The sequence below is a fragment of the Enhydra lutris genome, unplaced genomic scaffold (genome assembly GCF_002288905.1).
Source record: "Enhydra lutris kenyoni isolate GAN:26980312 unplaced genomic scaffold, ASM228890v2 scaffoldscaffold68, whole genome shotgun sequence".
Lineage (NCBI taxonomy): Eukaryota > Metazoa > Chordata > Mammalia > Carnivora > Mustelidae > Enhydra > Enhydra lutris.
The window spans coordinates 14,870,867-15,015,045 of record NW_019154152.1 but is presented as its reverse complement, the minus strand read 5'-3'; the positions used below and the strand labels follow the sequence as shown (position 1 = coordinate 15,015,045).

At 39.3% G+C, this 144,179-nt stretch overlaps 1 protein-coding gene across 3 annotated transcripts; it reads right to left on the bottom strand.

Moving 5' to 3' along the window:
• Nucleotides 1-32,559: 32,559 nt before the first annotated feature.
• On the bottom strand, nucleotides 32,560-117,264 carry LOC111159377 (EMSY, BRCA2 interacting transcriptional repressor). Of its 3 annotated transcripts, XM_022521790.1 has the most exons (21): nucleotides 117,180-117,264; nucleotides 111,681-111,780; nucleotides 110,098-110,172; nucleotides 108,716-108,757; nucleotides 105,243-105,418; nucleotides 103,500-103,652; nucleotides 100,858-101,117; nucleotides 91,793-92,069; nucleotides 80,387-80,641; nucleotides 66,791-66,940; nucleotides 63,893-64,063; nucleotides 57,394-57,530; nucleotides 54,803-54,976; nucleotides 52,656-52,854; nucleotides 46,441-46,605; nucleotides 44,570-44,725; nucleotides 43,392-43,433; nucleotides 40,718-40,869; nucleotides 38,270-38,833; nucleotides 36,799-37,299; nucleotides 32,560-32,980 (listed from the first exon to the last, which is right to left on the bottom strand). In XM_022521790.1, exons 1-21 carry the CDS (start codon nucleotides 117,247-117,249, stop codon nucleotides 32,786-32,788), a joined length of 4,014 nt encoding a protein of 1,337 aa, XP_022377498.1. In that variant the 5' UTR covers nucleotides 117,250-117,264; the 3' UTR covers nucleotides 32,560-32,785. The 3 variants fall into 3 exon arrangements, with proteins under 3 accessions (XP_022377498.1, XP_022377499.1, XP_022377500.1); XM_022521791.1 differs by lacking the exon at nucleotides 108,716-108,757 and having other exon boundaries at nucleotides 32,563-32,980; nucleotides 117,180-117,249; XM_022521792.1 differs by lacking the exon at nucleotides 108,716-108,757 and having other exon boundaries at nucleotides 32,563-32,980; nucleotides 103,500-103,649; nucleotides 117,180-117,249.
• Between the last annotated feature and the right edge of the window lie 26,915 nt (nucleotides 117,265-144,179).

The window sequence follows — 144,179 nt, the reverse complement described above, 5'->3', positions numbered from 1 at the left end:
CAACACTATCCACTTCGGGGTGCACCCCACTTGGCCCGGGAAGCACAGCCACATCCATTTGCTTGAGTCCTGCAACAAGCCATGGGCATGGGTGTGCTCTTTGGGGTGCAAAGAAGGGCACTCTCCTGAGGTCACATGGGCCAGAGACACGGCCCCGCGTCTGGCGTGCTGACAGTGTTCCAGAGGTGGATGGTGGTGATGGTTGCACAACACTGAATTGTACACTCAGAAAGGATGAAAATGGTAAATTTTATATTTTGCCCCTCTTTTACCACAATTTTATTATTTTTTTAAGAAGATTTATTTATTTGACAGACAGAGATCACAAGTAGGCAGAGAGGCAGGCAGAGAGAGAGGGGGAAGCAGGCTCCCCGCTGAGCAGAAAGTCCAACGTGGGGCTCCATCCCAGCACTCCGGGATCATGATCTGAGCCGAAGGCAGAGGCTTTAACCCACTGAGTCACCCAGGTGCCCCTCTTTTACCACAATTTTAAAAACGATGGCCAAGGGTGGGATTTGCACCTGGGACTAGGAGTCACCATGCCTGATAGTTGATGTTCGTTCTCTTCTTCCACACTGTGGGGAAGTTCCTCCACGCGGGGCATTCTGGTATCCCAGGCCACCCTCTGCACCTTCCTTCTTCAGCAGACATTTTCCAGTTCTTGTTCCATGCTGAGTTCTGGGTGAGGAGGGGTGGCTGCAGGCCTCCAGGGGCTCAGCACAGAGGACACTGCAAGATGAGGACAGCCCATGGTGGGAGCAGGCCAGGGGCCAGCAGGCAGCTGCAGGACTCCAGGCTGGGGTGCAAACAATGAATTGATCAAGGAAAAAGAAGACGTTCAAGGCCACAGCAGGGCGGACCTGCTCAGGATCCCATTGCATGATTGTGAGAAAGGAGGTGAAGGCCGGGAAGCTCCTGACCTCAGTGCAAGATAGGGGCAGGAGCACAGGGTTCTTGCAGATCTGAGTGTGAGCCCAGCCCTGCATTCACCTGTGGCGGTTCACTTCCTCTCTGAGCCTCAGTTTCCTCGGGGTGACACATATCCCACCTTAGGCTTGTGAGGATTTTATTCATGCAAATGAATTGCCCAACTCAGAACTGAATCTCCCCTTACCCCGACCCTGGCACTTAATCCTCTTGAACTCCAGCCCTTCCACCTTTCCGTCTTGGCCCTGTCTTAGCTTCGACACCTCTCTAAGAAGAAGAGGACAGGAGGACTTTGAGCAGCTCTGGCCCCAACCCTTGCTTCAGGGCTCACCACCTCCCCTGGCCCCAGCTTGAGCCCCTCATATGTGCCAGGGTCCTCCCCTGGTGGGCGTTTATTCCCTCCTTTAGTGAGGTAGGGATTATTAACATCCATTCCACCGAAAAGGAAATTGGGCCCAGAGAGCGACCTCCTTGGAGTGTCAGGGCTGTTTGACTCCCAGATCATGACCTGCCCACTTCACCATCTGTCTGGGGCATCTGTGGTGGGTCCCAACTGCTGAGGCCCATTGCCCTTCATCCTTCCAGCACAGTTCGTTCTGTGAGCTAGACTCAGACCGCAGCTCAGCCTGCTCTCTGGGCTATGGCCTGCACACACTCCCCATGGCCTTCCTGTCCCATTATAGTGGGCTCTACCCATCATGCCCCTGCAGACGCCCCAGCTCACTTGGACACCATTGGCAACTGGATGCTGCTGGGTCCTCTGCTCCCTGCTCTCGTGAGTAAGTCTCAAGGGGGAAGGGACCTTATCTACCTTTGTCATGACACATACTCTGGGCTCTATGACAGCTTGAGTAAATAAAGAATAAGGGACCCAGTGAAATATCTCTGGCACCTAAGCCAACACTGCCTGTGTGGGACCATGCCACCCCAGAGACAGAGCCAGAACCCTGTTTCAAAGGGATAACCAGAACAATGTTTGCACGTGTGGGGAAGAAAGTAAAGGCTTGGAGCAGGTTCAGGAAGGGGCAGAAGGCAGGGGGTTCTGGAAACCACAACCAGAGAAGATGGTAGGGGGAAAGAGGGATGGCAGTGTGTTATCATGGAGAAATTCCAGAAGGGCTGGCTTGTTTGTACACTCATTCATTCATTTGTTCAATAGGCTTTCCTGAGTTGGGATTCCCACGTCCCACTCTGCCGGGCACTGGGGCACAGAGGTGAACCCAACCTGTCCCTGGAGAACGTGCATAGATTAGGTGACAGTTTGGCCAGACAAGACCCCTTCCCACCCTGTCATGAATGGAGTCTGGGACAGAGCTGGAGAGCCCAGACCAAGATGTCTGGCTGACAGGCCAGAGGGATTGGGCAGGGTGTGCAGTGGTGCCCTTCATTCTGATTAGCAGCTGGGTGGACAGTGATAGTACCAGAAGTGGGGAACATGAAGAACATAGGTGGTGCCAGAGAAGACCCGTGTGGGACATGTGGGATCTGAGGTACTGGTCAGACACCCAGGGAGACTTCCCAAAGAAGGGGGAAGCAGATAGATGGGTCAGGTGATCCACAGAAGGCTGAGGGACAGAGTCTTGGATACCATTGGGGTAGAGATGGTTCTGATTCCGACAAGGAGCTCATGTAGGGAGAAGAGCTAAGGAAGCCCCTCCCCCAGGCTTCCTCCCTCTGGAGCCCGGTGGTGGATAACTGCTGGCCTCAAGCCTTGAGGCAGTGGGGCCTTCCTGCTCAGCAGCAGAGCCTACGAAGGAAATAACTTTATTAGCTCGTGGATGAAAAACAGGAAATGTATGCTGTGACTCGGGCACCGGCCGAGTTTCACTCACATCTTGTTTCTAGGAAACAGTTATGTGGCCTCAGACTTGGCTGGGGTTTTCTCAGCCAAGTCTTTCTGGAAACGCCATGCTTTTCTCAGGAAAACCATGTCCTGTAGGCTCCCCAGACTAAGAGGTAGAGTGAGAAGAGGCCCCACTTCCCTTCCCAGTCCCTGCCCGAACAGCCCTCTAAGAGACCTGGTTGACAATGACTTATTCGACAATGACCTACTATGCGCTATATGGTCGAAACAAAGTGAATACATCAATAATCACAATAAGATGAAGACTGTGAAAGTTAGGAAAAAAATTAGCTCTAAGAACACAGAAAAGTTGAAAGTCAAAGGATGAAACAAATATTACCAAAAGAAATCTGGTGTAGCCATATTAATATCAGATAAAACAGACTTGAAGACAGAAACATCATTGGTGATAGAGTGGGCCATCACAAAATGATCAAAGATTCAGTTAACCAGGAAGATATAAAACTGTTGAATTCATGTATACCTGATAACATCACTTCAAAACATATATAGTCTGTATCTATTATTTATAAAACACACACAGTCTGTATCTATTACTTTCAAGTAATATGCACACACACATATGACAAATTGTGGGAGATCTATCAGGATTTGTAGCTCATTTAAAAAAAAAAGAAATCCTTAGGAAGACTTTAGCAACTGAATACATGCATACAGAACCGTACATCCAATGACTGGAGAACAAATCTGATATTAAAGCATGGAGGACTACCTCTGCATACTGATAATAGACTAGGCTATAAAGCAAACACCAGCAGATTCCAAAGAATCAGTTTCATACAAACCATGTTCTCTGACCCCAGGCTTCAACATTAGAAAAGTCTATAAATAAATAGCCTTTTCTTAACAGATTAAAGGTCAAAAATTCAAATTATTTCAATAATTATATAGATCATCCATCCAATATCCATCCATGGTGAAAAAAAAAATTAGTACTCGGCAAATCAGTAATATAAACTTATTAAACCTGGCTTCTACCAAAACCAAAACACATTACAAATTCTGAAGCATTCAAAACTTTCCCTTTAAAAACAGGACTAAGATAAGGTTGCCTACTATTGCCATTTCTATTCTGCATTGAACTAGAAGCTTCTAAAAACACAGTAAGATAAAAAAGAAATAAATTACAAGGACTGAAAAGGAAGAAACAGAACTAGGTTGTGATTTGTGTTATGATTCAGTAGGAGTTTCCAAACAAAAAAGCAAACGATGGTCAAATGATTAGGACTTAATAAGAGAGTTTAGCAAATGTCTGATGTAAAATCAATACATCAAATACATCAAAACAAGTTAACATTTTTCTGTTTGTTTTTTTTTTCAGTTAGAAACACACTTCAAAAATTCAATTTGTACTAGCTATAAAAATATACACTATCTTGGAATAAATCTAACAAAGGATGTGCAAGATTGATAATAAAATTTTATTAAAAGACATTGAAAGGATCTAAACAGAGTTGCTCCCCACATTCATGAACAGGAAGGTTCATTATCTTGAAGCTGTCAAATCTCCCCAAATTGACCTATAGATTAAATGCAATCCCAAGCAAAATTCCCAGAATTTCAATGGAAGAAAATTTGCCTTGCGTTTGTCTCCTGTTTCCTCATGATTAGTTTCATCAGGAGGAGTAAAATTCCAAGACAGGCTACCACTGATCAAAGACGGGAATCATATGAACATCAATACCAATAATGATAAATAGATCAAAATGCATAAAAATTAGTAAGTTCATAACAATTCTTAAAAAAAAACCGCTTATTAATCACCTTTGGAAGATGTTAGAAAACTAATTCATAGTTAATGAAAACGAGTGTAAAAGGAAGGACTCCAACATTTATCCTGACTGTATCTCAAGGAAATGAACCAGTATAATTGATGAAAAGGAAGTTTTTGTTTTTGTAATTAAAAAAGGTTCTAGCTAATAAACAAAGAGAAAAATAGAATAGCACCATTTTGCATTTCCTTAGAGAATGTCTGACTACAGGATAGGGACAGGAAAAGAATAAGATACACCTAGAACATCTTGTTATGCCAGAAAGCAAGGAAATATTCAAAGAATGATGGGCATTTTTCAAAAAGATACAGAAGCCCTCTTGGAGGGACTCCCACCAGCCAAACTGGGGACAATTTGAGCATCAAAATAAATAATAATAGTAACAGATTATAACCCATTGAATAAAACAAAAAACCCTAAGTCCACCCTGATATAAACGAGTGAATAGTTTGATGAGGAATGAGATAATTACATAGTTTTAAAGTATCTCTATAAAATCACAAAGGAGAAAAGAGTAACCTCATTGTGGAGAAGACTAGTGGACATCATCTTAACCGCTGTCAATAATGGGACAGATCAAAATCTCATGCCACCTGAAGATGCAGTGTGGAAAACACAGGGTCATGTCCCTGATTATTGTGTGAAAGATGAATAATCATGAGAAAACATCAAACTCACACTGAGGAAGATCTACAAAACAACTTCCCAATGTCAAGTTCTATTTTTTTTTTTTTTTTTTTTTTTTTTTGAGAAGGGAGGGAGCTGTGGAGGGGCAGAGGGAGAGGGAGAGAGAGGATCTTAAGCAGCCTCCATGCCTAGAATGGAGCCCGACCTGGGGCTTGATCTCAAGACCCTGAGATCAGGAGCTGAGCAGAAATCAAGAGTCGGATGCTTAACCGACTGAGCCACCCAGGCGCCCTCAAAATGTCAAGGTCTTAAAAGTCAAGGAAAAGAACTTCTCCAGACTGGAGGAAACCAAATACAGCGCATGTGTCTGAACTGGATCCTTGACTATAAAAAACCTTATTGGGGCCATTGGCAGCTTGGATGGGGTCTGAAGAATAGATGAGAGCGGTGATTCCATGGTAAGCCCCTGGCTTTGACTGATGGTTGTACTGTAGTTAGAGAGAAGACAGTCCTTGATTGTAGAAAACTGCATACAGATTAGGGGGGCTGATGGGAAACCAGGTCCGCAACTCACTCTCAAAAGGCTCACAGGAACAAAAGTTCTTTGTAACATTCTTGCAACTTTTCTGTGTCTGTGACTGTTTCAGAATTTTAAAAAAATTTTTTGAAATGCAATCAGAAGCAATGAGCAACATCTGAATCTTAGTTTGGATCCTTATTCAAGCAGACACTTTACACACACACACATACATATATACACACATTTACGTATATGTAAAAAGATAACCAGGAAAATTTGATACATTGAATGCTTAATTATATAAGAAAATCATTAATTTTTTTTAAGATTTTATTTATTTATTTGACAGAGATCACAAGTAGGCAGAGAGGCAGGTAGAGAGAGAGGAGGAAATAGGCTCCCTGCAGAGCAGAGAGCCCGATGCGAGGCTCAATCCCAGGACCCTGAGATCATGACCTGAGCCAAAGGCAGAGGCTTTAACCCACTGAGCCACCCAGGCACCCAGAGAAAATCATTAATTTTTAAGGTGTGAAAGTCTTTACTTTTTGGAGTGACTTGCTGAAGTATTAGCAGGTGAAACTATATGACATCTTCAAAATAATTTGGAGTTGGGTGTCTAAATGGAGCACAGTTAACAATGAATTGATTATTGTTGAAGCTGGGTGAGGCGGTTCATTATACCATTCACTCTTCTTTTGTGTATGTGTGGAATTTCCTTAATTTTTTTTTTTTTTTATTTCCCAAGAAAATGCAAGAGGGGCGCCTGGGTGGCTCAGTCGCGTTAAGTGTCTGCCTTCAGCTCAGGTCATGATCCTGGGGTCCTGGGATTGAGCCCCACCTCAGGCTCTCTGCTCAGTGGAGAGTCTGCTTCTCCCTCTCCCACTCCCCCACTTGTGTTCCCTCTCTCGCTGTGTCTCTCTCTGTCAAATAAATAAAAATCTTAAAAAAAGAAAAAGGAAAGAAAATGCAAGAAAAAGCTAATGTAATAAATATGTGGCAATGGGGTGCCTGGGTGGCTCAGTCGGTTAAGCATCTGACTCTTGGTTTCTGCTCAGGTCGTGATCTCAGGGTCATGGAATCAAACCCTGCATCAGGCTCTGTGCTCAGTCTGCTTGTCCCTTTCCCTCTGCTCCTCCCCCAGCTCACACGCACACACTCTCTAAGATAAATAAATCTTTATTAAAAAAAATGTGGCAAATATGAGTGGTGGATACACAGTGCCTAGTGTGTTCTTTGTTCTACTTTAATGGTATCTGTGTAATTATTTCCTTAAAAACAGTGTTGGTGACTGGGACCCACAGTGGGATGTGGTGCTTGTAGGAGTATAAACCACTACAGTCTTCTTGGAGAGTAATTTGTTTATTGAAGTAGAATGAGGATTTTGAAAAATGATTTTTTTGGAGATACCAACATACTTCAATAAGGAATTGGTTGACTATATCAGAAACCCTATATTTTCTAAAATAGGATACTCTGTAAGTACTTTTTAATTTTTTATTTTATTTATTTGACACAGAGAGAGCACAAGCAGGTGGAGCAGCAGGCAGAGGGAGAGGGAGAAGCGGCTCCCAGTTAGGAAGGAGCCTGATGTGGGGCTCCATCCCAGGACCCCGGGATCATGACCTGAGCCCAAGGCAGATGCTTAACCAACTGAGCCATCCAGGCACCGCTGTAGGTATTTTTTTTAAATGGGGAAGTTCTATTTTTCTGACATGAAAACATAGTTGACATATTTCTTAGTTGAAAAGCCAAATGGCAGAACAGTATGTGAAGAATAATTTTACTATAATGTATACAAAAATGTATATATAATGTATATATTGTGTGTGTTCCTATCTGCACTGAAAACATTTTATAAAAATATATACCAAACTGTCAAACTCTCACTTTCTCTGGTCTGCAAATTTTTAAAGTAGATTGTTCATCTTAGTATTATGTTAAGAGAAATTTTATATAAGTGGACAGTGCTAAGAATTTTTTAATGACCTTTAAAAGATACCAAAAATAGAGCAAAGATATTATAGAAGAACAAGACAAGATAGGGGAGTTTTGTTCTACCAGATATTAAGACTTAGTACAAGATTCTAGCAACGAATATTGTGAGATGTTGTTACAGAGACAGAAGAAAGAGGCGACAGGCAATATAGATTGATGCTGAACAGATGCTTATCTATATTTTAAAAACGAAACTAGCACCCTACTTCATGCCCTACACACAAATCAGTTCCAGATGAATTAAAGAGGTATGTGAAAGGAAGTATTTTAAATTTTTGGAAAAATATAGGAGCCTCTCTTATAACCTTGAAATAAAAGTGTCTTAAAAAAAACTATTTTATTTGTTTATTTGACAGAAAGAGAGTATAAGCCGGCAGAGCAGCAGGCAGGAGAGGAAGAAACAGGCTTCCCGCTGAACAAGCAGCCTAACCTGGGGCTCGATCCCAGGACCTGGGATTGTGACCAGAGCCGAAAGTAGATGCTCAAACAACTGAGCCACCCAGGCTTTATAAAAGTGTTTTTAGGGGCATCTGGGTGGCTCAGTGGGTTAAAGCCTCTGCCTTCGGCTCGGGTCATGATGCCAGGGTCCTGGGATCGAGCCCCGCATCGGGCTCTCTGCTCAGTGGGGAGCCTGCTTCTTCCTCTCTCTCTTTCTGCCTACTTGGATCGCTGTCTGTCAAATAAATAAATAAAATCTTTTTTTTTTTAAAAAGGGTTTTATAAAAAAAAGTGCTTGTTAAAGCAGACAACAAAAGCACAGAGCATAAAGAGAAAAGATGGGTAACTTTGACAATGTTAAAATGAAGACCCTCTGTTCATTACAAAGCTTCACATAGAATAGGAAAATACAAGTCCCAGACTAGGGAACATAGTCAAAATAGAATAAATAGAACAAAATACATAGCAAATTTATTATCCAGTAGGCCAATCTATTTTTCAATCTATAGATACATTTATGAATTCCCAAACTCAGTAAGACAACACTTCATATCTCCACCTAATGGAGATATGCCCAGTGATGGGGCGCTCACTCCCCAGACACCTCCTCTGAGGACTCGCTCTGACTGGGAGAAAGTTCTTCCCCACATGAAGCTGAGAATTGGGTTCTGTTCTGCCTGAGGTCCCAGCCTATTTGTGTCCTGAAGAGGCCAGGAGAACCACCTCAGCTGTTTGAGTTTCCCAGGGGCGCCATAACAGAGGACTACACCTGGATGGCTTAGAACAACAGAAATGTGTTCTCTCATGGTTCTGGAGGCTGGAAGTACAAATCTAGGTGTTGGTGGGCATGTTCTTTCCAAAGCCTCCAGGGGAGGCTATCCTTCCTTGCCTCTTCCAGACTCTGGTGCTCCAGGAATTCCTTGGTTCATGACAACATGGACCCCGTCTCTGCCTTTGTCTTCACACTGCTGTCTTCCCTCATCTTAGGAGAGCATCGGCCATCTTGGATTAGCGCCCACCCTAACAGCCTCATCTTAACTTCATTACAGCTGTCAAGACCTTATTTCCAAATAAGGTAACAATCACAGGTGGAGGACTAAGGCCTTCAACATGTCTTTTGTGGGGACACAATTCAACCCAGAACGCCAGCCTCCCTCTGACCCCGAATTGGGAAGGGGAACTCTGCACACAAGTCAGTCCAGGTCTCATTCTGTCCACCCACCAGCCCCCATGTGGGCTCTAAGAGAACCAGTATGACGCAAAACACAGTCTTAGAGCCAAGTAATATAAAATCCAGTCCTGGGTCTCCCATACACTGGTTGTGAAACCTTGAACGGATCACGTCCATTCTGAGCCTCAGTTTCTTCATCTGTAAAATGGGTAGTAACAATATACAAAGGCTTACTGGGAGGGTCGAAAGGAAAGATGTTAGGTGGAAGTGTCTGGTATAACCAGGCACAGGGTTGGCTCTCCCTAAGTATTAGTGCCCTCTCCCCCAGTTTCCACGAGTGCTTCAGGGAGAGAGGAAGCCCAGCCCTGCCACCCTGCAGCTTGTAAGCCCCTAGAGGACAGAGTTGTGTCATAGATTTCTTAGCTCTTTCATGCGTCACCAAGTCTGAGATGAGTGACCCCTGGGAAAGGACAGCCTGACACCAAGAGAAAAGCCAGTCACCACTGGGAAAGCTGTGGGAGTCTCCACACTCATGTCATAAAGCAAAGTCTTGACCCTCAAGAAAAGAACTAAAAGGAGAGACGCTGGACTTCTCAGTAGGCAGCCAGGCACGTTCTTGTTCTTGAGTCTGTACTTGAGTCTGGCCCCATTGAGATTTGGGAATGTTTATTTTATTTATTTATTTATTTATTTATTTATGGTGGGAAAACAGACTAGGACAAAATATTTCCTTGCGTCTGCAGAGCTATTTTGAGCCGGGCCAGCCGGGGGATGTTCCTGGTGATGGACGCTGGCTGACCTGGGCTGTGCCCCAGGCTTCCGGCCTCTCTCCCTCCCAGGCCCACCAGAGCCCTGGCAGCAGCACAGCTTCTGGGAGCCTAGGTTCCAACCCCAGCCTTGTGACTCATCCCAGGGTAGGCCTGAGGATACCCTTAGTACTCCTGGACCTTGTCTCGGGAAGGGGAGACTGAGGCCTGTGCTGCCCCCTCCTGGGGATTTTGACAGGGACACCCAGCTCATGGCCATGAATGTGCTGTAGGGATGAGGAAGGCCAGGACAGGACCACCATACAGCTGGTCCTGCTCAAGATCCCAGAAGTGGAAGGGACCTCACTGGGGGCTCACCAGACCCCCGCCAGCCTCCCCACTTCTGGCTGGGCCCCCTTCCTGTCCATCTCCACTCAGGGGCCACGCTGTTTGTCTGGAGAGCCGACCTGATTGGCCCCAAACTTGTCTAATCCTCTACCAGCTCCCATGGCTCCCAGACGGAAGTCCCATTGCATGTGAGGGCTGCAGGCCCCATCCGCGCCAGACGCCCTCCGCCGCCCACTGCAGCCTCCTCCTCCCGTGCTCTAAAGCCAGGCTGGCCTCTGTGCTCTCTTCCAGCTGCTTACCCGTCACTCAGGACGTTCACAAGCTTCGTCCTATTTCATCCTCTCAATGACCTTCCAGGCAAATGGACCTTCCAGGGCCAAGGGGTCGGCGGAAGTGATGTTTGTGAATGTGCCCGCCACACAATAGGACCTTAATAAGTGTTGGGTTTCTTCCTTCCTTGTGAACACACACACCCTCTTTTCTTTACAAACCCCTCCATGGCCTCCACATAAATCTCACTCCAGTGGCGGCTGCTGTCAGGCCGGTGGGTGTGGAATGGGGGCAGGAAAGGGCGGTGGCAGGGGCCGGGCTTCTGGGATGGGACACTCCTAGGAGCCTTCCCTCTGATGCATCCCAGCCTTCACGGGGAGCTGGGAAGCTGTCTAACAAGCTCCCGGCTTCCCCAGTGCAGACAGGGCTCTGTCTCCTACAAAAGGCTGGAAGAGGGTCTTCGTGAGGCCATCCCAGCAGGACGGAGAAGAAACTTGAGACTTCTTGATCCTGAAGGTGAAGCAGGAGCAGACAGAGGGGAGAATGGCCCAGAAGGAAGGACGTACTCCCAAGGAGGAGCTACGGGAACCCTTGAAGAGCTCGAGGACAGGGAGTGCTGGGAGGAGGGAAAGGGGGGGGGCATTAGCTTTCAGAAGACTAGACCTGGAAGCCCTTAGGTCTCCTCCAGGCTCTTGCGCTTAAAATGCGGTCTAGGGCCGGCGGCATCAACAGATGACGGAAGCTCGTTCGAAATGCAGACTCTCAGGCCCTGCCCCAGAGCTGCCGAATCAGAATCTGACTCTTACCAAGATCCCAGTGATTCATAAGCCTGTGCACGTCTGATGAATAAAGAAATAATAAATAAAGAAATGGAGGCTCCACTAGGAGAAGCTCTACGCCCAGGTTCCCATAGCAAGTGGGCGGCCGTGCTAAGCCTGCAGCCGAACCCTCCCGGCCCCAGCCGGTGTCCCAGGACTAAGGCCACCTCCTCTTGGTCCCCCATGCAGGAGGCCATCTTCTCTTCCTGGGTGCGTTCAGAAGGGAAAGGACTGAAACTGGAGTGGAAGAGCCCTGGTTGAGGAGACAGGGGGCCTGGAGTCTGGTCCCAGCTCTGCAACCAATTCAAGGTATGATCTGCGCTGCTGGGGCCTCCGTTTCCTCCATGGTCCTCTGAGTTGAGCTGGAGACAATGCAATCAGGTGTACATTTATTTTCTCACAGGTGCCTGGTGAGGCAGGCAGGCCAAGAAATCTCTTCCCTATTCTACAGATGGGGAAACTGAGGCCTCCCAGGTAGTGGCTTCCCTGAGGCTGCCAGCTCTGGCTGCCTTACACGCCCACCCAGGCGACTGTGAAGTGTGCCCCACGACCAGGCCGTCCTCTGCAATGGTTCTTTCAGCTCCTGTCAGTTACCAGGGCCCCTGGCTCGGCTGACAGCCAGCGTGTCTGCTGCTGCTGCTTGGATGCCCACATTCCTGGGCTGTGACGGGGAGCACACCCAGAGCCCAGGCGAGGGGCACCCAGAGGGGTTCCACTTGGCTGCAAGCCCTGGGGCCTGGCTGTCTGGGGAGTGTCAGGACTCAAAGAAGTTTCTCTCCTTCTCCCTGACAGGGCGGCCGGGGATGTCTCTAGAGGTCGACATGGCAGGAGCTGGGTAGGGTGCAGGCCCAGCCTGGCCCAAAGGCAAGGCCTACCCCTGTGAATGCAGGGCGGCAGTGTGAGTACAGTCAGTAGCTGATCGCGGAGAAGTGTTTGAGCATCAAGATGGAAAGACCTCAGGCTAGAAGGCCAGACCTGGCTGGAGTTTGGTTCAGGCTTCGACATCTTCTAGCTGTGTGCCTGGCAGCATGGCGCCTGTCATCTCTGACCCTCAGTTTCCTCACCGGTAAAGTCCGCGACACAGCCTGGTGCTACATGCTAAGCCTGCAGTGTGAGCCTTACAAGCCTAGAGATACTCACGGCTCAGCCTCTGGGGACATTGCATTTTAAAGATTTTATTTATTTATTTATTTATTTGTCAGAGAGAGAGAGAGAGAGAGCGAGCGCACAGGCAGGCAGAGGGGCAGCAGAGGCAGAGGGAGAAGCAGGCTCCCGGCTGAGCAAGGAGCCCGATGCGGGACTCGATCCCAGGATGCTGGGATCATGACCTGAGCCAAAGGCAGCAGCTTAACCAACTGAGCCACCCAGGCGTCCCGGCATTGCATTTTAAACCGTTCCTGGGGCACCTGTGTGGCTCGGTTAACTAAGCCGGTTAACTAAGCCGCGGACTCTTGATTTCCACTCGGGTCCTGATCTCAGGGTCAAGAGATAAAGAGAGCTACATCGGGCTCTCTGTAGGCGTGGAGGGTGCTTAAGAGTCTCTCTTGCTCTCTCTCCCTCTGCCCCATTCCCCTCCCCCACCTCTCGAGCTCACTTTCTCTGTTAAAAAAAAGAAAAAAGAAAAAAAAAAGGCGCTCCTAAACAGATAAAGCCTTTAGAATAACCTAAATAATTATATTATTAAGTAATAATAAATAATCTAAAATAAGTCATTCTTGGGCGCCTGGGTGGCTCAGTCATTAAGCATCTGCCTTCGGCTCAGGCCATGATCCCAGGGTCCTGGGATCGAGCCTCGTGTCAGGCTCCACGCTCAGCGGGAAGCCTGCTTCTCCCTCTCCCACTCCCTGTTTCTGTTCCCTCTCTCACTGTCTCTCTCTGTCAAATAAAAAACTAAAATCTTTTAAGAAAATAAAATATAATAAAATAAAATAAGTCACTTGTTTCCTCGATTCCCGCAAAGAGAAAACGAATCTAAAGACAGTCGGTGCGAGGCTCTCAGGATCCACTCTTCTCCTGCTCATGTCTATCTGCTGCCTGGTTCGGCTCATCTCTCCTCAAACGCTGTGAAAACTTCAACCCCAAACTATCCAGCTCTTCCCACCTTTCCTCCTCTCTCGCCCCCAGTCCTTTATTACGTGGATCAACTTGGCCTCTTATCCAGCAATAGGGAAAATAAAGTGGGAAACTGCAGGGTCCCTCCCCGGGCTCCCGTTGGCAGGATGGGGACCCTGCACAGGGACTTGAGGCCCATCCCAATTCCTATTTATTTGTTATTAGTATTATTTAAAGCTGCAGCAGGACAAACAAGACTGACACAGGAATATCAAGGGCTGCCCCTAAACCCTGCCCACTGACAAGTCTCTGCCTTTTCCCTCCAGTTCCTTCCCATCCTTGCCCTGGAGGGGGGCTTGCAGCACCAGATAGGGTCTTTTACTATGGGAATGGAAATGGAGCTGGAGGGCAGCCAGCGAAGAGCCGGATCAGAGGGCAGTGGGGAGGGCGAAGGACTGGGCAAAAGAAATGAAGCCTGTTTACTAAGAATACAGGAGGGAGGTTTCACTACTGTCCAAGATGTAGTGAGCTGGAGACTGGCTCCCATCCCCTCTTGCCCTCTCTCTCTCTCTCTCTCTCTCTCTCACACACACACACACACACACACACACACACACTATAAACTACAAATCAGAAGTTTTCTTGAACTCATCACAGATCTGAGGTCAGAGGACAACAAAGTACTCGGACTCGTCCGGAGGGACAGACCCCTCCAAGGAGAGATGAAACCAGGGACCGGCTCTCCTAAGACAGAGCGAGACATTATACGGCCCCTGTACAGGCAGATAAGCAGACAACAGCTACAAGTTTCGTAACTGCTCATGGCCGAGTGTTAGCTAGCATGACAGCATCGAGCCCCACACTCAAGGAGGATTTTAACATATTTCGAGGCTCCTTCCCATGGACCTCTACCAGATACTTATAAGAAATACTTCAGGAGAGACTGTGGAGAGCCACCTCCAGGACTATAACAAAATATGACTGTAACAAAACTCAGAAGAGTGGTTTTCTTTTGAGAAGAGAGGAGGAATGTGAACACGAAATGTCACACAGACTTGGGCGGCTGCTGGAGAGTGGTTACATGAATATTTGATTTTATAGTTATTCTTTAAACTGTGTGTATATGTTTTGTACACTCTTCTGCTTGTGTTTCTAAACTGAAAAATTATTGAAGAGTATAGAAATATCTATTCCTACAGCACTAGCCTCTTTCCAGGCACTTTAGCCTGCTAACCTCCAGAAAGCCGTCGATCTGTCTCCCTCCAGCCACACCACTGCTAGAGGCAATGTTGGTGTCATTTAGGCATAACCTTCACCCACTCTTGCAAGCTTTCATGCCTTGTTTCTTAGTGCCACTATTTTTACCACTAGCGCAGACTTCTGGCAATTCTCTCTGGCCCAGATAGCTCTTATCCAGTCAACAACTGTGTTTCAGCCATTACTCCATGAATACTGGATACAGCAGGTAGTAAGACAAGAAATCTTTTCCTCAATGAGCTCACACTACATTCTAGTACAGGAAGCACATACGTCAATAAACAAAAGGTGGTTTCAGGTACCAAGTTCAGTGAAATAAGAAGTAGGCTTTTTCCAGGATAATCTGGGAAGACCTCTCTGAGGTGATACTTGAGATGAAACACAACTGATGAAAAGGAAGCAGTTTTGTTTGAAGAGTTGGGAGAAAAGCCTTCTAGGCTAGCTCTTTAGCCTTCTAAGAGTTGGGGGGAAAGCCAGTAAGTGTAAGGGTCCTGAGACAGGAATCAGCTTGCCATGTCCAGGAGCAGAGAGAAGGATACGGTGGCTGAAACATGGTGAATGAAGAGAATGGAGGAAGATGAAGTTGGAGAGGCGGGCAAGGATCAGTCAGTCACACCAGGGATGGGACTGGAGTGTTATGATAAGGGCAATGAGAAGCCAGCAGGTGTTTGTTTGCTACTTAACCCAGGAGATATTTACAAAATTTAGAACTACTGTTTAGTAGCAGCTGAATTGAGTTATAATTCACAAACCACAAAATTCATCTAGGTAAAGTGCAAAACTAAATTATTTTCACAATCTAATATATATTTACAGTTAGGCAGTCACTTCCACAGTCAATTTTACAACATTTGCACCACACCGAAAGACAGGGAAAGAGAGAGGGAGAGAGAGATAAAGAGAGAAATACCCCCATACCCACGAGTAGTCACTCCTTCCCACTCCTATCCCCAAGCCCTAGGCAACCACCAATCTACTTTTTTTTTTTTTTTAAGATTTTATTTATTTATTTGACACACAGAGATCACAAGTAGGCAGAGAGGCAGGCAGAGAGAGGGGGAAGAAGGCTCCCTGCTGAGCAGAGAGCCCGATGCGGGACTCGATCCCAGGACTCTGAGATCATGACCTGAGCTAAAGGCAGAGGCCCAACCCACTGAGCCGCCCAGGCGCCCCACTAATCTACTTTCATTATGGATTTGCCTATTCTGGACATTTCATATGAATGAAATTATACATCTTTTGTGACTGGTTTCTTTCATTAGTATAATTTTTGTTTGTTTGTTTGTTTGGGATTGGGTTTTTTGGCTTTCTTAGTGTGAAAGTTTTTTCTTTACTTCTTTTCTTTTCTTTTTTTTCCCCTTTACTTATTTCCTGTTTGTTCTATTAACAGGAAAGGAATGTTGAAGACCCTGGGCATAAATGTGAATTTGTCTATTTCTCCTTGCAATTCTATCAGTTTTCTCTAATACTGTTAGAAACTCTGTTATTAGGTGCATATGCTTTTAGGATTATGTCCTCTTGATGAATTGACCCCTTTCTCACTAGGAACTGGTTTCCTTTATCTCTGACAATATTCTTTGCTCCGAAATCTACTTTATCTATTAATATAATCAATCCAACTTTTTTGGTATTCTTTCTTTCTGGGCATATATTTTTCAATCCATTTACTTTTAACCTATTTTTTACTTTAATTTTGAAGTGTGTTTCTTGGAGGTAACATATAGATGGGTCTTGATTTTATATTTAATCTAATGATCTATGCCTTTTACATTTAATGTGATTATTTATCTAGTTGGGTTTAAATCTATCATCTTGCTATTTGATCTATCACTTCTTGTTCCCATGTACACTCACCCAGCTTCCCTTAATGACAACATCCTACATAACCACAGTGTATTGTCAAAACCATCACCTTCATTTTTAAAACTTATTTTCAGTGGGTTCTGAATTCTAGGTTGATAGTTTTCAGTATATTAAAGATGCTGTTCCTTTCTCTTGCCTAAAAAGTGTTTCTTGCAAAAGAAACTATTACAATCTTTATTTTTGTTGCTTTGTATTGTAAAGTGTCTTTTCGCCTCTGGTTCTTTTAGGGTTTTCTCTTTTCTCTCTTTTCACTGGTTTCGAGCAACTGCCTGTGAGGTTTCTTGGCGTACTCTGTCACGCTTCCTGTACTTGGGAGTTCTTTGAGCTTCTTGCATATGTGAGTTTATAGCTTTTATCAAATTTTGGAACATGCTGGCCTTTATTTTCAGGTTTTTTTTTTTTTTTTTTTTTTTTGGCTCCTCCTGCCTTTTATTTCCCCAGGATACCAAATTATTCATGTTAGACCACCTGAAGTCGTCTCACAGTTAACAGATGCTCTGCTCATTTTTAAAATTTTCTTCTTGGGGCGCCTGGGTGGCTCAGTGGGTTAAAGCCTCTGCCTTCAGCTTGGGTCATGATCCCAGGGTCCTGGGATTGAGCCCCACATCTGGATCTCTGCTCAGCAAGGAACCTGCTCCCCCCCGCCCTGCCTGCCTCTCTGCCTACTTGTGATCTCTGTCAAATAAATAAATAAAATCTTTAAAGCAAATAAAATAAAATGTTTCTTCTCTTTTTTATTTTGGATTATTTCTATTACTGTCATCAAGTACACTTCTGAAATGCCTAATCTGCTGTTAACCCCTTTTACTCTACACATGTATATGATACATATACAGATATTGAAATTTTTCATTTCTAGAAGTTTGATTTGGATTTTTTTCATGTCTTCTGTGTCTCCATTTAACATTTGAACACATATATGCTGTTAGAACTTTTTAATGTCTTTGTCTGCTAACTTCTACATCTGTGGTGGTCCCAGGTCTGTTTTGATTGCTTGGTTTTTCTCATTGTAGGCTGTATTTTCCTGCTTCTTTGCATTTCTGATCATTCTTATTGATGCTAGTAATAGGGAACATTATCTTGTGGAGTGCTGGATAGTTTTGTATTTCTATAAATATTTCATGAATTTTGTCCCGAGATGCAGTTATAGTCATTGGAAATAGTTTGACCCTTTGGGGTATTTTTTTAAAGATGTGTGAGGCAGGATTAGAGCAGCATTTAGTCTAGGGCCTGTTACTCCTCCCTACTGAAGTGAGACTTTTCCGAGTGCTCTACCTGAAGCCTTGGGAAATACAAAGTTTTTCAGACTGGTTGGTCAATATTACTCCTGGCCCTGTGTGAGTGTCAGCTAGTGTTTCCTCTAATCTGTCCAGGTGGTTCTGTCCCTACTCCTGAATGGTTTCTTCACATGCATATACACATCAGTACTCGGGTGAATGCTCGAGTCCTCTGCAGATCTGAGGAGGGCTCTCTCTGTGATACTCTCCCTTTTTCAGTACGTTGTCCTGCACATATGATCTACCTTAGTCTCTCTGGGCTCTTAGTTCAGTCTTCCTCGACTCAGGGAGTCCATCAGGCTCTGCCTGGGTTCTCCTCCCAAGTGCTGGGGCCTGGAAACTCTCTCATGCATTTGTTTCCTATCTCTCAAGAATCACTGTCCTTTTTTTTTTTTTAAAGATTATTTATTTATTTATTTGACACAGAGAGAGAGATCACAAGTAGACAGAGAGGCAGGCAGAGAGAGAGAGAGAGGGAAGCAGGTTCCCTGCTGAGCAGAGAGCCCGATGCGGGACTCGATCCCAGGACCCTGAGATCATGACCTGAGCCGAAGGCAGCGGCTTAACCCGCTGAGCCACCCAGGCGCCCAAGAATCACTGTCCTTTGAGGCTTGATGTTCGGTGTCTTGAAAACCATTGTTTCATATATTTTGATTGTTGTTGTTTCGGGCAAAAGAGAAAAATCTTGGTTTCTGTTACTCCGTATTTCCAGAAATCAGAAGCATGTGGCCTCAGGGGACATATTGAGGCATGTTTGCAGGTTGGAATGAAGTAGGAGAGAAAAACATGAAGGGATGATGCCACAGAGAAAAGGGATAATTGCAGGAGATAAAACCTTAAGAAACAGGAGGGAGGTAGTCTAGGTCTCTGGTAAAGGATATGTGACCTTATTAAGAAACTGGAATACTTTCTCCATTACCACTATGGGAAAATCAGGTATGTGGGTCCAGATCTAAGTGGATCAGTAGAAAGAGTGGTTGAAAGAACTTTTTAAAAACATATATTATTTATTTGAGAGAAAGAGAGAGAGAGAACAAGCAGGGAGAGTGGTAGAGGGAGAGGAAGAAGCAGGCAAGCCCCAGCAGGGAGCCCAACGTGGGGCATAATCCCAGGACCCTGGGATCATGACCTGAGCTGAAGGCAGATGCTTAACAGACTGAGCCATCCAGGCATCCCAAAAGAAGTGTCTTAATGGGGTTCCCCCAATAGACCCTGAGATTAGGGTGTCTGTAAGTCACTTAGAAGAGGATCCTAGGAAACTACTACAGGAGTAGAGTAGCGAGGCAAGGAGAGGAAGGCAGCTGATAAAGGCAACATTATTGAGCAAGTTACCACTATGGGTAACTGGGGCTTAGTGGGGGAGAAAGTGTCCCAGAGTAGCCCCGAATTAAGAGGAGAGAGAGTTGGCTTATTTTTACATCCACTCCTACCAATCCTTGGCTGACTGAGCAGCATGAATTTCCCAGCGCTTCAGTGCCTGCATGGCCAGAGAAAGCCCTCAGGCAGAGAGGCCCATTGCTGGCAGAGGGAGCTGGCCAGTCTGTCCTGAAATGGAAAGGCTCAAAGGGGCAAAGAGTGGGGCACTGACAGCATTTCTGCATGTGCTAAGATGGTCGCTGGGATTCCAGCATTTAGTCCACAAGAGTCAAGGTCATCATGCAAAGATGTAGATTTGAGGGGAGAGGAAATGTGACTCTGGGTCTGGGTGTCCTACCTGAGACTGCATGGGTCCCATGTGCTACAGCTGTTGATCAGCCTTTTAATGCTGGCACATGGGGACATGTACGTACACCGTTTTCCTCACAGCATTCCCACAGTGCTGAGTCCACAAGGCTGAGTACAGCACACAGCATACACGTACGTGGTGGAGACAGCAAGAAGTAGTGAAAAGAGCACTAAACATGAAGCCATGAGCCCTGGTTCTGCCAATTACTGAGCTGTGCAATGTCAAGGTGGCTTCCCAGCTGGTGAAATGGTGCTGACTTACCTCTCAGGACTATTGTGAGAATGTGAAGAGAAACAGGGAACATGAGACCCCTCTATAAACCTTAGAGCACTGTGCACATGGAGGAATTATTAGCACCACAGGCCACGTGGTGCTTCTAAGATGCCCCAGACAAAGAGTCGCTAGATAAGCTTCCCAATAAAACCCACTACAGGTCACAAGAAAAGCTCTGAGAGGTCAAATAAAGACTTGATATTAAAAGTGTGGTCTGTGGTCAGCAGCATTGACATTGCCTGAAATCTTGTTTAAAATGCAGACTTCAGATTCCAGGCTAGAACTGAATCCAAATCTACTGAACTAGGAACTACATTTTAACAAGTTCCTTAGGGGGCTCAACTGCACACTAAGGCAGAGTCACTGGCCCTATCATTGGGGTCAAGCTCTGCTTCTTCCCCTCACTCAGCCCTCAGGTTTCTGGGGCAGCTCAGCGACCTCCACCTCAGATTTTGGACGCTAGTATGGGTCTGCTTCAAGGAGAGACTGAGCCCGAGTTACTCCTCCTCTTATTCCTTTAGTGAGCCTCTGTATTCTTGTAGCTGAGATGGAAAATTATAACGATGTTCATGATAACGATTCTGAAGAAACAAAGAGTGTGTAGAATCATGTTCAGAAAAGTATGATAATGCATTTCTTAAGTTTACCATCTAAAATGGTTAAAATTAACAACAACAACAAAAATGTCCTGTTGCTTCATTTATTTGAACTGTGGCAATCCGGAAAAGTCGTCAGTACAAAATGACTCATTCCCTGAGGGTTCTGAGTAAGATTCTAAAATCACCACCCATGGTTTTCCTGTACTTTGAAGCGACAGAACAAATGACAACAGAGATGGGCACTGTCCTCTGGGTCCAGAGTGACTGATACACAAACATTTCACAACAATAACATCCTCATCCCAAAACAACCTGCAATAGGGATGTTATTTCTGGATTTGCTTGTGCATTTTAGTTAATAAGCATTTGCGCACCTGTGGGCAGGGCCTCAGGGCCAGTCTGGGAGTTTTCTACACGGCCAGTCAACAGACCTGACGGTGCCTCCTACACACCAGGTACTTTTTCCTAACGCCATGAAGACGATCCAACTCTCAGAGCAAAACTTCTGTGGAACAAGAAGTAGGAGCCATAAAGGAGATGTAGAACAGCCATAAAGGAGATAGAGATGAGGAGGCAAAGAAGGAGAGTCAGGGGAAGCATGCCAGGTGACCTTGGAGATGCAGAGAGGAGACTGGTCAATAATGAGAGGTCAGTGTGTTGTGAGGAGGAAACAGCCTGTGCCAGACACAGAGTGCGAAAGGACTTGTCAGGGTTCTTCTTCAGCAGGACAACAATCTAACGCTAAGGAAGAAAAACTCAAAATAAATAGCTCTTTAAATCCTGTAACTGCCTCCAGGTGACTGCTCTGAGTTCACTGTCTTCTGGTCACCAGACACCCCATCTTAGAGTGCTCTGCCTACTTCATTTTACTTCGCTTTACTCCCCCGCCCATGGAGGAAATCCACCCTTCTTCCAGCCTCAGCTCTGGGGCTGCCTTTTTATTGAGGCCTACACCCCAGCCCGAAGCTGGCCTTTCTTCTTCTCAGCATGGATCGGGATGCCATGGACAGGTAGTAACACAGCAGGGAGCATGAACCAGAAGGTAGTTCATTTGGGACAATGTAAAGTATTTGTAGGAGTATTTGTAGCAAATCCAGTCAGGGATGTCTCAAGGCAGTAGGCTTTGGCCCAGGGAAGAGATAACAATTGTAGACAGGAATTTGGGACTCATTAGAAAATGGAGACATATGTAGCTACCTGCTTACCCACTTCTGCCGCTGCATATCTTCTCTTCTGTTATAATGGATGAACCCAGAACCTCCACAAATCCCAGCTCCTACCACTATTCTAAGAGTACACCAGCGATTTGACTGCATTACAAACACTTTCTTCTCTCCATTGGCTCAATCTTATCAGGAATCCCACTTCCTTAAATTAAAAAACAGCAGACCTCTTGACCCCATTTGCCTTTCTAGCAATTGCTCCATATCACTGCTCTTTACAGCAACTCATTGAATTATCTGTATTCTCAGTCTATAATTCCCTCTTCACAACCTCTTCTAGCTTTTGTCCCCAACTCCATCCAAACTGCACTTTCCAAGGTCACTTATGACTTCACATGGCTCACTCCCGGAGTCCTCACCTTTTTTGATTTAGCAGCTTTATCTGTTCCCAAGATAAACATCTTATGTTTCCAAGACACTAGAATCTCAATTTCCAGCTTTACTTCCCATCCTTCTGGCCAGTCCTTCTCAGTCTCTTTTTTGGTTCTGCTTCATCTTCCTGACTGCTGTGTGCTGGACCACCCAGGGATCAGCCCTTGGGAGCTCTTTTCTTTTCTACCTACCTACTTGACTTCTCCACTTGATGTCTAATAGGTGTCTTGAATTTAATCTATCCCCAACCGAGCCTTTGATATTCTTCAAAATTAGATCCTCCCACAGTCTTTCCAATCAGTAAATGGCTAGTCTACTCTTCCAAATTGTTCAGGACAAAACTGTAGTGTTGAGAGTGATGTCAGCAAAATGGCACAGTAGATAGCTCCAAGCTCCTACACTACCCACAGAAACTGAAACACAAGCAGAAACTACCAGAACCAGTTTTGTCAGAACTCTGGAAAACAGTCAAAGTTTTATATAGCAACACCAAATGCTGAATCAAGAAAAAGGCAACTTTGAAAGTATAGGGTGCTTAATAAGGGCTGGGGGAGGTGGGAAGGGGAATTATCATATAATGGCTACAGAGTTGCAGTTTGGGATGATTAAAAAGTTCTGGAAAAAACAGTGGTGATGATTGAACAATATGAATGTACACAATGCCACTGAACTGTATACTTACAAATGGTTAAGTTTTATCTCATGTATATCTTGCCACCTAAAAAAATGAGACAGAAACAAAACTATAGGAAAACTCTGTGGCATTTCTACTGGCTTTTACCCTAGCCTCTCCCTGGCTCAGCAATGACCTTAAGGATGCCCATGTTGCCAGGGTGAGGCACTGGTCCTTGCTTTTGAAAGGAACACAGGACACTTTATTTGCAAATTACTGTGTACATTTATTCTAACTGCCTCGGGGCTATTTGAAGGACTGAAGAAAGGCAATCATTTCTGTTTCACCTAACTCAGAACTCAGTCATGCTGGAAATGCAGAATACATTGTTTGAAAACACGGTAAGGCTGACAAACAATCTGCAGACAGCTATGGCAAAAGATTATGGTTGAGGCATGAAAGAACACCTAAGGCCTGGGAAGAAAAGACCAGGAGAGTTTCTTTGAGAAATTAGGACATTCAAAAGCACTTTATATAAAAGAAGAATTTACAAAGCCACATACACGCTTAGAAAAGAACTGAGAAGACCTCAAGCTTTCACTTCAGGTTGGTCCCTAGACTCAGTGGGAGTCTGGGTAAGTGCTGAAGAAGGACCACAGCACAAAGCCAATCTGCAAAGACCAAGAGGTGTGAGTGTGTATGTGTGTGTTTGCTTAGCTCCTGGGGTTCAAAGAAATCTGCCAAACACTAGTCGAACACATGCTGTGGAACAGAAACTTCAGTGACCACACATGAAAAGAATACAGTGTTGGGTTGGGGTGGGGGAAGATGTCGGTAGACAAATGAGCCACTATAGCCTTTAACAATCAAAAAAAAAAAAAGAAAGAAAGAAAGAAAGAAAAATCCAGCAAATCCTGGGGGGAAAGGGAAACTCTGATTTCTAGTTACCACACCACAATATTCAAATGTTCACTTTTCAACAACAAAAAATCACGAAGTATACCCATAAACAGAAAAATACAACCTATTTAAAGGAACAAAATTACTTGACTGACACAGTTCTCAAGAAAACCCAGACACTGGACTTATTATACAAATACTTTAAAATAACTGTCTTAAATGTGTTCAAAGAGCCAAAGATGAAGAACTAAAGGAAATACAGAAAGTGATTTGAGAACAAAATAAGAATTTCGATAAAGAGAAATTATCAAAGGAACCAAATGGAAATTTTGGACATAAATGTATGATTATTGAAATGAAAACTCCATGGAAAACACTATAGAGGTTCCTCAAAAAAATTAAGAGTTACCATGTGATCCAAAAATACCACTTCTGGATATATATTCACAGAAAATGAAATCAGTATCTCAAAGAGCTATCTGTACTCCCATGTTCACTGCAGCATTATTCACAATGGCGACAACCTAAGTGTCCATTAGTGAATGAATGAAGTAAATACAGTGTGTGTGTGTGTGTGTGTGTGTGTACACAAACACACACACACAGTGGAATATTGTTCAACCTTAAAAAAGAAAATCCTGTCATTTGCAACAACATGGATGAACATGGAGGACATTGTGCTAAGTGAAATAAGTTAGAAACAGAAGACAAATACTGCATGATCTCACTTATATGTGAAATCTTAAAAAGTCAAACTCACAGAACAGTGTAGAATGGTGGCTGCCAAGGGCTGCAGAAATAGGGAGATGTTGGTAAATGAATTAAAAAAAAACTTTACTAGAGGGGGTTCAACTTCTAGAAAATTTGAGCATGCAGAAGACAGAATGAGTGAACTTGAAGATAGGACAACTGAAATTATCCAGTTACAGAATTATCCAGGAACAGAAAGGGGGGGGGGGAATTAAAAGGAGCTATGAGACTTGTGGGATACTATAAAAAGGCTCAATATATGTATTATGGGAGAAAGAGAGAAAGGGGCAGAAAGAATATTTGAAGAAACAATCGAAAATTTACCAAGTTTGATGGAAGACATGAATCTACACATTCAAGAAGTTGAATGAACTCCAAGTAGGATAAACTTACACAGCTATACTAAGACATGTCAGAGTCAAACTGTCAAAAGACAAAAAGAAGATCTGGAAAGAAACAAGAGGGCAGCAACTTGTCAGATACAAGGTCTCCTTAGTAAGATAAACAGCCGATTTCTCACCAGAAACCATGAAGCCTAGGAAGGCAGTGAGATGACACAAAGTGCTGGAAGAAAAAAAATAAAACCTGTCAATCAAGAATTCATTATCCAGTAAAACTGTCATTCAAAAATGAGGGAAAAATTAAATATTCTCAGAAAAACAAAAGCTCAGGGAGCTCATTACCACTAGATCTTCCCATAAAGAACTACTAAAAGGAGTCCTTCAAGGGCTTCTGGGTGGCTCAGTCAGTTGAGCATCTGACTTCTGTTCTCAGCTCAGGTCTTGATCTCAGGATCCCAAGTTCAAGTCCCATGTTTAATAAATAAGTAAAATAAAAGGAGTCCTTCAGATTGAAACAAAAGGCTACTTGACAATAAGTTGAAGCCATATGAAGAAATAAAGTCCTCCAGTAAAGGTACCTACACAGGAAAATATAAGAGCCAATATTATTGCAGTTTTGTTTTGTAATTCCACTTTTTATTTCCTACTATAAATCTGTTATTGGACACACAACGTATAAAAATGTAATTTGTGATGATAACAACATAAAGGGGGGAATGAAGCTATAGAGGGGCAAAGTTTTGTATGCTACTAAAGTAAAATTGGTATCAATTCAAACTAGGTATAAATTAAGGATATTAAATGTAATCCCCTTCGTAACCACAAAGGAAATATCTAAATAACTAAAAATTTACACAAAGGAAATGAGAAGGAAATAAAAACATCTCAATACAAAAAAAAATCAAACATAAAAGAAGGCCATGGGAAATAGGGAATTTTAAAAAGTATTAGACATGGCAAACAAATATTAAATGGCATAAGTAAATCCTTCTTTATTCCTAATTACATTAAAAATAAATGGATTAAACTCTCCCATCAATAGTTAAGACTGGCAGATTAGATTAAAAATGATCCAAAATGCTGTCCATAAGAGACTGGCTTTCAATGCAGACATAAATAGGCTGTAAGTTAAAGGATAGAAAAATATATTCCATGCAAATGGTAACTAAAAGAGAGCTGAGGTGACTATACTAATATCAGACAGAATAGACTTTAAGTAAAAACTGTTACAAGACACAAAGAAGAACTATATACTGATAAAGGGGTTGATTCACCAAGAAATAACAATTATAAACATACATGTACCAAACAGAGCTCCAAAATATATGAGCCGAATATTAACAGAACTGAAGGGAGAAATAGACAGCTCACACTAATGGAGACTTCTGGAGACTTCAGTACACCACTTTCAATCATGGATAGAACATCCACAATGGAATAGAGGTAGAAATCAGTAACAGAAGGAAAACTGCACATTTCACAAATACATGGAAATTAAACAAACTCTTAAACAACCAGTGATTGAAGAAATCATAAGAGGAACTAGAAAATACCTTGAGATGAGTGAAAAAAAAAAAACCCACAACATACAAAAATTTATAGAATACAGCACAAACAGTGCTCAGAGAGAAATTTACAGCTGTGTATGCCTACATCAAAAAAGGAAAGATCTCAAATCAATAACTTAACTTTACACCTTGAGGAACTAGAAAAAGAGGGAAAAACAAAACAAACAAAGCCCAAAGCTAGCAAAAGCAAGAAAATAATAAAAAGAATAGAATGGAGATAAATGAAATAGAGAATAGAAAAACAAAAGAATCAAAGAAACCAAAAGTCAGTTCTTGGAAAAGACCATCAAACTTGACAACCCTTTAGGTAATGACAAAGAAAAAAAGAGAGAAGACATAACTCCCTCCATCCCCATTCACTCTGACCCTATCTGGTCTTTTTTTTGTTTGTTCGTTTTGGCTGTTCTTTGAATATGCCAGGCACGGATCTCAGGGCCTTTGTACTTGCTGTCCCCTCCACATTGAACACTCTTTCTGCAGACATCAGTCCAGCTGACTTCCTCATGTCCTGCAGGTTTTTTCCAATTTACCTTCTCAGTGAGAACTTCCCTGTCTATTCCATCTAAGATTTAACACCTACAGATCCTAGAATTTCATATTCCCCTTTCCCACTTTGCTTGTTCTAATTATCATAAGATACCATTTATTTTTAATTTACACTTATAGCCCATTTAGAATGTAAGCTACATAACACAGATTGTTTTATTTTTCTACTATTTTGTTCACTGCTATATCCCTAGTGGCTAGAATAGTGTCTGGGTCACAATAACTGCTCAATATTTATTCAGTGATTTAATTAATTAATCCATATATGGTAGAGGTCAAAGTGATAGCATAGATGATAGACCCTGGTGAACGCTGCCATGCAAGGAAATAGCAGTTGATCCTGTGGAGAACCAAACAGGATGCTACTGACTTGAATGAGTGAATCTTAAGATTACCAACGATCTCACTAAACTCTTTCTAACAAACTTGAATAGTAAGCCTTGATATTCAAGGGCATCAGAGACAAAAATAAATAAATAAATAAAAAATAAATTAAAAAAAAATCCAGAAAGCTCAGCACCTCTTACTTAAGCTAAAAGAATTTAGAATGACTCCTTAGAATACTGCATTTCAAGGACTCTCCCAGAGGCATACTGTGAGATATTGCAACTAATTCACAGTAAAGAAGCAATGGTAAGTGCTAAGTAAATGTGTATTTCTCCCCAAATGCTAGAGGAACTCAGCAGTGGGGTGAGATTAAGTTCCCCTTCAACACATCTGGGCAGTCTTGGTGAAGGATGTGGTTTTTAAGCAGGGCTTTGGGAAATGAGTGAGCCTTTCAAATACAGAGCATAAACTGTATGTGTGATGGGGGAGACAGGCAGTAGGTCGGGGTAGTGAAATGGGTTATGAATCTACAGATGTAGACTGCAGCTCTGGCTAAGAACCTTGAATGCCAGACATAAGGAGATGAGACTGGCATTAAAAAAAAAGTTAAATATATTTTTCTGTACTAATGAACCAACATAACTCCAAATATTTTGTACATATATTAATTCATTTTGCCAGGGTCAATGGCTTAAAACTTTTCAGTGACTTCTTGTTCTAAGAATAAAACTTCAAACCTTTATCATAACCTGCAAGATCCACATATAGGTCTGTCTCTACGTTCTGCTCCCACGTTTGCTGCCTTCACTTGCTGCATTACTGTCACATTAGCCTACTCAAAGTTCCCCTCTCCCCAAGCCCCTCCTACCACAGGCCTTTCATAGCTGCTATCCTTCTGCCCCCCCCCCATCTTTCTTGCCTAGTTAAATCCCTTCCTTCAAATCACTTTAAGAATCCCTTTCTGAGCAACACTCCCCAACCTCCGTATTTACACACTATCCTAGCACTACCTATTTTCAACCATAGCACTTAGCAATGAATATATTTAGCTGTAATCTTTGATTCATGTATCTCCTAAAGGAGATAAAGGCTCAAGTTCCAAGAGGGTAGGGGTGTCTTTCCCTGGCTATTATATCCCCAACGTCTGCACATAAGAAATGCCCAGTAACTATTTGTTGGAAGGAAAAGAAAAAGTCAGGACATTTAAAAATGGGTATTAGGTGACATAGTATAAATCATTCATTCCATCTTGTGCTAACTGAAGCCTCTCAGAGCTTGTCCAGCTACATGGCTTGTCAGGATTCAAACCTAGGCTTGTTTTTTTTTTTTTTTTCCTTAAGTGCCCTGTTTTCAGTTACAGTCTGTGTAAGCGAGGAAGAGGTAAGAAAGCAGAGCAAGACTTCTCACAAGTACAAATCTGATTCTATGGTGTTTCAATCCTTTTTTCAATATATAGGTCATAGGCCTCACTTAAAGGCTTATACACCTGTAAGCAGAGGCAGCAGACTGTTTTCTCACTCTTCTTGGAAAGGCCTTGCTTACATGGTGCTTTTTCACTCTACTTCCTCTTATCTGGGATTTGTGACATGTAATTGAACTCAAAAAACAAACTTGTGTGTGAGCACCTCTGTGTGAAGGCACCCAAGACTGACAAAGAGATTATGTTAAAGGCCAACATCAAGTTCCCCTGTCTTTCCAAAGGCCAGTTCTGTGTTTGGTGGCACACATACACTCCTATATAGAAAGTATCAACTTGGGGATCAGCATGATGCCTATTAGCATATAATCTGTGTGTTTTGGTACTTCATTTGTCTCTGCGCCCTCATTTTCTATTTATAAAGTGGGACTGTTAATAACTATTAGACTTAAAAAATAGAGCACCTCTGTGCCTGGCATTTTTACATGCACTATTTCATGCATTCTTCACGATAACCCCAAGTGGGTCAGAAACTCACACTTTGTATTACCGGGAATGGGACCTGCTCAAGTTCATATGATTCATTAACACAGGAGCCTGGGACTCAAATCCGACCACTTGGGTACTTTTCCTTTGTACTATGTCTCCCATCCAAGCAGGTCATTGAGAGAACCTCACAAAGAAATGTATTTAAAAACGTTTTCAATTAGCTCTACACAGTTTTAAGAATGTTAAGCAATTTGTTACATTAGAGAGGAAGTAAAACGTGATTAAGGTTTTAAGGGTGATGAATTAATGACTAGAGAACAGGTTACTTTTCTTTTAAGAGTGGTATTATTGCCTGTACTTCAAAAGTTCTCAATTTAAATAATAAAATAGAAAATCATTCAATTTGAAAATGGGCAAAGGACATTTCTCCAAAGATCTGTGAATGGCAAACAAGCAGATGAAAAGATTCTTATCATTAGCCATCAGGGAAATGTCAATCAGACCCATAATGAGGTACCACTTCACACTCTAAGATGGATATAATTTTGAAAAATAATGAAAACAAAAAAACAAATATAGCAAGCATTGGTGAAGATGTAGAAAAGGTCAAACTGTCCTATACTGCTGTAAACTGTACAGTCACTGTAGACAAGAGTTTGATAGTTTCTCAAATCATTAAGCACAGGTACTGTAGGACCTAGCAATTACACTCCTAGAAATGTACCAAAGAGAACAGAAAACATGTAAAAACTGTACACAAAATGTTCACAGCAGCATTATTCATAAAAGCCAAAAGTAGAAACCCCAACGTCCATCAACCAATGAATGGATAAATAACATGTGGTTTATCCATGCGGTGGAATATTACTGAGCCATGAAAAGGACTGAAGGACTAAAACATGTTACAATCTTGAAAATACTATGCCAAATGAAAGAAGCCAGTCACGGATGACCACATATTGTATGATTCCATTTTATGAAATGTCCAGAATAGGCAAGTCCATAGAGACAGAAAGTAGTTTAGTGGTTGCCTAGAGCTGGAGTGGCAGGGTGAGTTTCAGGGGTAACAGCTAAAGGGTTATGCAAATGTTCTAAAACTGGCTGTAGTGATGGCTGCCCAACTCAGTAAATACAGTGAAAACCACTGACTGTATACTTCAAATGGGTGAATTGTATGGCATGTGAATTAATTTCAATAAAACATTTTTTTAAGATCCCTAAGTTCAGCATAAACTGCATTGTGCAATACAAAGCCTTTACAAAGTTTACTTCAAACCAAATGAATTTTTCTTACCACTGCCTGTAACAGTTGTTAGGACTCTAATAATTCTGTAATATTTGCAGCATAATCTCTGGATATCTTTCACAAGGACTGATTTAAAATTACATTTAATAATGCTAAGACTTTCAGTAAAAGGATACCTGGAGACCCATATACAGCACCACCATCCATTCACTTAAGCAAGAAACCTAAGGGTCACTTGAGTTTCCTCCTTCCTTTGGCCCTGGCATCCACTCTTCAGCAGGAAGCTCTGTTTGTAAACTCCATAAGGGTAGGATTTTCTGTTTATTTACTGTGGAATCGCTGGCGCTTAGAACAGTACCTGACACACAGAAGATGTTTAAATAATATTTGTTGAATAAACAAAAGAATTCATGGTCTCCTTAAAAGTAATATCTTTGAAGGAAAAAAAAATGTTAAATCCGTCACTTGATAATTTGTTAATATATACACACTAATTTTTAAAAGTGTAGCTTATGAAGTTTCATCTGCCATTCCAGTTGCTGAAAACATATTAAGGTTAAATTGTCAAAGGGACACAGGTATGCTATGCTGCCAGAATATGTAGAAGTAGACATAATAACTTTATTCACGTTTGCTCTTGTTACCTGACCCATGAATATTTAAAAGATATTTTATTTTATAAAAACTTACATCTGTAAGTAGTGGACTGACCATAACAGAGGGCTTAACCTTCAATACATGGTTAGGATTAGGGGCCCACAAACCCCTAAGATTGTATGTAAAATCTAACATGTATATTGGCATGTGTGTCTTTTTGGGGAGAGTTCATAGTGTGATCAGATTTTCAAAGAAGCCTATGACTGGAGAGGTTAAAAAGTTACTTAACTAGAAAAAATCACAAAGTCTTTTAAACATGAATTTGTACAATAAAATAAAATCCAACAGCCCCATCTATGGGTAAGTCGTTAACCACTCAGGAGAAATGATGGCGACTACCAGAGGTCAGTGCATCTTATAAATGCTTGTGTTTAAATCTTCAGTGTCACTCTAGTGGGAATTTATTAACTACAGTATCACAGTTTCTTTTTCTAGATATAGATGCAAAAATTAGGAGACTGTTGATGAAATCTACTTACAGTACTTCAGCACCAAAAAATTGGGCAGTTATGCTGAGATATGTATATACAGTTCAACATTTGTCAGTCTTAAAATGCTTATTTATAGTGAAATCTATATAAAACCGTTAAAAACTTTTCTATTTACATTTTTTTAAAAATGAAAAGAATTGCTTCCTTTGCCACAACTTGTCAAAACTGACCGTTACCCTCCCACCCTCTTACCCCTCACTCTACTTGTGACAGACAGTGATCACAAGACCCAAACATATTGCTTAAACAAACTGTGTCCTAAAAAGGCAGAATGCTTAAAAACATTACATTTAGAACTGCAAATTAATTTTTATACATTTCAAAGGGGTTTAAACAAAAGTATGTAGAAGTTATCTTCAAAGTCTCAGTCCAATATGAATGTGCAATTTCAATGTTAAGAGAGCATCATATGGATAATTTTTCCTGAACATAGCAGAACATTTCCTTTGGGCTAGAAAATGTTTCTTTTCCTCTCCTTCACAATGAAACATTTTCTCTTTTCTTAAAGGAGCGGGAGGGGTGGGAGGTGGAAAAGGCAGGCAATCCTGATTTACAGGAAATCTGTCAGAAAGAATATGGCCTGCTTTGAAATGTTTACATTTAAATAAATAGAAGGCAAGTGCACTGCCTAGAGCACAGGAACAACAACACAATAAATTAGCATACAATTGATGAGAATGTACAAGCCACCCAAAAAGCACTTCCTACTGGTTAGGGATCTGATTTCCACCATCTAACAAGGATTCTTTAATGCCAGTATTTTTCTAGTTATTTTATAAACTATAAACTGAGCAAACTGTAAAATTTTAACCAATTCAACAATTCCAGAGATTTTCAAAAACATACAAGGTTTTTAAAAAACTGTTCCTGACACACCGTTTCAAAATACAAACTATTCACATTCTCCTTTTCTGATGGTGTTTTGCTCAGCAGAAACCAGTTGAGGAACATTCACAGGAAAAGTCTCTTTCCACTGCATGACATACTTTTCCATCAGCTGTGGTCCAACAGAGAAAGAATATCAGGTCTTTTGTCACTGCAGATGTGCATGTTTTTCTTTTTTTTAGTTTTCCTTTTTTTTCCTTTTTTTTTTTTTTTTAATTTTAAAAAAGTACATTCCCTTGTGAGTTTTATCTTGTTTTAAAATGCTGCTCCTGCAGCAACTCTTGTTGAAACACTGTGATTTGGGGGTCCATAGCCTAAGCATGGGCAAAGTGCTCTCTTTAGACATCAAAAATCAAGGGCTTCCCTGGACACTTGGTAACCAAGTAGGTTTTAAAGTGCACGCCTGTTTCCAAAAACTTAGGACCGTTCAGCAGAACTCTGAGAGGGGCTGGGCTCGGTTCCATCCTCTGTGCTACTGTCTATGTCTTGCTCCATTGCCGTCTCATCGTCATCCAACTGCTGGCTAGTGAAGTTGTTTAGCTCAAGAAGCCCACTGGGCTCTACAACCACGTTGGAACTGGAGTGACAAGGAATAGCATACTGGGGAATAGCCTGGAAGAGAAGACACAGGAGAGAGGCTTTATGGTAAAAAGAAGAAACAGGAGGATTTCCCCAACACTAAGGAAGGAAACAAGGAAACTGACATTTATTGGACAACTACTACACGCCAGGCACTGTGCTAGGTGCTTTCACACATGATACTCTACTAAATCCCCATACAACACTGTAAGAAAAATGTTACTCCCATTTTACAAATGAGGAAACTAAGAGAGTAAGTGACTTAATCAAGGTCACACAGTTGGTCAAAGTTAAAGTGCCAGGATTCAAGCTCAAGTCTTCTAACAACATAAAGTGATCTTTTCACTTCCTGATGGCACGTCCTCCAGTAAAGGAGGCTGAAGTCTGTGCCTAATTCAAGAGAGAGACTTTAAAGGACATTTTCATCTGATCATTAAGCAAATTTTAAATGTAAATGCAGTCAGATTTCACTCATTATTATCTGCAAGGTATATGATTAATTTGCTGACACCACAATATATTTTAAACCCTTCAGTAACCTTCAGTAACCCTTTGGTAGTTCAAAGGGGAAGTTATTTATTTGAGTGACATACTAATTCTCTTTCCTAAGAGGACAAAACTGTCTTTTAAAATATGAGTAGACAAACACATATTATGGCCATATTGCCTTGTCAGGTTCTTCTTTCTCATCCTTATCAGGTCTATCAGTTCACATCATACCTCTGCTTAAAGTTCTACAACGGTTTCCTACCGTAATTGCTATAAAATCAAACTTTTTGTCACGACTCTAGGTTTATGCCAAACACACTCATACCTTGGACCTTTGCACTAGGTTCCTCCCCTCTTCCTGGAATACTTTTTCTCTGAATCTCTGCATGGCTGGTTCCATCCTGTCATCTGCATCTTAGCTCAAATGCTTAGAGTAAAACATTTTGAGAAGCTTTCCTTCTATGACCATGAAACCAGATCACTGGGTAGGTCCCACTCCCACCTCTATTACGTTGTTTTTTTCTTCACTGCATTTATCATTTTTGTTAAATTTTTTTCTCACCCTTAGAATGTAAGCTCCATGAGAGTATGTATCAGAGCACAGACCTTGACTACTTTTTTTCATTGCTAGACGCCCAGAGTTCTGAACAGGGCCTGTCATGCCTTAGTTGCTCAATAAACACCTGCCAAATGAATTGACCTGTCTTTACCATTCAAAGTCCTGGGGCAAAACTGAGTATCAGGAAATACACCTGACCAAAACAGTCTTCTACTGCCAGGGTGGGAACTGATGGGGAGAGGGATATAAATATAATTTTAACACTATAAAGAAAATATTGCAAGATGCCAAGGCACTCTATCTAGATTAGTGGAGTCTTCTGTCACTTGTTTTCCCCCACTCTGGTCCATATAGCTGGTCACTGTGAAGAAGTCTGAGGTGGGGTCAGGAGACCTGAATTCTAGTTCAATTCTGGCTCAGATGTGCTATGGACCTCTGAACAAGTCACTTCACCTCACTGAGCTTTAATCTTGTGCAGTAAGATATACTCTAAAGATCTTTAGAGTATATCTAAGGTTCTAAAACTATGAGTTCCACATATATAGACTCCTTCAGAATAGAAGATATATTTGTTTTGTTTACTCCTCTAGCCTGCACCTAGCACAGCACCTAGAACACAGAGGTTAAATAATACATGTGGTATGAATGAATGAATGAATGAACAAATGAATGAAATACAGTGTCTACAAAGAACAATGCTTTCATTCAAAGTATTTATTATTAAACATGTTGAATTCTTATAAAACATTTTTCAAGGAATCAAAGCACTTCTGTAGACTTCTTTCATTCATCCCCACACTATTTTACTGAATCCATAAAATCAGTACTTCCAGTCAAAGCTAAGTGTATCTAGGAAGATCTGAAAATATCCCAACAATATATTCCTGATGATTATAGTAACAGGAGCTATAGTTATTGAGTGTTCCTTTGTATCAGACACTTAACTAGCTATATTCCATACAGTTTCCCATGAAATCCTCAAAACAACCTTGTGAATAACTGTTATGCTCTTCATTTCACAGGGAATGAAACGGAGGTACAGAGGTGAACTCTGTTGCTCCAAACCACAATGCTGGTAAGAAGGAGCACAGCTGAGACTCAAACCCAGGTGTTTCTGACTCCAAAAGCTTGGTTCCTAACCACCACACTGTCCTTTCCTCTGATGTGGCCACCTAGCACATGGTATATATACACTGAAAGTTAGTTTTGTGTTCTGTAGAGAGCCAACTCATTAGATACTATCCTTGATACACAAAGCAATTTTCAGCCCTGTTCATAAAATACAGAAAATAATTTCCAAATAAGCTATCCCAAATTATTTCCAATATAGTTGGCATACCAATTTAAACTCTTAGGAGCCACAGTAAATTTTAGTAAAATAGTTAACAGCCACCATTTATTGGGCAATCACCAAGAGCCAGGTACTGTGCTAGGTGCTTCATCTCAATTTTGTACAATCTGCCCATTAATCATGTAAAATAGGCATTCCTTATTCCCATTTTTACTGATGAGGAAACTAACGAAGAGTGGGGTAAAAGAACCCTGCCTAAAGTCACACAATGAGTGGCAAAGCTAGGAACTCAAAGTCTTTTTCCACCTTTTTGGGGGGTGGGGTGGGGGGAGCGACACACCAATGACTCCCCCTGTCAAGAATGACTTAATTTGCTAACAACTGTTTTTACAGAGGAAGAAATCATTTAATAATTCAATGGCCAGTTCTATTTGCCTTTAAGCATTTTCCCCATACTTATTTATATTAATAAATATAATATTGGTCAATTTGTATTCTCTTATAGCCTGGCATCATGGAAAAGGGAAAGTTTACCATAGAAACTTCCAAGTCACACAACAATGAATCTATGGTAAATCCTAGATTATCCACATTTCAATGAATCCAAATTCTCCATTAAATAAAATGTGTTGTTCTGATAACCTTCCAAGCCATCTTATGAGTGTAGCCAAAAAAATGACAAGTGACAAGAAAACAATCTGAAACCCTGCAAGGAGAAAGGGAAGTAAAATACAACTTCTAAAGGCTAGTCTGGACTCAGTAATTCTTTAGTCTTGATCTATTATGCATGATGACAGATGAGTTTCAAAATGAAGGGAATGTGAAGCACAGAAGATCTACTGCCAATGAATAATTCATTATGTTCACTAGCCTGTACTTACCAAGGTAGGACAGTAACCATAACAAGATTTTTCAACAATGATTGAAATAAAAAGCAAAGCTTTATGGTTAATCCCAAATTAAATATAAAATTAAATTACGTAGAAACATTTTCTTACAACATGTTTCTCCAGACACTGCAGTTAATTAAGGTTTAACTGTCCTGAAAACCATAAACTTAGATCAAGATAAAGAGCTGTGTATTTCCAAGGAAAGGGCCCCTGAAATTGACTTGAAATAAAAGTGCAATCCAGTTATATCCCAGGAGTTTTTGAGCAAAGACCGGGGAGACTGACCCCATCAAGTTGCTCATTTTCTGGGTTGACTTACTGAGTTAACCCTGGCAAGCACGTCTTATATCTACAAATCAAGCTGACATATGGGCTCAGGGCCCTTGACTACCTCTAAGAGGGGGTGTGATAACATCCACCAATTTTCTAGAATTCTCTTCCAGAAAATAAAAATTTGTATATTTATAATGGGTATTAAACCCCAATTTTTCAAATGCCATCTCAAAAATAATTGCTATGTCTTTTGCCATCTTGGCATGACTCTTCCTGTAACAGCCCCAATCACAGCAAACCCACAACCCCCAAGATGCCCAATACTTCTCATGTTCCTTCCAATTCTTACCTGGATGATAATTTCTGCTGGGCTCTCTTCAGCTTTCTTTTGGCCTACATTCTGAATACGCATGAACTGGCCTGTCGTAGGCACTCCTGGTGCATCGGTTTTCCTTGTCGTTAAGGGAGGGCCAACAGCAGATGGACTTGAACAGGACTCTCTACATTTCTGTTGCTGGGGAGTGGAATTCGCCATCCCTGCCACCACCACATGGGTGGACGGTAATGATCCTGCTTCACCAGTGAGCATACCAGTGGCAAGAACCTTCTTTGGGGGATCCACTACCATATGCTCTACATTTGTATCAATCTGAGCTTCCATCAAAGACATTTTCAAAATGTCTGACACTGCTGTCTTCTCAGAGGCCTGAATGGGAGATATGCTTGTAACTGGTGATGTCAGCTTAGGCACAGAACTGCCACCAGTTATCTTTGTAACTGTGGGAGGCTGGCGCCCCTCAAAAGTTATCTTTGTAACAGAGGATCCTTGGGTTATAATTGGCTGCTCCACCTGAAAACAAATTGGGGTTGTGTGTGTTACAGCTACATCTCTTTGAGAAAACCTATCCAACACCCCAGATACTATGGCAAAAGAAACATTCGTGCGGTATACTAGGAAGACATTCTGAATGAAGCTTGGTGTTTTAAAAGAGGGCTGGATGGGAAAGTATGTGGTTATTTTTAAGAAACCTAGGGAATGAGGAGGGATAAAAAGAACCTTCGTCTAGCCAGCCAAGGTTCACAGCAATAAAGGAAAAAAAAAAGTCACAGCAGCCTTGTTTTCCTTTGGGATTTATATCCCCACACAGTATACCTTCAACCCATTCTCAAATTATTTGCATCTTCTTCAGTTTTTAAAAATAAAAAGTAGGATTTTCAATTTTTTGCTTCAAAATACACCTATACAAATATATTCTCTATATAATACACACATACACACATATACATCACTCTAAAGCCACTGGTTTTCCTTAATATAATTTTTCTTTTGATTATCCAGATAATTCCTCTATAATCTAGAAGATAAATCCAGAAGGTAAATTTATTAACTAGATGATAATGATGTAAACTACAAAGGAAGATGTTCAATGAAGCTTCTTAAAAGACTGTAGTTTACTTAGCTTTACTGCCACAGATATGAGTTTATAGGCACGGAAAAAAAAATTATTTTATACCTAAAAAATACAAATAATTTAGGGATCTCGCTTCCATGCACTGCTGACCAATGCTGAAGTGATTTCATTAACTGTCTGGAAAATCAAGTTCTGCATGCTATGCTTTTTTTTTCTTCCTATTATTAATGCGTACATTTCTTCCCTAATATCAACCTTCTGATGGGGTAAAGTAATACCAGCATAAATGAGGCTTTTGAGTTTCCTCTTGCCAGGAGAAAGCACTGCTAATCACGACAGGGTCATGATGTTCTTATTTTTTCCGTGAACAGAGAAGTTTAGCTTTGCATGCTACCAATATTCCGTTACCTGGCTTGCCGGCTGTTTCTCTGATGCGGCTGGGAGCGGCATTTGGCTCTGGGGGGTTTGGGGTTGCACGTAGATTTTTGGTTGGTTCGGAGCCTGTTGCAGTTTAGGGAGCTGCTGCGTGGTTTTCACTGCGAGCACCTGTACTACAGTCTGCGGGGGCTGTGCCATTAAAGTAGGAAGCTGCCTGTCTTTGGCCACCATGGGATGCTGTGTGTGCTGTACATCTGGCTTGGGCTGTGCTTGTTCTTGCTGGAGAGGGGTGAGCTTTTGGTGCCTGATGGAAAGCTGGGGCATTTGCGGGAGTTTGTGCTGGAGCTGGTCTGCCTGCAGGTGGATGGTCTGCTTCTGTTTAGTCTGGAAGCACTGCAGAGTTTTCACTTGCAGCTGAGTCTGTTCCAGCTGAGGCTGGCTAAGTTTCTGCTGCTTAGCTGACTGCGACTGAGTCAGGGCAGATCGGTAAAACAGACCTGTCTGAGGGTCTAAAGTGTCCATCTCTTCAACCTCGCCCTCCTCAGTTCCAAGTTCCTCGCTGTGTTTGGTAAAAGCAGTGTGACTGCTTAATGCCTAAGTAAAAAAGGCACAAAGTAAGAATGAAATAAGAAAAACACCTACATTGCTACATTTTCCTCAAACTGGAAGAGACTTGGTTATGAGATTCATTCAAAAATTTTCAGAAGGAAGAGCCTAAAAAGACCAAGAAACTCAAGTTTTCTAAATCTAAAGGGGGGTCTTTAGATTGAGACTCTTGTAATTTCAACTCTTAGACATTAAGGACTGCAAAAACTGATCTACTCACTTCTTTAAGAAAAGTTCTTGAGAGCCCAGAATGTATAGGTAGGAGGAGTAAGGTTGCCCTGCAAGCACAGCCCAACACAGAAAAGGGAGAGGTTCTCTGGCTCAGGACACAGCTCTCTTGCCTGGTCATCAGAGATACTGACCCAATCAAAGAAAAGAATGCAGCAACCCAGGAATGAGGTGTCCAGAGAAAAGCCAAGGTTCAGAGAAGCCCACGTTGGCCGTGTGTATGTCCAACCCTATCCAGAAGGGAAGAGACACTGTCTGAGGGACATGCCCATACAAGTCCCCAAAGAGGGCCTCTCTGCTCAGAGTAGAAATGGGTCCTCAGGCTTCACCAAGGCCTGTGTGAAGAACCCTCTGCACTAGTCGTCCTCCCCACTTTGGTCATCTTCTGGGCCCATTGAGCAACAGTTTCCCAGAGACTGGGCTGCCAGGAGGGGAGAAGACCAGGGAGGGGATGGAGAAGCACTCCTGTCTGTGGAAAGGGAGATTGTTCTGTGTCAGTTGTACCTGTGATGGGAGGAAGCATCGATCTTGAGGGACATGGTTAGGGCCAGCTGGTTTGACCTCTCTGGGGGTCTTGAGAAAGCTCAATGTCAGGACCTGCCAGCAACCAGGCTGAGATCTGATACTCAGCTAAACCTCTGGCCACCTGGCTTTCCTCAGTGACACAACATCCACCCCAACCCCATTCTTCCTACTTCTTTGTCATGCTATTCCTTTATTCTAAACTTTAAAAACTTTGAGATTCAATTGAAACCCTCCTCTATCTCATAATGACCTTACACATAGAGATTTTTAATGCAACAATTTATTGTCATTCAGGTTAGTTTGCTTACAATTAGGATCAACTGCTACCAGTCAAATGATGGTGATTTATGTGACAACTAATCAGAAGTCACACTTAAATCTGGCATCTATGATATCACTTTGTATAGAGGCAGGATGCTTTGGGTTTAAACCTTGGCTCTGCCACCCAGAATAAGTTACTTAACTTCTGTAAGCACGAGTTTCCTCATTTGTAAGAGGGATAATACACCTACCTTGCAGGATCATAGTGGGAATTAAACAAATTAATGTATTTTAAAGCTCAAAGCACAGTATCTGACACAAAATCAGCTTATCAACATATTCTTTTTCCCTGTTACCCTTGATACCAGATTTCCTGTTTTATATTAACTCATTCTCCTCCCCTATTAAGTCTCTTCCTCAATTGGTCACATAGAGTAAAAGAAGTGAGATATTTATACGTACTTATAAATAATGTTTCCTATGAGAATTCATTTTAAAACCAAAACACCTAGCAACAAACAGCTAAACAAGCTAACTTCTATTTCATTTAAAAATCTCACCTCAGTGATAAATGCTTTCATAACAACGTATGCAGAGTGACCAATTCTGAAGTCATAGATTCATCTAGATAATCCGACCCTTTTCAAATGTTCCAATTTTACAGAAGATCCATGAATACTGTTTCTTAATTACTTTCCAGTGTTTTAAGACTCTCAATTCATTTTCTCTACTCAGTCCTCACAGAGGAAAGAATTGCTCTTCAATTCAGTTATTTCCTCTCCTATAATCAATGAAACTAAACCTTATTTCAGGAAGGAGGCAGTAACAGAAGGTGAGAAGAGAAAGAAGAGATACAACCTGCTGCATAATGTGGGTGATTGCTCCAGGGGAAGATGCCGGGATGGACTTCACCACCACTGAAGTCTGTGTTGCAGTCTGTGACTGAGCCACATGCTGGAGCAGGGTCCGCTGGGGCTGGGAGGGCTGTTGGGGCTGGGAGCGATGGCTGACTGAAAATAGAGGAGGTGATGATATTTCTCCAGAAATCACCACAGCATCTGTAACCAGTAGTCATTTTAAACAAATGTCTGTGAGATTGCATCACAGAGAATATGTGGTACTGTGAACTAGGAGGCAGAAGACCAGAGTCTGCCCATCTATGAGATGTGTGACTCTGAGAAAGTCACTTATCTTCTCTGAGACTCTGTGTTCTCATCTGTAAAATGGGAATAACAGAGCCATTATGAGGATGAGATGAGAAATGCGGAAGCATCGTGAAAACTATTATCACAAAGGAGGAACAAACCCCGTAAAGTTACAGCCTCCTGTGAGCTGTACTTAATTTGTCCAACAACCTTCACCCCTTTAAGGTAACAAAACAGCAATAAATTTCTGCAATCAAATCCCAGGCTAATGTCTTTAAGGACATGAAGGTAATACTAAATTTACTAAGATAACACTTTAATTTATTGGTCTCAGTTCCTAATGCAATATAAAACCCAGAAGCATTCATTCTTTTACATGAAGTGACATTGTCTTGCAGCCTTATAGTTCCTAAGGATGTAAGAGGTCAAGATGATACCGCAAAAAGAACTGGACCAAGAGTCACACCTGGATTCTGTCCCACTCTGCCACCAACCCCAGCTATGTGAATTTGAACACGTCATTTAAATTCTATTAGTCTCTAAACTTAGAGGTTTTATTTTTGTTTTTTTTTTAAATAGGAAAATAAAAAATTTTTTTCTACCTAGAAGAGGATCAAACGAAGTAACAGACTGAAAATGGTCCTTAAATTGCTAAGTCTTAAAAGTAAACATAGGAATAGAAAAATCACAAATTTTGTTCATCTGACATAAATGGGTGAGAATACAGTGTAACAGGAAAACAACCCCATTTCGTATTCTCTCACTACAAAAGTGCAAAGGAATAAGCTAGGCACTGATGTCCGTGTAACAGTAAAACGATGTCTGCACTGATGCCAAACTATCTCTTACCAGCTTCAACTTCAACTTTTTAAACAGTAAAACCTTCACCACTTCTTATTCTACAGAGCCTTAAAAATGCTTATGGTTATTGGGAAATGAACTTTTTGAATCAAGAGCAGAGTAAAACAAATCTGTAAGATTATGTAAGTATTTTGAGAATATCAAAATTCTCTGAATAACCCACGATTCTAATGCTCAAATATCTCAAACTGCAATTTCAAGTATTTCCATATTAAGTGGTTCCATGTTTAGAAAAGTGATAGTGGAATGTCCAAGAAGATGATCACTACAGAAATCAAAGTCAAAGGGGCGCCTGGGTGGCTCAGTGGGTTAAGCCGCTGCCTTCGGCTCAGGTCATGATCTCAGGGTCCTGGGATCGAGCCCCGCATCAGGCTCTCTGCTCAGCAGGGAGCCTGCTTCCTCCTCTCTCTCTCTGCCTGCCTCTCTGCCTGCTTGTGATCTCTCTCTGTCAAATAAATAAATAAAATCTTAAAAAAAAAAAAAAAGAAATCAAAGTCAAAGTACCACCTAGGTATTATAAGTACAGAACTAAAACTATCCAATGTAATATAAACAAGCTTTACTTATTTTTGTAACTCATTCTGTCTATATTCACAAACAGTTTTTCTATTACTGCTTATACATATGCCTGCAGGTGCTCTAAGAGATTACAGGCAGCATCACTGGTATAAATGTACTGCAGTATCTTACTGCATTTCACAGTATGCTTTACATGCACATTTTAGATTATGTAAGTTAATAAAATCTTCCACATGTGCTCAACCAAACTGAAAAAAAAGTGTTGATATTAGAACTACTGAAATCATTTATAATGTGACTAAGGAGAAAAAATAAATCATACTAATATTAAAATTAAACAAATTAATTGTTTTTTAACTGATAGAAGCATCATCAGAAATGAGTGACATTTGAAAAATAATAAATAATCTTTTATGAAATTATCAGATTATATGGAACATTTCTGCTGTCCATACTAATCTTCATGATTATAACATTAAATTTTTTATTAAGAAAGGAAATGGATTTAATAGAAGATCAACTAAAATAATTTAAGAATAATCCTCATTCAAGATCTATAAACCCCTTCATAGTAATTCCCCAGTGTGCGGGAAAGTCAGAGAAAACTAACACCTATTGTAGGATAATACAAGACATCAGGGCCAGGAACCTGGATCTGAAGTCAAAGAAAATGCTTACTGTGGCTGAGGATATGATGAGGAGGAGATTATGGAAGGAAGTCAGAGAGTGAACATATGGAAAACAGCTGAAAGTGACCTTAACTGGGCCATATCAACAGCATAAAACAGTCACTTATTTCTTTAAACAGCTCTTATTTTTTTCAATGTCAAACTGCTCATTTCTGAGAAAGAATCCTACTATCCTGCAAAAAGAAAGTCTCCTTTTCACTGAGTGGAGCTTACCTTTCCTCTACCAGATCAGAGTAGAGCGCATCCATTTAAGTGGTTCCCCCCAAAACAATAATCTTTTACCTTCAGTTATACTACAAATGGATGCACACCACTTACCTAGAAGGGGAAAAGCAACCTCTGTCCCCTCATCAGTGCGTTCTGAAAAGGATAAGTAAGGGAAGAAATCATAGGTCTTTTCCTCCATTTACCATCTGATAATCTAGTCTATCCCCAGAGGTTAATACTCATATTCCCAACATACTGCCCTCTGCTTTATTTAGCTTTCTGCTAAATATCTCTAAAGAAAGATGCTAGATGGCTTTCCATAGTCTTTAACTGGATTCTCCCTTCTGGCAATTTTAACCCATTAATCTTTTTTTTAAATTAACATATAATATATTATTTGTTTCAGGGGTACAGGTCTGTGATTCATCAGACTTACACAATTCAGAGCACTCACCATAACCAATTAATCTTTAAAAATATCTCTTAAAAATGATACCAAAGAATTCTTTTTCCGCTTTAGTATTTTTTTACAACCTTTAAATATTTTTAACTTTACATTCTCCTTTAATCACTGCTTAAGAAAACTTAAGACAGGCGTTCTTGACATACTGCCTCATAAGTCATTTCTCCCAACCCCTAATTATTCACATTACTATCCTCTGAACTATTTCAAATCTCTAGGTAATGAAGTGTCCAAACCAGAAAGCAGTATTCCAGGAATGGTCTCACCAGAATATGAGAGAAAGAATCTTATGATCCTTCCTGCTCCACTTTTCTATCTATGCCATCTAAAAATCTCATTAGTGTTTTATGGCCAGACCACATTTTAAACAAATACCTAATTTGCCTTCCACCAGAACTCCTAAGTATTTACATGGATTTCAAGGTCTCCATTTTTTCCTTTATGCTAAAAAAGCATTGGGTTTTATACCTTCTTTCTCCCTTGACCCACATCCCCTCCCCCAAAACTAGAAAATTCAGATGTATCAGAATATCTATCCTTATATAAAAGGTATTTTATCCTCTTTACAGCTGTCACCTTATAACCACAGATTTCATTTACGGCCACCTTCAATTCTTTATTATTTACAGTTTGCAACAACCAATTGCTTTTTTTCCCCCTTGTCATTAATGATAGGGTAAGTCCCAAGGACAATGTGAATGTACTCTCAGACCAAATTGGAAAAGATCTAGAAATATAAAAACTATATTCTCCCCCAAACAACCATCCCATAAATCCAGAAAGGTAGCTCTCCTACCTTAATACTACTTTTTACAAGGACACCTACCAGTAGTGATGTATTCAGCAACTAGTTCTGACTCTACCACAGCAATGGATGGACTCTCAGGAGAATGTCTCTTTTCCTGGGTCATCTGAATAGGCACTGCCATCTGACTCAAGTCAATAGTGGGTTGTCTTGGTTTAGATTCCAATTTTTCCTTTACTGCATAAAAAAGTCAGGGGAAAAGTCAACTTTTATTACAAACAAGTATCAAAACCAGAGTTGTCCATGGGAATATGAACCAGACCTCTGGGGTGCTACACTGGCAGTGACTAAGGAAACAGTGAATTGAAAAGGAAAAAAAGCAGACTGCTATGTATGGTTGTAAAATGCACAACTTGTACAGCCATACCCAGCAGCCTAGCAAGAAGAACTCATATGCATTCAGACTAAAATTCCCGCCTACTATGACTAAGCCAAGCAATCTGTTTCTCTTGTACACAGTCCTCTTAGAACATTTCCTTTACCCTTCTTCAAGGTAGTCCCTGGTTTTCTTGAGTTCACCAACCTGAAAACAAAGGGTGAATAAGCAGTATACACCATGATTTGCTCTAGGGCAGACCTACCCAGAATAGCACAATATAATGACCGGTTTAATTTGATCTATTAAAAATTCAAGATAATTTCCAAAGAAATTTACCAAGTCTTCAATGACTCTTAAAGAATAAAAATTTTCAGTGTTTCTCTGTTCCTACAAAAATGTTTTATGGAATGGCCTGGAAACAAGAATGGGTTCCATGAATAAATTTACTTTCTATCTTAACACTTTTTCTATAAAATCTACTCATTCGGTTTCTACCCTTATAAGACATTAATGCAAATGGCTGAGTATGTCAAAGACAAGAAGCTGAAGAAATACCTAAGGCCAAAAATAACACCAATAGAAAGATTAACCAAAGACACTAAATGCTAGTATTCTTTGGCTAGTGTAAAGTGGGTGTTACGGCAAATAGTTACTAGTAACTAAGTCCACTGAATGATCATTCAGATCATTCCCACGAAGTATAATGTGACAAAGTCAAGCTAATCATTTAAACAAAGAAAGCAAAACAAAACCAAAATAATATTACAGTCACCCCAAAAGTAGAGCAGACACTGAAATAGGAATCGAAAGACATGGAGTCTTGCTCTGCCACTAGCCTACTAGGTAACATGTTTGGATCTCAGTTTATTTACACATAAAATGAAGGTTGGATGAGATCATTGCTAAGGTCCCTTTAGTAACCTAATAATCTTTGACTTACTGTAACAGGTAAATCAGTATAACTGATACAGGTTTTGCCTGGAGTTTATTGAAGATATTTAAATAACCAGAAATACTGATGGGATCTTGTTAAATAAGGATGGCTTTGCATGGAAGCTCAAGTGGTTAAATTATATAATGAACTACAAAGATAAAACCAATTAGAATGCTAGCAAGGGCTATTAATGGTGTTTTATGTCCACAAAACTGCCCAACCAGTATCGAGGAGGATGGCAGGCTCTTCAATCTGCTTCCTACTATTATTCTTACATAGAACTAGCAGCTATACTGGATCTACCCTTGTGCTAAGAAATGATAGAAACTACTGCCTTCTGGTGACAAGAGGCTACAAGGATTGCCCTTTTAAGCAGGAGACAGAAAAGAAAGAGCTCTGCCCTTTTTTTCTCCCTGACTAGCCTATCCTTCAGTATTCCTGGGCAGTATTCTTACTGAACTGAATTCAGTATTCTTACTGAACTGACAAGCAAACAGACTGCAGCAATGACTATAGACCAGTCCAGAGGGGGGAAATGTGCTCAAATAATAACAAAGAAAATATAACAGTGGTAGTATTTTAGCACAACCCATCTCTAGAGAAAACATGCTTCACTCAATTGAGCATGTGAATTCATACCTGTTGTCTGTTGGAGTTCTAATAGAGCTTTGATTGTTGAAGTAGCTGATTGTGATTCACTGGATACATCCTGATAAATTATGGTGGGACTAGTCTCCATTGCAATCTCATGTTCTGACCAATCCTGACGCCGGGAAGCAATTACATGAACTACAGGCTGGGAATCTGTTTTATATTAGTTAAAAAAAAAAAACCCTATAAACAAAGTTTCTCTTAAAAAAAAAAACAAATTGTTTTTTTTTTTTAATCTTTGTATTTACTGTAAACTTCATGCTTTATCTCCCCAAGAAGACTGTAAGCCCCCAGAGGGCATAATATTGTTTGTGTCTGTATTCACTCACTCATTCACTCCTATACATTGATTCAACAAACTAGGCACCTGTAAGCAGGAGTCTGTATTGGCACTGAGGATTTAAAGGAGCTTACGGAATAATCAGAGGATGCTCAAGAAGCACATAATCTGGCTGGAGAGACAGACATGTAAAAAGACAAATTACAATTCAATGTGATAATTGCTATAATAAATAGGTGTGCATTTGTGTTAAGTAGATGCATGTTTGTGTATAATAAGAGTAAAATACTGTAGGAGTCTTATTTTCCTCAGTGCACCTGAAAATGTGTTCTGTATTACAACCTGAGCATCCAGTCAACACTTACTGGATGGCTGAATTGCTGGAAAGAAATCCTATCCACCAACAAGAAGAATGGATAAATGATCTAGAAATAGGATGATCTAATAGGACACATATAACATCTGGAGTTCAATGTCTTAGGTTACAGCCCCAGCTCTAGCAATTATTCACAAGTTGAGCCTTTAGGTTTTAGTGCCATTATTTCTAAAATGACAATGATAAATTTACCTCTCTGCCTCACAGGAATTCTGAGGATATAATGAAAGAATGCATGTAAAAGAGCTCCATAAACTATGAAGGACAGTAGAAATGCTATTGTTGTTGTGTCCTAAAAGTTCTTGATTCTGAGACTCTTAGTCAATTTCAAAATAAATTAGAGCCCTAACTCCAAGGTTTATTATATTTATACTATGAAAGTAGGCATGTGAATACTAAATGCGCATTAAAATAAGCAACAAATTACTGAGTTTTCCATCTACAGAATAAGCAGGTTGGATTAGACTATTGCTCCTTTGTCAGGATTCCACAGAGGACAAAAATTATGTTGGATCCCCACTCCCACGTTTAAATTACAATGGAGGAGAATAAAATAAACACACATATAGCTTTGTATTCTTGGGTAAAATCAAATGACTAGGGCAAACAAGACAAATACATGGAAAGAAAAAGACTGCTTTGATTTGGATTAGTCAGTGAAAGCATTGTAGAAGAATGAAAAGAATTCATGTAGCCCCACTCCAAAAAAAAAAAACCAAGAATAAATTCAATGTAAGTTCACCTTCTTTGAACCTTTTATTTTTTGAACACCACAAAGTTGTCGAAAAAGGTTGGGGAGGTGAAATGACTCTTAAAAAACAAAGCAGACAAACAAACAAAAAAATAGCCTTCCCAAAGAAAAATCGATATATAATAGACATGGAATTTTTAATTACCATTAACAAACTGCATCCCCAGTTACCCAAACACCAGGCAGAATATACGACAGAATATACGACAGGGGTGTATAATTTCCATTAAACTTCTCCCCAAATTCTAGAAGGCTGTGGGACACTATCCTTCAATACCAAATGTCATGTGATGCATACCACAGTTTTCCCTTACTCGTTATAAGTAGACAAATAGAACTTACACTTAAGAAAAGTAATTTTATTAGGAAATAATTCTTTTTATAAAACCCAAGTTCTCACATTTAAGAAATTCTCAAAATGATGTAAGCACCCCTTTGGGTAGGTGAGAGGACCCATGGCAAAGAATGTTTGCAACCCAATTCTGTATATTCATTAAATATCCAGAAGAAAGCAAGGATAACATTTGCAGAGGGATAAGGTAGAAAGAGACCAAAAAAAGAAAACAAATCTCTGCAAGGGAGCACCTATCACCCCAAATAACATTATCCTGTAGGAGCTAGAGATTCTTCACTCTTTCTGCCCATACTTAGAAAGTAGCTGATCATTGCACAGTATCACTGTGGCAACCCCAAGAGCTGTGACAAAGTTTCTACATTTCTCAATGTAGAAACCAATCCTTAAGTGATTTTCCTCTTTACTTTGGCTTTTATTCTTAGACTAGATAAATCTATTGCCTATTAAGTCTGAGAATGAGGTCAGAATGCAATGACAGACATCAAGAACACGATCTCACAGCAGCATCGTAGACTTCCCTGTCTTGAGGATGATGGTCTGCTAACCCTCAGATAGCTTTCCCCACAGGTCACTTAACAAATATTTACTGGATGTCTATTACATGTTAGGTACCAGAAATACACACTGTACTGTTATATGCAAGGGCAGATGAGGCATCTCTATGAAAGAATGTCTCCTGTAACTTTACCATAAAAGGCCCATATCACATTTTCATGGAAAAGTTCAGACCTCTCAGCTAGCAGGGATCTAAAAGTTCATTTCATGCTATCAGCAATCTTGTACTAAAATCTTCACAGTATCCCAATCCAGGAACTGCAACACCAGAGAGCTCACTACTTTCTAAGATAGTTTCCTCCCATTTCTGCAGTTATGACAATTAGAAAATTTTCTTAAATGGGCAGGGTTCCCTGTGACTTCTACCCGATGGTTCTAGTTTCCATCCATGTAGCCACAAAGACCAACTCTTTTCCCTCTTGCATGTCACAGTCAAGAAAACTGACAGCTCCCAATGTGCCCAAACCAATCCTCATCTTCTCTTCTCCATAATAAATGTCCTGTTTCCAACAACACTTTCTCACATAAAATGATTCCCAGATGCCTTACTCATTTAAACCACCCCTTCTAAACTAAACCCAGGGGATGCCTGGGTGGCACAGCTGGTTAAGCGGTTGCCTTCAGCTCCCGTCATGATCCCAGGGTCCTGGGATAGAGTCCCACACTGGGTTCCTTGCTCATCGGGAGCCTGCTTCTCTCTCTGCCTCTGCCTGCCACTCTGTCTGCTTGTGTTCTCTCTCTCTGACAAAAAACAAATGAACAAGCAAACAAACAAACAAAAACACAACACTAAACCCAAGATGTCTATGTCCCTTCTATGATGTAATAAGCATTTTTCCACTGAAGTACTGTCATAAAGCCCTAGCCCTTCGAGGTATTAAACTGCCTGGACAGCATCACTCAAAATGTTTCAGAGAACATTAGTTCCTAAAGATGTTCTGCAAAAGAAGGGTTCTATGATCAAAAAAGTTGGGGAGCAGTTTACATTATATACTCTTCTCTTCATCTTTCACAATATATATTAACACATAATAGCTCTGAAAAGTTTTGCAATAAGTATGTTTTGCTTAACCTGGATTTATTCCTCACCCTCACCATGATCTACCAAGATCATAAAGCTTCCGGAAAAATCATCCTAGAAACCAAGTTGTGGCCTTCTTAAAGCAATGTCTTTATAGGATGCATAATTTTGTATCTGCCTCATACCTTGTTCCATCTTAAATCCCTACCCTTGGTTTTCTCTCCTTGCTCCCTTCCATTTCACTTCACATAATCTTATATTCTACCTAATCCACCTTAAACCTACTGGAAATAAACAAAATTTAAATAAAGAAATTTTTAAGGTGTGCCTGAGTGGCTCAGTGGGTTAAAGCCTCTGCCTTTGGCTCAGGTCATGATCCCAGGGTCCTGGGATCGAGCCCCACATTGGGCTCTCTGCTCAGCGGGGAGCCTACTTCCCTTCCTCTCTCTCTCTACCCACCTCTCTACCTGTGATCTCTGTCAAATAAATAAATAAAATCTTAAAAAAAAAAAAGAAATCTTAATTATATTAAATTAATTATATTAATTATACTAAAATTATCTTAAAATATTAATTTCTCTCTTTTTAATTTAACTCTTCTTGCAAGTTTCTTGAAAGTTTGAAATTACATTAAAAGAAAAAGTTTTCAAAGGTGGGGGAGTGGCAAAAACTACCAAAAAATATAAAGGAAAAAATGAACTGCTATGTAGTGCTTACATTCCCAACAGGTACGACCCTCATATACTTTGAATACCAGCATGATCTTAGACTGACCAAACTCTCTAACCCTTTCTCTTTAAATCACAGCATACAGATCATCAGTCATTGTGAGAATGCACTAAGGAGCTATATAAAGATATGAGTGGGATAAGGATGATAAAAACTGGCTTTATAATCTAGATATAGGTATTCCGAATTGTTGACTTTTTCTGTATTACAGAATTTTTTAAAATAAATAATATGTAATGATACAGGACAAATAAATAAAAATAGATGAAGCCATGTATAATAAGAGATTGAAAAGCAGAAAACCTTCCACTCAATCACTTCCAAAAATAGCCAAACTTCTGTCCCATTCTTAGAATGAACACTTAAGACTGCCTAATGAAATGGCATGTTTGGGAAGTAATGACTGGCTTACAGCTCCCTTAGGAAAAGACTTGAAATTTCACAAGATAACCCGAGATTATGGATATAAAAACATCTACTGTTCATGCCCCCCTTTTAGGACCAACTCATAAGCTAAACATTTACCTGGCCTCTATAAAAATATTTCTCAAGGAAAAAAATGACATGTATTATTCAAGGAACCAGAGACTTAAAAGTAAAAGAGGAAAATACAGCCAATGTGTGAAAGTAAGAATGGAATCTTTAAATAGCAAATCATTATGAAATAAAGATCAAATGAAATAGAGAACAGGCATCACTCCATTGTAACTTGTACAAAGACTGATTCATAATCAATATAGAATGATAAATTGAATCTTCTCAGTAAATCGATCCAGAACATATTACTAACATTGATAATATGCTGAAGAAAACTATCCACTCTCTAAAATGAGTGTCATATTGTTTGTTAAAATCAACAGTTTTATTTCTTTTTAATTGAGGAGTTTTCAAAGACCACTTCAAATGCTATCTCTTTCATGAAGCTTTCTTATTCTCTCCTCACTGGAGTGTGATTTTTTAGCCTTTGGCATTTTTGTTTGTTTCTAATAAACTTATTATATTCATACTGAAGTTGTACATGTATTTGTTAATCTCCTATTCTAGATTTTAACAAGAATTATATTTTACTCAACATTTATAGGGCCTAGCATAATACTTAATATGTAGTATAAAAAATATATATATAAATGTCAAATTCAATTAATGGACTAATCAGGAATTTGAATCCTGTAAGCAATCTGAACTTCCCATTAATCTGGAAAGACTCTGCTAAACAATTAGAATAATAGAAGTGCATAAGATGAAGAATCTGCATTAGAAAAGTGAAGATGTTCAGAAAGTACTCCAGAAAAAATAATAGCGGGGTGAGGAGGGAATGGAGTGTGTGAGGAATGATCAAGGGAAGATAAACAGCTTTGCTTAGTAGATGCATTGGAGCATATAAGCAAGCATAGGCATAAATATACCTACCATCTGACAATAAGGGCTGTCAAGGTAACTGACAAACATTAGTACTAGATTTGTAGGTCTCAGAGCTTATGATCAAGAATATATTTCAAGAGACGTCCTAGGCAAACTACGTAATTAAAACAACACTGAGGATAAAGAGCTTCCCTACTATAGAGTCTGGCTTCATAGCTCTTTCCTTATAATTAGGACAACCATACAGTATCATCTAAATTGGGATACCTTTGAGAGTGAAAAAGAATGCTATTAATAGTTATGCTGGAACAGATATAAACCAGGACTTGTCCTCTGCAAACTGCAATGTATGGTCACTCTACTTATAGCTCAGTTATGGCCCACCTCTGGCCACCCTGATTCTTTCTCAAGGTTATACAGTAACCATTCGAAAGATACATTTGCTTTCTTGCCCACTTACTTCTACTACTACCCAAAAGGAAACAAGAAGAACCACAGCACTATTTAAGTTTGGTTAACATCTACCTGCCAAAATCACCATCTAAAGTTTACCAATTATTTGATGAACATAAGGTACGCAGGAAAGAATGGTAAAATCTTACCAAAAACAACACTTCAGCTCACTGATTACATATCAAACAAAGGAAAATAAAATCAAAAGAATCAACAAAGCAAACCATACATGTTTGTTTGAAACCCCTAGATTCAACTATTTTGGAACTAGGGCACTATGTCAGAAGCAATTACATAAATCAGAAGTAAAATGGATCTTACCTTGGGAACTTTGGGAGGACTCTGTAGAAGAGGAACTACTATCTGTATAACTCTGTGGGTCTTCTTTTCCCTCTTGAATAGATGAATTACCAGCTTCTGCCACCCTAGATGCTTGCTGTAATGTCTCTGTGACCAGCTGCCTTGTCTGTTCACTAACAACTGTGGCTTGAAATGTCACTGGTTTGGGTTTAATTAGAACCTAGAAGAAAATCAGAAATACACCCAGCTTAAATTTTAGAGCACTATTTAAAATGCCAAACTTGAAGTCATGAAGAATATTTTCCTGACATGGGAAGCTGTATTCTGTATATTTATTATGCTTTGGGCACAACACTGTTCATCAAAGACTAATTCAATCTATGACCAAATTAGAGTCAAGCCACATAAAAGATTTTAAGTGGTACATGCCAGACTGTAACAGCCACAATTTTGACAAGAGGCTCTCCCCTGTTTTTTCTTGCCTATGATGACTTCAGAAGTCATTTTACAATCTGTGGGCTATACAGTAGAAAGAGAGCCACACACTATGGACAGCAGAAGAGAAAGACACAAGGAGCCTGGATTCCCAATGCCAAGAGAATAGTCTAGAATTTCCTCCCTCTGAACATTTATTAACATCATAAAATAATTAACACATTATTATTAACATAACAAAAATAAGCCCTTATTTGTATAAGCCACTGTTCTTCAGGTTTCTTTTCATTAACAACCAAATGAAATTCCTAATTGAGACACCTGCACAAAATGGTGGGGACCTAAGTCATCTTACGAAAGATCCCCAGAACAACAATGACTTAGACAACTGTTATTAGAAGCAATATGAAACATGTGGTAGATCAATTCCTGGCAAAGGTCAAAACCACAGACATTAAAATAAGTGAAATGGGAGAAAGATTTCAAACTGAACCATTCCACTTCAAAATCTGAACTCTAGGAGCTGACTTCAATTGGATGCCTAGAATAAAAATGTTGACTGAGCACATTTAGTTTTTATTTCTCCAATATGTAAGATTCGAAACCTTTTCAGACTCCACTAATTCACCCATTTCCAAGAATTCAAGAATGAAAACATGGGTTATACTATGATGCAAATGATGGAGCAAATGAGAATTGTTACCAGTTAAAACTTAAAGGCAATTTGGACTTATCTCTAATCACAAAACTTGTTTGTTTAGATGTGTATACGATTTCACTATGATTCTAAGGGAACTGATCCTAAAGGAAAATTACTAAAGTAAAATAAAACCTGTTACAAGAATTCTAGAATAACATTTCTCAACCAAAGTTGACATTACTCCTTTGCTGTTCTCATAAAGCATTTAAAGTAGGAACTTTATAAAATAAATAGTAGTCTAGCAACATAAGATTAAATCCTTAGCCTCAATTTTCTAGGCAAATTTCCAGAAAAATTCCCTTATCTTCTATTGCTTGAAAAATGAACAGATCTCTAGCTACTCTATCACTTAGGTTTCAAGTAAAACAATTTTTTTAAGTATTTGAAGTGCTTTCAAAGGCCATACCAGCTTATAAAAAATACCTGTTTCTGAGAGATTCCAAATAACTACCACTCTCCCTCAAGCATCTACTTCTCAAATAACAATATATCCCTTCAGCAAATTTTATTCCAAGGGTGTTCATTTCCCCAAACTTTGCTCATGACATGGCACAAATATTTAGACCCCACCCCCCCCAAAAAAAAGTACTGAAGAGAGAAACACAGGTTTTGAAAACAGATGGTTATGTACATTTGGTCATAACTTAACAATCGGATCTTCTATTTTTTATTTATTTATTTATTTATTTTTTAATTTAACAATCGGATCTTTTAAAAGATTATTGATCTTCTCATTCAAATTTCTAGCGTGGAATTTTAGGAATTTGAAATATGCCAGAGCCAAGAAAAACCACTGTATTTTTTTTTTTTTTTAAGATTTTATTTATTTATTTGACAGACAGAGATCACAAGTAGGCAGAGAGGCAGGCAGTGGGGCAGAGGGTGGGGGAGGGGAAGCAGGCCCCCTACTGAGCAGAGAGCCTGATGTGGGGCTAGATCCCAGGACCGTGGATCATGACCTGAGCCAAAGGCAGAGGCTTTAACCCACTGAACCACCCAGGGGCCCCAAAAGCCACCATATCTTATAGCATACCTGTGTTTTCCCTTGCTGCCCATAAACAATTTTTGTCGGGATGATTTTAGCTGCTGGTTGAACTGTGGAACCTATTCCTTTTGGTTGAGTTACAATCATTTTGGTGATGGGTCTTGTAGCAGTGATAATAGCTGGCTTTGCTCCTGTTGGCACTGTCTGAATAGTCTTTTCTCCCTAAATTAAAGTTAGTGAATATATGAGATTTATATGTATTTAAATGCCAAAAACTAAAAAATCCTTTTATTGAAAAATCACACAGCAAGGTTTTACCAGGATGATGGGGAAAGGACTGTAAATTAAATAGCAAAGTACAATGTTTTCAGGTGACCAAAAATCCTAGACATAGTTGAGACAGTCCTAAAAGTCATCTGCCCAACTTTTGATCCAAAGAAAGCATTACTTATTTCTTGACAAGTGAATTTTACAAATTATCTCACATAAGAATATTTACTACCATGTCACATTCATAAAATACATACATTAAAATAGTCAGGAAATTATATAAGAATATATACTAAAATGTTAACAATAGCTATCTCTAAGAGTTGGGATTATAAGTCTCCCCCTTTATTTTCTAATTTACCCAAATTTTATTTTGGGTAAAATAAACATTACGTTTATTTTCTAATTTAACCAAAATAGACATTAATGTAATAAGAAATTACTGTGCATTATACCAATAGCTAAATGTATACCTACAAATAAATTAAGCTCCCCAAATACAAAATTATAAAGACACACAACAATCTCTATGCAAAAAAGCATGGCAAGAGATGAAATCAGCAGATATTAACAAATGTTCTGAGGTTATACAGGAAAATACAAAAAACAAACTTAGGGCATTTCCCATGTTGTATTATTAGTATGTTACTAATATCACTTTAGTCTATTAACTAGATAGCTTAATCCCATTAACTTTTCACCATTTTTTCACTTTTGTCTGCTCTATTCTTAAGTTCCTTCTGTCATTTATAGAGTCAACACTTGAGTTTAAATTCAAAAATGGTGATTTTACTAAATAATTCATTCTTAAAAGTTAAAATCCATAAAACTGAAAAGAAAAATTTTTATCTTATTGGTTTTTAACTTTTAGTCATCATCATCTAAATGTGTGGCCATCTAAACTTAGCAGCCAGTAAGAACAAAGTACCCAAGTGAGCTGGCAGAAGGTAATCACTCTGAATTTAGAGCTAAATAGGATTATAAAAATCACAAGTTTATTTGCTGTAAGGGAGATAGTTATCTCAGGGAGATATGAAGTGTCTATCACTCCTGTTATTACTTATTTTAATACAAACACACCCTTCACAGCAGCAGCTTTGGAAGGAGCTCTAGTTCATTTGCCAAGAGCCACTAGTTTGCAAGTGGGCATGTCTACCTATCAAATAGCTTAATGGGCCCTGTCCAAGTATAATGACTCATTCAAAGCCTATCAAAACCAACTAGCAGGCTATCTTTTGAAGAAGCTCTTCTGATGTGTGTAGACATGCCCAGGTAAACAAGCTGATGAGTACAGATGCATATACATATGTGTAGTCTTATGCTCTGCTCTCTTTTACTAGTATTTCCTGAGTCAAACTCCTGCTGTTAGATATACCTAGCAGCTAGGATTCATACACGACTCTTCGATGTATATGACCACAGGACTTTGGGTACATGGCATCCCCTCTTACATATCAAATTCTATGAAACTGTAAACCAGACTATAAAGGGGTTCTGAAAATAGGAATTCTAATCCAGGCTTTATTTTGGCTTACCATGTAAACTCAGGCTATGTTTTCCCACGTGATGAAAGATCTAATGCCAACATTATAAAGATTGTGATGCCTAGGAAGCTACTCAAGATCTACTAAAATGAAGTACAGTATTCTTTTTTCTAGCAAATCAGGACATTACCAAGCCTAAATAGTTAAGTACCAAGAGTAACAACGTAAGAAAAAAACTACTTATTCAAGACTTCCTACGTACGAGGCACTGTTCTAAGGATTTTCAAAACAGCTACCAGTTACTGAACAAACTCAGTGGTGAAGATCATCATCCCCAACTTATAAATGAGGAAATTAAGGATGACAGAAGTTGAGTAAATTTGCCAAGATCAAACAACTACGATACTAAGAGACAAAGCCCAGGTTTGTCTAACTCCAAACTTCTGCACAACTGCCTTCACAACTACAAATGAAGCAGTTAATTATGAAAGTAAATTCCTGTCAATTAATTTTCTTCATTCCAAATATTTCACTTTGCCCAGCCTGGGCCAATACTAGGCTTGTGTCTACTGGCCAGAGGCAGGAACAAAACTGTCCTCTAACAGAGGTCTCCCTGTAGTTAAGCCAGTGGAATCCTCCATCTGGACTAAGCTAAGCATCTAAATCATGGTCATAAGCAATGTAGCTATGAGCAACATGTTTTAGAAATTACTGTGAAAAATGGCATCAGTTGGTGGTATTTTAACAGTTATTACATCACAGTAGTGGTAAATCAAACCATACAGGCCATTGTGGGGTTCTAAAGTCCTTAGGCAAATATTTATATAGCTGGTCTTTAAAATCCTCAGTGGATTCGCTGAGTCTGCAGTACAAGCTCTTACTTACTCCAGCATTTAGCAATGTCGTGACAACGTTTTTGCCTGGGAGGCCTTGAATAGTCGTTCCTTTTCCTGTAGTCTTTTGCACAACAATCACATTAGGCTTGGAAGTCATTGGGATTGTAGTGATTTTGGTTGTCGTTCCTTAGAGAAGGGGGGGGAAAAAAGGAGGCCTGAGTTAAGGACTAGTGATATTTGGTTATTTCTGTTTATGCTGTATATAATTAATACATGTAGTTAATGTCATTCCCAGATGACACAAAAGTTGTCATGAGGATGAAAATGAAGGCTTGGAACAGTAAGCAGAAGTTGTCCTAGAATGAGAGAATATTAAGAATTAACTTTTACAGCAGTCATCTTTTTGGAATTTGAAAATCTGTACACCAAAATCAAAATCTAAAATATCACTATCAGTTTCCCCATCAATATTCCTCCCCTGACTAGTTAATTGAAACAAATAAAAATCCGCCTTCCACGAAAAAAGTTTCCCCAAACCCAGTATTATATTTATTTGACTAGTGTGATGCAAAAACTCTTCAAAAAAGAACATTAAAAAGAGGTAAATACTTAACAAAATCACATAACTTTAGACTGTACAGAAAATTTATGAAAATAAGCCATTTGTGCTTGTGATTAAAAAAAACCAAGCACTCATAGACCAAGGCACAGATTAAACACATGCTCTTGTGATCTATACCACTCTGAAGAGTATGAGGATGAAACTCCAATTTATATATTTATATAAATGGATCTATATTTTCAACAATTAAGATCTATTCAGTAGATCTACATCTACTGATCCAAACATATTACTGTGCTCTCTTCCTTACATCCTTCCACAACCTACTTCTCTTATACCTATCAAATTTGTATCCTATATTCTGATTGTCGCAGTTAGAAATCCTGGTGCCAATCTTGCTTTGTGAAAGCCCCTGGAGCTCCAAACTCTATCTTTTTGCATCCCTAATTCTTCAGCGCTTATCACACACTGTATGGCAATTACTCAGTAACAGTTGTTCAATGAATATGTGAACAAACTCGATTTGTCATCAACTTACGTCTTCTTTCAAAATGTTATCAATGTCAACAGACAGACCCTCTTCTCTTTGGGCTTCCCATATTTTCTCCCTATTTCAAGTTTCTGTAGCATACAAATAGCTCTCATGCTCCTGCTATATCAAACATTCTTTTTAAAAAACCATTTTGATCATGTCAAGAACCCAGTGTGAAACTGGTCAAAAACCTGCCCAGGGCTACTGGTTGACTCAGTCAGTATAGCATATGACTCTTGGGGTTGTAAATTTGAGCCCTATTCTGGATAGAGATTACTTTAAAACAAAACAAACTTTCCTAATCCCTATTTTATCTAGTTCTAACTTTCCCTCTTAGATTTCACAATCCTACATGACCCAATCCTTAATCTACCCATTTGATCTTATTTGTTCCTATTCCATAATATACACCACAGACTCTAGTCTAATAAGTAACTTCTTCACTATGGTTTCCTATTACCTGTCATATAGAGCCCAAATTCCTCTTAGGTTTCCAGGTTTTGCCAGACTTTAATTTTCAGGATTATCATATATATATATATATATATATATATATATATGTAAAATCTCCTTGAGTGTGTTATTTTCCACATTGGTCCTCGAGCCTATGTTATAATGCTACTTCTATGCCTATGATTTCCTCTGCCCATGAAAACAGACAAGTCATACTTTTCTTTTCTAGGCTTGCTTATCATTTATCAAATGACTAAGCACAGAACAGGTACCATTTAAAAACATGATGGATTAATATGTTCCCAAGAAGAAAAATTAAACAAAATTTTATTCTTTTCTATGAGAAAAACAGCATTCCTGACGAGAGTTTTAGAAATAAGGTTTACACTAAAAACAAGGATATTCTAGTCAGTTCTTGGCAATCTTAGTGCTTATTACTTTATATATCTTTATAATATACTTGCCATCACCTAATGTCTTATCTGTCCAAGATAACACCATCAGGTTACATAAAAACACACTTTTATCCAAACACCAGCTTCACAAATGATTTTCCCTCTATCTGTAGTTTTTGAATAGTAAGCTGTTAAGAGCCACAAAGACCACACTGCCCATTATTCATATGTATCAACTTCAACTCTTAATTAACTTCAATCCCTCATACATGACTGATTACTATGACTCCTTCAACAATACAGCCTCACGAAATATTTGGTTAATAAAAATGTTTTTAGAAAGTAAGCATTAGGGTGCCTGGGTGGCTCAGTGGGTTAAAGCCGCTGCCTTCGGCTCAGGTCATGATCTCAGGGTCCTGGGATCGAGTCCCGCATCGGGCTCTCTGCTCAGCAAGAGGCCTGCTTCCTCCCCTCTCTCTCTCTCTGCCTGCCTCTCCGTCTATCTCTCTCTGTCAAATAAATAAATAAAATCTTTAAAAAAAAAAAAAAGAAAGAAAGAAAGTAAGCATTAAAAATTATCTCAAGGAAATGTAAACTAAGCTTTCACCAAAGTACAAGGACCATTTTTTAAAAAAGCTTGCTAAACAAGTGCCTTATATTTGTATTAAGTCACTGTCTAAAACTTTCCATTACAAGGATTTGTCAATTTATTGAACAGTTGCAAATTAAGTTCACCAGCTTAACAAAATGAAGGGTGGGGGGAGAAGGTAAAACACAGAAGGAAAAGGCATAACATAAGGAAAAGTAAGGGTGTCATATTAAAACAGAATAGTTTATGACTAGAATTATCAAGTTATTAAAGTGTGAAATTCCAGTGAGCATGTTTCTTTCAGCTGATAACTATGTTGTATGGATGAAACAAGTGTTACTCATTTTTTTTTAAAAAGATCTTCCTCTAGGGGTGCCTAGGTGGCTCAGTCATTTGAGCATTAGACTACTGCTTGGTTTCAGAGCATCAGACTATTGGTTTTGGTTAGATCATGATCTCAGAGTGGTGAGATCAAGCCCCCACTTGAGCCCTGCCTCATTGGGCTCTGCACTCTATGGGGAGTCTGCTGGAGATTCTCTCTCCCTCCCTCTCCTTCTGCTCCTCTGCCCACTAGTACAGGCAACCACTCTCTCTAAAATAAGTGAATCTAAAAAAATTAAAATAAAGGTCTTCCTCTACACTTTCACTGTAGTCAGTCTACAGTTCTCATGCTACAACAGAGCTTATAAAAGTTCATTTGTTTAGCATTCTTTAGGGCAGAGAATGCATCCATGTACATCCCTATGTATCACAGCACCCAGCCAAAGATCTGGCTCATAGAATATCAAGAGGACCCACTATATATATGGTCTTTAGTTATCAATTGCACCTACTGTGCAAATTAACTATAACTCACATTTCGATCATAGCCTATGATATTGGATGCATTCCAGGGATTTCTATTTAAAAATAAGATTCCTGTAAAAATGTGAGCATTATGGGAGGATGGTTTAAAGAAACTAATTTATTGGCCCAGATTTTACTATTCAGAGATTTTTTACATCACTCTAACAATCTGGTCTCTTGGGTAATGTTTTATGTTGCTTTGCTCAAAGAATGAACAAATGAACGAACAAATGGAAAGACAGATAAACACTAGGCCCTTGCCTGAACATTGTACTAAGGATCAAGAAAATCGAAATCAAGTCTTGCCAATGTCACAGGTTTTCATAATGTCCTTCGAGTGACGATGAGTTCATCTCTGAAGGATGCAACAATCTTCTGCATAAAATAGCCATGGTTCCTTAACCAACCCTCAACAAAGTTCACCAAAAAACTCACATATCTGATAGGCCTCTCTTCATATATACATAGAAGTAAATATCTGATTCTGAGGAGTTAAATAACTACAAAAATAGTCATGCCTTCCATTTAGTTGTTTATTCTAATGAAAGGAAAAATCTGACCTTTCTAGAAAGCACTTTGGAAGCATGACCTTGCTTTCTAGAGAAAAGGAAGTAAGAACATCACGTAATTTATTTATAATAACCAAAAAACTTGGAAGCAACCTAAAACATTCAATAATGAGAAAATGGCTAAACTATGGTGCATCATATAAGGAAACATTGTGTAGCCATTAAGTGGGGGCAGAGGAGTTCTCAAGATACATTTAAAAGAATAGGAAAATAAGATTATTCTATGAAAAAAGGGTAAAAGCTGATTATAATAGATTTCAATGTAATTTTAAAAATACACATACATTCACTTATAACCAAAAAAAATGAACAGAAAAAGGAATCAACAGAAATATATACACTTGAATTTACCATAGTTCTCTGGATGGTAAAAATCATATGTTTTTAATTTTCATTGTATCTTTCTGTATTTTCCAAATTACCCATGATAAGGGGGAAAGTATCATTTTCCTTTTTAAAGCCTTCTATTCTTACAGCTAGCTGTCTGGGTATCTTTTTTTTTTTTTAATTTTTTGAAGATTTTATTTATTTATTTGAGAGAGACAGTAAGAGAGAGAGCATGAGCAGGGGGGAGAGAGGGAGAAGCAGACTCCCCACTGAGCTGGGAGCCCAATGTGGGGCTTGATCCCAGGACCCTAAGATTATGACCTGAGCCAAAGGCAGCTGCTTAACCGATTGAGCCACCCAGGCACCCCAGATGTCTGGGTGTCTTTTAAGAAAAGCGTTTCATTTTTGTTTGGGGATAAGGAAGCAGGGTAGGCACAAACTCTAGAATCCAGCATCTAATTATGGATTACCCAAATTCATCCAACTAGGCTTACCAGTTCTATGTGAATAGATAACCAGGGTCTGAAAACTGCTAATAAACTAAACTGTAATCCCACTATCACGAAGTAACAAAAACATTACAAAATAAGAGAACTGTCTTTATAAGGAATATTGATATGCAATAAGGATCAGTTTAGAGCAGTCAGAAATGAGAGATACCTTAAAATAAAAGTGTCAGTGAGGTGGAAGTAGACACAAAACGAGCTCCACACAACGAATAGCACTGTTTCAACTTTGTGCCAAGTACATCCTATTGCTAGAAAAGTTTAAGAACTCTTCTCATGTATACCCAATGTACTTGAAATAGCAGCTAACCATGAGTTGTTTTATATTTACATACAAAGGTGGATAAAATGTTTACATGTATAGGATACAGATCTCTGGCTTCCAGGAAAATATGCTTGCTTACTGTATCGCTCTAACCTGGTACAAAGCAGCTAAATCATGAAGAAGATCTGACAACAGTGGCCTCATGACATCTAGACATTCCTTCAAGCTGTAAGGTTATTATGAATTCATATGTAAGTAAAGAAAAACCATTATAGTGATAAAAAGCTACATACAAATGAAGAATGATCACTTTTTGAAAAATGTTTTAGAATGTGCTCTATACCATTAAGATACTGTCAGTTAATAAATCATAATTTGAGTTTTCACTGTGTTATTTTAAAAAATCCTCTTAAAGCTGGAGTATGATGATTCTTTCCCTACTGGTTTCACCCTCCTCAGTTTGGCAAACATCAGATTTTCTCACTTACACTTAAAAATAGAGCCAATATTTGCAGCTTTAAATACTGTGCTTTATGCCAATATCATGCTCTGCTTTGTTGTTTTTTTTTTCTTTCAGTTCCTGAGTTATCAGCAACATCATACATTAGCAGGTACTTCAATCCCTTCACAGAACAACTCACCAGGGGCATAAAAAATACGGCTAGTCCACAAAAATGGTAGACAGTTAAAGTCCACAGGGCTTGCTTGATGAGAGATTATTTACATAATTTTAATTAAAAACTAACAAAGAAAATAGATGCTATGTTAACATTCCACTTCAGAGTCCATGGTCCAATACTGCAGGAATTAATGAGCTGATAAAAATCAGGTAAAGTCCCAGAATACCAATAAGTATTAGCTTTCACTATCTGAGTGATATTTCTTAAAAGTAAACAATCAATATAATGGTGAAAAGAAAATAAAAAGATATTCAAATATTTTTATTTTTAATAAGCTAAAGTGACATTAGTAATGCAATTATGAGATATAGTCCTTCAAACATATTTAGATGAATATCCATTAAGTGGGGGCAGAGTTCTCAAGATACAATTAAAAGAATAGGAAAATAAGATTATTCTATAAAAAAGGGTCTTCCTCTCTCTAGCGTGTGTGGTCTTCGATAGGTCAATCTCATCTCTCTAAACTTGCATCTGTCTGTACCTGTCAACTGGGGGTGATGCCAACTATTTGAATTTATCAGCTCTGAAAGGACTGACAAATGGGAGAATACTTAGTAAATGAAAAATCGCCATACAGATGTAAATCACAGTATTTCCATTCTGATGAAAAACTACTAAATGTTCTATTTTAAAATAAAAAACTTAATGTGTGAAAACTTAATACTAGAAATAAAAAACTAGACTTAAAATCATTAAACATCAGGACTAAAAATAAAGCTCCAGAATCATAAGCAGAAAACAGATCAAAAAGAATCCTTCAACAGTGAAAAGCTTTTTCCTCTTACAAGTTACCTATAGCTTTAACATATTTCAGATATACCTACCAGAAACTATATTACTGCTAATTATCTTGCCCCCCAAGGTGGCTAATGACTTGGGTACAACTGTAATGATGCTACCACTGGTAGTTTTCACGTAAGTTGCAGCTCCAGGGGTTGCAGCCATCCGACCTATGGACGGGCTCACTGTTGGCCGGGTATAGGTTGCCTGTGTGCCTATAAAAAGGGAAAAGCCGAAGAAAAACTTGTCATTACTTATAGAAGAATGACAATTTATACAGTTCAGCTATAATTCAATGTAATCTACATTGCTTTAACTTGAAAATGGAATTTCAAGGTGTCAAGACATTAAGTGACAATTTATAGCCAGTTTTCAATGCACATAGCAAGAACTAAGGCCAAGTCAATTTGAATTAATTTTACACATAAAATTTTGTGATGTGTTGCATCAAATTACTAAGCTCAAGAAAAAGTACAAGTAACTATGTTCCTTTCTTCCACTACCCTTCTTCCACTAGTTCTATGCCAAAAGAAACTTAAATTTAATCATCTTCCCTGCCAGAGCATTTTAGATATTTCTGTTATAGATTTTAAGGTCTCTGCATCTGTTTTATGCTGTCTCAGTGCCAAACCCAATGTCAGCACTCAGCAAATAAGGCAGTATTGTTTGCTTAAAATTTTATAAACTTTTACTATTTTGTACTCTGCTACTCTCTAAATATATTTCCATCTTTAAAAGAATTATTCCATCATTTTACTAGAGATTAAAGTTGAAGCTGCCAAGAGTTGCCAGAAATATTTCTTCTAGCCAAAAAAGTTCACTATTTACATATTTCCTCAACTCTAACTGACCTGTTAGAATATTTTTCCCCACTATCCTAAGGACTTCTTTCTTTTCCCAAACAGGAATTAAAAACTAATCAGATGAGCCTGTCATAGTTTCCTACAAGTCCAGTAACTCAGAAATACTATTCTTGCACTAAGAACTATTAGTCTGGGGAAGAATGAAGATGATTAAGATAATACCTTCTTTGACAGGAAAGCATTTTTTCATGCTTTCTCATGGTCATCGTGATAACCGTTTTCAATGGTTATCCTGCAAAAATGCTTTTTAGCAAGATATTTAAAAAATTTTTAATACAATCACAACTCAAACAAAGAAGAACATTAAGTAGAATTAATTTAAACTGGTTACAAACATCTGAATCCCCCTCAAAAAAATCTAGTGCAAAGTAAATATGCTACAAACATAATGTGAATCAGCTGAATTTTAACAAAACATTTTCCACTTAAGCTTTTGTTTTAAAAATAGAAACACCATTTCTAACATAGATACAAAGGCACAGACACATTATTATTTTTACTACCTTTCCCTAAGGTAAAGAATCATATATAGATAACACTATTATCTTTGTACCAAATGGAAAAAAGTTTGGGGCAGGGGGCGAGGAGGGTGAGTATGATAAATTTAATGCAAGAATACCATGTTTTTAAGCACAGGCTTTGCAGAGACAGCAAGCAGAATGCTGGCTGGCAGAGACTAGGGGAAGGTGGTAATGGAAAGTTACTGTTCAATGTGTAGAGCTTCAGTTTGGGAAGATGAAAAGGTTCTGAAGCCTGATGGTGATCGATAGGTATAAAAATAATATGAACGACACTGAATGTCAATGAACTATACCCTTAAAATGGTAAATTTCATGTTCTATTTTTGTCACAATTTAAAAGAAAAAAAGGGAGTCAAACAGATTGGGGTTCAAATCCCAGATCTTCCTTTTATTGGCTGCATGACTTTGGGCAAGTTGCTTTAACATCAGTCTCTGTTTTGCCGCTAAAAGTGGAGATATCAGCCTAAGGGAGATTAAGTGTAATGTCTACATAGACCTTTACATCCTGGCCAATAAATGATTGCTTTATAAACTTGAGATGGGTATCATTTTACATTATTTAGATTCTATCATCTATGTACTGACCCTTCTCAAAAAATCTGGTAAGAGTTATACAAATTTAAAATAATAGTAATAGCTAATTCTTACGTTAATTAATAATAACAGCTATTACTCTGCTGGGGACTTTACATACCTGATTTCCTCTAATACTTACAATAACCTTATGGTACAGGTATTGTTATCCCATTTAATAGACAAGAGAAAAGACTTAGAGGGATTAGTAAACTGCTCAAGGATACAAAGGGTGGTACTATTTAAAATGTTCTACACTGGGGGCGCCTGGGTGGCTCAGTGGGTTAAATCCCCTGCCTTCGGCTCAGGTCATGATCCCAGAGTCCTGGGATCGAGCCCCACGTCGGGCTCTCTGCTCCACAGGGAGCCTGCTTCCTCCCCTCTCTCTGCCTGCTTATCTGCCTACTTGTGATCTCTCTCTCTCTCTGTCAAATAAATAAAATCTTAAAAAAAAAAAAAAATGTTCTACACTGTCACTTCCTTGGACATAGCCTGGGTGCTCTCATATCTGGGCAAAAAGGCATCCTGTGCTTCTCTCAGTCAGAGTAATGCTTACTACACCACAATGTAATATAGACCTTCAACCTCCTAAGAGTACAATCCTTCTGGGCTGAGAGAGTATGTTTTCGGTCCCTCAACAAATCCTGACTAAACACCTACTTTCAGACCAGCTCAACATATATATGGTGAATAAAACAAAGACTGCCCCTTATCATGGAGCTTATGGTCTAACAAGGTGAACTACAGTAAATCAACAAATAATCAAAGAAATGAGAAGATGAAGATGATTAAGATAATACCTATAAAGTAAAAAAAACAGAAGACCATGACAATAATAAAAGAAAGCTAATTTTAGTTGGAGAGAAAGCCTCTTAAAGAACTGTCATTAATCCCTACATTCCCAGTGTCAAGCACTGTGTTGATACAAAGAAACTACTCAATAAATAAATGATGAATGAATGGACTGACGCTCAAGAAAACTTACCAGTAGGAGTGGTTACCAGTTTAGTTGTCATAATTGCACCATTACTGCTAACCACCATAATAGGGGAATTGCTACTGGTGGGCAGAGTTGCTGTCACTGGTTTGGGTAAGATTTTACTTGGTTGAACTTGTTGTGTGATGATTTTAACACCTTTAAAAGAAGAAAGAGAAATCTCAACACAGATTATTTTGAAAAACATGTTCCTTATACCAACCCAAGAGGGCAGTAGTTACACATATTTACTCAGTCTTGCCTAAACAGGAAGTTTTTTTTTTAAATGATGACACTCTCAATTTTTATTCCTTAAATTCCTATCTTTCCTAACTTCTCTCATTCAAGAATATAATTAAGATATTACAGAAACTATTAATAATTTCTTTAAAAAATTTTTTGTATATGATCATGTCAAATAAGAGCTTTCAAACCAAATTAGTGTAATGATGTGGATTTTTCTTACGTTTTTAAAAATTTTTATTTAAATGTTTTAACTGTTACACTGACTCTCCAAATATAAAATATCCATTTAAAAGAAAGCTCTCAAAAAAAGTAAAATAAAAAATAAAACAAATCCCTCATGCTAACTACAAATTTAAGTACTAATTGTTAACTGAGGAAGGAAAATTTGGTAACCCTTTTCACCCCACTAACTTCATTGAAAAAATCCATGGGATGGAGTATATTGTCATAGACAACTAAAAATTATACTTTTTGGATAGTGATTTAGGTTGAGACATTAGGAAGTAAATACATCTTTTTATTTAACAACCTTAAATAATTTTAAATTTCTGTAGGCCAACTAAGAAGTTAAAACTATGATCATCACCTAGGCATAACTGAGCAAATTATTTTCTCTATAGCTCAATTTTCTCATCCATAAAATAAAGATACTATCAGTATATACATTCTTGGATTGTTATAAAGATTAAATAAATCAAAATTGTAAAGTGCCTAATACACAGCAAGAATTCAATAAAGCACTATTATTGTAGAAATAAAGAAACCCTGATTATAATAAATCATAACCAGACAAGTTGTAGGGAAAAAATTTTTTTCCAGTATTACCTCATTAGTGGATTATAATAATCCTTAAGACATATAAAAAGAAGTACATCCACCCCCCGCCAATAACCACAGTCAGAAAAAACTTAATGGAATCATAAGAGATTACTTTGCTCAGTCCTATGCAAATAGGTTGAAAATTTAGATCAAATAGATAATTATTTAGAAAAATATTAGTTATCAAAACGGACTTCAGAAAAGACAGGGACCTAAATAAACAAATTTCTTTAAAATAAATTTTAAGGAACTCCTCCCCCTGCACCAATAAATAGCAGGCCCAGATAGTTTCACAGAACAATTCCACAGCCCTATAAAAAAAAGATAATTACAATGTATTTAAAACCATTCCTCTTTAAAGTTCCCATCATCAGAAAAAAAAAATTTGTTACTGTGCAGTGATAAATGTTAACTAAACTTGTTGGGGTGATTATTTAATAATACATATATATATCAATCAAATCATTATGTTATACACCGAAAACTAATACAGTGTTATATGCCAATTATATCTCAATTAAAAACAAAAACCATTCAAAGATCAATTTCTGACAAGAGAGCATGAGGAGCTCTGCTAATCTGCTAACCCAATGGAACTAGTAAAACGATACCAATGAGAAGCTCAGGAAATAGTCCCAAGGACAAATGAGAAAAAATTTATTCAAGAATATGCAGAAAAATTCAGTAAGAAAGGAGAGATCTGGGCGCCTGGGTGGCTCAGTGGGTTAAGCCTTTGCCTTTGGCTCAGGTCATGATCCCAGGGTCCTGGGATGGAGTCCCTCATCAGGCTCTCTGCTCAGCAGGGAGCCTGCTTCCTTCCTCTCTCTCTGCCTGCCTCTCTGCCTACTTATGATCTCTGACTGTCAAATAAATAAAATCTTTAAAAAAAAAAAAGAAAGAAAGAAAGAAAGGAGAGATCTGTGGTATTTAAACTAAGACCTGTCCGTCCCTACCCAATACGAGTAAAGCAGACTCCTCTCCAGACTGCTGTAGTCAAGAACACAAGGTTTCCTCTTATTGAGCTCCTTGTTGGAGGGTTTTCTTCTGAGGAGCCCCAAGACTTCAGTTTACCTCATCCTGCCCCCAGGTAGGTACTGCTAAGCCCCAGGCAAGTGATGTCAAGAAGTGAGCATTGCCTTCTTTGGCCAAGCCCCCAACTTATGGAACAAAGGCTATACTTTGGGCACAACTCTACTGAAAAACTGGAATCCTAATCACCACTGCCCTGGCTTGTGAGGTGGTGGCTCTAGAGAAGCAAGCCAAGAGGATATCAGGTTGCTGCCCACACTCCCACCCTTGCCTTCACTGAATGCTCAAGCTTCTAGAGCAGCAGTGTCATTCAGAGAAGAGCTCCAGAGCTGCCTGAGAGTAGAAATAGATAATAAAACAGGTAGTCTGTAATCTCTTCCCAAAGGAACTGACTTCATTTGTAATACCACATGGAGAAGTTCAAGCTCTCAAGAATAGCTGAGGATGCGGCAACTGGAAGAAAATTTATGGATTTAAGAAAAAAACATTCGGGGCACCTGGGTGGCTCAGTTGGTTAAGCATCTGCCTTTCACTCAGATCATGATCTCAGGGCCCTGGAATTGAGCCCCGAGTAGGGCTCCCTGCTGAGAGGGGAGTCTACTTGTCCCTCTCCCTCTGCCCTTCACCCCTGCTCATGTCCTCTCATTCTGCTCTCTCTCTCAAATAAATAAAATCTTAAAAAAAAAACAACAACAACAACAACCAACATTCAAGACAATAGGCCAGATAGCTTGCAGGAGAGAACTGAGGTATAATGAAGCTGGGAGGAACCCTCCTGTGGTCGGAACAAATACACCTCTGAAACTATTCCTTCAAAGAAGCTACAATTTAAACTAGTTTGTAAAGCAACTTAAGACTCCAAGACACTTTTGAAAACAATAGAGCAGTTAATGTAGTTTGACAGTTGGATGTGGTCAGAGAAAGAGCAGGAGAGAATCGCTGTCTTCTCAGAACAACTGTGGGCATACCGAGAGCTGTGATTCCCTGATCAATAGCATCAGAAGATTACTTCACTAAAATAAGTGACCTAGTTACTAAACAACATTTAATAAAGTAAATAACAACAACAAAAAATTACAGATTGAGAAGGTACAAGACCAGTGTCTACCTACAATATATAATGTCTACATCTACAATATATAATGTCTAATATCTAAAATATCAGGGGTGGTTGGCTGGCTTAGTTTGGTAGTACATGTGACTGTCAACCTCAGGCTAAATTCAAGCCCCATGTTGGGCAAGGAATCTACTTTTTAAAAAAATAATTAAGTAAAATAAATTAAATTATCAATATAAACATCTAGAATGTTCAGTTCCAACAAACTACAAGGAGATGTACAAAGAAACAGGAAAATATGACCCATACACTTGGGAAAAAAGCAGGCAACAGAAATTCCCTATGAGAGCAATCATATGTCAGATTTAACAACAACAAAAGACTTGAAAGTAGCCGTTATAAACATGTTCACAGAAGTATAGGAAAGCATGATTATAGAAAAGTAAAAGAGGGTATGACAACAAAGTTGCATCAAACAGAGAATATTAATAATGCAAAAGAAATTACAAAAAAGAACCAAAGGGAAAATTTGGGGTTAAAAAGTATAATAACAGAAATAAAAATTCACTAGAGAGGCTCAAGAGTAGATCTGAACTGGCAGGAAAAAAATAAAAGAGCAAATGCGGGGCACCCGGTGGCTCAGTTGGTTAAGCGACTGCCTTTAGTTCAGGTCATGATCCTGGACTCCCTGGATCCCTGCTTGGCAGGGAGTCTGCTTCTCCCTCTGACCCTCCCCCTTCTCATGTGCTCTCGCTCTCTCTCTCTCTCTCTCATTCTCTCTAATAAATAAAAAAAATCTTTAAAAAAAAAAGAGCAAATGTGAAACGAGCAACTGAGGTTATGAAAGCTGAAAAATGTCAAAGAAAAAAGAATGAAGAAAAATGAACAGAACCTCAGAGAAATGCAGAACACCAACAAGTGCTCAAACATATAGTAAGAGAACTACCAAAAGAAAAGAACAGCAAGAAAAGAGAAGAAATACTCAAAGAAATTGCAGAAAATGTCCTAAATTTTTGAAAAGCAGTAACTTACATATCCAGGAAGCTGAAAAGCAATAACTTACACATCCAGGAAGCTCTTCAAACGCCAAACAGAATAAACACAAAAAGATCTACAAACAGACACATCATACTAAAAATGGTAAAAGTCAAAAGCAACAGAAAAATCTCGAAAGTAACAAGGAAAAAAAACAACGTCACTTATAAAGGAACTGCATTAAGGTTAATAACTGACCTCTCAGCAGTTATTATGAGATAACTATTCCAAGTATTCAAAGAAAGAAACTGCCAACCCAGAATCCAATATCCAGCAAAGCTATCTTTCAGAAATACATGGAAGATGAAGGCTTTACCAGTTAAACAAAAATGGAGTTTGCTGCTAGTAACAATGTGTTGCCTTACAGAAGACATTAAAAGAAGTTCTATGAAAAGGAACAAGGAACAAAACAATGACGTGCACTCTTAAAAGTTATACTCAACATTTTACTAGACTCTTGTCAGGAAAATTAGGCAAAATAACAACAACAACAAACTTCCGCCCCCCAAAAACCAAAAACCAAAAAACAAGGCATCCAGACTATAACAGCAGAAATCATCTCTATTTGTAGATCACATGATCTTTTACATAGGAAATCCTAAGAAATTCACCTAAAACTATTAGAACTAAAAATGACTTCAGCAAAGGTACAGGGTATCAAACAACACAAAAATCAGTTTTATTTGTATAAATCAGCAATGAACAATCCAAAATATGAAATTAACAATTTCATTCATAGTAGCTTCAAAAAAATACTTAGGAATAAATTTGACAAAATAAGTGTAAAACTTATACTCTAGACACCACACAACATTGTTGAAATAAATTAAAGAAGATCTAAATAAATGGGAAAACATCTCATGTTCATGGGTCAAAAAATTTAACATTATTAAGATGGTAATACTCCTAAACTGACCTATAGATGCAATGCAATCCCTATCAGAATCTCAGTTAACTTCTTTACAGAAACTAATAAGCTGATTCCAAAATTTGTATGGAATTTCAAGGAACCCAAACAGTCAAAACAATCTTTAAAAATAGAACAAGGTAACAGTAATTACATTTCCTGGTTTCAAAACATACTACAAATCAATGGTAACCAAAACAATGTGGCACTGGCATACGGATACACATACAAATTAATGGAATAGAATTCAGAGCACAGAAACAAACCAAATGATTTTTCAATAAGATGCCAAGACCATTCAAGGGTGCAGGCAGCGGGGTGGGGTGGGATCGTCTTTTTAATAAATGGTACTAGAACAAATGGATAGACATATGCAAAAAAATGAAATGAGAGGCTTACTTCACATCATAACAAAATTAACTCAACATGGATCAAAGACCTAAATTTAAGAGGTAAAACTACCGAACACTTAGAAAAAGACAGAATAAATCTTTATGATCAGGAATTTGGTAAGATTCTTAAACATGATGCCAAAAGCATAAGGAACATTAGAAAAAACAAATTGGACATCACCAAAATTAAAAACTTCTGTAATAGGACATCACCAAGAAAGTGAAAAGACAACCAACAGAATGGCAGGAAATATTTGTAAATCATGTATCTCATAACAAGGATTTAATATAAAAAAATATATAAACTAAAAACAACAACAACAACAACAACAAACAAACCTTTACAACTCACTGATAAAAAGACAACCCAATTTAAAAGTGGACAAAGGATATAAATAAATATTTCTCCAAGGGAGGATATAAAAAGGGCCAATAAGCAGAGGAAAAGATGTTTGACATCATTAGTCATCAGAGAAATATAAATCAAAACTACAATGAAATACCACTTCACAGAAACTAGGAGGGCTAGAATCAAAAAGTCAGAGAACAGCAAGTGTTGGAAAGGAGGCAGAGAAACTGGAACCCTCATACACAAATGCAGATGTAAAATGGTACAGTCATTATGGAAAACAGTCTAGTAGTTTCTCAAACAATTATAGAGTTACCATAAACTGAGCACGTCCACTCCAAAATATATACACAAGAGAACTGAATACCCAAAACTTACACATGAATACTTTCCAGAGAATATACTCATAACAGCCACCAGGTGGAAAAAACCTAAATGTATTATCAATGGACAAATGAATAAACAAAATGTGAAATATTATTTGGCCACAAAAACAAATGAAATAGCAATATATGTATGAACCTTGAAAACATTGGTAAGTGAAAGAAACTGGTCACAAAAGACCACATATTACATGAGACCATTCATATAAAAATCCAGAGACAGAAAGTAGATTAGTGGTTGCTTAGGGCTGGAGAGGCTGTGGGAGTAAAGAATGATAACTAAAGGTTACAGGGTTTCTTTCTGAAGTGATTAAAATGTTCTAAAATTAACTGTGGTGATGGTCACACATATCTGTGAATATACTAACTACTACTAAACTGTCATTTGAATGGTTATTTGAATGGTATATAAATTAAAACTCAATAAGCTTTTCTTTTTAATTCCAAGCATTTTTAAGAAAGAAAACTTTGCAATTCTTTCTCGAAAGCACATAATATTAAACTAAAGCCTAACAAAGACTGTACACAAAAAGAAAACTACAGACCAACTTCCCAAGACTGCAATACGTCATCAATTCCTCATACTGGGATAAATTGGAAAAATATTTAAATGTAGAAAATGTGAATCATAACTAAAAATCTAGAAGCATTAAAGACTACACTGATAAATTCAACTATATAAAAACAAAAAAAGATCTATACAGCAGAAGTCCTCATAAATAAAGTTAACAAAAGACAAGCAAACTGGGAGGAAAATCCCTGCAAATCATGAAACACACACAGGGTTTGCTAATTATCCTGATATAATAAAATTCCCAGAAATTGATGAGAAAAATATCACAGCAGAAGTATGGACAATGAATACAGACTGTACACAAAAAAATGAAATACAAAGGGCTCTCAAACATAAAGAGTTGTTCAAACTCACTCTCAATATGAGAAATGAAAATAAAACAACACAGAGAAAATGAAATATGTTAAGTATAAATGTAACAAAACTTGTACAGGATTTGCACACTGAGAACTGTGAAACACTGATGAACGAAGTGAAAGAAGACCTAAATAAATGGAATGCCACACTCTGTTCAAGAACTGGATAACTCAACACGATGTCAATTCTTCCTAAACTCATCTAGAAGTTGAATGCAATTCCTAGGAAATCCCAGTAAGGTTTTACTATACACAGATACATTTAAGTTTAAATTAGAAAGGCAACAAAACTAGAATAGCTAAAATAATTTTGAAATAGAAAAATAAAGTGGAAGGAATCACTCTATCTACATTAAAGCTTACTATACAGCTATAGTAACCAAGACAGTATGGTCCTAACAGAGAGAGAGATACAAAGATCAATGAAACAAATGGGAGTACCTAGAAATAAACCCACACAAATATGCCCAACTGATTTCTGACAAAGGTGCCAAAGCAATTCAGTAGAGTATGACAACCTTTCAACAACAGGCACAGAAGCAACTATATCCACATGCAAAAAAAATTAACCCTGACTTAAACCTCACATACTTTATATGAAAATTAACTCAAGGGGCACCTGGGTGGCTCAGTGGGTTAAAGCCTCTGCCTTCAGCTCGGGTCGTGATCCCAGGGTCCTGGGATCGAGCCCCGCACCGGGCTCTCTGCTCAGCGGGGAGCCTGCTTCCCTTCCTCTCTCTCTGCCTGCCTGTCTGCCTACTTGTGGTCTCTGTCAAATGAATGAATAAAATCTTAAAAAAAAAAAAAAAAAAAAAGAAAATTAACTCAAAATAAATTATGGCTTAGATACTAAAAAAAAAAACAACTGTAACAAACCGTAAGAGACTCTTAATCTCACAAAACAAACTGAGGGTTGCTGGGGGGTGGGGGGTAGGGATAGCTCGATTATGGACATAGGGGAGGGTATGTGCTATGGTGAGTGCTGTGAAATGTGTAAGCCTGACGATTCACAGACCTGTACCCCTGGGGCAAATAATACATTATGTTAATAAAAATAATTAATTAAAAATATATAAAACTTTTAGAGAAAAATTCTAAAACCTAGAGTTATGCAAAGTATTTTGAGTTCATCCCCAAGACATAATCCATAAAAGGAAAAACTGATAAACCAGACTGAATCAAAATCTAGTATGAATGAACAACTCAGAGCTATTAGTGGAATTTTATTAGTAACCTATTCCTTGTATACCTATGATGGTTAGACTTCCTAAAGAAGTCATGGTATAAGACTCCACAATTGAGGCTTAAGGCATATGGGGAAAATAGGGTTAGCAGACAGATTTTTGAGTCAATCTAGAAAAGCTTTTATAAGCATTTTCACACAGAGTAAAAGTAAATCGAGACAACATAATAAGTATATAATATCATACAGCTTTTATTAGCTATACTAGATTTTGTGTGATTAACTACATCTTGCTCACTAGAAATTTTTTAGTATCTCCTACCCCTGCTGTTCAAAAGAGATAATTAAAAATTAATTTTTGGAATAAGACAAGCATCACCTTGACACCAAAACCAGAAAAAGACACCAGGAGAAAAAAAAAAAAAAAAGAACTATAGGCCAATATTTCTGATGAACATAGCCTGCTTCCCTTCCTCTCTCTCTGCCTGCCTGTCTGCCTACTTGTGGTCTCTGTCAAATGAATGAATAAAATCTTTAAAAAAAAAAAAAAAGAAAAAAGAAAATTAACTCAAAAATCCTCAACAAAATACTAGCAAACTAAATCCAACAATACATTTAAAAAAATCATTCACCACCATCAAGTGGGATTTATCCTTGGTTTGCAAGCATGATTCAATATTCACAAATCAATCAACATGATACATCACATCAATAAAAGAAAGGATAAGAACCATATAATCATTTCGGTAGACAAAGAAAGAGCATTTGACAAAGTATAACGTCCATTCATGGTAAAAGCCTTCAACAAAGTAGGTTTAGAGGGAAGTTCAACATTATAAAGACCATCTATGAAAAACCCACAGCAAAAATCATACTCAATGGGGAAAAACTGAGAGCTTTCCCCCTAAGGTCAGGAACAAGACAATGTTGTCTACTCTCACCACTTTTTTTTTTTTTTTTAATTTCTCTACACAGATGATATGATACTGTATGTGGAAAACCCAAAAGACTCCACTCCAAAACTGCTAGAACTTGTACAGGAATTCAGTAAAGTGTCAGGATATAAAATCAATGCACAGAAATCAGTTGCATTTCTCTACACCAACAACAAGACAGAAGAAAGAGAAATTAAGGAGTCAATCCCATTCACCACTTTTATTCAACAGAACTGGAAGTCTTAGCCACAGCAATCAGACAACAAAAGAAAAGGCGTCTAAATCGGTAAGGAAGAAGTCAAACTTTCACTATTTGCAGATGACACGACACTGTATAGAAAACCTAAAAGACTCCAAAAAAACCCTGCCAGAACTAACACATGAAGTTAGAAAATTCACAGGATACAAAATCAATGTACGGAAATCTGCTGCATTCCTATATGCCAATAATGAAGCTGCAAAAAAGAAAGTAAGAAACAATCCCATTTGTAACTGCACCAAAAACAATAAAATACCTACAAATTAAACTAACCAAAGAGGCAAAAGAGTTATACTCTGAAAATGTAAAACACTGATAAAAGAAATTGAAGATGACACAAAGAAATGGAAAGACATTTCCATGTTCATGGAGTGAGAGCCCAAATACTGTTAAAATGTCTATACTACCCAAAGCAACACATTTAATGCAATCCCTATCAAAATACCACCAGCATTTTTCACAGAGTTAGAACAATCCTAAAATTTGTATGGAACCCCAAAATCCCCAAATAGCCAGAGCAATCTCGAAAAAGAAAAGCAAAGCTGGAGGCATCACAATTCCAGATTTCAAGTTACAGTACAAAGCTGTAGTCATCAAAGCAGTGTGGTACTGGCACAAAAACAGACACACAGGGGTGCCTGGGTGGCTCATGGGTTAAGCCTCTGCCTTCAGCTCAGGTCATGATCTCAGGGTCCTGGGGCGAGCTCCCATCGGGCTCTCTGCTCAGCAGAGAGCCCACTCCCCTCTCTCTCTCCCTGCCTCTCTGCCTACTTGTGATCTCTGTCTGTCAAATAAATAAATAAAATATTTTAAAACAACAACAACAAAAAAAAACAGATCACTGGAACAGAACAGAAAACCCAGAAATAAACCCATAAACATATGGTCAATCAATCTTTGACAAAGCAGGAAAGACCATCCAATGGGAAAAAGACAGTATCTTGAACAAATGGTATCGGGAAAACTGGGCAGCAACACACAAAAGAATGAAACTGGACCACTTTTGGGGCACCTGGGTGGCTCAGTTGGTTAAGTGTTTGCCTTGGGCTCAGGTCATGATTCCGGGTCCTGGGATTGATCCCTACATCAGTCTCTCTGCTCAGTGGGAGCCTGCTTCTCCCTCTGTTCCCCCACTGGTGCTTGCTTTCTCTCTCTCTCTCCCGCTCTCTATCTCAAATAAATAAATAAAATCTTTATAAAAAAATATGAAAGAAAGAAAAAGAAACTGGACCACATTCTTACACCATACACAAAAATAAATTAAAATGGATTACAGACCTAAATGTGAGGCCTGAAACCATAAAAATCCTAGAAGGGAACACAGGTAGTAACTTCTCTAATATTGGCTGTAGCAATTTTTTTCTAGATATGTCTCCTAAGGCAAGGGAAACAAAAGCAAAAATAACTTGGGGACTTCATCAAAATAGCAAGCTTCTGTATAGTGACAGTGAAGGAAACATCAACAAAACTAAAACCTATGGAACGGGAGAAGATATAATGACATCTGATGAAGGGTTAATAGCCAAAATATATAAAGAGCTTATAAAACTCAACACCTAAAAAACAAATAATTCAATTAAAAAATGAACAGAAGACATAAACAGACATTTCTCCAAAAAAGACATCCAGATGGCCAAAAGACACATGAAAAAATGTTCATCATCACTTATCCTCAGGGAAATGCAAATCCAAACTACAATGAGAAAACACCTCACACCCACCAAAATGGCTAACATTAAAAATACAACAAACAACAGGTGTTGGCAAGGATGTGAAGAAAAAGGAACTCTTGTGCACTCTTGTTGGGAATGCAAACTGATGCAACCACTGTGGAAGACAGTTTGGAGGTTTCTCAAAAAGTTAAAATAGAACTACCTTATGATCCTACAATCGTATTATTGGGTATTTACCCAAAGAATACAAAAACACTAATTTGAAGGGATACATATACCCCTGTGTTTACTGCAGCATTATTTTCAATAGCTAAACTATGGAAGCAGCCAAGTGTCCATTGATAGATGAATGGAGAAGGAAGACATTATGTGTGTGTGTATACGTGTGTTTGTGTGTGATGGAATATTATACAGCCATAAAGAAGAAGAATGAAATCTGGCCATTTACAACAACACTAATGGAGCTAGAGAACATAATGCTAAACAAAGTCAGTCAGTTGGACAAAGACAAATACTGCAGGATTTCCCTGAAATGTGGAATTTAAGAAACAAAGCAAATGAGCAAAAGGAAAGAGACAGAAGCAAAGGGAGAGAAAGAAACTAAGAAACAGACTCTTAACTACAGAGAACTGATGGCTGCCAGAGGGGAGGTAAGTGATAGACATTAAGGAGTGCACTTGTGATGAGCACCGGGTGATATATGGAATTGTAGAACCACTATATTGTACGCTTGAAACTAATACACTGTATGTTAACTAATGAGTTAAAATAAAACTAAAAAAGAAAGAAAGAAATCCTGCCATTTGCGACAACGTGGATGGGCCTTGAGGGCATTACATTAAGTGAAATAAAACAGAGAAAGACATACTGAACGATCTCACTTACATGTAGAATCTTTAAAAAACAAACAGAAAAAAGACTCACAGATAGAAAGAATATTGGTGGTTGCCAGAGGCAGGGGATGGAGGGCTGGCCAAAATAGGTAAAGGTGGTCAGGAGGTATAAACTTCCAGTTATAAGATAAATAAATCCTAAGCATGTAACCTATAATATGGTGGCTATAGTTAACAATACTGTACTATATTTGAAAGTTGCTAAGAGAATAAATCTTTTTTTTTTTTTAAGATTTTATTTATTTGTTTGTCAAGAGAGAGTGAGCACAGGCAGAGTGGCAGGCAGAGGCAGAGGGAGAAGCAGGCTCCCCACCGAGCAAGGAGCCCGATGTGGGACTTGATCCCAGGACACTGGGATCATGACCTGAGCCGAAGGCAGCCGCTCAAGCAACTGAGCCACCCAGGCGTCCCACTTAGAGAATAAATCTTTAAAGTTCTCATAACAAGAAAAAAAATGTGATTATGTATAATAATGTTGACTAAACTTGCTGTAATCATTTTGAAATATATACACAGATCACTATGTTGTACACCTATAATACAAAGTTTGAGATATGGCAGTCATATCTCAAAAACTAATAACAAAATGTTCCTATCAAAAAATAAAACAAATGAAACTGAAAATGTTGGCATCTTCAAACACTTCTTTTACCACCAAATAAAGTCCAGATTCATTGGAGGAAGAAAAAAAGCCATTTCTATTTCTTAAAGATATAAAGTATATTAAGAGTCTTTCTAATTTCCCTGTGTTTGAACCCCCATCCTACCTGCTTTTCTATTCAATACTTTTTTTTTTTTAAGATTTTTATTTATTTATTTGACAGAGAGAGAGAGAGACACAGTGAGAGAGGGAACACAAACAGGGGGAGTGGGAGAGGGTGAAGCAGGCTTCCTGCTGAGCGAGGAGCCTGACACGGGGCTCGATCCCAGAACCCTGAGATCATGACCTGAGCTGAAGGCAAAATGCTTAACAACTGAGCCACCCAGTTGACCTCTATTCAATACTTTATGATTCAATAACTTAAACTAATTGACTCCTACTCCTGAGTTCCCACTGTCCTAGAGATGCTTTCAATAAACTTCCAAATTATTATTCCACAAACTTTATCGTACACAGTGTCTTATAATCTTAGTGCTTCTGCTCATACCATTTTATGCCAAATTCATAATACAGCATTCTAACACAAAACTCCAGACTAATTTTTCAACTGCCTACATTCTATAACCCCAGTGCATCTAGAATATAATTCTAAAATCTGGGTTTGCTTCCTCAGCTTCCTTACCTCCCTGGAGAGTTCATTGAAAATAATTTCCTGCTGAGCAAATTGCTTTTTTTCTCATTTCTATGCCCAAGCTCTAGTTCTTTATATAAGTATTTCCCACAGGAGGCTCTCAAAACATATTTTGGAATTTAAATTCTGGTGCTTGAGGAAACTGTATATCCATATATACTCACAGTCTTCAGAGAAGCAGTGACTGGGGAAGAATTACATCTTATAAACATTTTCCAGTTACCTGACTCCTGTTTGATTTGAATAGTTGGCTTGATACCAGGTGGCAAAGGAGACTGCTGAGGTTGCTGCTGATGAGATACTGGCGCAGGCTGGGCCACATGCTGCGGGGTCTGCTGCTGCACTTGATGTAACTGCTGCTTAGGAGATTGTTGATGCTGTTTAGGAAACTGTGCGAGAATCTGAGTTGGGGCGCCCACTAAACTTTTGGGGGAAGGAAGCCTGGTTGATGCCATTTTGATCGCTGATGTAGACACACCTGCAGAAGAGTAGGGGACAAAGAATTTATTTAATAGCAAAGCATACTTAAAGCTACTTCTTGTAGTAATTGATAAAGACTAGGAAAATCAATAAAAACAATGATCAAGCACCTGTTAAGTGTCATACATAATATGTGGTATTTTACATATTTGATACACAGTCCTCAAACTTGGCAAGGAAGGTGTCATTGCTCTCACACTTGAAAAAATTGATGTTCCCTTGGTGAACAGTAGAGTAAAAGAGAGAAAATAACAGGAAGAATACTCACATGTCTCTCAATAAATTTTCTTTTGAAAAATACAAGTTCTTAGTGTGAATAATGTAAGAACACAGCAAACTAAGTTTTGAATCTTATTTGTGATACATTTTAAAAATACTACTTTTCAGGTTCCAGCAAGTCAATTTAAATAAGGCCAGAGAAAATATTTCACACTGAAACATTCATCTTTTGAACTACTCAGCATGGCAAAGGAGTTTTCCTATATCTCATTTCTGATGATCTACAAATTAAAGTCATTGCTTGAGAACTCTAACTGGGTCATTAAGTAATCTGTGAAAAATTACAAGCGGGTATACTCAATATATCCATAGCAAAACAATTCTGATGACATAAGGTATTAAGACATTGCTTCTCAGTGCAATGCTAATATTAGTAGCACGCATAGATAAGAAGTACCAGTAACGTCCACTAAAGATGTACAAGTTTGAGAGAAATTCTTCCCTCTCCCAGATAGTTCTTCAGTAATTTTCTTAAAATTCTTCAACTACACAACAGGATGATTATCTGTAAATGATTTAATCTTCCTAACAACCTGGAATATAACTCATCAACTTTTTGAGCGTTGCTGAAATGCAATGCAACTCATAAATTAATTAGCCCAATTGCCAAATTCTTGGGCTATTTCACATCTTCTTCTCCTACACCTCCCATTATGACAATTACATTGCATTATAGAAAAAACATTAAATACTATCATGTTCCTATGTAAAATGTTTCTGGAGAATGATAAAGATGGAAAAGAAACCTTGGGAAGTCATTCTGATTCCTGAGGCCTCAGCTCCTGCATCTGTTAAATTTTCCTTACCCTGCAAGTCTCTAAGGGTTGCTGTGTGGATCAGGTGAAATCACAGACTAAGAATTATTTTAAGAGACTTAAGAGTGTAATCAGAATCACCTGGAGGGCTTATCCACATTACCTACACATTCTCCCACCTCACCCAAACCCATCCCTCCCCAAATACTAGTATTTGACAAGTTTGTGTTACATTGCTTAGTTGTGCTGAACAAGAGTATCTCTGGAGCCCCATTCAGCACCAACATTTTATGACTCAATGAATATAAAGTTTTATATTAGTGAATGATATTATTTCTAAACTATTTAAAAGCTCTAACCTTTATATTGAATCTATAATGAACTCTTATACTGAGATAAATTGCGTACATGGGAAACTCCCTCTGTTCTCCATAGTTTTTTATAGTGTAAGTATGTGATGTAAAAGCAGTCAGGATAACTTTAGAATCAGAGAACCATGTCCAAATCGTGCCTTCAACACATAAACACATTAACAGCTATATGACCTGACTGAAGTACTTAAGAATGTTCATTCAGTAAAAATTTACTGAGCACATACTTCATGCTAGTTCCTTGGGGCCATATTGTATTCATAAAACAGTCCTTACCTTCAGAAAGGTTACAAGAGAAGATAATCAAATGACTATACAAATCTATTACCATAAACTGTAATGAAGACTATTTTTGTTTTAAATAAGTGAAAGGTCCTCTTCCTTTTGCCCTTTGTTTACAAAACAATTCAGCACTAAAGCTATCAGCTGGTGCAAAGCAAGATGAACAACTAGGCAACTAAAGAGAAGAGTAGCTTAGCATGAAATGTCAGAGCTCACTGCAGAAATGGGGCTAGCATGGGATCAGGAGAGGATGAGGAGGGTGTCCATGCTGGGGAAGCTCAGGAGGCAGCACACATGTATAGCTAGAGCCCAAGCAAGTGAGTGTGAGCCACCTAACAAACAGACTCAAAGCTTTAGCAGAATGTCCACTGGAAGGGGTGGCTAAGGTAGTATCAGAATCCAAACTAAATGAAAAGGCCTTCTGGGTGGGAGGGCAGCCTGTCATAGGTATTAGAGCTGAGAAGGATGAGACTGGCATCCATGCAAAAGGCTGATGTGGGGAGAGTGTCAGAAATAGGTGGGGTGATGCAGGAGTCTACAGGATGTCAGAGCCTGAGTGGAGTGAGAGGTACTGCATGGTGGTGGGGGCAACAGCAACAACAGACTGGTTGCATACTGGGAACTGACAAAATAAGTCAATATATGAAAGACAATGGAAGTCAGGTTTTTCAATATCAAAGAAGGGAAAGGAAAAAACTAGAGTTGTTTGATTGAAATTAGATTTATCAGTATGAACCCACAGTTTTCAATATATAGAAATAAATATAGATATAAATATGTGTACATATAAATGCACACACATAATATAGCAGTAGCATATCTAGTACTCAGATTCTAGCTAATTATTACTTTCCACTAAAGGAATCAGGGTTCCTTGGAAAAATGGCTGACCCCATGGCTAGAGGAGGAAAAGTACAAAATGAGCTTGGTAAATATAAAACTTTTTACTCCTTTTTGTTATATCTTTAACAGAAAACAGAAAAACTAAAGCAAAAATAGTAACAATGCAATGTGGGGTTTGTAATGTAGAGAAATAAGATGCAGGACAACCATAGCACAGGATGAGAGAGACAAAATAGAAGTGTACTATTCTAAGATTCTAACACAATACGGGAAGTGGCGTATTACTTCAAGACAGACTGTTACAAATTAAAAATGCAAAATGTAAGCTCTAGAGCTGAGTTCTCAACCAAGGGCAGCTTGCCTCCTCCTATTTCCACAGGTGGCGATCACTGGAGACCTTTTTCATTGTCATGACGGGCTACGACTACTGCTATTTAGTAGGCAGAGGTCAGAAATGCTATAAAACATCCCATAATACACAGGTTAGCCCCTCATAGTAAAGAATTATCCGGCCCAAAATGTCCATATGTGACAGTTGAGACCCAACGCTACTACTATTTAAAAAGTATCTATAGGGACACCTGGGTGGCTCAGTGGGTTAAGCCGTTGCCTTCGGCTCAGGTCATGATCCCAGGGTCCTGGGATCGAGTCCCGCATCGGGCTCCTTGCTCAGCAGGGAGCCTGCCTCTCTCTCCGCCTCTGCCTGCCTCTCTGCCTGCTTGTGTGCTTTCTCTCTCTTTCTTTCTGACAAATAAATAAATAAATAAAATCTTAAAAAAAAAAGTATCTATAAAAAAAGTATACACACACACACACACACACACACACACACAGCTAAGAAACCAATGGAAGAGATAAAATGAAATCTTTTTTTTTTTTTTTTAAATCAATAAATCCGGGAGGCTCAGTGGGTTAAAGCCTCTGCCTTCAGCCCAGGTCATGATCCCAGCATCCTGGGATCGAGTCCCGCATCGGACTCTCTGCTCAGCAGGGAACCTACTTCCCCCTCTCTCTGCCTGCCTCTCTGCCTACTTGTAATCTCTATTAAATAAATAAAAAATTTAAAAAAAAATCAATAAATCCAAAAGATGAGAAAAGAGGGAAAAGGAAACAAAGAACAGAAAGGATGAATAAAAACAATTATCAAGATAGAAGAACTTGAACTCAATCATATTGATAATTACATTAAATATAAACAGACTCAGTAATTCAATTAAAAGGCAGAGGTGGTCATGGATTTAAAAAATCCATGACTACCATCCAAATCCATCCAAAAAATCCATGACCACTATCCAAATCCATCCAAAAAAAAAAAGATTTTATTTATTTTATTTATTTTTATTTATTTTTATTTTTTATTTTTTATTTTATTTTTATTTTTATTTTATTTTTTTATTTATTTACTTATTTTAGAGAGATTTTATTTTTAAGTAACCTCTATACCCAGCGTAGGGCTCAACCTTACAACTCCAAGATCAAGAGTCGCATGCTCTGACTGAGCCAGCCAGGCGCCCCAAGAGATGCATCTTAAACACAAAGGACAGATGGGTTAAAAGTAAAAGGATGAAAAAAGATATATCATGCAAACACGACTTATAAGAAAGTTGCATGGCGACATTAATATCAGGAAAGGTAGACATTAAAACAAGAAATATCATCAGAGAAAAAAGGCAACACTTTATAAAAAGGGGGTGATTTCATCAAGAAACAAGTCAAATACACTTCACTAATAAAAAGGCAGCAATCCTAAATGTGCATGCACCTAATGAAAGAGATCAAAATACATGAGACGAAACTGATAGTGCTGTAAAGAGAAATGCACAAGGCCACAGTTATAGCTGAAGTTATTTACACTCCTCTCTCAGTAACTGATATTACAAGTAGACCAAAAAAAAAAAAAAGAAAAGATTAAAAAAAGGATATCTGAACAATTCTTTTAACCAATTTAACCTCACTAACATGTAAAAGACCAAATAAAAAGTCAATTCTTCTAAAACCATTTACTAAATAATCTAATGCAGTATATACTTCTAGTTGCCCGGTTAATATTCTTTCTCCTCTGCCATTTGTCCTTTCTAACAAAAACCCGTTTTCTCCTCTCAAAAGGATCCACCTTCCTGGGTACTGACATTTATTTTATGGAGGACCCCAAACCAGCCCTAGAGGGCAATTTCTAATTGATCTAAGCCAGTCATGATGGCTCCATTACTCTTGCCAGGAACTAATTTAGGTTAGGGTGTGTAACACAGTTGTGTCCAACAAGATTTAAGTTCCTTCTCCTGGGAACTTCTGGGAAAGGTATTCTCTTTCCTAAGACAGATTCACAAAAGGGGACTGATGGTCTCTTCTTTCTGTGCCTGCTGTCATATCTGGATGCGATACATGAAATTGCTGCACTCATTCTGCAACCATGATGTGAGCTACCTGAAAAAAAAGCTGACATACAAGGAAAGCCTAGAAAAAACTTCTTGATGGCTTCGGTGAGCTACCATTTAACTTAACTGGGGGCACCTGGGTGGCAACTACCTTTGGCTCAGGTCATGATCCTGGAGTCCCAGCACTGACTCCTGTATCGGGCTCTCCGCTCCATGGGGAGTCTGCTTCTCCATCTGACCCTCTCCCCTCTCACTCTCTCTCTCTCAAATAAATAAATAAAATCTTAAAAAAAAAACTTAATTGGAACTTCTCTGCTTCTGAACTTTTGGTTTTATGAGATAATAATAAGATAAAAAATTTCTTATTAAAAACCAATTGCTGGGGTGCCTGGGTGGCTTAGTTAAGTGGCTGCCAGGTCATGATCCCAAGCTCCTGGGATAGAGCCCCGCATCAGGCTCCCTGTTCAGTGGAGAGCCTGCTCATCTCTCTCCCTCTGCCTACCACTCTGCCTACTCGTGCTCTCTATCTCTCTGTCAAATAAATAAACAAAATCTTTAAAGAAAAAAAAATTGCTCAAATTTATATGAAGTCATTCAATTACTTATCAAATTTTGCAATTCAGTTTATGTATTAATAACCCAGGGATCCAAAACAATCAAACATCTGAATGCCAGAAGAATACAGGCAACAGTGAATAGCACTGAAACAAACATAATAAGCCATATTTGGAGACATTAAATACAGTTTAGGCTACACAGGTATCTGAATAAACACGAACTGCTTGGAGTTTTAACATGAGCCCCAAGGAAAGAATGAAGCCAAAAACACACTAAAAAAAAAAAAAGGAAAAAAAAGTCATTTAAGTGAAGGGGAAAGAAGGCATACAGCTTTAAAAGTCTTACCTGTGTTTTGTTTTATAGAGATTAAAGGAAAAAACCTAGTATTAAACAACTGACTGATTCAACAGTATGCCGTTCAAAATTTTTTTTAATCCTAGAAATTACACTCCTCCCCCCCCAACTTTTGTGAATAGGAGGAACAAAGACTTAATAGTGGAAACGTACTAGTAAAATATTCTAAGATGATATAGTTCAGGGAACTAAAATATAATATTTAGCAACCTCTTCCATCCCTCAGGGAGCTTGGGAGGCTCAGCTGGTTAAATGTCTGATTCTGGCTCAGGTCACGATCCCACAGGTCTGGGATCAAGCCCCAAGTGGGGTTCCCTGCCCAGTGGGGACTCTGCTTCTCCCTCTCATTCCCCCTTTGTGCTCTCTGTCAAATAAATAAGTAAAATCTTAAAAAAAAGAAAAACTCATACAGTACTTACCAAAAAAAAATTCCAACCCTCTGATTTGGTAATCCTGCTCCTGAAAACTGGTTCTAAGAGAGGGCTCAATTAAATTCACAAAGATATTTGCTATAGGTAAATCTATAATATCAAAATCTAGAAATACTCTAAATACCCAACATTGAGAGAATTTAATAAACTACAATAGAAAAAGAAATATTAAATAGCATTGAAAATAACTAGGGTAATTTAGAAAAATAGAAGAATGTTTTGAAGAAAGTATGATACCAAAGGGAATATGAGTTTTTAATTCTAAATAAATAATTTACTCACATAGGTAAAAATGCATTAATACATGGAAAGTTCTATTGTGATACAGTGGTAGGATTACTGATGGGTTTTTGTTCTCTGAAATTATTTAATCCATTAATACTTTAAGGTTTTAAAAAACTTAGATGCTAAATGAGGATCATTCTGAATGGACAGGGTTGGGGGATTTCGTAAGGAAAGGATTTCATGAAACAGAAATATTAAAACGGGAACTCCATTCAGGGAGACCCTAAAGAAAATCAATATAGTGAAGAAAACAGGAGTTTTCAGTGGAAACAACTGAAAGCAATTATGTTACTCAGGTTGAAGTGGGGTCAAGGACATAAAATAAAAGGTCAGTGGAAGACAGATTCAGTATTGGGTAAATAATTCATGAAGTCCACAAAAGAATATAAGTTGAAGAATGACATGAAAGAAAATTTCTCTCACCAAAATATGAGAAAAGACAATGGCAACAGGATTTATCTGAGAAGCATGTAGAATAAAAAGTAGAAAGGTCACGGTAATCAACCTGTGTGGTTTATGAGGAACAAGAAGAGACACACAGATTCAAGATATAACAGAAAAGGCTATGCAATTTATAGGGGAAAAAAGGGAAGGAATCAAATATGAAGCAGTCATCTAATAAACTTCCTTCTATGCACATAAAGCACATTTCAACTTATCAGCATCATTTTGTATTACCAGCACCAGACTTAAAACCACCAAATTAAAAATTATCTCTTTCAACACTAAAGTGCACAGTGTGTATGTGTATGTTACTTTCCATTAAACAGAAAGAGAAAATATAATTATGTACATATGTGCTTACATATTTAAAAAACATAAAAACAAATAAAAACTAATTAAAGGGAAAAAAAAGGTTATTAAAAATGTTCAATCCCATTTGAGCCCTGGGTGGCTCAATCAGTTAAGTGTTGGACTTTAGCTCAGGTCATGATTTCAGGGTCCTGAGATCAAGCCCCACTTAGGGGACAGTCTGTTTGTCCCTCTCCCTCTCTCTGCCCCTTTCCCCCACTCGTGTTTTCTCTCTCTCTCTCTCTCTCTCAAATAATCTTTTTAAAAAAATATTCAATCCCACATCTCCCGAAAACAATCAGATTTAAATCTGATCAAGCTTCTTGATTTAACTACCAGTTTTATGGAAGGAAATACATGGAACAGGAGCACTTGTTAAACCACTCCATGGGGATAAAAATCAGTAAAATCTAGACTATAGGAAACTCTCATGAAAAATGACAGATTTCTTCAACAAATAAACTGCAAAGGGGGAAAAAAAAAAGGAAGATAGACTTATAAAGTTTAAAAAGACATAACCATATCAATCAATGTATGGACTTTGGATCCCAATTAAAATTTTTTTTAAGCATGATCAAAGAAACTTGGATAAGAACTAAATATTTTATTATATCAAGAAATTATTGTTAAAAATCCTAGGTGATAGTGGCATTGTGAGTTGTGATCTTTTTTTCAGGGATACATAGTGAAGTATTAATAGTTGAAATTCTATAATGTCTGGGATCTGCTTCCAAACATTCCAGGTCAATGGTGTGTGGAGGGAAATAGCATGTATAGATGAAATAAGACTGACCATATACTGCCTATCTCTGAAGCTGGGCAATGGGCTCATGGGGGTTCATTCTACTGGTCTCTCTACTTACATGTGATTGGAATTTTCCATAATAAAAAAAGTTTTTAAGTCATCCTTCAAACTTCTATTTATTTTTTTTTTAAGATTTTATTCATTTATTTGAGAGAGAGAGAGCACAACCAAGAGAGCACAAGCAGGGGAAGCAGCAGAGGAGAGGGAGAAGGAAACTCCCCCCTGAGCAGGGAGCCTGATATGGGGCTTGATCCCAGGACCCTGAGATCACAACCTGAGCCAAAGGCAGCCATTTAACTGACTGAGCCACCGAGGCACTCCTAAATCATCCTTTAAACTTTCAGATGACCAACCCCAAATAACCACTCTCACTGGCAAAATTTTAAGAATTCCATATTTGAAATATTAAGGGGTTCCTTTCCATCCCCTTGGCATAAACCAACCATAAGAACATACCCCCTACCTTTGGAACCATCTCTACACTTTTAAACATGGAATCACCTACCAAGTTGCTGCCATTAAGACTCTTCCCCCCCTTTACTACCAGCTGCCCTTACAAGAATAACCAGACAGATACATCAACTCTGAAATAGCCTGTCTCTAGTCCCCGACAAAAGTAGACACTGAATGCCCTTGTCCCCCAGTTAGCCACACTGAAGCTGCTACAGAAGCCCTACAGTCAGAATGACAGCTCTAGTCTGTATATTACCACTTCCACTAATATTTACCTTTTTTAAAAGGAATTGCTTTAATTTTTTTGGCACTAGTAATAGCTAAATTAAATATCTCAAAGACTCAAAGGAATCATAGTTTCCCTGAGTATCTGCATTCATGAGTTTATTTTTATAGCTCTCACGTTCTATTGAATTCCAGTGAATTTCCAAGAAACCTCTGAGATATTCTGTTCAATTCCCCAATAACTACCTGAAGCTCAAAAAGATACAGAATACTATAAGAAGCAAAGGAGAAAACAGGGAAGTCCTAAGTTCCCAAGAGTTTCAGAGGATACCTAGAAAAAACAGTGTGAGAAATAGAAGAACGGAATATTCATTTTGCCTAATGATACTTCATTAGTAGTGGGATTCCTGGGTGACTCAGTCTATAAGTGTCTGCCTTTGGCTCAGGTCATGATCCCAGGGTCCTGGGGCAGGGGGGTGGTCTGCCTCTCCCTCTGCCCCTCCCTCTGCTAGGGCGCGCTCTCTCTCTCTCTCTCTCAAATAAATAAATAAAATCTTTAAAAAAAAAAAAAAAAGATATTTCATCAGTGGCCAAGAGAACCCCCCCTTTTATCTCAAGTAATAACATTTTCCTTTGGAAGAACAGTAATTCTTCTAATAGTTCAATTAAACTTCAACAAACTGTGTGATGAGTACTGGATGGAAAAAATAATTATCAGTGGATGATAGTTTTGATACAAGGATCACTCAGGTAAGGACAGAGGTGGCCGTCCCTTCTCCCACCTTCAAATTTTAAAATGATGAATTTGGATCATGTTTGTAACTAACATTTTCAACAAACTTTCTGTATAAAAATTATTATAGTTTACTGCTATGCAAATAGAAAAGTTGGAATTTTTTTTAATTACTTAAAATAACAAATAAAAGAAAATTTCAAGACTACTATTTTCTGTCCTTGATTAAGACATTAAATAGGTATGAGAGCCAGGAAATAATGACAGCTGCTTTCACATCCTAGCACTGGAGCTATAAAGTAAAGGAATACTGATGGCGTCGCATCTATATAGCTTCTTCCTTGCCTACGCAGCTGCAGAGAACACACTAAACATTACTAAAACAATGATGAAAAATACTTCTGTTTTCCTATGCTAGTGCTTGCATTCACTACTAGTTCATAAACTAGGACACTTTCAAGTCCCACTCTATCTTTAGCTATGTATTGTTCAAGTAAAATTCAATGAAAACTAAAACTAAAAAGTTGTATTCCATATTGTCTCTGTGCTCCCTTTGATAGACCTCAACCATGAGTGTGATTTCTGTACAGTACATGCTTCTCTCCCATCCCCATCTTAAAACTCACTAGCACTAAGAAAAAGATTTCTGAAAGTATGCTATCTGGCTTTCATAGGGAGGAAGACAAAGATATGGAAGAGAGCTAAACTTATTTAGGCTAATATGGAACTAAGATTTCCACATTTCCTTTCCTCTGGAATTACTAAGAAGCAATTGTTCTTCAGTTCAGCCTTAGCTCCTCTTAATATCCACCATACAGAAAAACTTAGGAAGACTGAAGAAAGGGTGAATGACATGTCCTTGAACTCATCCTCTTCCTCCTGCTTCTTATCATTGGGTTACTTACTCTGAAAACGTTGTATACTTAATGGTTCCCCTAAGAATCTTTTTTTAAAATTTTTTTTTTTAATTTGGCAGACAGAGATCACAAGTAGGCAGAGCGGCAGGCAGAGAGAGAGGGAGGGGGAAGCAGGCTCCTCGCTGAGCAGAGAGCCTGATGTGGGGCTGAATCCCAGGACCCTGAGATCATGACCTGAGCAGAAGGCAGAGGCTTTAACCCACTGAGCCACCCAGGCACCCCCGCCTAAGAATCTTGAGTAAGACTGACTCAAAGAACTGTATGGGTCCACTCATACACAGATTTATTCAATAAATACAGTACAGTATGAGAAATGTATTTTCTCTTCCTTATGATTTTAATAACATTTTCCTTTCTCTAGCTTACTTGACTATAAGAATACAGTATTTGATGGCTACAACATATGAAATACATTGATTGTTAATCAGTAAGGGTTCTGGTCAAAGTAGGCTATTAGTAGTTAAATTCTGGGGGAGTCAAAGTTATATGTGGATTTTCAACTGTGCCAGGGGTCAGTGTTCTAACCCCTGTGTTGCTAAAAGTCCATTATAATTTCAAGTTCCTCATTTAAGAATTGCTGATATAAAAAGCAGGGATCCTCATACCCAAAGCAGAAAAATATACCCAGCTGGTTGTCTTCAAAATCCCCATACACCACAGGTACAGAATTACACGGCAGGTCACCACTCACCTTGTGCTACTGTTGACATGACCACGGATGGTGTGGAAGATACCACAGCTGTCACTGCAACTGTGTTAGGAATAGGTGATGGTGTAGAACTGCTGCTGCCACTGCTGCTACTACTGACCAGGGAGGATTGTGAAGCAGTTATAACCACTGGTGGCTTCTGGGTTGTGGAAGCAATGACTGAAGTTGGTACAAGCTTAGTGACTGCTGCATAGTTATGGGATTTGGAGAGAATGTTGGGCACGAAGGTTGAGCTTGGTGATGTGGTCACTATAATAACCTAAGGAAGGAAAAATAAGTTATTTTTATGAACCCACTATACTACTAACGTATCTAGACTCATAGTTACATATAATCCAAAAATAGCTTATGAAATATGAAGAAACAATTCACCAAAGAAAAATACACAACTAAAAATATGTGTAAGCTTTCCTCTACTAGTAACCATCAAAATATGTTTAAAAGAAACAATTTTTACCAACCAAGTATTTTTAAAAATAATGTTCAATGCTGTATAAGATACCGTGAAATAAGCATTTCAATATACTGCTTAGGGAGTATAATACGTACAATCTTTCTAGAAAGTAATTTGGATAATCATTCATTTATAAATATTTGTTGAGCATCTACTATGTGCCAGGCATGGTTCTAGATGCTGGGGATAGTGGAATGAACAAAGCAGACAAAGTTCATACTTTCATGGAGCTAAATTCTTATAGGCGGGGAAGAAAACAATAAACAAATTAGAAAATATATGTCACATATATGTCATATAGAGATAAATGGAACAGACACTAAGTAGGGTAGGAAATAAAGAATATTGAGAGTACTGTATTATTGTTTATACAGGAGTCCATGAAAATCTCTCTGATAAGGTAACATTTGAGCAGAAGCTAGAAGCAGGGGTGTGAACCATGTTGCCACCTTGAACAAGTGCTCCAATGGCATAGAAAACAGCAAATTAAAAGGCCCTGAGGCAGAAGCAAGCTTGGTATCTTCAATAAACTTCAAGGACTTAATGAATGGGACCGGAATTTAGGACACAGAGAGTAGTAGGAGACAGAATCAGGGATGTAATGGGAGACCAGATGATATAAAATAATGTTGATGCTATATACCCTTGATATGATAAATGAAAATGGCACTTTATCAAAACCCCCAAGCCCTAGTCTAATGATGAGAAAACATCAGACAAATTCCAATAGTGGAGCCTCCTACAAAATATCTGACCAGTATTCTTTAAAATACTGGTCAAACGAAGTCTTGAGAAGCTGTCACAGACAAGCGAAGTCTTGAGAAACTTTCACAGCTGAGAGGAACCTAAGAAGACATGACATGTAAATGTAATGTGGTATCCTGTAAGAGAGAAATCTGAACAAACTATGGACTTTGGTTAATCTTAATGCATCAATACTAGTTCATTAATTACAACAAAGTACCACAGTAATATAAAATGTTGAGAACAGTGGAAACTGAGTATAGGGTATATGAGAACTCTCTGCACTATCTCCTCAATTTTTCTGTAAATCTAAAACTATTCCAAAAAAATTTTTAAAAAAGCATTATTGTCTGCTAGATGAAGAGTACAGTAGGGCAGAGGTAGTAGAAAGAGGGAGACAATTAGGATGCTCCTGGAATAAAGCAAGCAGAGATGATCGTGACCAAAGTGTTTGTAGCAGAAGTGATGAAAAGTAAACAGATTCTGAATATACTTAAAGATAAAATGAAGAGGATTTGCTCATAGCTTGATACGGGGAATGGAGGGGAAAAAAGAAGCAGGAAAGAGACTTCAAAGTTAGCCTGTGTGGCTAGAAAAGTGTAGAAGACAGGGAGGCAAAGAATTTCAGATGAAAAAAACACAACAGAGCAAAGGACCTATAGTTGGAATCAGCATGATGTATTTAAAAACAAAGAAAGTCAGTGTAGCAAAAACTATATAGAGTAAGGAGAGGTTGGCAAAGTATGGAGAGGCCAGGTTATACTTATAAGCTAGAGTAAAGGATTTAAATTTTATACTAAGTACAACAGGAAGCCATAGGGGGATTTTTAAGTGAGGAAACAACAAAATTTGATTTATATTTTAAAAGATGATTCTAGCTGCTATGTGGTGAGTGCCAAAAATGGAAGCAGTAAGACTAGTAAATATACTGTTGCAGTAGAGCAGGCACGAAATGATAGAGGCTGCTTGGACTAGGGTATTAATAGTGGAAATAAAGAGAAGTGATCACATGTAGATTCTTTTAAGAGGTAGAGTCAATAGGACTTGTTGATGTAGAGAAACTATAGGCCTAAGGAAAATAACATAATCAAGATGAACTCCTAGAGCTAATGTGCATTAGCTAAATTTCAATCTCCCCACAATTCTGTAACACAGACACTATTATTATCCCCATTTTACAGCTGAGAACACAAAAATCATTTACAAAACTATAGTATCACAGTTTTATTCTGGGTGGGCATAATGGTGGTATGGTGATACCCAAAACAGAGCAGAGTTTCTTTTTCTTCTTTCACCAAAATTCCCTCTACCTATCTAGGGCAGAAAACTGTTTTGAAAAATCCAAAGAAATTAAGGGAGAAATTCTCTTTCATTTTCACATTAGTCCTAAAGAAGGCCTGATATTACATCAGTTGGTCAAAATTTACTGAGTATGTCTGCACTCAATCCTGACAACTAAAAGATGACTATATCATCACTATTTTAACTATATCATCATTATTATACATTTGAAGTGTCATGGAGAATTATAAGACGTAACTACATATCCACTACTTTAAGCAGTTTGTTAATTATTTGATGAGTTTAGACAGATATCTAAGTCTTGACCAGCAAACATCTATATAGAGTTGACCAGCATACTTCTAGATAGACTTAGCAAATATCTATATAGCATTATTACAAAAACAATCAAATGCTATCATATAAACTGAGAAGAAATAGACCAAAATGGTAAAAAGACCAGAAGTTTAAGAGTCAAATGAACCTAAGCTTAATTCTGCTTTGGCCACTGACAAATGGCAGGCCCCCAGACAGGTTAAAAATCTCTGGACTCCTATTTTCATCTATAAAATAGGGATAATAATACCTACCTTGCAAATCATTACAAGGACTGAATGAGATAATGATGTGAAGCATCTAACATAGTGCTAGGCACATAGCAGGTGGTCAATATTTGACAGTCAACAAACAGTAGTTATTATTACTACTACTATTCGGTAAAGGTGTTATGGATCAATTCAATCTGGAGATATATTTTATGTATTCTTTTTTTGTTCCACTAAAAAATGTTACATATCTTTTATATATATACATATAAAATGTTATATATCTTTTCCCCAAATTCTGATACCCCTGAGAATCCAAAGAACTCATAGCTACTACCACAGTCAAACCAATTATAGTGGTAATGGTAATTAGGTTTCACATCTTCACATTTGCCAACTCTGAACTCATAGTAGTAGCTTCCTGGAGCAGCGTTTATAAGGACTCTGTGACACAGGTAAGGATTCACCAAGGCTTGGCAGGAAAGTATGCCACAGTCAATTAACAATGTCTGTCATGGGCAAGGAAGGGGAAGCATTCACACTTGTGTCAAATAATTCCAATGTTTAAAAACTAGAGTATCCATGTAGGCTTCTAACATTAAGACATAATTTCAGCAAAATAAATCTAGAAGTCCTTAAGAGCATTTTTTAGGCTATAGATACGAATGATAAAATATATTTTAAGATTTCAGTCTGCATGTTGATTTCTGATCTGAAAAGGGGTTATCCAAAATTGGAGATCCACCTTAAAGAAAATGCACTTGTACTTCAAAGTTATGAATTACAACAGGGGAAATAAAGGGATTTTGAAACCAAGTGAACCAAACAGTGTTTATTCAGGCCATAATTCAAATTACTGACCTTCTAGCACTCACAAAAACTCCTTAAGAGTGCTGGGACTTGCACCCTAAGGATAAAATGAAAAATATCAATCAAGCACATGAAAGCATAAAGCTATATTTTGTTGCTTTTTTCATATAAGTGCTGTACCAATGTTAATCTTAAAATGAAGGCACCATATTAACATAGGTGGAAATTTGTCTACCCTGAAAATATATGACCTATTTGAATTTGAATCAAGTCCACAAATTCATAAATAATTATACTTAATGTAAAGTCACTTTACCTAAAATAATTCCTAAGTTGACTTACATAGGATTTGTGAGAAATCAAAGGTGAATGCAGTAATGAAAACAGCCTTACAGAGATTTCAAGAAAGTCCAATTACCCAGCAGAAGGAAAACAAAATACAAACAAAAATCCCAAAGAAGATCTATTAGTGCTACCATACTCAGCCTGTCCAAGACGTAACAAAACCAATGGCACTGGGTACACATGAAATCAAAGAGTATAGTTTTGCCTCTGGAACATAGTAGATACTCAGTAAATATTTGTGGAATGAATGAGTCTTATTTTTAATTTAATTTGTTTTAAATGTTTATTTTTAAAGTACAATAGGACAAATCTAAGGTTTTGAGCTTGGAATCTCCTGGTATGGTTCATATGACCGTGGAGATAAATATGCTTATAAGCATCATATGTTGACAACCTCGACTACCCATTCTCAATTGGCAATTCCGAAGAAAAAGCAAAAATAAAGATATGATAAAGTCATTGAATCAAAACAAAACAAAAAACGCCAACTTCACTTACAGGTGAACCTTCCATCTTTTACAAGTATTTTTATCTATGTCTATCTTCCAAAGAAGATTTGAAAGTTAAAAATGTTAAGGTGACATTTACTAAGCATTCATCATATGTGCTATGTTAAGTACTCTCCATGAATCATCTCGTGTAATTTTCCTGATAACTCTAGGAAGTAACTACTATGATCTTTGTTAGATACAGAAACTGAGGCTCAAGAGAGCTGGCAGAAATCAGAACTAGGAATCAGATCTATTTATTCATTTTTTCATTCATTCATTCAACAAACATTAATAAACACCTTCTATGAGCTATTCTAAATACTAGGAAATACAGTGATGAATAAGATAAAGTTTCTACCCTCAGCAACATATGAGAAATAGGAAATGAATAAAAATATAATATGATACTAACTGGTTATAAGTATAATAAATAAAAATAAAACGAGTAAGGAAACAAAAAGACATGATGGGAGATGGGTGCTCTTTCAGATATAACTCTGCTACACTGGGATGCCTGGGTGGCTCAGTTGGTTAAGCGTCTGTCTTCGGCTCAGGTCATGATCCTAGGGTCCTGGGATCCAGTCCCGCATCAGGCTCCCTGCTCAGCGGGGAGCCTGCTTCTCCCTCTACCTGCTGCTCTGCCTACCTGTGCTCTATCTCTCTGTCATAAATTTAAAAATCTTAAAAAAAAAACAACAAACTTTGCTACACTATTTCTTAAATACCAAATTAAATGAGTAGTTAAGAAGGGGGAAGACAGAGGCGCCTGGGTGGCTCAGTGGGTTAAAGCCTCTGCCTTCGGCTCAGGTCATGAACCCAGGGTCCTGGGATTGAGCCCCACGTCAGGCTCTCTGCTCAGCAGGGAGCCTGCTTCCCTTCCTGCCTCTCTGCCTACTTCTGACCTCTGTCTGTCAAATAAATAAATAAAATCTTAAAAAAAAAAAAAAAGAAGGGGGAAGATAGAAGAATTACAGACAAGTTAAGTCCCAGCAAAAAAGGGGCGGGGGGGCAGTAAAAAATTACAGTAAGCAGACTTATAAACTCATAGAGGAGGCTGATAACACTTAATATAGGGTTAGTCCAGAAAGCATTAACTGTATTATATTATATGAAAAGTGATATTCAGAAGGATTACCTTGGAGTCATCAAAAACAAATGCAAAAACCATGTTCAGTTTAACATTTAAAAAGTTATCAAAAATAGTCAATTTCTACATATTAAGGGGTAAGCTTCAGTTAATTGATGAATTCATTTGGAAGAGCTCATTCTCAATAGTGCAAATAAATAAAACACTGCCTTACATAAAATACTGGCAAGGAAAGAGAGCTAACATTTTTTTGAGTATATAGCTATCGTTGTACTTTAAAATACCCAATCTCATTTAATCCTCACAGTAACTTTTTAAGATTGGCATTATTCTCATCTCACTAATGGGAAAACAGATTCAGAAAGACCTAATTTATCTCAAGTCATACTAGAAGAGCTGGGGTTCCAACTCAGGCCTCTCTGACTACAAAAATTCTTGCTTGATTTTAACACTGTACCATAATGCCTCATCCTGAAAGTGAAAACAGAATTACATTCCACAGATCAGCTCATTATTGCTTACAGTTTACTAAGAAAATAATTTCTCATGTATTATGTAATGATATCTTTCCAGGAAACTCAAGGAGGTTCTTTAAATGAAAGTTATTGTGTGTCTGAGGGTTCAAAGATAGGAAAGATCATCTGCGGAAGATAAGAACGTACCTCTCCCTTCCTTCCCCCAAATCCCTCTAAAATGATATGAAGGGATGTTTTTTCTAAAGGGGAAGAGGCATGTAAACCCCTAAGGTCAAAATGGAAAGAAGATAACAGCTGTGAAGTTTTGTAAAGTAGACAACAGATAAGTAGTAATCAATCAAGCATAACCTCAAAGTGGAAACAGAGAACCCCAGAAAGACTCAGGACTTGAGAGCAGGAGATATGTCTTAAGTGGGAGTAAAAGTAGCACTAGAGAGAGGAAAATTAGTTGAAAATCTACTTAAGCAGCATATATATCTACAGCTATCCTCCCCCACCCTAAAGGAAGATTAGGAATTTAGTCTCTTGAGGGAGAGATTGAATCCAAGGGAATTGCTAAAACTGGGCCAAGGGAGCCGAGTACTGTGCTACAGAGGGGTTAAGTGAAGTCTATATACTGAATGGTCAGAATACCCAGCCCATTCCCTCCATTTACTCCCAAAATACTAGCAGACTGGCTAACTATTCTAAGCAGGAGACTGGAAAATTCTTCTCTGGGGAAATCTGACCAGTCCATAATAAAGCCATAACGAGACTGATAACTGATAGAGGTAAAGGGGTAGTAGGTTTTTCTCAACAGAACAGCCTAGGTAGGTCTACAATGAAAGCCGCCAGCCAACATGCCCCACCCTATACATACAGCTTTCTATCAGTTTTTAGCGCCCATATTCATATATAATGGACAGCTAGCCAGCATTTAAGAAAACTCTGAAATGAAACAGAGATCAAAACAAATAGATACAAGGAACTTACAGTTAAGAGAGAAAACATAAAAGAATAAAACATCAAAAAAAATCACAGATATCATCAGGATACAGTGATTTTACTAAAGAACAGGATGCTGTCTGTATTTTTTTTTATTTTTTTAAGATTTTATTTATTTGACAGAGAGAGAGAGATCACAAGTAGGTGGAGAGGCAGGCAGAGAGAGAGAGAGGAGGAAGCAGGCTCCCCACTGAGCAGAGAGCCCGATACGGGGCTCGATCCCAGGACCCTGGGATCATGACCTGAGCTGAAGGCAGAGGCTTTAACCCACTGAGCCACCCAGGCGCCCCAGGATGCTGTTTTTTAAAAAAGGAACTTTTAGAGATCAAGAAAGAGTTACCAGAAGTTTAAAGTATGATAGCTAAAAGGACAAATCCAGAAAAGTAGTGAAGAATAACATTAAAGGATAAAGAAAATAATACTTAAAGAGCATTTACTATGTGCTAGGCTCTATTCTAACAGTTTTATATTTATTATCTTATTTATTTACACCCCAAAATCTTATAGGTTGTTTTCCTTGTTTTCAAATGAGAAAACTTAATTCCAGAATTTAGTTTCCCCACGGTCACAAAACTGGTTAAGTGGCAAAAACTGATATTCAAATTCAGAAGTCTAGTTCCAAAAATCCAGGCTTTTAACCACTACTATAGTAGAAAGAAAAAGCAAACAAATAGAAAATGGGAACGAGAAAAGAAAAGCAAAAGGATCGATCCAGGCAGTTCAACATCCTAAATAGTTGATCCAAAAAGAGAGAACAGAGAAAGACCTAGGAAATAATTCAAGAAATTTCCCAGAACTGAAGGATACAAGTGTCTAAAGTGAAAGGGACCACTGAGTATGCACCAATGGAAAAAATAAAGACCCACACCAAGAGAAATTACCTTGAAATTTCAGAATTCTAAAAGTTACCAAGAGTTTTCAAAGAGAAAAAGAGGAAATTAAAACGGCATTGAGCTTCTCAAAAGCAATACTGAAGGCAACAGCCAATGGAGCACTATCTTTAAAGTTCTCAGGGAAAATTACCTCCAACCTAAAAAATACTTTACCTAAACCATCAAGAAAGTGGGAGACTAAAATAAAGACATTTTCAGTCCACCATACAAGGTCTCCAAAACTTTACCTTCCATCCACCCATATACCAAGAAGCTACCAGAGGACGCTCCAGCAAATGAGTAAATAAACGAAAGAGGGTGATCAGCATGCTAGTGAAGGGAGACTCCAGAAATACAGGTGTGCAACAAGCCTTGGGTGCCATCAGCATCCAGATTAGTGTGGAAAGTTAGAGTGTTCTAATAACATACAACTGACAGAATACTGATGATCTGAACATACTAAGAAGAGTTTCGGAAAAGAACTAAGGATACCATACAAAGAATAAAAAAAAAAAGAAGGCAACAATAATTATTCACTTAATCATATCCTTCCTTTCTTCTATAAAACACCCACTTCTGACAACTTTGTTACTCTGGCAAAGTAAAAACTGAGTTCCTAAAGGTAAAGTTATCCATACACAGGTTAAAAAAATCTACATTTTCATTTTTTTCCCAAATGGCATTACAGTAATAAAACAGAACAAGTCTTAGAAGTATGACATCTGCTGGCTGTGTGACATTAGACAAGTCATTTGTCATCTCTGAACCTTGTTTACAAAAAGTGAATTAGTAATATCTATCCCAAAGCTTTCTGTGGAGAATTAAAGAAACCTGATTGTTCCCAGCATAATGCCAAGCACATAGTAAGCACTCAGTGCATGTTTGTTAAATCTGAATCATACTGACTGAAAGAGATGGAAACAGCAATTGGCAGACAGAGACTCCCTCTTTCACATACCTTCTGTGTTGTTGTGTTTGTCGTCTGTGTTGATGGTTTGGTGAAGGTTATTTTCACAGGAGACATGTGGGGTGGTAAGGAGTTGGCAATGCTCTGCATGATGTTGCTCATCTTGGGACTGCCACTCACAGGCACAGTGATAGTCTTTGAGACCGGAACAACAGCCTTTGGAACTTCCTTTAGGACAACAGGGGAGGAGCTAGAAGAATTTGTTCGCCTTCGTTTTCTGGGTTTTTCATCTTCATCTGAACAGCTAACACCTGAAAGGCAATGACAGTTTTGTTGTACTTATCACGATCTAACCCTGCATTTTATACTTCATTTTAAGCCTTTGTGTCATCAGCTGTCCTTTACCTCTCTCCCTTTGCCTCAAGCCCAATCAAACAGTAAGTCCTATCAATCCTCCCTCAGAATTTTTCTCTGAATACCTTTCCTTCTTTCTCTAACACTTTGGCTATGTCAGGCCTTCTTATCCCCAGCCTGTATTTTAGCAACCTCCTAAAAGGTGTCCATGCTTCCAATCACTCCAATTCAATCCTCCATCCTGCTGTCAGTTACAGAATCTTATATCTAATGGTGTCAATGCTTTGCCTTAAATCCTTAAGTAGTTTTTATCTCCCTACAAGAAGAGGCACTTAAATCATTACTACATCATTCAAGGTTCTACAGCTTTCCAAGAATACAAACACAAGTCTTAACTGCAGAGGTCCACTAATACGTGCTTTTTTTTGAGAAATATAGTACATTACTGTAAATGTTTCTCTTTCCTCTTATGATTTTCTTGGTAACATTTTCTTTTCTCTAGCTTACTTTATTGTAAGAATACAGTACATAACACATATACGAAATACATACTAGTCAACTGTTTATGTTACCAGTAAGACTTCTGGCCCACTGTTGACTATTAGTAGTTAAGTTTTTGCAGAGTCAAGTTATATGCAGATTTTTGACTGTACAGGGAGTCAGCGTCCCTTAGTCCCGCATTGCTCTAGGGCCAACTATACCCTATTCTACCCAACCCTGTGCCCCCTGTAATCCCGATACACTGAACTGCTCACGATTCCCCAAAGCCCTACCTTACCACATTCTACCCAACCAGACTCTCCAAACGCTATTGTTCTTTGGGGAATACTACCTACCAACAATGAACTCTTCATCATCCTGCAAATCATCTCCTCAGTGATGTTCTCCCTTACTCCTCTAAGCAAAACTAATCCACATCTCCTCTGAGCTTAAGCACTTTGTATATTCTCTTCTGTATCACTTACCCCACGGCACTGTAGCTGTTCGACTGCATATCTCCCATTATAAAGGGGCTCCCAGATGGCAATGACTAAGACTTATTGGTTTGTTTCCCTGGCAAGTGCCTTGTACATATGAAGCTAGATTAATGAATGATTCTATCTCCAACTGATGTTGCCTCTGTGACTTCTGAGAATAAAGCAATAAACTTCCCATTACTTTAAACAACATTTTATGTTTAAAGGTTTCATTGGGTTTGGGATTCACCCTCAATGTTTTAAAAAATGATTAAAAAGGAAAAAAAAAAGTAGATTGTGGGGCGCCTGACTGGCTCAGTCAGAAGAGCATACAATGATGTCAGGGTTGTGAGTTCGAGCCCCATGTTGGGTATAGAGATTACCAAAAACAAACAAACAAACAAAAAAACAGATCTCTTACAGTCACCTTGGCAAAATCTACAGAACTCAGATAGAAACTTAACAGTTCCAGATTCTTAGTTTTCTTCTTTATGAACTAAAGCCTCAATTATTTTTGCAGACTTTAAAAAAAGAAAAAATCAAGTGAGAAACATAAAACCTTGCAACATACACAGGAAATCTCTACAGAGCAGACAAAAATAAGTATACAGCATGACTTATGGAATTGTTAATAAAATATAACTCCTTATACAGTTATACCTTCATTTTTAGACTTTAATTTAAATAAGGCTGACAATGACCTAAAATCATTCCTAAAACAGTAACTCTACCTCTAAAAGTTACAAAGAAATCAGGTTTATCGCCATATTGAGAAAAATGAAACTCAAATGTTAGTAATCTCCAGCTGATAACAAAAGTAAAACAATACTGACATAACAGACACTAAAACCAAAACATGACCTGGTCTTTAAACTGTTTCACAGGAGAGAATCAAGGGGTTAAAAACTGTAAATAAACTTCAAAAACTTACAGTCAACTAGAAATATAAAAGATGGACTCTCTAGAACGTAGCACTGAATGTAACAGTTGGATGATATGCTATATAAATAATTTTTTTAAAGAACATTAGAGAGATTACAATTATAGGAGTAAATGCTGAATAAATCATATAAGCACATTTCTTCAGTTTCCATTCACATTTCTATTCCATGACAACAAAAATAAGTCAATACTTGGAAGATAGCACTGTTCAAGGCAGATTTCCCACAGAGAACAAAAAAAGTCATTTCTCAACCCCCAGTATTGATTAAAAAGCAATATATACCTAGTCACATGTAAAGAAAGGAATTTACAACCTTCAAAAACTAACCACTGCTAATAGCCAGTGGACCGATGATTTAATCCAGGAAGGCAGATCTAATCGGAGCCTATGTTGCAGCATTTAGCCAAGATGGCCCTGATAACACTGAGAATATCACTTACTTTTGACATAAACAGTACTTCCACTTGGCAAGACAACTACATTGGAGGCAGGACTGGCAGGTCTTGGAGACTTAACCGTTGCTATGCTGCCACTTGGAACAGGGGTAGAGGTTGGGGTTGACGTGGTACTTGTGTAGGAATAGCAAACCACTACTGAAGGAACGATAAGAAAGTTTGCTGTTAACTTTCACCAAAACTGTCCACGCATATACAGAAAAGTAATTTTTTTTACTGCAGGCCAATTTTAACATTTTCATGTGATCAGAAGTTAGAGGCCATTACGAGGTATTAGGTCCACTAAGTTAAAAAGTATTAATAACCCTTCCTGAAAATCATCACTTCACTGGGTTTTACTCAAGTATGTAATAGCTGGTCTACAGGTGACATTGCCAATGGAAAAGAGCACAATTATAAAGAAATCAAGTTTAAAACTATACTGAGAAAAATAAAAATAATTTTTCATTCACGGCAAGAGTTAGACAAAAGGCATACTTGTATTCCCTTTTTAATACTGACAGCAGCACCAATGACAGAGTGATGCGTAATTTTTCCCTAACCATGGCAACTTCCAACTTGGCTACTGGGGGGAACCACAGCAAGGTTACTTTATTATAAAACAACTTATAGTCACTTGCCATCCAACCAGTACAAAAATAACTCAACTAAATGACATCATATGTTAATTTCTTGAATGACAACAAGAAGGAAGAATAGTTCATAAGACACCATTTACTGATAGCATGCATTACACTAAATCCTTCTCCATATATTAGCACGAATTCTCACACCACCACATCCTCATTTTAAAGATGAGGAATCTAGGGTTCACAGAAACTTAAGTTGCTGGAGGTTACATAACTAAGAAATGGCTAACTAGGACTCAAAGGCAGAAATCCTATATTCTTTTCACTTTACCAGACAGCTGGTGGATAGAAAAGGTAAAAGTAAGAAGAGAGAAAGATAACTCTCCTACAACAAAGAAAACAGGATTTTGTATATTGGTACCTGTCTCTCTCTAAATATAGCTTCCTGTAGTCAAAAACAGAGCCTGGCATGCATGAAGTGTCTCATTTTGCTCCACAATCCACTGCTAGTCAAGAAACGACAATTCCCTAAAGTAATCTGACAACTTCATTATTTTCAGGGTTACTTTCAAGCAATACCAAACTAAGCTACTAGAATCAATCCGAATACGAGCTCTCAAATTTAATATTAGTCTTGGCGATCTCAAGAGAATTCAAGTAAAGCACATACCAATTACTAGATTAAATAACAATAAAAAAGCCTTCTCCTCTGCCAGGTAATCCCTAATAGACTCAGAACACTGACTAGAACAGAGAAACACCATATACCACTGACTCCAGAAGATAAAACAGAGTTTTATTGTCTAAGTAATCAGTTAGGCATCTTTCCCCAGCAGGTAAGTGACTTCCATCCTTTTTTTTCCTATGTCACCCATTAAGGCCTTTCATGCACTTCTCACAAAACTGATATCAAAAATTCTCTCCAAGAAGGCTTTTGCAATTTTCTGATTAATAGAATTCACACTTTGAATAAAAGGGAGATTTAGTTTTGGCTGAGACTAAAAACTTGGCAGTTTCTAGTTTCAGAGTAAGAGCTGCTTACTGTGTTTTTGTAACCTTCATACACTGGGATTTAAAAACAGATGAAAAACAGGATACCTTTCCTTGAAGAATCTGAGAAAAGCCATCTCTACACACAGAAGTATAGTTTTCTACTCACCTTCCTTGCTTCCGGTTTCTGCAGGCACTGGAAGAGATGCATTGTGCTGGATAGCGGCATTGGCAACAGCGTTAGCTGTTACCGTGAAGGCGGTTTGGGGAACCAACCGGGGCATCAGTGGAACCAAGCGACGACCCTCAATGGACCATTCTGAAGAGCTATTAGGTCCAGACATACTAAACAAAAAAGAAAATGCTGCTACAAGGGTTCTCAATCACTAAAAATGAATCAACTATTTTCTCAAGCAAATATAACTTTTTAAATTATAAAAACTATCCTGAGTGAATAGGAGAGACTTTATTTTAAGCAAGCAAAATCAAAATTATGAATAATTATCAGAATTCAAGGGATTTCACACACAAAGTTCTTACACATTTTATTCTAGAATCTAAATCTTATAATTAACACAACTGAAACTATAAAAAAAATTTTTATGCCTTCTAAACATTGAACTTATTTTCATTACTTTAAATCTGGCATTGCTAATGAAAACTAGTACATCTACTAGTTTTAGACTTAATTTTGTAATTCAACTAAAAAGGTAAAAGGTACTTATAATTTTTAAGATTAGATTTTAATAATTGAGGATAGAATTCACTGAATCTTTGTAAAAATGATCTAACTGCCTGCATGGCCAGAGGTTCTAAGGCTTTCAAACAAGGGAAACTGAGGCAGTAAACGAGGGAGACCAAGTATGGAGGGAGAGAAGAGGGTTGTATATATCACTGCATGTGTCACTGATGGTGTGTTATATTAGTATCCTTCCCATTAAAAAATAAACTAGATCTGAGGTCACTGGAAGAAACCTGCCACTACTTTAATTTTACTTATACCACTCTTTAAGAAATATTTGAGGCCACTGAACTATCTCCCTAAGTAGACACTATTCTGTTTCTCTACTCTAAAAACTTGAGTGAATTTTATCCCAGGAATCCAACTGAAATATGGTTGAAATATGAAAAGACAATTGGGTCACTTCTCTTGATTTGGCTTCACAAAAGGCAGTTGCATCACTTCTCCTAATGATTAGTGTGTCAAGGTTTAAAATATACCCAGAATCAGTTAATCAATCTCTTTACTACATCAGAAATATTTCTGTACCTTTTCCAAACCAAAGATTCTACAACCCAATCTAAGGCTTAAGACCTGAATAGTCCACTGATTCTTCATATTTAGAGAGCGTACACAAAAGCCCTTGTTAGTGGATAATGGAATAATGATGATGATGATGATGATTATGGTAGTTAACATCAACTAAGCACTTTTTTTATGTCAGGCACTATTTTAAACATTTTCTATGTATTAGCTCATAATTCTCTGAATAATCCTATGAAATTGGTAATATTATTATCTCCATTTTGTGGATGGAAAAACTGAGTCACTGGAAGGTTAAATAACTTCCTAAGTTCATACACTTTTGCTGAATGGAACAAATAAATTACTTTACAACTTAAGATTTACTTTCAGTTCAGAAAGGAATTTCTAGTTGATGAATCTAGTTGGGTTACTATAAGAAATTTGCAAACTATTTAATCAGTCCTACCTAAAACGAGGGAAAGAAGAGTTTCTAAAACCCCAATTAACTCCATAAATTTGTTATCACATAATCTCCAATTTGACACTAGTTATGAAATAGAGAATGGTATAAATAAGAGAAACAGAAACGGGCTACAGCTAACTGTCAAAGGAAAAAATTCTAAAAGCTATTTAGTGTTTTCTTAACTGACTCCTATTTTGCTATAATTTTAGTAGAACATCACTAGTAAATTTGCTAGGTGATTGTTTACACATAAATAAAGTTATGTCTACACTTACCTGGTGCATTGTTTAAATGGTGGCAGAAATTATGGAAGATTAATAATTTGAAACACATGTATATTTGCTATTGAAAAGACAGAATTTGCAGTGCAAAAGACAGAACTGCAACTTTTTAAAAAATCTGTAAATCTTCCAAATTTCTACTCATGCAAACATGCTCAAACTTTTTTTAAGTGAGTAAAAAATTATGTTAGAATTAGATTAAGAAATTCCTATTTGCTTAGTAATGAGGGTGTAAATATGCATTAGTTGCACAAATCATCTAAACTGAATTTTACATCTTACTCCGGGGCTTCCCTGGAGCCCCTAAATTTCAATATAAGGATCGCTTCTCTATTTAGATTAAGAATGGCAAGGGAGGGTAGAAACCTTGCTCCAGACCCTTTCCTGAAAAACATAACATGATACTAATGAAACTACCTTTGGCCCTCACATCCTTTGGTATGCAGTGCACCAGCAAAAAAAAAAAATCTTTACCCTCACACAGAAACTCACACACAGTAGCCTATGAATGTCCGGCTTATGGGGAAGGAGTTTAAAAGAACAGTAATTCCAGATAGCCACTTTCTTTGAACGTTAGAGACAGTACTGGCAAGGGGGGGCACAATTAAAAACTCTGAAACCCCTTGACATTCCAGGCTTTAATATTATAATATTCTGACATGTTTCAAACTGAATTCGAGTATCAAACTTAAAAAAATGGTCTGGTGCCAAATAGTAAACACGTGTTATGCTTCCGGCCATAAGCAAGGCTTTTCTTTGATCCCAGAAACCCAGCTCCTTTTGTTTCCACCTCCTTTGTGCTCAATCTTCTCGGCTTTCTCTTCACCTTTCAACCACATTCCTTCTGGCCTAAGCTGCGATTTTGAGTGGGGGAGGGAAGGGCGAGGGGAAGGGAATGTAGTCAGCTCAGATGCATTCCCCTTGGCTCTGGTTGCTTTTTTCCGGCTCAGAGTATGAGGCCATCCTATAGATAATCTTTGGATTTAGGTTCTGTTACTACTTCTGAAGGAAAGAGGGCAGAGGAGGTATAGAGAATAAGGGATCTATGCCTTCCTTAACACTCCACACTCACCAACCCCTGGGCTCAACAAGTAAAATACGACACCTAGTCAAACTAAAACCACAGCATAAAATATTAAAACAGGAGTACAGAAAGACCTAAGAAGCTTTTAAAATTATATGCTGAAGTAAACTCTTCAGAAAATTAAATTCATGTATTAAAGAAATCAGAAAGGAGAGAAAAAAGGAAACACAGGCAGATAAAAGCCAACTCTCAATTATCCATGCTAATAGAGAGAGGAGGGAAAGGGAGAGGTCAAACAGATTAAAGAAATCCACATATTATCCAAAAATACTTTGGTAAATACTTGTAAATTCTTCCACCAAGCCATTTCCAGGTCAACTAACAAGTAGTAAAATGACTAATTAAAATTTTCACCTCCTCTCCCTTCCCACCCTCTGACTAGAGGTACTCCCAAGCAGCAAAATGGCTAAAGGGTGGGCAGTATTAGGAGGGGGAGGAGGGGAAGAGAAGGAAAAGCAGAGGGCACGGTTAATTCGTAAATGGGAATATGTGCCCCTGAATAATTGAGAGCTTCAATTTTGAAATAATACAAGAAAAAGCCTGAAATAATAATAACCTATTTGCATACCTGTAACTTGGTCTTTCACCCAAATATAAGGATAAATTCATTCTTTAAAGGGGAAAAAAGGAAAAGGAGACTAAATAAATGTTATCCTTTAAGTATGAAACTGATGCATCAACTTACAACTAATTGCCCCACAACATTTTTCCAATGCTTTTAAGGTACTAACTGTCTCTAAGTGCCTCTGAATGTTAAGCTATTGTTTACTACTTTATTATCTAGCACATAAGTTTCCTATTACCATCTCAAATTAGAATCTAGGTTCAGTCATTATTTTTAGAGCAACCCAGTTCAAAAGTTTAGAGCAAATTAAAGAAGGAACACATTAATATTTGAATGGTTCAACCATGTTGGCCTGACAACTAAATACTTAATGTCTCTAGTGGAAAAATTCCAAACTTCTACAGTGCATACATACCCACCACTGAAAAACCTCAAAATCCAGATACCTAAGCTTTCAAACTACACAGTTAAAAAGGTAGCACCCCATTTTATAAGTTAAGTAAAATGAGGAACAACGAAGCACAACATGAAGCTAATGAATCTGCAGCGTCAATTCAAATACTGCCAACTGGTTTAAACACACTATTGATCACATTATGGAAATGCACTGAATTTTTTCCTTTAGTTTTATTTCACATTAAAACATAAAAATAAAAAAATAAATGAATTATACTGTAATAGATCTTATTTTTAATGAAATGTTCCTGTCATCTTGCATTAACATTTAAGGATAATTTGTTTCTTTCTATTCTTTAGGAGGCACTATCTCCATACAATGTTTGATCCTTGCCCATAGTCCTCCACCCCCCTCCACCCCCCCATCTGTCACATAGTTATAATGATCTGAAAATAATTTGATAAGAATCCTTCATAATTTTATTTTGTTGGCTTTTTTAAAGTTAAATTAAGATATATTCATATTTCTTAAAAGTAGAACATACATTCTTACAATCTTTTTTCTGACTCTCAAAATACATGAAATATTAGTTATAAAGAAAATATATAATGCCTATTTATAAAGCAATATGTATACCACATACCATTACAAAGAACCTCTAAGGGGCTGTCAAATGAAGGGAGCATACTACTTTATTACTGAACTTTGCTTTAAGTAAGCAAATCATCTGCTAAACTGTGGTGGCCTTTTATCCAGAGATCACATTATAACTGGATTTGACCTGAGTACTTAAAGCTTGCCTAACCAAATGCAAAAACATAACCAACTGAATATAAACAGTTAACACCTCTATGGTCAGGATCCCTGAGTAAAGAAATATTACTATTAAGATAAAAGACTCAGGAATCTGCTATACAACAGGAAGACTGTTTCAAAACTATGTTATACTACGTCATAAAAATCAGGGGTTGTATGACTAATGGCTTACTTATGTGCAATTGTTGTTAACCGTTCATCGTTTACTGCTCTCCGAACTTCAGCACGGTGGCGCTCTGTTGAGATGCTATGAAAAAAAATAGCCATTATAGAACTCTGCCAAGCAGGCAGCTCTTTTCTATATTTTTATTAATGTTTAAGTCAACATTTTGTTTGGGGAAGAGGGGAGACAAGATTGATTTGTGAAAAGATATAGACAGGGCCTAATATATATCTTCAGATGCTTTAATTAAAATCATAGGAAAGGGTTCAAAGTGATTCTGTGTAACTGCAGAAAGAATTAGTTGCAAATTAGAAATCACGGGAAGACAGATCAGCTTGGTAGCAAGTCATTACTTCCAAAACGCAGCAGAAATGTCAGACCATGTTCAAGATTAGCAGAAGTTCCTGTTATCTAAATATGCAAACAACCACTGAATGATCCGTAATTGTGGTTACTGAGAAGATTTTGGCACTTAGAAGCAAGTCTTCTAAAGTTCTTTCTAAAGCTTAAGAATCTATAATTTATGTTCAGTGAATATAATAAAGAAACAAAAGTGGCAAGATAATCTGTTTCCTGTGGGTATATGCTATGAAATTTGACACCAAGACATTACTCCCCTACTCAACACTTCAGCTGTATGTCTTCTACATTACACCATTACCATTCCAGTCAAAATGTGCAGATATTGATCCTGACTAAATACACGTAAAGTTAATACTAAACAAGTGAAAAAAGGCTACACCCATTCCATTAGTAAATATTCAGTAAAATGAATAACCACTCTTCAAATTGTAATCTTTACTGCTTTAGCAAAATCTGTATCATGGACTAAAATATAAAATAGTTAAGGGGCTGGAAAGCAGATTTATGGGGAACCACAAAGAACAAACAAAAAATATATAAACTATTAAATATGAAGACAATAAGATTAAGGATTTGACTTAATAATATCCCTATATCCCTATATCTTATAATATCAATATCTATATCAACCATAGATAGGAAAAGACTTCTCTATTTTCATTTAAAAAAAAGAACAGGACAAAATGGTTTTAAATGTAGAAAGGAAACTTCAGTTAAAACAGTATTTTCGGAGAAAGCTCAAGATGTCAGAATGGATCAAGACAGGTATCAAAGAATTCCACTCACTAGAATTTTTTAATGGATTCAAGTGCCACTCTAGCCGGAAAATGGGGGTATAAACTATCTGCAGGGCTATGACTATATCAAAACCACCCATTTCTATAAATTAAGATAATAGCTTCCTAGTATGTCCTTCTTCCCTCCCAACAAATGACACTGGGCCACCCAAGTCTTCAGATCTTGTTGCTACCAGGTCTTCTTCCCTTCACCCATGTCAAAAATACCTCCCCTTCCCAGGTGACCAAAACCTAAAATAACCTGCCTTAAACTCTTTCTGGTTACAGAATAAATGATAAATTACATAACTTTCTGTAAAAAGCACACAACTAGGATGAACTAAGTACCAACAACCTGAACAACTCTGTCTTCAACTTGAGAATGAAAAGTATTAAAACTCCTCAAAATGAAATTTCTAGAGTCACATCTCACAAATTTTTATGATAATTTACCTAAGAACTTTTGAGAGTTCTCCAAGAAGATCTTTCTTTTCCTTGGTGAGATCCCCCTGTGCCCGAAGTGCACTGATAACTCCAGCATATGCCTCCAATTCTAGAAGAAGAAAATTATTTTATCAAGATAGGCCTTCAATATTTTAATACTGTGGCTACATATAGTGAAACTTCAGGGCAAAAAAACCTAGAAATCAATAAAAAAAAATCAACACACATAATTTTTAAAGTTCCTCTCAAAAATGTTATCTAAGAGCACTGATTAAAATGTGGTTTTTATAATTGTATATCTTTTTTTTATTGTGTCACAGAAGTCATGTGTACAAAATGTTTAGGTAGAAAAATCTAATGGTAAGTATTTTATCTCACACATTATCACTGAAGAACATGTAATTCTGATGTTACCAACAATTGGGAACAGGCTCCAAGTGATACAAGGCTGATAAGAGAAATTTTTAGCTTTACTGACAGGTTACCTACAATGACCAATCCTTGAAATAATTCCTTAGTCCTGCCTAGAATTCAAACTACATTCTACCTCCTTCCTGGGGTTGAGAATACAATGAGTAATGCACAGTAGAAAACTCCTAGAACAAGAGTCAAATGACCAGATTCTGGTTCCAGCACTCCCACTTACTAGTTGTGTGACCTTGGGCAAGTTCTTTCTCACTCTTGAACCTCAATTTCTTTATCTAGAAGAAACATCGAAGGTATCTTCCAGATCTAAGATCCTCTGCATCTACCATCGAAATGACTAAGACCGGTTAGGAAACATGAGTTGCTCTTATAGCAACCAGCATATAATATACTGAACCCTAATGCCAGATAGTTTCATTTCACTATCTTTCCACAGCAACAACCATTATGAAATGAAACTGCCAGTCTCCAATACTGGTTAAAATATAAAAGCAAAAAGTCCTCACTGGCTTCCAATGAACCATGCCTGTCTCCCAGCACACTCCTTGGGCACTGTACTACTTTTGAATACTCCCTTCCCACATTGACTCTGAGCTTGGCATGTGACTTGCCCTGGCCAGTGGAACATCAGCATACATAATGCAAACATTATGTATGAAGCTCACTAACATTTACCTGCAGGGCCTTGCTCTCTCTCTCTCTCTTGAGATCTCTCTTGAGATAACCAAGCTGCGAAGAAGACCAGAATAAAGGCCACATGGAGAGAGGCCCAGCCATCTGAGCTAAGCCCAGCAAACCAGCTAACATACCAGCTGAATACGCCACATGAGAGCTCGGGCAAAACCAGCAACCACAGAATCAAAAGAAATAATAAAATAGTCATTTTATGCCACTAACACTATGAGACAGGTAAATCTAAGCAAACTAGAATGATAGGAGTAAGTGTCCAAACTACAAGTTATCTTCTTAGTCAATTCAAGCTGCTACTAGTATTTGGTATTTCCCAAGGCCTGACGCACAAATAATGAAGGTATACATATGTGCATCTTAGGTACTGCACCAATAATAAACAAGTAGCCTTGTTTAGTTCATGTTATTCACAGTTCTGAGAGCCAAAAAAGAGTGAGCTGACTATAGTAAACAGAAATGTCAATCCATGGGGTGTCTGGGTGGCTCAAGTCAGTTGGGTATCTGCCTTTAGCTCAGGCTGTGATCCCAGGTTCCTGGGATTGAGGCCCCACATCAGGTTCCCTGAACAATAGGGAGTCTTGCTTATCCCTCTCCCCTTGCTCCTCCTCCCTGCTGGAAAGAAATGTCTGATCCAACTGAATTATCCCATGTGTAAACATTTTGCATATTCAATCTATGCTGAATACTATGTAGATGTTTCATGGGGTATCTCTGGAAGAACAAAGCTTGCCTGCTCTTAGAATAGTGAAGGAAATACTTAGTACCAAGAAACATTTATTTCAGCTTTTATCAGGACCCAAAGTAAAGTTCAGAAAGACAATGGGAATAACCAACTAAGAAATCACTATACTGAAAGTTTACACCTCATTTCAACAGATCAGTACTGAGTCCCTTTATATATACCAGATAGTATGCTAAATCCTGCCTTCAAGGAGTTAACTCTAGAATAAAGCTACAGTGAAACAAGTCATCAGACAATGATGATACAGTTTATAATACAGTGGTAAAAGCAAAGAGAAGAAAACACATCACCCAGTCTAGAAGCATAAGCTTTTATCAGAAAGAGAAATGTGCTCTAAGCAATTAGAAAAAAAATGCAAATATGCAGAAGGAATACATTAAAAGAGCAAATAATGTCTCATACAGACATCAAACTTCCAGGAATAGTCAGTGAATATTTTTGGAGTTCTACTTTAGTATAAGTAAAAATATGTCTGTATTTGGATAGTCACTAACTCAAACCAAATTTAACTGCACCTTACTACTACTACAAGGTACCATGGAGAATATCTACATGAATAAAACAAAGTCCTATCCTCAAGGTAATTAAAATCAAAGAAGAGACCTGTACATAGGAATAAAGAAGGACAAAAATGGAAAAGTAGTTTGGGGCCAGACTAAGCCTCTAGTTCCAGGCTAAAAAGCTTTTATTGGATAGGACCCAGTAGTTGATTGAATGTGGAAGGAATAGCAGAAGGAAAGGAAACAGATTTTGTAGTCCGCAAGATATTTAGGTGAAGGGCAATACCATAAAAAGAAATGGAGAGGTCAGAGAGAGGAAATGGTATGAGAAAAAGAAAAAGACGTTCACTTTTGGCCTATGCAATTTATGGTGATCAAGATACTACTTCAAAAAGAGTGAAATTAATCAAAGAAATGCAGCAAAGGTTTTTGACATTTCAAGTCTCGTTCTAACTAAAAAGTCATGGACAAAAGTTAAGAGGTGGTAACCTCACACTAAACCAGAACTCAGACCACAGTTACAGTCACACAATCTGAGGCACTTCCTCCATTCTCCAGAAATTCACTCATTGTAAAGAACCTTTACTGATTTCCCAACTTCCTTGACATATGATTTCCATTTTGATGGGTATCCTCAGATCCTGACAAATATCAAACTTAATTGAATTTCTCATCGTTTTGGTGCCATTCTATTGTAGTATTAACTCCAATGGCACATAAATATAAGAGATACATGCAAACACCACGGAAAACAAAGATTTGCCAAATCACTCTATAAAGTACTCAACGTTCCATTTAAACAAATCAGCCATTCAATTATACTACAATCCATGAAGCCCCATGTTGGTGTTGTAACTGAGGAATGTTTTTTTTAAAATAAGGCATGGGAAAGGCAGGATAGAAAGAGGGAAGCATTTATCTATCACTGGCATGTTCAGTATAGTATTAAAAAAATTCTTGGGGCGCCTGGTGGCTCAGTTATTAAGCATCTGCCTTCGGCTCAGGTCATGTGGGATCGAGCCCCAAACGGGCTCCCCGCTCAGCAGGGGGCCTGCTTCTCCCTCTCCCACTTCCCCTGCTGTGTTCCCTCTCTCCCTGTATCTCTCTGTCAAATAAATAAATAAAATCTTAAAAAAAAAATTCTCGATCTCAGTGTTTTTTATCTAAGTAAAATTTAAATGTTTAGCATTTTATGTTAAATGATTTATAACTATTTTTAAAAGCACAAACTTAATTGTTAAAATATTTTAAGTTAATTCTTAAATACAGTACTTTCTCTAAACTTTGGACCGAGAGCTAGTGTTTGAAGGCAATTCAAAAGTTTCATTGTTATGATAATGAGCCAACGGGTGGGGAGGAAGTCTTTCTGCAAATCACTATCAAGACTCACCTCCCAAAGTGAAGGGTCATTGAAGATGACATTACCCTGTAGGAAGGCTGTTTTCTTTTGTATAGAAACAGCTCTCCCGCAATATTACCCACACAGCTCTGGCTAAAGTTAAGGATAAATTTAGACTTAAAGGTTACCATTTTTATATTTAAACATAATCTCTTGACTCAAGGCCCCAAAAGCCCAGAAACTCTAATCCAATATACTGTAGTTGGGATCTGTTCATCTGCAATTATTTTAGCTATGTATTAAATAGCAGTCCAACTCTATAAACGGTAGATAGCAAGCTATAGCAATTGCATGCAAGTGTGTAGAAAATCATCCTCGAATTAGTACTAAAAGTTTGGATATAAGGTTAAAGGAAGAAAATGATAATGGATGATTGCCCAAAAAAGCTCTCTAAACATGCTAAAATACAATGCTAAGAAATAGTTTAAAATAAGAGAAATCCTCCCAGTGGCCTGATGGGAAATAAAAAAGATAATGTTACTAGCAGACAGCACCAGGGCAGCTATGATTCAGATTTATACAAAAGAATTCCCAACAAAGATCTCCTCTGAAGATTCTCCTGCAAATAATGTCTGAAAGCAACTGCTCTAAAACACTATACCCTCAGATGTCAAGCACTATGGTAGGACCCTTTTATATACAATGAATCCACATAACAAACTTATGAGGCAGATATTATGCTTTTTTTTTACAAAAGTGTCAACACATTTAAGGAGATTAAATAAACTGTCCTTGATCCTGTGGGTCATTAGTGACAAGACCAAGACCCCAGGTCCCTCTGAATTCAAGGCTCACACTTTCCCCTTTAAAATTATAAACAAATAATTCATATCCACTTCCAAAACATTTAATGTTCTTCTTCAAATTATTTTTTCATTTACTGAGCACTCACTATGTGCTAGCCTGAGACTATAGTGGTAAAGAAGACACAAGGTCATTCTTGGACCTTAGAGTCTAAGGCATTCGTTCTCAAACAAGGATCTTCATTTGAGCCACAGAATATAAAAAATGAGTTGAGTAACTTTCTCAATTTTCTCAAGAATAGTACAAAACTATTACCATTCTAAATGCATAAAAAGAAGTTAGTTCATAAAATGTTACATACAATGGATTAGGCTTGGCATTAGTGCTTAATTCTCTCCCTAAATGCTAGTTGAGAAAGGCTCCTCTCAAGGAAAAGCAGCTCAAAATAATGAATTATAAACATAAAGCATGTTTTATTACTGACTGTAAACATAATTTAGGAAAGTCAGCATAGTTAACATTTACTTAGAATTCAGAAACAGTTTATAATTCACACATACATTCATGAAGATTAAAATAATGCTAAAGTAAGACTGGAATCATATTCCCTGGGTTACACTCCTGACTCCCTGACTTATATTATCAGCATCACGTTGAATTCTAAACTTCAGTTTTGTCATCTGTAATATGGAAGCACACACATACACAAATACCCACCTTTCCCATTTGAGTGAGGATTAAATAAGATATTGAATGTAAAGAACTCCAAATAGCCCAGCACCCCTCAAGAACTCTGAGCTACTATTTTTATTATTACGGTCCATGCATCTACTAAGTAAAAAAAGCACTATGCTAGGCAGTGGGGAAATAACAATGAGAAGATGAAAAGTGCACCTCTAAAGAATTTCTAATGCAGCATGAGATGACATCCAGGCAAACAGCCATGACAAAGACAGAAAGGGAAAAGTATCATAGAAAGGTATAAACATCAAAAACGAAAATCATACCCAATTTTCTAAGAATCCTTTTGCATTCATCCCTGCTGAGATCCAAAAGGGTTGGCCACACAACAGGCATTGCTGCTTCTTTTTGGTAGCCCCAAAGAGCTTGTCTTCCCTACCAAAATAAATGAAACAAAAATCAAATTACCAAAGTACATTCAAAGGCCACTTACCTGGAGATCCACACACTAAGAAGTAAAACCAGTAAGAACATCTCACAATCCTATTTCACCACCACACTTTTCAACTTCTGATAAATGAAGAACTAAACAACCATTCCGCAGCTTATTATTCCAGCATAGGGCAGTGGAAAGAGCACAGGCTTTAGGGTCAGACATCTCTAGTTTCTAGTTCCAGCTTTCAACTCACTGGCTGAGTGATCCTGGTAAAGTGGACTATCTGAACAAAAGTTTTGCACATCTGTAAAACAGAAGTACTATCATCCAATCTGTTTAAGGATTAAAGAACAATACGTGAAGTTCTTATGATAGTGGCTGGCACGTTGTTTAATAAATAGGTGCTACTACCCGTGTAACCTTGCCCAAGTTACCTGATTTGTGTCTGGTTTCTCACTTGCGAGTTACAAGAGATAAAACACATATACCTCCTAGCACGTTACATGGGCTAATGGAACTTAACTAAAAACTTTCTTCTCAAGTCTTAACAATGAGCGATGAATTTACACTCTGTATTAAAGAATCATTTACCAAAAGTTTAGATGTCAGGAACTTATTTCATACTGGGAATTGCCTGGTCTAGAGGATAAAAAGACAACAGCGCTGGGCGCTTGCACAATACCTGCTTAGCACACGGTAGACCCAGTGTAAATATTTGTTGAGTAGATGAATGAAGATAGAGAAGAGTGGGTAAAATGAATGAGTAAGTGAGTAAGTGAGTGAATGAGCCAGCTCAATGTCTAGTCGAGGAGTCAGGCACCGAACCGTAATAACTGCTACATCCCGTTCCAGGCACTGGGGCTCCTAACTCCAGCTCTGCGCCCGGAGTTGATCCCCCCCTCCTCCGACTTCCCATAGTCCTCTCAGCTACAAACCAAGCCAGAGCAAGGAGAACGGGACTGCGCGCCCCAGCCGGGAGGATGACATAAAGAAAAGGGGTGGGGAGGAGGAAGAAGGGGCAGAGCCAAAGGAATCCGCTCCCTCCACAGGCCAGTCCCCGCCCCCCCGACAGGATCTTGGAGGCGGCCGGCGACCGCCCGAATCAAGCACCACGTCACGGCATCCCGACGCGTCCCCGCCAGCGCACCCCACCGCGGGGCCGCAGAGCACTGGAAATCTAGGCAGCAGTAGCGGGAGCCCGCTCCGGAGCCGGGATCTCGAGTAATCCTTCCCCCACTCAAGTGTCAAGGAGGCGAGCCCGCCCCCCCCCCCCCCCCAACACGCACCCTCTCCCCGCCCCACAACAAGAGCAGCCCGCCCACCCTCCTCACCGGTGCCGCTCAGCGCCAACCCCAATGTCAATCCCACTACCCAAACCCTTCAGGACCAGTAGCCGGTGTCACGGGCCCCAGCCGGCATCAGCACCTCGCTCGCTCCCTCAGCGGAGAGGACAACGGAGAGAGTAGGCGCGCAGACAGCCAGACGGACGACCGAGACTCACCGGGAGCCTCCCAAAGCTGGACCCCGAGGATCCCAGCACCAGGCCTGCCAAAGTCCCCCTCAGCCCACCTCGGGGAGCCCCACATCCCGTTAGGAGACAACGGAGGATGGGGCTGGGCGCCCCAAGCCGGGGACCAAATGGCTGGCCCGGGGCTCCTCCAGCCTGGCTAACCTGCCAGCTCTTCCCAGCACCCTATCTGAGAGTCACCCACCTGCCCGGCCTTTCGGGGCTCATCTAAAAGGCTCCTCCGCCAAGACTAGGGAACACCAGGAATTGGGTTTGTTTGCGGTGCCTCAGAAGGGGCAAGATGGCGACAGGCATTAGGGCGCAAGCGCAGCCGCGCGCTGCCAGTCGGGAGGTGTAGTTCGCCTTTCCCGCCTTTCGGAGAACAGACTCCAGAAGGCCGCCGTTCTCCCAGTCCCTCTTTTCCTCCGCGTTTTGAAAGGAAAGAGGAGACATCGCGGGAGGTTCTGGGAATTGTGGTCCGAAACCAAGCTCCCTTCTCTTTCGCTCTCTGTATGCTGTCGTAGGCGCAAGGAAGGCCGGGATTGTAGTTTCCTTGGCTTCTCCTCCATACCCTCCTCTCGGGCTTCGCGCGCCTCTCCTCCGGCTGCTGTCTCCCAACCAATCAACTGCGTTCTTTGCTACGTGTGGCGTCACACGTAGAGGCCAAAATGGCGTCGGTAGCTGGAGCCGAGGGCTTACCGAGACCTTTACTCTAGGCGAGGTTAGGGACCGTAGGAAAGAAGCTTTATCCCTGAACCGCCGTTCAGGATTAGTATCGGATTCCTCAGAGTCATGGGAGCAATTACCAGAGGCCTCCAGCCCCCACCAGACGCAACTCAAGGAGAGAATCCACGCTACAGGAACCGACATAGCGGACGCCTCAATTGCCCAAACCCAGTTTGGGGGTTGCGAAGTTGCCAATGGATAAGGGGAACCCGAGCGTTCTCCACTTCGGGTTTCTCCACGTGTGAAGTGGGAATGATAGTGATATCTCGTGCTTTAGCTGTCAAAGGGAAGAAGGAGAAGGTATTTATTAGAGGCCCTACGGCGTGGTAGGTTCACCCTTCTAGCCTTTGTTCTAATTTAATCACAGAACAATTGTGCGAAGAAGGTATTATTTGACCCTATTTTAAGTATGAGATAAGGGACCCAGTCTGTAGTTTCTCGTGGCCATAAAATCGAAGCCAGTGCTTGGTATTGTAGAAGATTCAATCGCAAGTTTTGTGATTGTTCTTCCTCTTAAAGTTTGTACTTTCGGGAATGTAGGATCTGGTTAAAATGCCCAAGTCAAATGGGGTTCTTAATACGCTTTCTGATATTAACAGTTTTCGTGTAAAATGGGGTTAATCGTACCCTATGGGGATGTTGGTGATACACAACATAGAAAAAAGTTATTTGTAAATTGTGGACCTCTGTGCAAACGTGTGAGACTGGTGATATTCCGAATGGAGCTATAGCTTAAAAAGAGAAAATAAATAGCATCTAAGTTTCTTATTTCTCTTTACCCATTAGCTAAAAATAGTCTCTGAGGTCCCAGAAAATTGTTATCGTTGAAATCCAAACCTGCCCCTCCAGAAAGTCATGAATTGGGACAGATAATACCCAGGCCCTTTTCTCCCTCCTTGATCTTAAAATGCATTCTGTTCCATCTATTTCCCACCTGTTTTCAGGTCAGTTACTTAACTTTTGGAAAGATGGTAAAAGAAACTTCAGTTTTGGGGCACCTACGTGGCTCACTGGGTTAAACCTCTGCCTTCAGTCCCTGTCGTGATCTCAGGGTCCTGGGATCCAGCCCCACATCAGGCTCTCTGCTCAGCAGGGAGCCTGCTTCCTTCTCTCTCTCTGCCTGCTGCTCTGCCTACTTGTGATCTGTCAAATAAATAAAATCTTTTTAAAAAGAAAAAAAAAAGAAACTTCAGTTTTGTAGTTTAACATACATTCTTTGAGCCTCACAGCATCTCAGGTAGGTATAATTTAGATCCTCCTTACACCCCCACAAACACGTTTGAATGAGGAAAACACAGAAATTGAAGAACTCACCCAATTTCACAAAGCTAGGAATTAAAGTGAAGTGGACTTTATAACCCCACGTTTTCTGACTTCCAAGTGTCTTCCTCTAAATCAGATGTCAAGGTGACAGTAATGGAGTAGAAATGGAAAGACAAGCTGCTTATAAAACTGACTCTGACCATAATACGTAGCATATAAGTCAAGAATTATAGCTAACTCTTGTGCTTACCTGGTGCCAAGTATTATTATAAGCATCTCACATATAAATCATTTAGTCCTTAAAATTTTACGAGGTAGAAACTATTATTTCTAAATTACAAATGAGAAAACCGAGGCACAGGAAGGGCATTAAACAACTTGCCTAGAGTCATACATTTGTAAGTAAATAATAAAGCCAGGACTTAAGCAGCTTGACTCCAGCGTCTGCTCTAGACCAGTGGTTCTCGAACTTGCATGTTCAGTAGGAACTACCTGAGGATCCTGTCAAAAATTCCCATTTGACTGAGTTATGTCTAGGTAAGGCCTAAGATTCTATGTTTCTTCCTTTAAAAAAAAAAAAAAAAGATCTTATTTATTTATTTGAGAGAGAGAGACAGAGTGAGAGAGAGCATAAGAGGGGAGAAGGTCAGAGGGAGAAGCAGACTCCCCGTGGGGCTGAGAGCCTGATAGGGGACTCAATCCCAGGACTCTGGGATCATTACCTGAGCCGAAGGCAGCTGCTTAACCAACTGAGCCACCCAAGCATCCTAAGATTCTATATTTCTTTTTTCTTTTTTCTTTTTAAAAAGATTTTATTTATTTGACAGAGATCACAAGTAGGCAGAGAGGAAGGGAAGCAGGCCCCCTGTCGAGCAGAGAGCCCAACTCATGACCTGAGCCAAGACAGAGGCTTTAACCCACTGAGCCATCCAGGCGCCCCAGATTCTGTATTTCTAACAAAGTCCCAATCTATCATATATCCTTCCTTTCCTCCTAATTACATATGTTTGTACTTTGTGGCCAGAATCTGCCTTCCCCATTCTGCCTCTGATTGCTCCATGTTCCCAAATATTCCCAGTATTAACTTCATTAAGGTTCAGAGTCAAACTTTATCCTCAAGAAACGTATCCTGGGGGCACCTGGGTGGCTCAGTGGGTTAAAGCCTCTGCCTTCGGCTCAGGTCATGATCTCAGGGTCCTGGGATCAAGCCCTGAATCGGACTCTCTGTTCAGCAGGGAGCCTGCTTCCTCCTCTCTTTCTCTGCCTGCCTCTCTGCCTGCTTGTGATCTCTGTCTGTCAAATAAAATAAATAAAATCTTTAAAAAAAAAAAAAAAAAGAAACGTATCCTGGGGTGCCTGGGTGGCTCAGTGGGTTAAAGCCTCTGCCTTCAGCTCAGGTCATGATTTCGGGGTCCTGGGATCAAGCCCCACATCGGGCTCTCTGCTCAGAAGGGAGCCTGCTTCCTCCTCTCTCTGCCTGCTTCTCTGCCTACTTGTGATCTCCGTCTGTCAAATAAATAAAATCTAAAAAAAAAAAAAAGAAAAAAGAAAAGAAACTTATCCTGCCCCTGACTTTCCCTCTAGGGTAAGACAGGCATTTCTGCCTCTGCTTCTATACACCTTATTACAGAATCCAGAACATTTAAGTTATGGTCATTTGTTCAGAAATCTTCCTGACAATGAGCTCTTTAAGGAGAGGTCTTTGCACTCCAGTGTCTAGCATATAAAAATAATAGCTAATACTTATCTAGGGCTTTCTCTGTTTCAGATGCTGCTTTATACATTAACATGTTTAATCTCCACAATAGCCTTATGAGATATACTGTTCCCATTTTATGGATGAAGAAACTGAGGCACAGATAGATTAGGTAGTTTACCTAGGGTAACAAGCCAGTAAGTAGCAGAGCGATGATTTCAAGTTAAGGCATATTAAGTCCAGGAAACATGAGCTGTCCTCCATTTCCAAAAAAGAAAAGCCGAGACTTATTGTCCCACTAGACATGAGTATAACTAACTCTAGGCTAGGAAAATGTGTTGGAGTACAGTATATGCCTCAAACTTTATTCCTCTATTGACCAACCAGGTTAAGCAGGTTTCTTGAAACAGACTTTTTCAAGAAGCCTACCATCCACTACTCTAATTTTGTAGTGCTATATTGGAGAAGTTGGATTTCACAATTATCATGAAAATATGTTAAGTTCCCTGTAATATTATACAGGTGGGCAAGTCGAAATGGATAAGACTTTAGAGATTCATTTTCAGAATGAAAAAAAAAAAAAGGTCCAAAAACATCAAATGAGTTAACCAGAGTCATACAGGAACTTCGTGGCAGGACTGGGACTGGAAACCAACCCTTTTGACTTAAAGGCTGCTTGTCCTTCCATTGTACCACACTGCCTTTAGATTCTTACCTTCGGAAAGATTTTTTACCACAATGGTATAAGCCAAGATGCATACTAAAAATGAGAAGAGCAAAAGCAAAAAAATTAAATTAGTAATATTTAAAAATAACTTGGCAATAAACTATATTAGTAGCATATAAAATAATAGATCAAGATAAGTAGATTTGGGAGACAGAAAAGAAAAGTAAGGGGAGATGGCAATTATATACCTGGCTTTCTTGGAAGATCAGAAATGCTCTGAACAATCTAGAACAGCTTCAGAAACGAGGTGAAAGATCTGGACCCTGCCTTGTCAATTGCCTTAACTCCTCTCCCTTACTGCCCACTAAACTCTGTAGTCTGTACTTCACAAATAGCTGGCCCCAGTGTTTCAGTGAGCTGATAATGAGGCCTCATCACACCACCTGTGTGGAGTAGACCTTTTTCCCAACCCTTTTTCTCTAAAAGAACCTCTCTACACTCCTTCCCCAGTACATCAACCATACCGCCACTGCTGTCAGGGTGACCTTCCTAAAATTCAAAGCTCACCATGTCAGCCACCTGTGTAAAACTTTCCAGTGGTTTCCAGTTGCCAACAGAATAAAGTCCAAGCTTTTTTACAAGCAAACTCACGTCAGTGCAAAGAAATTTCCTTGTATATCTAACATTTTCCTAGAGCATTGCCATCACTTCTTTATCTTGCCTAAAATCTGATATTGTCCTAAAGTTAACTGCTGCTCTTAAAGCCCTTCCAAATGGAATTCTGTCCCCATCTTTAGTATTTTGAACCAGAAGTAAAGGCTGGCATTCTCCTCACCTTGTAACCACATTTCTAGATCAGCTACTCCTGCACTGAGGCTTTTTTCTATCAAGCCATGCAAACTCCATTCCATCTACATTCCATCTCTCAAGGGATGATGGGATCTTACAAACTTTTTAACAGTCTGCTATCATTAGTTTATGTTGCCCTGTTGTCCCCTCTGCCCTTGTCCTCATCAGAAAGATTAAAGAAAAAAACACTAAAAACCTTCCCCCGGCACTGCCTTTCAACCACCCATTTCTTTGATCATATCCTGTACTTTGTTCTCCAGAACTCTTCCACCTCTGAAATCAGTAACCAAGGGATTCTACCTTCTAAATAAGACCTTCTTTTGTCCAGACTTTTTATACTCCTTTACCCTCACCAAACCTGTTCTTCAACTTCAGTGAAATCTGTAGTTTACAGTCTACCGGTTCCAAGTTTGTTCCCCTCCTCCAACTTTACTTTATTCCCTTGCTAAGCTGGGACCTGGGATCATGTGTTTCAAACTTGGTCTCATTGGCACTTTCAACTTCATTCAGCCATTTCTGTCCTTCCATACAAACCCTAAAACAGCCCTCCTTCAATCAGTTCCTTCCTTACATCACTTCCCATGTGTTGATGTAGCTATTAGTTAACTATTGGGGCATAATAAGTAATCCCAAACTTTGATTTAAAACAAAAATAAGATTTTGGTTTTTCAGTTGGGTTTTTTTTTTTTTTTTTTTTTTTTTCCATTTCATATGGGTTTTGCAGTTTCTATGGGAATTAAATTAGCGGACTCATTCTGGCTTGGAATCTCTAAGTGGTTGCCATCATGATGTCCGCTGGGGCAGCTGTCATCTGAAGACTGACTGCGGCTAAAAGATCAGATCCCCAGGTAGTTCCTTCAGGTGGTTGACACTTTAGCCAGGGAAGAGATCTGTATCTCACTCTGTGACCTCCCTATAAGGCTGCTTGAGCATCCTCGCACCATGATGGCTGGCTCCCCCTAGAGCAAGTGAGAGGTTAGAGCAGTGTGGAAGCTATAACGTTGCAATGTACCTGCCCATTTGTGTGTGGACAAAATCTGGTTTTAGGAATCTGTACAAAGCAACAAATCTAGAACAACTTTATGGAAGTTAAGTAGCATTTATTGAAGTCCAATTATTAAAAAAGCACCATGTGTACATCACTTCATTTAAACCTCACAACATTCCCATGACAGTAATCATTGTCCATTTCATAGCTGAGGAAACCAGGACCTAGAGAGAAAAGTAATTTGTGCGATGTCAGGTATCACCAAAAGACTCTTCCCAAGAACACACAGATATTACAGAATCCTGGTTATCTGTGGTTGCATAACAAACCATTGCTGTAGCTTGAACAATTTATTTTGCTCCCAAATCTTCATTTTGGTGGGGCTTAGTGGAGACAGTTTATCTCTCCTCCTCTGGGGTCCACTAGGGAAGTCCACTGGGGAAGCTTGGCACCTAAGATCTAGAGTCATCTGAGGTCTCATTCATTCATATGACCAGCAATTGATGTTGCCTGGAATCTATGTTGGGATTATCAGCAGAGACATCCATATATAGCATCTCCATGTGGCCTAGGCTTCCTTGCAACATGTGGCAAAATTCCAAGGGCAAGTGACTGGAGAGAGAGAAACAAAACTATGGAAGTTTTTATGATCAAACAATGGAAGTCATGTTATCATTTGTGCCATATTCTTGGTTGGAACAGTCAGGCCCACCAGGTTCAAAGGGAAGGGGAATAGACTCCATTTCCTAATGGGAGAGCGGTAGAGTTCTGAAAGAACACACAGAACCAGAAATACTGCTGTGGCCATTTTGAAAAACATCATCTGCTGTAGTCAACCTTCTGTTCACAATATACCCTCATATGCAAAACATACTCATTCCTTCCCCCACCGTTCCCATCCCCAGCCCCCAAGTCTTTTCTCATTGTGAAGGAAAGATTGGGCTGTTAAGAGGCTAAGAGGTTGCAGTCACACTGTGAGATTCCATTTATATAAAGTTCAGAAGCAGCAAAAAAAAATTTTTTGTGAAAGAAGCCCGAATAGTAAATAACTTTAGAGGAGCAACTACTTGGATGGAGTGGGAACCATGATCTAGATCTTTGATCTGGGTAGGGGTTATATGAATCAAGCTATACATGTAAGATTATATCCTTTATGTAGTTTATACTTAAATAAAAAGTAAAATCACTGTAATGATAGATACATGTCATTACACATCTGTCAAAACCTATAGAATGTACTCCAGGAGTGAACACTTAGGTAACCTATGGACTTTGGGTGGTAATGACACCTCAGTGTAGGTTCATCAATTGTAACAAACATACTACTCTGGCATGGGATGTTAATAGGGAGATTATATGTTGAGGGGGGCAGGTGGAAGGGCTGGGTAGGACTGGAGGTATGTGGGAACTTTTTATACTGTGAACCTATAAGTGCTCTAAAACTAAAGTTTATTACTTAAAAAAAATAAGTAAAAAGGGTTTAAAAAGCTCTATTCATTGGGGCGCCTGGGTGGCTCAGTGGGTTAAGCCTCTGCCTTCGGCTCAGGTCATGATCCCAGGGCCCTGGGATGGAGCCCCACATCGGGCTGTCTGCTCCGCAGGGAGCCTGCTTCCTCCTCTCGCTCTGCTTGCCTCTCTGCCTACTTGTGATCTCTGTCTGTCAAATAAATAAAATATTAAAAAAAAAAAAAGCTCTATTCCTACCAGTTAGGAGTGTGTCTGTGTGTCAAATGAAAGAATGGATGGATGGAGGGAGGAGGAAATGATTTAAGGGACAGTGAAAATTTTGGTTCACTTTACTTAAAAGTAAGTCCTAGAATAGTTCTGGACATTACTGAATGACATTACTGAATGTAGAGTATCCCCATCCCCCACCTTGTCCTGCTGTGTTGGCTTCATTTCAGGTTCCACATGTTGACTCCCGGCAATTCCAGGCTTCTGTCATCCTCCCTGCTTATAGCCTCAACAGAAAAGCACATGCCATCGCTTCCAACAATCTTATCAAAAGTCTTTCTCTGTTGTTGGCGCCATCTGGGTCACATGCCTATCCCTAAACTGGCCAGGGGAATGTAATACTCTGATTTGTCAGGCCTTATCCACATGTTACTCTCTGGAAAGGAGGAAGCTGAGTGGCAAAGTCAGTTATTCCAAAGTACGTGGAGTAGGGTGGGGGTGGGCTTGGCTTCCCTTAGGAAAAATAGGGTACTACCCAGCAAAATCACAGATGCTTATTAAAATAAGGCAGGACATTGTGTGAGTCAAAAATGTTCATACCTTTGATACAGGATTCCCATTTGTGAGAATAATCCAAAATGTGGATTATTATGATTATCCACAATAATCCAAAAAGTTATGTTTACAGAGATTCTAGTTTCAATGCTATCAAAAAATTGACAACATAATTATCTTACAGTAGAAGAGTATTTGCATATCCCACATATCTACTCAGTATGTAGTAATTTAAAATGAAAATTACAAATAGTTAACATCAAGGAATATGCTTAAGATAAGGGGAAAAGCATGTACTTACGTGTATATACATATATAAAAGGACACGTGTAAATATGAGAAAAATGAAAGAAAACCTGCCCAAACAATAACTTATTAGAGTGGTAGCACTATGGATGATTATTTTTCCTTTATTTTTCAAGTTTCCTCTTAGGTATTTATGTCATTGTTATGATTTAGTCATGGATTTTGTAAAACTCCTTAGCATCTCTTTTTAAGATTTTATTTATTTATTTATGACAGAGAGAGATAGCGAGAGAGGAAACACAAATGCAGGGGAGCTGGAGAGGGAGAAGCAAACTCCCCACTGAGCTGGGAGCCCAATATGGGGCTCAGTCCTAAGATGCTGGGACCTGAGCTGAAGGCAGATGCCTAACCAATGAGCCACCCAGGTGCCTCACTCCTTAGCATCTCAATAAGAATACTCCAGTCTCCTAAGTACTATGGAGTAGAACCAAAATAAACTGCTACCTCAGTTTACTAATGATCCTGGTTAAGGTCACAGAACATTAGAGTTAGCAGAAACCTTGGAGATATTCAGTGTAATGCTCCATTTTACAGAAGTATCTGAGACCCAGAGAGAAGAAGTAACTTGCACAAAGTCACACAGGAACCAAGGGCGGGTCTTATGATTTTCAGGCTAACATTTTCTACATTGGTTGAACCAACCAATTAAGATTTGGATTTTTGTGAGATTGTTATCCTGAAAACAATCCTCAAGTTCACATTGGTATCCAGCCTTTCATTACTAATTCAAATTAAAGGAGCTATTATCACTTCCGTTGGGAAAGTATTGTTTTTAAAAGGCTATTAAAAACTAATATCATGCCCCTTTAAAAGTTCCTTACCTTACATCCTTGCACATCTTTTTTTTTGTAAGCAACTCAGTCAAGAAATACTGAGTAAGCTCAGATCTGACTAACTTAAATGGACCAATGTACGGTCTACTTTTGGGTATCAACCTCCTTGTTCATTCATTGAGTGAATGTTAGGCCCCATGCCAGGCCTTGGAGATATGAAGATGAATAAGTTACCACCATTTTTCTGAAGCTCATGGTTGAGTGGGGAAGTTAGACATATATAGATAGCTCTATATACCCTAGGAGAACACAATAAGGCAGAATGTTCATAAAGGTGTTGAAGAAGTGCTATAGGATCAGGAAGAAAAAGATTTTCATCACAGAAGGCTTCATAGCAGAGGTAGCATTTGGGTTGGGCCTCTTGAGTGAACACGATTTTACCAGGCAGAGAAGTGGGGGAGGGGGTATCAAGGGTAACACAGCGGAGGAAATAAGCAAAGGCTGGAAGTATAAAGGGACACGTAGAATGGCAATGTCAAAGAGTGAAATGAAGGATGCTGGACTCTTAGAGATCCTCAACTGGGAGTACTCATTGGACTAACTTAGGGAGCTCCATCAAATTTCAGAAGATTGTAATGTACACCTTTGGCTAAAAACCTTAGATGGCTGAGATCTCATGAATACCCTCAAGGTTTTTTGAGTCTGTGATTACCACAGGAATGAGAGAGCACCAGACTGAAGAACACAAGTTATTGCCATTTAATCCACATTGGAACCCAAGTGGCAAAAATATTGTCCGTGCTCTGGATGGTGATTTGACACTGATTAATGACTTGATCATTAGAAAACCAAAGGGAATTGCAAATGAAAATAGAAATAAAGACATAATCTCACACAGTGAGTTTTCCCAAGTACATATTCCTGAAAAAAAATTTTTTTTTCAGGTTCACCCAAATGCTAAAGTGCCTCAGGTGAGGAGCTGATGATAATCAGCAATTATCCAAGGTGAGATCCAAGATATTTCATAAAGATGGAAATAATAACCCTGTCGGAAATGGAAGTCAGCTATCTTGGGGGAGGGGGCTATAATTCCAAACATAATATCCAACTTGTCTTCACCTCAGAGAGTTTCCAGCTGTTAATGACGTTTTGCTGTGATTTGCCAGAGATGAAATCCATTTTCTTAAACTGCTACAGCCAGCTGAGCAAAAGGCTTGGGAACCATACTCTCTTTCAAAAAGTGTTGAGCACTTGTGAAGTCTGCAGAGAAACTATACAAGGTATCTGCTTTCTTGTCAGTTCCAATGAAGATCGTTTCCTCACAAACATAGGGCTGATCATTATTTTCTAGGTGAGCTCATGGAAGACAAGACCAGGTCTCTCTTGGATTGAAAGGGCATTTGCTGAGATGCTATGAGCTTTAAACTTATCACGTCAAGGCCAGCAGTTCAAATCCAAGCCTTGCTAAAGGCAAAGGTAATAAAGGAATGCATGCTTATGGAGGGCCTGGGGAATGTATTTGTTGAGGAATGATTGTGGGAAGGAAATGGTCCAAATAATGGTTGTATGAGTATGTGCCCCACCCCCACCGTAAACACACAACCTGAGCTGAAGGGTAAAAGGCAGTCTGTGGAGATAGCAGTTAATCTCACCAGACTGATTAGAAACTTTTTTTTTTAAGACTTTATTTTATTTATTTGCCAGGGAGAGAAAGCACAAGAGAGCACATAAGCAGGGGGAGCAGCAGACAGAAGGAGAAGCAAACTCCCTGCTCAGCAGAGGGGTGTGGGACTCAACGTGGGACTCGATCCCAGGACCCTGGGATCATGACCTGAGCCGAAGGCAGACGCTTAACTCACTGAGCTGCCCAGGTGTCCCTGATTCCAGACTTTCAAGAACTGAAGTTGGGTTCTGAATGCCCAGCACTGTTGAGTAAATTACTGAATGACGTGTGGAACCTGAGAAGACAGTGGTAGGGGCACATGGCAGTGTCTTCCCACAGTCACTCCAGACTGCCTAAGCTTCTCCACACAAACCTTGCACCTTCATGTCATGCCCTGGGGCTGATCTCCTCCCATCTTTCCTCTGGAATGCTTTTATGCCATCCCTCTTACACCCTCTGGCCTTTTGAAGCCTATTAAAATCTTCATTCTTTATAGTCCATTGCAAATATCTTTTGAAAATAATTCTCCATGCACAGATGGAAGCAGGGAATGTTCTTGGAAGTCCAACAGAAACGGGTTTGAATCCCAGTTCTACTTCTTTCAAGTTCTTGAGCAAGTTACCTCTGTTCTTTGTGCCTCAGTTTCCTCCAGATGGGTTTTGGAAGAAGTTAATGTGATAGCATAAGTACAATCTTATCTCAGTGAGCAGCATGGGGTAGATAATCAGTGACTGTTAGCCTTCTCCCCTTGTTTAGCATCCTCCGTGAAACCCAGGTCCGTGCTTAAAAAATACTGCCTCCCAGGGCACCAGGGTGATTCAGTTGGTGGGGTGGCTGACTCTTAGGTTTGGCTCAGGTCATGATCTCAGGGTTGTGGGATCCAGCCCCACGTGGGGAGCGCTGAGCATGGAGTCTGCTTATCCTTCTCCCTCGCCCTCTGCCCCTCTCCACACTCTCTCTCTCACTCCCTCTTTCTCTCTCTAAAATAAAATCTCTAAAAAAAAATGTTGCCTCCCTCTGCCTATAATTCCTCAACACTTCTTTCCCCTTCCCCACTGCCAATTATATCCTCAGATGTAATTGCTCTCTCCTCTGTTCCATAGTGTTTGGCTTATGCCTCTCTTCTAGCACTTATTATAGGCTGACTTGAACTATGTAACTCGCCATGTTTCCCTCCCACTCTGGCTGAAAACACCTTAAGAGCAGTATCTCCAACAACTAGTGGAGGGACTAGTTTAGGACAGACATTCCATAAATGGTTGTCTAATTGAAACAACATTTAACCCAGCTTTCCAGGAGGCAAAGTGAGTGCATAACATGTCTTCTCACAAGTGCTGAATGGTCTAAGTAGCAAGGAGGAAATTCCCATGCAATTAAGTGGTTCAAAGTTGATTGCTGTCTGTCTTCTACTTCCAGATGTCTTTGTTTCTCCCACTTCCAACTCAGCCAGGCCAGAAGAGCATTCCCATAAGGGTAACCCAATATATCTTTTTTGGCTGATTTGATTAGAGTGTGAAATACTTTCTTTGGAGAAAATACACAAGAGTGAGGTTTTTCTCTGTTTTTGCAAGGGACAGAAGGTGAGGGAGAAAGAGGGAAATTGAAGCCAGAGGAAAATCTATTGCACCCCAGGAGATGAAGCACACATGTAGTCAATATAGCAGATACTGTCCTGGGTCAGAATTTCAGAGCCTGAGCCATAAATGACTCCAAAACTTCACATTGATCTTAGGGAATTGAAAAAAGAAAAGAAAACAACAACAACAAAATCTCTTCCCCAGAAACTATTCTGCGCCATGATATTTGTACCAGTGAAGAACCAGAAGCAACATAAAATTCAATTCGACAAATGCTGAACTATGAAATGCAGGGGCATTGAAGTTATGGAGATACTGGTGAAGCTAGGCTTCTAAACTTCGTCTGTTTGTCTTTCTGCTCAATTATTTTCATCTTCGCGGAAAAGCACAATATTTCAGTCAGCATTCAGCTAAGGAAGTAGAACCACTCTTCGTTGTGGGATAAGGGATTTATTATAGACATTAGAATTTAAACAGTTGTGGGAGGGGCTGGGGCAGTGCACCTCTGAAAGGAGGGTGATCAGCGGAGTCACCAACCAGTCAGTCCCAGAAATCAGGCACATCCAGGTGACGGGGGCTGTGAAGGGGAAGCTGATAGAGAAGTCTACAAGAGAAGGCTGCGGGTCCACAGCCAGGGGTCTGGTGGTGGGCTTGGAGCTTCTATTGACCAACAGAGTCAGCAGTTAGGAAGAGCTGGGTGTAGAGTGGAGGAAAGTGAAGAGCTGGAACCTTCTGGAATCTTCACATCTGTCCATGACTTTAGTGATCAATGGCTGCTGATTCACTTCTGCTTCCCGAATCTCAAACAACTATCTTTTTTAAAAAAGATTTTCTTTATTTATTTGAGAGAGAGGGAGCAAGAGAGAGAGAGCAAGCACGAGCAGTGGGGAGAGGCAGAGGGAGAGGGAGAGGGAGAAGCAGACTCCCCACCAAGCAGGGAGCCTGACACAGGGCTCAATCCCAGGACCCTGAGATCATGACCTGAGCTAAAGGCAGCTGCTTACCCAACCAAGCCACCCAGGTACTCCTCAAACAACTATCTTTTTAAACCAACATTAACTTAGAACCATGGGGTTTGCCACTTAACCAAGCCGGCGCACATAAATTTCCCCCAACACCATAAAGTCATTTCTGTCTTCTCCCAATTTCTACCTAATCCTGGGTCTGCGCCACCCCCACCCCCCACCAACCAGCCATATGACCTCAGGTAAATTACCATTTCCAGACCTTAATGGATTGGGAATCCTTCCTCTGTGCTACTGTAGCCCCCTATGCTCTCAGCTGTAGCATTTACTTCATTTTCTTGTCATTATCTATTTATGTGTCCATTTCCTGCACCAGACCACAAGCTTGAGCACAGGGATCAGATCCGATTCTGCACTATAGTTATGGTGCCTAACAGAGCCTGACACAGGATAAAATGCTCAGTAAATGCTGGCTGAGGATGAATCCTTGGAATGGAGAAGAGAAACTCACCAGACTATTATGCTAATAACAGTGGAGCCCCAAACTAAGACATTAAGGCAGTGAGACCCACCTCTGTCCCTATCACATCCAGTACTCTGTAAAAACAGGCTCCAGACACTCTTACCTCATCCACAGCTTCTATCTTAAACCATCTCACTTCCCAACCTCTTAATTATTCCGATTCCTGGCTCTTGGGCTCGTCTTCTGTTTAGCACCTGTTTAGCACCTCTTGGCCCTATTATTTAAAGTGTTCAAGCCCCTGGCTCTCTAACTTGTTTGGATTTTTCTTTTTCCCCTTTGAGTAAACTATTTTCCCTTTCTTGGCATATTTCCCACTTTCCTACCGGAAGTTTTCAGGTCAGAGACCATGAAAGTCCCTGCCCTCGGGGAGTTCTTAGGCTGGTGAAAAACAGACAAGGAAACCAGCAATTCCAGGACCGTGTGGAATGAGGTCTGTTGAGGTACATTCAGGGTACGGTGGGAGCATAGAAGGAATGAAGAGCACCTAATCTTATAAGAAGAAAGTAAACATGGATCTGAGTCTTGAGAAATTGCTTAAGAGATTCCCAGGCAGAGAAAGGGAGGATGTGTGTCGCAGATAGAGCCCAACAACACAGAGCTGCGAAGACGGGAGAGACGGGGCCTGGGAAGCTGCGGGTGCACTGGTGTGGTGGCAAGAGCCTGCAAGCGCAGTTGGGAAGTGGAGGGAAATGAGCCAACATTGTAAAATTGGGGGATTTCACATAAAATTCTGGATCTCCGGTTTCTGTCGAAAAATCAGATCTGGCCATACTGGGCTTTCACTCTCATATGGGCTGAGTTACGCATCCTTGCTAGATGCCATATGTGCTTTTGTTTTCTGTTGTTGCTGTTTTTAAAGAGTGGATCTTTTAGGGGCACCTGGTTGGCTCAGTTGGTGGAATGTATAACTTTTGACCTTGGGGTTGTAGGTTTCAAGCCCCACGTTGGGTATAGAGGTTGCTTTAACAAAAAATAAAATCTTTTTTAAAAAGTGGATTTTTTTGGTCTTTACTTATTTATTTTTAAAGTGAGCTCTAGGCCCAATGTGGGGCATGAACTCACAACCCTGAGATCAAGAGTCACACATGTTACCAACTCAGCCAACCGGGCACCCCACTGTATGTGCTCGGTAATTTGCTTGTCTCCGCCACACTATATGGTCATTATATTTGCACTCTTGTTTTTCTTTAAGGAGAGAAATATTTCCTAATACCTGGGTTTGTTTGTTTGTTTCTTTCTTTCTTTCTTTTAGATTTTATTTATTTATTTGACAGACAGAGATCATAAGTAGGCAGAGAGGCAGGCAGAGACAGAGGGGGAAGCAGGCTCCCTGCTGAGCAGAGAGCCTGTTGTGGGGCTTGATCCCAGGACCCTGGGATCACGACCTGAGCAGAAGGCAGTGGCTTAACTGACAGAGCCACCCAGGCATCCCAATACCTGGGTTTCTGTGAAAAGTCGGGAAGTAGAGTTTAGACACAGGAGCCAGGCATTCCAAAAACTGGGAACAGTATGTGTCTTTTGGAAGTGAAGAAACAAATACATCCACTGGAGGACTGCAACTTTCATTTCAACTATGTCCCCTTCCCTCATTTATGTTACCTGCAAGGTTTGTTACCTAGAGTGGTAACTTCACGGGGCCGCTACACTCATCAGAAAGCTTTGCAGTGTTCACAGACCATCAAAAAGGAATGCACCAAGAGTGTTAGTCTTAAAGAAGGTGTAGGAGACATGTATATGCCTGCCTAGAGCTTGTCAAAGAGACGCCAGTGCTGGCTCTGAGAGCCTCATAGGTGGTGAATCAAGTAGGAAGAAATTGACGGGACTCAGAAAAGGGCTTGTCTGTGGCCCCAAAGCAGCTAATGGCAGGAGTTCTCCACAGCCAGTGACAACACAGGGAAATGCAGTGTAACCCTCACTTCCAGATCCACAGCCAGAAGACTAAGGTGCTCCAATAATCATGCAGAACTGGCCCAGCCTCTTAGTAAGAGGATGACTTTAGAAACCCCCTTGGTCCTTCCATCCTACGTAGGCACACCACACTCCCATGCAGCTAAGACCTCCAACCTTTCCAGAGCCTGGAACTCCTGCTCCGAGCTCTAAGCTCTGAGCTCCTTGCAGCCAGCTGAGTGAGAAGAGACTGCCTTGGGCTCCTTTGGGGCCTCTTATTTTCAGTGATGATTCTCCACAGCTCTGCTCTGGCAGTTTTCCCTCCTGCCCCTGCATAACTGTTCCCAGTCCTCCAGGTCTGTCAGCACCTCTGCTGTATGCACCATGACATGTGTGAGCCTTGAGCCAGGCAGGAACCCTCAAAGAGAGGTGTGAGTTTCTTTGCAAGCCACTGAATCTGCCTTTCTGTGGTATGCCGGACATTCGGACTCTCCTAGTCGGCAAGCAGTGCCTTCATGACGTGGTCGGGGGAAGGGACCCCCAAAGTTTTAAAATTGAACTCCCCACTCCCCATCTTTCCCCACACCAGTTCTGCTTATACCTGCTGAATTAACATACATTAAAGCATAATGCTAAATATGCTACACTTCTGATGAAAAGCTTTTGGCGCCTCATTTTCCACCAAATTCAAAAACCAAGTCACCTGCCCCAGTATTTTGGGCCTTTCCCGGGAAGACCCCCAAATGCTTTTTCTAGGCCTGTCTCCTACTATGAACACCAAATACTCCAGCCAGAATGATACTCTCCTGGGCTGGCTTTCCTTGTGGTCATAAGATGACTGCCACAGCTCCAGGCATCACATCCAAACACTACAATATGCAACAGAAGGGAGTCATTTCTTCCTTGTGTATGTGTGTGTGTGTCTGTGTGTGTGTTTAAGTGGGCTCCACACTAGAGCTTGAACTCACAATCCTGACTGAGACCTGAGCTGAGATCAAGAGTTGGTCATTTAACTGACTGAGCCACCCAGGCGTACCTCTTTCGTATTTTTGAAGAGTGAGAAAACATTTCCCTGTCTCTCCCCTCCAAGTTCTTACATATGCTACTTCCTCACTGATGGCCCTCCCGTATTTTTGGCTGGAGCTGGGTCTCAAGGGATTTAATCCAATCACAGACAAAAGGGAATAGATCACAACGATTGGCTTGGGCAGTCATATTGGAGATAGAGTCCCTTTTTCTGAGGGATGGATATCTGAATAGAATTAGGATTCTGGGATCATAAAGATGGGATGATTGTGGGTGAGTAACCAACACGGTCTGCTGCAGCTTGGAATCTGGCAGATGGTAAGTATACGTTAGCTATTGTTATGAACTCTTACTGGCTGTGTGAACTTAATCAAATCACATATCTCTTAGAGCCCTAATTTCCTCATTTGTAAAATGGGAATAGGATTATGCAATCTGCTGGATGATTATATGATTAAATAAGATGACATTTATAAAGTCTTAAGTACTTAGTAAATGAAGACTATTTATTATAATTGTATACAATTATTGCCAGAGTACTGGGCATCAGGCTGAGGTCTCCAACAAAGACCAGAAGTTCCAGGGTTAACCTCAGCCTGCAGAAGTCAAAAGCATGAGTACTAGAAGCAGTTCATACTTCATGTTCTGGAGTTGTGGTTGAGTTGTGAGTATCAATTTACCAGACCCTAATCTGTCAGGAATGGTTGCCCCTGCCCAATAGTTCCTTGGTTTCAGGAGACCCAGTAAGACAAGGATTCCTGCTAGAGGGCCCCACTCTTCTGGTGCTCTTGCCCCTAGAGGGCACTAGACCCAATCCTGCCTCTCTGACAGCAGGGATTTGAAGGCCTAAGACCAACAACTCATGCAAAAAAAGATGTCACTTCCTGGCCTTTGAGTCCTCAAATTAGGATGGGAGTTGATGGAACCATCTGTAGTCTCCGCATCTCCACAGCACCTAGGACCATAGCCTTGTCAGATCCACGTTCTCATCCTAGCCCTACCATTTACTAGCACTGTGACCTTAGGTGAAGCTCTTTATTTCTCTTTGAATTCATTTTCCTCACCTGTAAAATAGGGATGATAATATCTATGTCATAGAGCTTTGGTAAAGATGCCCAAATGCTTACAACTCTTACAAATTAAGTTTTCCCAGTAGAGGTAGAAATTAGCCTTAGATTAATTTTTATACATGATGATACTAAGGTTCAGAGAATAACAACTTGGTCCAATTCACACAGCAAAGTTAGTGACAGAGCAGGGATCTGAACCTAGGTATCTCTGGTTCCAAAGCCCCATGCTCTTCTACTGGCCCATCTTTCTCTCTTAATCTACTCTTGTAATCTTGTCTCTGAAGTCAGAGGCCCCCACCCATCACACCTCCCACATTCCTTCCCACAGGGGTCTCTCTATCCTCTGAGCTCCTAAAGCTTGAACCTCCCATTGGTTCACACTTAGGAGTACATCCAGCTAGCCAGGCCATAAACCTGAGCTCCCCCTTGACTCTGCCCTCTCCCTTACTCCTTATATCCAATAGGTTAATAAGGTCTGTCAATTCTACCTTTTAAATAACCCTGAAATTGTTACATACCCCTCTCTTCCTACTATCACCACTGTTGTAGACTCCCCAGTATCTCTTGGGGTAATGCAGCAGCCTCCTGACTAGTCTCTGTGTTCTAAGTCACCCTTCAGAATGACATTTCTTTTTTTTTTTTTAGGATTTTATTTATTTATTTGACAGACAGAGATCACAAGTAGGCAGAGAGGCAGGCAGAGGGAAAGGAGGAAGCAGGCTTCCCATGGAGCAGAGAGCCTGGTGCGGGGCTTGATCCCAGGACCCTCGGATCATGACCTGAGCTGAAGGCAGAGGCTTTAACCCACTGGGCCACCCAGGTGCCCCCAGAATGACATTTCTGATAGAGAAAGCTGACCATGTCACTCATGCACTTAAAACTTTCAGAACAGGGGGCCTGGGTGGCTCAGTCGGTTAAAGCCTCTGCCTTTAGCTCGGGTCATGATCCCAGGGTCCTGGGATGGAGCCCCGCATCGGGCTCTCTGCTCAGCGGGGAGCCTGCTTCCCCCTCTCTCTGCCTGCCTCTCTGCCTACTTGTGAACTCTGTCAAATAAATAAATAAAATCTTTTAAAAAATACAATAAAAGTTTCAGAACAGGTGGCCCTACTCTCCTAGGCAGCCTCATCTTTCATCACTTTCCCTTCAAATTCTGTTCACTGGTCACTTGGAATGACCTGTTGTTCCTAGAAGGACCACACTCTCTGTCCTCCCCAAGTCTTTGATCTTGCTACTTCCTCTGCCAGGATCAATGCCAGCCCCACTCCCATCCTTGCCTGGAAACCCCTCCTCATCCTTCAGGATGGGATTCAGGAAAACACCTCTTTGTCCACCTCTTACCCACAGCTCAAACGATCTTGAAGCATTTGATACTTATTTCTTCCATTGCATTTCTATCAATGCTGGATCATAACTGTCTTTTACTTTATATTTACCACTAGATTATAAAACCATGAGTAGAGGGCAGGGTCCCCCAATTTATTCATTTCTCTACCTTCAGATGAGCAGAGTGTTAAAGTGTTATCACTTTATTGATAAGTCTTATCAACGAAGTCTTATCAATGAAGGGGAGTTCTGCAATGTCCAGTGAAGTTGCCATTGGTGGTGTGTGGAGCCCCAATGGCACCACAGAATCATTCACCCTCCCTCTGCACCCCCAGAATCCCAATCACAATAAAATAGCATGATGATTTACTTCCTTGGGTGACTTCCAGCAAGTGGAACATTTCAATAAACAAACAATAAAAGTGTGGGATAAATGGGAGAGGGGAAATGTAGGCTCCCAAGAGGAAGATTGGACTTGGACTTGGCAAGAGGCTATGAATGCTCCTAAAGCTAACAGATTTATGATTGGGAATTTTGTGTTTCCACATGGACCTTCTTTGCCTTTAGTATACTCACAGGCAGGGCTGAACATAGAGTCAAAGTGACTTGAAGGACAGAGAGCCCTAGATTCATCTGACTTGGAAAGAGCTTTGGATTTTTATATTCTGTCTTCAAACACAAGGGTGCTGAATGGGCTTAGTGGGGTATAGGTGCCTTTATGTACAAGTGTGCTCTCTGCTCTCCCTCTCTTTTTCTCTCACCACACACACACTCACACATATACTTCCATATGTAAGGATTTTTCTAAAAAACTTGATCAGTATATACTTCCATACTTCCCCAAGAAATTAGATAGATAAAAAAAAGACCCATAAGCTTCTTTTCTATTTCCCTGGAGCCCAATGATTTAGGTATTCAGATTCTCCTATTTGTCTGCATCAAACCAAATGTCTCCATTCCAGATCCCAGGGTCCCATTCCTCCCCATTCATGCCTTAACTTTCATCCAAGAACCTTGGGAACTGGTGAATTGTAACATTGTAATTCTCTACCCACAGTACCAAAGCTTGAGTGTGATTTTCAATTATATTAGTCCTGAAGCTATAATACATTAAAAATTTATCCTAGAGCCATAGTAGAAGCTCTTACGTTCTCAGAATGTGCATAGAACTGAGCTTGTAATTTTCTTCCAGTGCAGTCAGAAGCAGCCAACCCATCTCAAAATACTTGAAGTCACAATTCCTACCATAACAGTTCATTTCAGCGGCAACTTGATCTACGAAAGACTTGTTTTTCCATAGGCTTATCATCCCAGGAATTCCCAGGTATAGTTTCTAAGCAACTCTTGTGCCATTGCATGCCACCAATTACTAGTTATTGAAGGAGGCAGTCCAGCGGTGATCTCAAGTGTTCCTGTACATCTTTGTTGGGTGTGCCAAACTGTAAGACCTAACCACATTCTGTCCCTGAGTCATTTCTGTAACTAGTCTCAAAGGCAATTAAGTAGGTCAAGGTGATCACAACATGACTACTGTACAACTCTTCACTCCCCAGGGGAAGGACACTGGCTTGTTGGCTGCTTGTTATAAAAGGTTCTGAGCCCTCGGCCCAGGGTTCCTCAGCTATGGTGCAACTACATTGTATTGGTATCTGCCATCTGGGCCCATTGCATTGCCCAATGGGACTTGAGGGCAAGGAGCTGAGCCACACTATTGCCCCTGCTGTTGGCAGTGTTATGAAATAAGCTGTCTCCAATCTGCTGCACCTAGTTGTCTTACCCTCAACACCTATAGAGTGTGGCAAGCCAACCTAGAGTCCTGTTATTCCTTGCCATCTTCCATGAGGTGGGGGCTCTTCCCTGACACAATATCCTGTTCTCTTTTTTTGTAAGACTTTATTTATTTATTTGATAAAGAGAGATAGATCACAAGTAGGCAGAGCAGCAGGCAGAGGCAGAGGGAGAAGCAGGCTCCACGCTAAGCACAGAGCCCGATGCAGGATTCGATCCCAGGACCCTAAGATCATCACCAGAGCCAAAGGCAGATGCTTAACCAAATGAGCTACCCAGGCATCCCCAGTATCCTGTTTTCTACTGGCAATGAAGTTATTGCTGAATTCAAGCCCAATCAGATCATACAACAATCCCAGAGTTCTCTCTTTCAGGGTCAGTTTCTCACAACCACTTTCCATAGCAACTACTATATCAGCTAGTGTCCCATGAAATGAAAAACAAATTAAACGGATCTGTGCTATCCAGTATGGTAGCCATTAGTCATATGTGGCTATTTATGTTAAATTATTAAAATTAAATGTAATTAAAAAGTCAATTCCTCAGTCACACTAGCCACATTTCAAAAGCTCAGTACCCACATACGGTTAGTAGAAACTGTATTGGCCAGCACATTAGGACATTTCTGTCATCACAGAACATTCTATAGGACAGTACTACTCTAGATTATTTGAAGCAGAAAGGGATTTAAACCAGGCAATTGTTTTCAGAGATGGTGGGCTCATGGGAGTGGTCCAAGGAAAGAAGGGCTTAGAAGAGTTAGAAGAGAAAAAGAGATTACGAAGGTACTGCCACCCTGGGTAAGGGCTGGCCCACAGCAGGTACTAATCTGTTAGGGGTGCTGCTACTGAGAAGGAACCCAAGAGCCTGTGTTTGGTGTTGCTGCTGCTGTTGCTGCTGGAGACACCATAAAAAAGTGGGACAAAGCAATGGCTTCTTCCTTCCACACACCCTTTAGTCTCCTGCCAATGCCTTCCATCTGCCAAGAGAGTCTAAAAAAAAAGTAATTTGCAAGTGTCCATATGTCTTATAATACTACAGAGAGCAAAGAGGGTGGGAATATATCTTAAGACAGACAAATAACTGCATAGAAGGGATTTTTATCAATAATGATATTATTAAGGGTGGCAGGGCTCCTTCCCTATAAATTAGATCCATTCACCTATATCTAGCAACTTCCCCCCTGTCCTGTATGTCGCAGCCATATGGAACTACTTTCAATTCTGTTACGAAACCCTATGCACTTGCTCCTCCTCCAATCTTGAAGATACTGTTCCCTCTGTCTAGAACATGCCTTTCCTTATTCTTCATACAGTTGCCTATTCTCATCCTTCAAACATCAGGTCAGTTGTTACCTCCTCAGAAAGACTTTCCATGATCTTGCCAATCTGCCTAAAATAGCTTAATCTGGGCGCCTGGGTGGCTCAGTGGGTTAAGCCGCTGCCTTCGGCTCAGGTCATGATCTCAGGGTCCTGGGATCGAGTCCCGCATCGGGCTCTCTGCTCAGCAGGGAGCCTGCTTCCCTTCCTCTCTCTCTGCCTGCCTCTCTGCCTACTTGTGATCTCTGTCTGTCAAATAAATAAATAAAAATCTTAAAAAAAAAAAAAAAATAGCTTAATCTTCCTGATGTCCTGCCATAGTCATTCCCCTTCAAGCCACCCTGTTTATAGTCCTTGTTTCTATTAAAAATTATCTTCTATGTTTATTATCTGTCTTATCTCATAGAATGTAAGCTCAAGGAAGGCAGGGGCCTTGTGGGTTGTTTGATGCTGTGTGCTCAGCATTTAGAACACATCCTGGCATGTAAGAGAAATTCAGTAAATGAATGAATGAAATGTAAATGAAATGAAATGTCTGAATGAATAGTTTCTATCCATTTTTCTGCTATGTGTTCCCATAGAACTCATTCTTCTCCCATTGTGACACTTAAAAAAAAAAAGTATAATTACTTATATCTGATCCCTTGCTAGACTATAAACTCAGTGAAAGTAGGGACCATGTTTGTCTTGTTCCCAGTTGAATCCCCAGTGCTTAGCACAGTGCCTGGGATAAAGCTGGAAGCAAGAAATTACTCGATGGCTTGGTCATCATATTATTCTACCAAAGAGTTTGGGAGATGATTTAGCAATGAGTACAGTGAAACTAAGCAAAAGAAAACAGCAAGGCAATTATTAACTCTAGGAAAAACTAAAGTTTAACAAAAATGGAAATATAATCACAAAGCCTTTCATGGCTTGGCTGTGAATAATACTTACATAGCCATAATCAGGATCAAGAGGGCATATTAGGTACTTTAGACTTTATGAATTGTTGACATTTTTCTATACTGGTTAGTAAATAATAACTACCCCCACGCTTCCTGAATACCCCATTGCTAAAGCACCAATTGCCCTAGCTCTCTATCTTAGAATTCCCTGAACCTTCCCAGGATCCAGCAACTAAAGAGACAATACCTGACACAGCAGGGGCTCCTGAAACCTGCTGGAAAGGCCAGCCTCTCTTGGTATCAGTCAGTGCTTGTTCCAGTAAGCACTCCAGCCCCTCCTTGGCACTCCCTTTATTTCTTCAGAAGGTTTACCTCAACCCTGCTTGCTATACCTCCCTGTGCCCAGGGAGCCAGCCCTATGTGGGAACCTTCCAGAGACATCAATCTGCTAGCCAGTGGCTGGCCTGCCCCACCTCCCACACATCAGCCCCTGTCCCCAAGTGTTCTGCCTTCCCCCAACAGGCTCTGACCCCACTAGGAGAGATAAGAGGCCTGGAGGGAATACTGGCATCTCAGAGGGCAAATATTTTTAAGGATACTTCTGGTCACAATAGGTAAGGACCATCTGATGATTTAACCAAAAATGGTAATACAGTTATATCAGAAGATGGGGCAGGGAAGTGGTGTTAGAGAAATCTTCCATTGCTCAAAGTCAGTAGGTAATGTCTGAACTTAAAAATCACAAAGCAGCAGTCTAGGTATATTATTTGGAGTATGGAAGTAACTACAAAAGGCTGGAAGAAGTAAAAGTGGCTAGTTGACTCTGAGGTGCAGGGCTTGGTGTGGGGAGGCATGGGACAGGAATCTACTGTTTTTTATTATAAGCCTTAGAGAAAACAGGACTTTTGAACCATGTACATAGTACTCTTTTTTTTTTTTTTTTTTTTAGGAGACTGACGCAGGAATCCTGATCAGCTGTTAATGCCAATGGTGATGGCAATGAGAGATGTGTGGCTCCAACATCATGATTAGGTGATGGTTGGCATAACTTGGCAACTGCTGGTGCAGAGAGTGAGAGAGGCGGAGAGAGAGGAGAATCACGCAGAGCTGGGCATAGAGCTAGGTTCAGAGAAGGACTGTTTCTTGGGGAGAACTTGGATGCCAAAGGTCCCTCCAGGCACCACATATTATAAGAGTGACTAGCTCTGCTTGGGAGAATTGCAACTAGTTCAGAGAGAAAGGGGTATTTAAGCTGGGTCTTGCAGATAGTGTGAAAGCTTCCAGTTCCATAAAGGGTGAGCCGAATGGTGAGAAGGCATATTAAGGAAAGGATATTCTTGAGCAAGGGTGATGGAGGATAATAAGTACAAAGGCACAAAAGCTTGGCAGAATCATTTGGGGGAGGGGTGTGAGTCATCCTGTGTGGCTACAGTATGGGAGGCAGGTTGGGGGAGAAAATATGGAAAATAAAGCAAGACCAGCAGTTTGTGAAGAGCCCAAGAGCTTCTAATGTAGTCCATCTGGTCCTCTCCCTCGAGCTGGTGACAGAGTAAAAGGTGCAAACCTTCTGAACAGTTACTTGGAAATATATATCAGAAGCCATTAAAATGATTCTATTTTCTGCCCTAGTGAGGTCCTGGAGATTGTTCCTAAGGGACTGCTTTTTAAAGGAGGAAGGATAAAGGATGAAGTGAACAATATTCATTACGATACCTATTGCATATTTATTGGATATAGTGAAAAATGGGAAAGCAATCAATGTTTCCCTCAAAGGAAAATACTTAGGTAAATGATGGTGCATTCACCCAGTAAATAAGAAACAGGCAGACTTGAGGCAGGCCCGGATGAGGGCTCCGGA

Bases quoted from the DNA above. Each gene is read 5' to 3' on its own strand.
- LOC111159377 (XM_022521790.1), bottom strand. From the start codon at position 117,249: ATGCCTGTTGTGTGGCCAACCCTTTTGGATCTCAGCAGGGATGAATGC. The intron at 66,941-80,386 runs GTAACTGGAAAA...CTTCTTTTAAAG, and splicing joins TCAAATCAAACAGGAGTCAG to GTGTTAAAATCATCACACAA. The intron at 44,726-46,440 runs GTATGAATTCAC...TTTTTTATGCAG, and splicing joins AGAACTCCAACAGACAACAG to TAAAGGAAAAATTGGAATCT.